The following is a 129579-nucleotide window of genomic DNA, read 5'->3' as shown; positions in this document are numbered from 1 at the left end:
AGGACGTGGAGGAGGAGGCAGAGGAGGAGAAGGCGGAGCGTGGTGGTGCTGGCGGTGCTGGCGGGGCGGGGGAGAGACGCGCGGGCGGACCGAGCCGCTGGAGCTGCGCTTCTCTGCCATTAACGTCGCGAGCCTCGCTCGGCGCTACAACAACAACAGCAGCAACAGCAGCAACACAAAAAAACCCCGCGGGCGCAGGCGACGAGGTACTTGTACGCAGCATTCGTCGTCGTCTCGTTGATGATTTCGCTTTAATGAAACGCGTGAACCGCCGTCGTCAAATTCACGTCGAGCAGAGTCGTGAGGCGCTCGCCCCGCGATCAAGACGACCGCCGCGGCCTAGGGGCTGTCACCTTCCGCTCCTTTGTTGCCTGGATTTCCGCGGGGTTTGGGGTCGCCGAACCCGGCGGCGCCGCATGACGGGGGGGGGGGGTGTGAGGACAGCGCGGTCCGTGCGATGTCTCGTCTCCTCCGTCTTTGATCGGTGTTTGCAACGTCCTTTCGCTTTGTTTGTCGCTGCGTCTATCCGTGAGGTGTATGGAACGTGTCCTTTTATTGTTGTTGTTACCGCGTTTGACATGTGGTTGGTTGCGAATGTGCGATACATTTGCGTGGGCTGTGGGCATACTACACGTATGCAACATAGCGCTGTGCGTATTACGTGCGCGTAATGAATATACTGTGCGCGCAGTACATGGTAAAGTTAGTACGTTGCTTCGGTCTGTCAATTGAACACCGGCAATGGGGAGACAAAGGTGGTCGGGTATATTGTGCTGGCCCCCCGTCCATGACTCGCTGCCGCTTGCCTGGCTATCTTTAATAGGTGCTCGCTAACAGCACTTCACCCCCTTGCCGTCTGTATCAACCTGTGTGTGGGCTACACGGACAGATCGTTGCGTGTGCGGTACATTAATTTGCTTTGCGGGGATGTTGTCGACCGCGTTGTGATTGCGGTGACGCTTGCTGCAGTCGCAGATCTTTGGCAATAATTTTATTTTTCATGTGACAACAACCTCCTCTCGTCGTTGTTACTGCGGGGACACTTGCGATGATGTTCCAGCTCTTCCATAACAAGCTGCACAATTTGACGGCAGCGCCGTGTTTCATGCAGTGCGTGAGCGAGTGTATTCTGTGTATATATGAAGAGCTCACTGGACAGAAGTGATTTCACTGCAGGCAATGTAGCTTACTCGTAGCTAAATGCGCACTAATGCATGCGTGCGTGTGTCTACCTAGTACATCTGCTACCAACGTACACGTTTACGTGCGTGCAGATAAGCGGGCGGCACCGATGATTTGGCCATGTGTTTTGAGCAAACGCCTTCGTGGAAGAAGAAGAAGTCTGTTCAAATGTGTTTTTGCCCGAGTCATTAGTGTCTACGTATCACATGCAAGTCCCAAGCACTCCGCCGTGGTAAACTGCAGAGGTCGTGTCATTGTTGTGTTGCCTTTCGAGTGGCCGTAATAGTGTCACGTTTTAAATAATTGGCGAGCCCATAGATCCAATTAAGATTTACACACGGGGTCATTCGAATGGCGCCCTAAATAAAGTCGATTGTTTTAAATCGCCCGCTGTTGCGCTCTCCCCACGTTTGCTGTGGTGGGAAGTGGAAGCCCTTGAATCTTCGACGAAGGGAAAAAAATTAATTGCGCTGTGCTTTTTTTTTTGATCATTGGGGAATTGATTTACCAAGTAGGCGTGAATCGTAGCCTGTCAACTGAATGGATGCTGGAGGTATTGGGATCGGATTTATTTATTGGACTCTGTTATTCTGTTAAACCGGCTATTTATAAATAATTATACAAAGCTTTAATGTGTTGTCCCAAAGGCAGGATGTGTTTTGTCAATTTCCGTGCACCGCTAATGCGTTTAGTTAGTTGGCGTTGAGAATGATATTTAAAGGAAATCAGCCTTGATTTCGGAGTGTGTGATTGTGGCGAGACGGTAAACCCGATCTGTTGAATACCCAAATGTATATTGATGGTTGCAGGTCATTTTGTATGTCATGAAATAACAGGCTCCAATGATGCATCTCAGTAGTGATCAACTCGGTAGCTCGCAAAGACAGGTTAATAGTGGTATTGGTTTTTCCTATCGTGTAAATAATTAACTAATTATTATAATGGTATATGTATGGATGTAATGTGGGTGGGTTATGGCCTCAGTGAAAGCGGCTTTCTTAGCCTGCACGTGATGAATATGTAGTTGACATGAGATATGTGGATGAAAAATGCTTTATAGACCCAACTTTAAATATATTCTTGTGTTGTACTCGTCAAGCAATATATCACCATCAGCAAGAACAAGGGGTATAAACACTGCTGAAATTGCATTGACGCAATGCTCTTGTGTTTTAGCAGGCTGCGCACGAGTGTGGATGTTGTCTAATCATTGAAAATATTGTTTTTTAAATGTCCGCATCATTTGTCATGGTTTTCTTAATATTGGTCCTTTTTCCAATTCCACGCTGTACTTTTTGAGGTCCTGTTGAGACCTTTAATAAGGACACCATTAAGTTAACGGAATCATTTATAAAATGAATTGGCATTTTAGTGCGGTGGAAATTAAAAGTGTGACGACATACGTAATGTACAGTATTAACTTTACCATGATAGCATTAATTGAATCTGGAGTCTGATTGTTCACCGTGTCGAATCACGCAAGCACTAAATCACTGTTGCATTTGAAATGTGCGGGTGTGGAATATCGTGTTTGTAATGGTAGTAAATAATATTGACGTGTAATTGCATGGCCTTTTAATTAAATTATGAATGGCTCTTTCAGTTTAATGTGTTGTGTGTCAAAGTAAGATTACGAGAAATGAAGATTTGATAAACTGCTGCATGAGCACTCAAGAAGATCCTCTAGGGATGCCTTCAAAGCCTGACGTGTGTCCAAGGCCATCTGTTAAGCAGTGGAGATAAGGTTTGGACAATAGTAGATATAGCCTTGACTTGTGAATCGTCCTCAGTTCTATCGTCAATTCTACTCATGGGGAAAGAAGTGCAGTACTTTTGGAAGTCGCTGGAAAGTCAATTTATTGGGCTTGCTATCAAAATAGTTTTTCCCTTAAAGTGTTTTTCATTTCAAAGGCCATTGTGCAGAGAAAATATTGTATCGGTGAACATCTGAAACATTACAATGGTGAAGCAACAACAATTTTTATTTAAACATGTGTATACCCATGCAAGCATCGAATGTAAAAGGTGGTGGTTTTTAACTGTAAATTGTATTTTCACACAGATAATAACACCATAATTTGATTTGTTTTCACTTGCTGTGCATATCCGTTATTTATTTTTATTCTGGGTTATATTAAATACCAACATAAGCTATGATAAACTTAACAAATCAAGCATAAAATATAGCATGTAACAGCCAGTCATTGAACAATCATCTTACACATATCAACGAGTGCTATAAACAGTCATCATTGCAGCAAACCAAGTTACATTTTTATTTATTTTGGAGACACTGAAATAACTATACTCAACATGTAGAGAACAAAATGTGTTGGTAAATTCCAAATTATATTAAAATAGCATTTTAGAGTTTTAATAATCATTGATTTTGTTGTACCAGGCCAAAATACTAACTGCAGATTAGAAGTTCTTCATTAACGAGTGGAAAATTTACATGAATATAAATGTTACTTATGGAAGAATATTTTTCCAACAGAATCAGGTCATGATGCACTTAAAGACATTTTAACGTATCATTTTGCTGTGCAGAACCTCAGAACGTAAATTGTACAATATATAATATAGTGGTGTTTAAAAAAACATCTTCAACATGTAAGTTGCTCATTGTAGTTCTACGTATCAGCTTTAGCTTGTTGCATATATAGTTGGTCTCTCGAGGTCAGTAGTCAAGATTTAAATACTCGGGGGAAATAGTTTGATTTTTGCTAGCCAGTTGTGAACAGATTTGTGCATGTGATAAACATGGAAGGTGACAGCTTTATGAGCTAACAAATAAACAAGTCTTCATCACTGGTATTGTTTGCCTATTTCAACTTGGAGATATTCATCACAACAAGGACAATTATGGATTTGACATGAGACACCACCATAGTTTTTTTTATGGTAAGCATCCCAAAAAACTATGATTTAAATAGGCTTTGCTTCAAGCATAGTTATTGAAGTTATTTTTTGAATACATTGTCACATGTATTCTTAGTATTAAGTCATTCGTTAATATGTTTGCAGTATTTAATTCCGTTGTCAGCTTGCTTAGCATTATGGAATGGCAATTTGCAAGAATGTATATTTGAACAAATATTTTATGCATCTGCACTCTTTCAATTAAAGATGTGCAGACTAAACAAAGGCATCTGTCTTTAAAACGATGTGTGGAAATCTTTCTTATAAACGGCCATTTCAACAGTTTTATTATTATTGTCTGTCCTCTTTTCACAGCTGAACCTTGACACATGGAATGAACCTCGTGTAAAACGCACCGTCCCATCGTTTTGCTGTAAGCATTCAGTGCAGTGACCCACAGCGCACGAAGATGGACTCACAGGCAGATGAGCGTGAAGCAAATGGAGAAATCAATGAGTATGCAGAAGCCGACCTGGAGCATCTCGATGAGGCCGGTGGGAGGCGTGTGGTGCTGGACCGGCGCCAGGCACGGCCCGACGGGGCACAGAACCAGCGTGCGGGCGACTCCGAGTATGAGCAGTCAGACGATGAGGGCCGACAATTGGTTGGGTACGAAAATGAACACTTGGATGATGACGGAAGAACCTCCGAGTATGACAATGAGCAACTTGATGAAGAAGGCAGCAGGCGTGCTGTGGAAGGTGACGGACAGTTCTATGGAGAACCTGATGGCCAATCTGCAGAATATGAAAATGAACAGTTGGATGAAGAAGGCATCAGGCATGTCATTGAATATGATAATTATAATCATTCTGATGAAGAGCTAGGGCCGTCAGAGGATTATGAAAATGATCACTTGGCAGGAGAGGGAAGGAACGAAGTGCATTACGACAGTGAGCAGTCTGAAGAGGAAGCAGTTGTGCACTCGGTTGAATACGAACAGCAAATGTATGCCAGAGTAGTTCATGTAGAACCTCAGGACTTGGATAGGAATCTAGCAAGGTCAGGAAGCACTGAGAGTGGTTTTCACAACCACACTGACACAGCCGAAGATGATTTAAGCTCAGAATATGCCACCGTAAGGGACCATGATGAGAGGCTGCCTGAGAACGATGATGAAAATGTTTACTCGGTTGAGTATCGCCCTGAGGCAGAGGAGTATCTAGAACAGGCGGAATCTGAACATGCCCCAATGTCAACTGCTGTGCAGCCGAGCCAGGCCAGTGCTGAACCAGCCAGTGCAGCACCTTCCAGTGCCAATGGAAGAACAGCCAACATGGTCCCCAGAGTCCATCAAAATGAAACCAGGTCTGAGCGACGCCGACCAAACCAACAGAGCGCGAGGCGATCTGACCAACAAGTCCCTGAACAAAGTGTGCGGAGACCTGGGCCACCAGTTCAAAATCATCGAAGTGCGAACAGGCCAGAGAGGCTGCCACAGAATACCAGGCGGTCAGAGCAAGTGCCACAGGATCATCCAAATGCAAGACGAGTTGATAGACAACAAGTTCAGCAACCTAGCACACAGAGCGCGAGACCTGAGCGACAGCCAGCTAACCAGAAAAGCATGAGAGCTCCTGAATCCCAAGTGACGAACCTTCGGAACGTGAGAAGACCTGACAGGCCGCAGCCAGCCAGCCAGAGCAATAGGCGATCCGATCCAATAGTCGCTGATCATGTAAGCATGAGGCCCAACTCATTAAATGTGGACCGTCAGAGTGTGCGGAGGTCTGACCCAGTTATTTCATTGCATATAAATCCGAGGAGAGCTGAAGCCCCGGTACCTGACCAGCAGGTGGTGAGGCAAGAATACCAAGGTGTAGAAGAGGCGTATCGCGTCTTTCACCCACGTGCTGATCACAACGCGGAAGAGCACGTGTACGAGGAGATCGGAGATCACCCTGTTGCCGACACAGTTTACTCCATGGAGCCATATGAACAAGAGCGCGAGGAGGAAGACGACTACGACAGCAAGCAAGTTCTAGGGGCAAGGCTTCATCATTACGATGTCAAGTCAGATTCAGAGTCAGACAGTCCAGAAAAGGATGCAGAGTACACGTCCTATCCTGCTCCAGATCCGGACAGTGATGAGGAGCATGAAGAGGAGGACATTGACCAAATTGTGGCTGAGGTCAAACAGAGTCTAAGTTCAAAAAGTTTGGATCGGATTGCACAGGACATGCCGGAGTCAGAGCAAGGTTGGCATAAAGTTGAACCAATTTTTTGTTTTTTTTAATATTTTGTGCGAGAGAAGACAAGTAAAATATTCTAACGTAATTTTCTGAAAATACTGCATTTAAATTAATACAAAATGAATGTAGGTGTCATTGCTTAAAAATGTTGTCTTGATACAGGCAGATTTTATGTAAATAAGTCATGCTCTTACGCGCTGATAATGTCTTCACAGAGCAAGGAGCTGGTGCGGCGCACAGCGGCGCAGAAAACCGCACCAGTGAAGTCTCGGTGGTGAGCCGAGAGCAGCGGGAGGCCATCTCGCTCGCACTCAAGGACATTCAGGATGCCATTGCAGAGGTCAAGACCAAGACCATGCGCTCACCCTACACGCCCGAGGAACCCGCTGAGCCAATCTGGGTTATGCGCAACGACCAGAGCCCACCGAGGGAGTTAGAAAACGGCATTCCCGGAGAGGTACACGGTGCATGTGTGAGACGAAGGGTGCATGGCACCTGTATGTGGGTCAGATTGACATAAAAATGTTGCAGTAGCTCTCTACAAATGCTAGGCTTCCCATGTTGTGCATGGAGAGATTGCTCCGCGGGGGCAGGGTCATGATGCGTTTGGATCAATCAGTGTAGAGGGTACGCACTGCTTGCCAGCTAGAAAGGTTCTACATCATTTTGGCATTGGGATTGTTCCGTATGCCTTGAGTAAGGCATTGCGACTGCCTTTTTCAATAAATCACATCAGTTTAACACGTATCAACCACATTCTTAAGGAGTTGTTTATCAAACACCATCATTTGACTTTACCCAAACACATTGTTAATTTTTGGAAGGTCACTATTATTTATAATGTTGTGGGATCATATACGAGTAGGAATCATTGTGGTTGTGCATTGTTTTTTGGGGGGATTTTTTTTCTGTTGATGTTACATATAATTGGGAAAATATATATATCTCTGCAGTAATAAAAAATGCCACACTCGTTTACAGTAGATAATGTACACAACAGCACATTTGTCAATCCACAGCTGGATGAGGGCATCCCCATGCTGTGCAGGCAGTGAGGGTTTATGACTATACTTCACGCTGGTCAGTGAAGATTGGTGGAGGTGGGGGGGGGAGTACAAAACAACAATGGATTTTTGTTGAACTGTTCTTTAATGCCCACAATACCCAATATGACGTCACTCATCCACGCACTATCAAGATTCAGCCCTGTTTATCTTACAAGGTCTTATGGGCAGGCCCAGTGATTGGTCATAGACACAGTAGATGGTATATGAATCATTTAAAGTCTCCTGTCGAGTGTAGTTTTTTAAGAAGTGGTTTTGAGATGTTTTAAGTAGAATTTAATTATGAAATGTGTTCACATTCATCGCTGTTGATCTTACTCTGGGTTAACTGGCAAAAATGTTAAAAATACATTAATAGTACTTATTCCTGTCATGTGCAGCAAATTAGTTGTCAAGATACTTGTCTTCTCTAAGTAGTAAGCAGCATGCGTGGGGTTTTAATGGCAGACAACTGGGAAATGAGGAATCGTGTCTATAATGAGATTTTAGTTTTATATCAGAATGGTGACATACCGTTTAATGTTAATAGCCAACTGTTAATTTTGTGATGTATTATTGTTTGACAAATCAAATATGCACGTACATGTTTTTGTTTATTTTTTAAATAATTTGTTTTAACTAAACATTACGTGTAATTATTTTCTTGCTCTATTTTCCTGTGTTCGTATTTAACATTGGATTACATTATCATTAACATGAGTGCTCCCAAGCTATATGCGCAGTTGGAATTTCATGAATTAGTTATTCTGTGATGCAAGTGGCCTGAGGAATTTGAACCGGGTACAAATTTTATATTCTTGTGGCCATGCAATTTTCATAGTGGCATTTCTCTTCCAACCAAGCAGTGGTAAAATAATTTTATAACATAAATGATGGTTTTGTTTGTATCGTCTTCAGATGTATTGACACTTAAAAAGCAGCTGGTTATGGTATTTTATGATTTACGTCAACCCCACAATGTGATTGGCCAGCAACATCTATTCAGAACAAGATACACATTATTCATAACAGTCTTATTAAATCAAGACATGTTATAGATTACTTTAATTGAGCTTGCATTTGGGAAGTACAGTAATACCATTTGACAAGGATGGCAGTTAGATTTAGAATTTAGGGTACATTGGTACATTAAGGCTGCTGGTCTTGTTAATATTCGTAATTTACATGTCTGCTTTCACGATTCGTTGAAACCTTAATCTCATCCACGTGGAGATATTGTTTTCTGAATAAATGTCAAGATTTAATCCTTGTTAACCAGCAGTTGTACATAAATCGCTAACATCCACCTATACATCAATTTTAATTTTAGAACTTTCGTGACTGCAGGAATTATTATTTGTTTCTTTCGGTTAAGTCACGTCTAAAGATAAAATAATAAATTAAATTAAATAATAGAATACGACGTTTGTGTTGCAATCGAAACGTCGTATTCTATTATTTAATTTAATTTATTATTTTATCTTTAGACGTGACTTAACCGAAAGAAACAAATAATATACATCAATTCTTGTTTATATACGGGTTATGTAGGCATAAACAAAAAATACAGTTCACTTGATGAACACCATCCTTACTTTCATTCTGACATGCATTGTGGATAAACCAGGCACATATGTTAATTTCGATTCAGAATATTTGTTTATAAAGGAGGAATCAGATGAGCTATAAAGATTTTTTTCACAGATGTCCAGTAGGGGCGGGTAAGAACGTTATGATAACAAACAATACAAAAACATGATCGTAGTCCAAAGTACAAGAAAAGTAAACAAATCATGCAAACACATACATACAAATTAAACTAAATCATCCCTATCCTACCAGGCAAAGCCCACTAAAGAGAGTCCAAGGCAGAGTAAATGGGCAAGTTCTTGAGCCTGGACATGAATAGGGTCAGAGTCAACGGTAGGATGGTTGGAGGAAGAAAGTTTGAGACTATAGCAACATCAGAGACAAAAAGGCAGCCTACTGAGTGAACGTTGAGAGGAGGTTTCAAAAGAAGGCCTTGATTGCGGGATTGGAGAAAGTGTGGAGGGCAGTAGAGTGAGATAAGCGGGGAGAGGTAGATGGAGGCAAGTCCATTGGAGGATTTTTAAGACGGTGCATATGATTTTGTCGTGGATCTAAAATTGAAGTGGGAGCTAGTGGAGGAGTTTTGAGTAGTAGGGTAATGTGGAAACATGGGTATCGGTGAGAAGTCTGGCAGTGGCAGTTTGGATTATCTGGAGGTGTCGAGAACTCGGTTGCAATCGTCGTGTCAGTTGTAATGAAGGCATGGATGAGGCTTTCAGCAGCACTTACATTAATAAATTGATGGATGCCTTTGGGTACTTTAGTTTTGGCAACATTTATTTGGAGAAAGTTAAAGCCCAATCCAAGGTGAGCCTGCATCAAGTCAGAAGGTGAATATTGATGTTTTGATCATGGAACATATGGTTTTGTAGAACTGTGATGGCCGACATAATAACTGGAAATAATTTTTACCAAGCGGGAGGAGAAATTGAGAAGAGCGGGGGGCCAAGGATAGAACCTTGTGGGGCACCATAGTACAGCCGTTTTTCAGAGGAGGATGGTCTTTGTCAATGTTGAATGAGCAGTTTGAGATGACAGAATATCTGGAAAATAAGTCTGCCGGAGACATCTACATAGTTATGGAATTGCTCAGTGGGCATCGAGAGGTCTGGTTTCATGTTAACACATAGGATTTTGCGACCAATATTATCCATAATAGAGGTTTTTGGGTTATATCTCGTAAATATGTCGTTAAACCTGCCACCACCCGATACCACAAATTAGTAAGATTTGTCACATGAACAAAACATTCCAGTGCGTTACTCGTTCAGCACACTGGTGTGTTGGAGAGTAAACCCACAACATTTACAATTTGAGTACGACATTTTGCTGGTAATTATAACCAGCTTCATCAGGCGACAGCCAGAGTTGTGGAGAAATCCTCCTGTTTCTGGTTTCACGTAGGAAAATAGTTTCAGTAGAAATACCATGTTGGAAATAGCATTTTTTACTGGGTCATGGAGACCATGATGTGTTTGGAGAGGGGGAGAAGATAACTCTTTCTGGGTCTTTCCTAGGAAGTGGAAGTTTGAGATGGAACAGAAATTTGATGGGATGTTGGGGTTCAATAACAGTTTTTTTCCCAGAAGGGTAATGACAACAGCAGACTTGACACTTTAGGGAACAGTACCAGATTATATTAAGCCATTGAAATAGCTGGTGATGTAGAGGACCAATGTGGGTAGGGAAGGGAGGGATGAGTTTGTTTGGCAGAGGATCCAGGGGGAACATGTGGTAGCCAGTAACATTGAGCTCACACATGTATGTCGTAGTACATTCTCGGAGTTACTTCACCACCAGTTTAAAGTATTTTCAAAGACTACTTCAATTTGCTGTTTATTACTATCATATGTGAAATTTGAATTATTATTGAATACATATAGTAAAATATGAACGAACACTAAGAGACAAGAGCTATTGTTAATTTGTTATTCCATTAACACGGTTAACTATTGATAATAATCAGACGTTTAATGATGTATTAATTAATTAACATTGTACTATTGAATCTATTAGTTATGCCTAGAATATATAAGTAGTTCACAAACCCTGCAGGCACTAGAATCTCTACATTTAATTGTGACAATTTTTAATCAAATCCCAACCCTGCATTGTGGCAATTCACCAAATCTTAAAGCACAAATTGCGACGTGTTGTGCTAATCATGTGTGTAAAAGTGGCTAAACCGGCATATTTGGCTTCTGCTGTACTTATTTTGGAGTAGTGAGCCAGCACTGATGAAAACCTGGATTAAAATCCTAGGCAGTCACCCGAGATGAACCCATTTCTGATATATTGATGTGTAGCTAATATAAGGTATCAACCAGGTCAGTAATGGCTGTACTCCAAAAATATTAAGGCAGCCTAGCTCAACTATATCAGCCCTTTAAATCGGATGAGGCAAACCCACTTTCAAAGGGTGTAAAAAGGAGTGCCATCTTGTGGGTGAATCAGTGCGATCGTACCATCACCTTTTGGGATTGTTCACTAGAGACATAGTTGCCCTGCCAACAGTGGGAGTGCTCGTGGAACAAAAGCTTTTGTTTCCCACGTGACACACGTCTTATAAGTACCATTGGGATACACTGTACTTGGTGGTCGTAAAAATAACATTTATTTCCGAATTGATTACCTTTTCTCTATTTTGCACTCTGATCGGGTGTTTTTTTATTGTTTGTTATTGTAATTTGCTGACCCACACCCAACTGGACATCTGTGAAAAAGAGCCTCAAAGCTCATCGAATTCTTCTAATCTAAATAAAGATAAACGATTTTGATTTAAAAATTACCCTATACCGCTGTAACAGATTTTTAGAAACATAACTCTGGGTGTGTTTTTTTTATACGGTGAAAACAAATTTGAGATTGCAGTCATAGTTGTATTTGGACTTGGAACCTGCCATTTGATAGTGTGCAACAATATAACTACAAAGATGCATACTGTGCGATATGCCCATGACATTGCACCATTGCTTGGGCACGCTTTGTTTAAATTACGTTTATTTCTGCAATCTACTGTTTTGGCTGTGAAAATATACATTTTTTTTGCGAGAATAACATACTGGCCAATGTACCATACGAGCACCCATGAGTAATTGAGTATTTCAAAGGAAACCCAATTGTGCCACCTGCTGAAAGTGTCCGAAAAGACCCATGACATCAATAACAAAATGAGGGAGGCTATTGTTTGCCAAACTATCTATCTCAATTTATCTGCCCATGGGCACATCCATGGCTCAAGATCCCGTAATCTCATCCACACTCAAACTAGAGTTCTTGAGCCAAAAACTTGGGAAGGGTAGTTGAGATGGCTTCCCTTTAGTATGCCAATGCCCTCACACAAATGTCATATGTTTGAAAATGACCTGTCAAATGATTATCGTTACACGCAACATTTTTCCTGGACATTGTATTAACAACATTAAAGTCTAACTAAATCAAGTGCAGGGTTTTTATTTAGCGATATTGGTATGCTTGCATTTAAACAACATTATCAACATCTATTTACAGCCTCGACACAGAGGCATTTGGTCTCTGTGTGTCTATGTTGTGTGTGTCTCTCTGTGTGTGTCTCCGTGTCTGTGTTTTGTCTCTCTCAAGTTTAGTTCTACCTGATGACGGTTGATTGTGTCGCAATCGAAATGTCGTAGTCTATTATTTAATTTATTTTCTTTCTACGCGACTTTACCGAAAGAACCAAAGAGTAATTGGTAAAAAGGTTTATATATATAGTTGACTTTTATTTTGTTCGTAATTACCTGTGCATGTATTTGCATGCTTTGCATTGTCACTGCAAGTGGTAGTTATTTCCACTCTATGAATAATCCAAGGCAGGAATCTGATCACGATGGAAAATAGGCTAAATCATTTATCAGCCTGTATATAATATGGCCACACTCGTGTTTTGCAGAGTCCAGTATCTCCCGTCTCTCCGTCGGGTATGGAAGCCGGAAAGAGGCAGCAGCGATCGGACCTCAACGCTATGGCAGGATCGGACCCAGCCAGAGACGTAAGCCTAACCTACCCAACACAATACCTGCCCACTAAAACCACTGTTTAGTCCTGCTTCAAAGATATATGTCATGGTTTAGAAATACATTTTACGTGACGTATTTCTCGATAAAATACGTGATAAGTTTAAATGTTTTGCACTGGTTTAACAGAATGTATAGTTCAATAACAACTGTATTCAAAAACCGAAAAGATAGTGAAAAAAACGTATTTTATTCTGGTGGAGTTTTTAGTTGAGGCTTTTAAGGTATTTATAGTATTCAACGTTGCTGCTTCAGTAATTTGTAGAAAATAATTAATGGGTTAACTGAAAATAAATTCACAATCATTTCCTCCAGAAGGGCTGTCGACAGAAATGTGAATCTCTTATTTTCATTTCAGTGACAGGAAAATCCTGTCTTAAATCTTACTTTAAATGTTGCGTGTTTTATTTTTCCCACATTGTTCACTGAAAAGTAACGGCATTTGTAAACGACTGTTCCAGTTTTTATCACAAAGACCCATGGTCTTCTTTGTAAAACCTCGTACATCATTCTTTTATCAAATCGCCTATAGTGCGGTGCATTGTTATTATTGGCGGTCCATTTGCAACGATGCCTCTGGTAGCAGGATATTAGTCATTCTACAAAACATGTTCTTTCTACCTCAACTAAAACTAAACTTTTTATTATTTTAGTAGTAAAGCACGAGAGGCAATTGACAGATTGTAAGGATATGTTTGTGGGAGTGACCGCCAAAATAAATTAAATTATAATTGACAAAAGGACTTAATGTTCACGTGGAGTTATTAGACAGTTCTCTATCAACATTGTATGTCAACACAAACATTAAGACTTGTGATAATATCTGACCTTTCAAAATACTTTGTAATGGCTCTTCTGTTTAAAAATAACTTAATATGAAATTATATGTTCAGTAATATGTTAATTTATGGTAATACTGTGCTTTATATTTTATGTGAACTTCTCAAATGTTTACATTCTCATTTTATATTTTGTCCAATTTCATTGCAGGCTGCCAAAACTCCACAGTATCCAAGTTTTGTTGATGGTAAGATCGGTCTTTTTCTTTAGCCAACAATTGAAATTGTATTTCTAGTGGCTGCCACATTTTGTAATGACCGCGACTCTGAAAAGAATGGGGAATCGATATCTGACAAATACAAAAAGTGAGGTTGTCAGCATTTTGCCAGACAGGCATTTTTTGGTGGTGATCTTCTGGCCAAAATACAGTATATAATATGTATACATTGTGTTGCCTTTCTCACCATATATTGTTTGTATTTTGCTAAATAGATGGACTACTGTTGTATTTTTTTTCTTCTCATTGCGAGGGGTTTTATATATTATATAGAGCATTTACATTTATACATGTATTTACAAATGCTGTTCCAGTGCAATGTACAGTGCTTTCCATATTACTGTGCAATATTGCACGACAACAAAATTACATTTTGCTGAGTTAAGCAAGTCACTTGAATATTAAATAAGAGCAGTCCTTCGACACATGGTTGCTTTGCCCCCTGCTGGGCACCAACTGTCTAAAGAAGCATGAATGCAAGCGCCCAAATCCTCATCTCTTTAAAAAGTAGCAATTCACTTCTCCCAAGTGAATCTTGCGAAACTTTAGCTCCCTTTCAGCATTTATTATATCCGTATTAGTCTCTGCACGTGTTGAATGTAAATGCATATGGAATACAAACTAGGCCTCGCAATTTATACAATAGCATTTGCCTGCAGGCATTGGCACATGAATGACTATTAAAATTTTAATTGTAATTAAATAGCAAAATACCGTACAAATTCCACTGTAGTTAATTTAATCTCCTGCAGTTTTTTTTCTATATCTATGTGGACTTGCGCATCAAGAGCCTTTGAATTGACGTCTCTGTACCACATTTGTATAATGGTTTTATGAGGGCTATGGAATGCCGTGCTTTTATCCTTTTGTTTCCATGTCCTTCAGTCCCAGGCCCATGCGACCCAGAAGACCTTATTGACGGAATTATATTTGCCGCGAACTACCTGGGCTCAACACAGCTCTTGTCTGAGAAGAACCCCTCAAAGAATGTGCGGATGATGCAGGCACAGGAAGCTGTCAGTAGGATCAAGGTAAGCTGTTAGAATAGGTATTGTTCATTACACCACAAGGACTTTTTCACTATCTGGCCCAGCTTTATCTCTTGCTAACTCTACCTTTGCTCTTTGGATTTATCTCTCTTAAAACAAGGGTGCAGTATTGTCAAATGCCTCTAAAATAATGGCAATAAAACATATGCTTGTTTTGCATATCTCGTATGATCATGGTGCTTAATTGGAGTTAGCATTGCTCAGGACAAATATTTCTCATTTAGGGTACATCTAATTAGTAACAAGGGGCCTCTTTTGGCCATTTAATTCTCTTTAGATGATGCAACAACAATATTCGGGATTATTGAGGTTATATTATTTGCCTTTAATTAGTCTTGCTCTGAAAACAACTTGCAATAAAGCAGTATTATTTCAGCGTTTACACATATATTAGGTTATAATTAGACAGTGTTATTTTTAATATGCATTAGCATGGTGTAAAATAATAAGTAAATCTGCAACGAAGCATGGCTCTTTCATGCTATCCTTTTTTCTCTTCTAACCATTCTGCCATTTTAATTTGTTTCATGCTGTTCAGAGGGCTCAGAAATTGGCCAAAAGCAAGAAGAAGGTGGTGAAGTCAATTTAAACCTCTTCCCTCGTTAGATTTGCACTTTCATTTACTTTCAAACCACTTTACTCATATGCATTCACAAAACAAGCCTTGGTTTTTTTTCTCACAGATTCTGCTTGTGTTTGGCATTCGCAACATTGCTTCTTATAATGTTATTGTGGACCTCTGTTTGTTCACTTGTCTTGTATGCAATAATTTTTGTTAAGCACTTTAATGCATCGTTATTGTTTTTTAAATGGTCGTGGGAGACTGGTATTTTTGTTTTGCATTGTTGTGTTGATATTTAAATCGCCAGTGTAAGATAATGTATTTCTCGAGTATCAGGTTTGACGAAGCCAAATAAATCATGTACTTTGCATCCACATTTTGTATAGTTTATAACGCAAGCTTACTTTATTAAATAAAAATTTGATATCTGAGTCTTTCCTAAGTGTAAATAATACTTGCTCCGGCAGTACATATACTGAATAATATATGTAAGCAACAACATAACATATTTACTTTTTTATTTACTACTATCAACATGATGTAATAGTTTCAGCTAAAGCCACACTTTTCCAATTATACAATGTTGGCCTATGGTCATTTAATAGTGCATTTTCCGGAGTTGGCTTATCTCCGAGTTTTATGTGCCGTGTTCACATGAGCCCAACCGTTGCAAACAGCATTATACCCCGCTTCATCATGGAGATATAATTAACCATCTGACCACCATGCTCATTAAATATATTTTTTTGCAGATGAAATGTGACTTATGGAAATACATTCGCGGGCTGCACACAATGCATTATTGCTGCTTACTCTCATGTACATAATAATATGTTCACCTATTTATGTCTGCTGTAGTTTTTGCATGTACGCAACATGGTAGTTTTTTGTTTTTAATGCAGCTTCTCATTTTTTACAGGCCCCAGAAGGAGAATCGCAGCCCATGACTGAGGTTGATCTTTTCATTTCAACTCAAAGGATCAAAGTGTTGAATGCTGACACACAGGTTCGAACCGTTCCAATACATTCAATTGTTTACCAAACCGTGTGTTCAAGTAAAACTAATGAATCGGCAATGTGGGACCCACTCAAATGGTGTGTGCAGTAAATACCAGGATTTGTTTTGCGCAGGAGACTATGATGGACCACGCTCTACGTACCATCTCGTACATCGCAGACATTGGGAACATTGTGGTACTCATGGCGCGCCGCCGTATTCCTCGCACTGCTTCGCAAGAAGGCATGGAAGCCTCCCATCCAGGGCAGGACAGCAAGCGGCAGTACAAGATGATCTGCCACGTGTTCGAGTCTGAGGACGTAAGCAGCATTGGTTAATTTGTTTCAAAGTGTTCTGTTTGATATTGCTTTGTATGTGCCGTCTTAGTTTTTTCTGGTATTACCAATTTTGTCGCTTCCTGGCTGTTCGTCATTGTTGGGTTTTTATACCGACAGGCTCAGCTGATTGCCCAGTCCATTGGGCAGGCATTTAGCGTGGCATACCAAGAATTTTTGCGTGCAAACGGTATAAACCCAGAGGATTTGAGCCAAAAGGACTACAGTGAACTCCTCAATACACAAGAGATGTACAACGATGACCTCATCCACTTCTCAAAGTCTGAAAACTCCAAAGAGGTAAGCCCAATCGCTCATGAAGATAATTGTATTATGCTTGGTAAAACACTGACCATCAAATGTTTTCTTTAGTTATGTTGCTGTCTGCAGGCTTGATATTGCAGAAACTATTTAACATATTTGTTTTGTAGATAATAATAGAGAAGCAGAAAGGAGAAATCCTCGGAATAACAATCGTGGAATCTGGCTGGGGCTCCATCTTGCCAACGGTCATCATTGCCAACCTCATGCATGGTGGGCCCGCTACGCGTTCTGGCAAGCTGAACATCGGCGACCAGATCATGTCCATCAATGGCACGAGCCTCGTCGGGTTGCCTCTTTCTACGTGTCAGACCATTATCAAGGTACCACAGACTGTTTTTTGCCCAAACAGGCTCTTGTTCCGCAGCATTGTTGCACCATCATTGCATTGTTGGAAATTCCATGGATAGCATAGAGAATCACAGATTCACATAATCATCATAATCTTCTGCTGACAAGGCCTCCCCATACCAACGCCATCCAACTTGCTTCTGCACAAGATATTAACGCATCTTGCCATTATTGCGGTGTTCATCCTCTCGGGCATGTTCCCTTGGTGACTTGCCATTCTGCCTCCAGTCTCTTCGAGCAACCATCAGCCCTTATCACAATGCAATTGCCATCATCCCCGTGTTCCTCTTTTTTCCTATAATGTAAGAATAATTCTTAGCATACCTCTCCGTGTGCTTGCTTTGATAACTTGACAGGTTGTTTTTCCCCAGTTGTCTTCACCTTTTCCCTGTGTTTCTGATCGACATCTCATTGCATGCGAGATGCACTCATTGAAATGTGTTTCTTGCGCACATTGAATTGTTGCTTTTCACTATCAAATACATTTTTGAAAAGCATTCTCGTGGTTCTCACTGGCTTCTATAATTCGTCATGCTCATCCTGATCCGTTTTCAATCATCTTAAGTGTACACATTCTATTTCCTTTTCCAACCGTGTCCGTACACTTAATTAGTTTCTTATTAGCGAACTTGTTTAATGTGACTTATTTTGCTCATATTTGTTCGCCATTTATTTCTAAATCCACTTTGCTCATATTTGTTTTAACCACAATTAATACATTATTGTCTGTTTTATTTGGTTATGATGAATATCATCAACAAATCACAGTGATTAATTCCTCAGAGAATTACCGGCATACAATAGTAATTCCACTGCATTCTGAATGTAATATTTATTCAGCTTTTCTCAGATAGCAAAACACAACAAGCAGACAATATTCCACCTTCCAACATCTGTCCCTACACACAAAAAACTAAAGCTACAGTCAGAAATCTCATCAGCCACACATCCCTCTAGGAGGGCATAATTTCAACACCATTGGTTCAACATATGCAGACTTTGGACCATTTTCAGCATTCACTGTCTCATCAGTAGTCAGGCGTGTTTGGACCAATGCTGGTGAACTGCCAGATGTGTATAGGCCCAGCGCCCTCTGTTAAGTATGAGTCGACACAAAGCGATATAATACAGAATTACTATTGGCAAAGCTCTGGTCTTTGTTGATAGTTCAATTTACTGCCCTGTAAATTATTGCTTTGTTTTATATTCAAAGACAAAGATCCCCCATTTAGCCTCAACAGACTGTTGGGGCAAGGACTGTTAGCGAGCACCTATGAAGGCCGGCACGGTATACAATGTGGTGGGTGGCCATCACCACGCCTAACCGCCTTTGTCTCCCCAGTGGCCATGTTTACACACCGCACAAAGTGCGCATTTGAGGCGGAGTCGACCTAGAAGAGGCCAGGACCAGTTCATATAATCGTCACTGTTGTTGGCCATGAGGGGGGAATCTGACTTGGGTCGCTGGGTTCATAGCGCAACGCGATAACCACTACACTACTGCTCCCGATATACACATACCTAAAGTTGATGGCAATCAATGTTCTCCTCTGTGCATTGTTCTGTTGGAACACTGGCTTCTAAAAATAACTGCAAATTATGAGATGGAGTTGTAACTCAAGGGCTCACTTATTTCACAGCAGGATCAGCACTTTTTTTTAGAAACGTCTAGATGAAATATTTCTTTGATAATTTATACATGTTAAAATGCCATTAGGATGTAAGTTTTAGAAATGGTGTCTCGGCACTTAACAAGAAGAGCCAATGCGTCTGGCGTGTAACTTTGGATTTGACTGAACTCTTTCAGCTAAAACATTTACTTTATCAACTGACCATATGAACCTAATGGTAGGACCTTGGGGTCCCGAACAAACGAAAAAAAAACGTTAATTATTTATTTACTTTTGCCGACTCCGTCCTACCGCACACATAAACGCCGCGACCCACCTGGCGCAGATCATTCTGTTGTCATGTCGTCGTCCAAGCGCAGCAGCGAGGACGAATGCGCAGAAGAGCTGAACAAGCGAAAGCACTCCATGCTCGGGTATGGGCAGGATCATAATAAGTGTTATCCAAAGCTGCTCAAACTGCCTACACGACTTAAGTCCTTTATTTGTCATCACGGTATGCATAATACAGTGAAACTGCTCTCTTGTCTTCATTATTATTTGTGACCTACCAATGTCTGCAGTCAGGATCAATCGATGACAATCCTATTACCTGCAGATATATAACAGATGAGAGATGCGTTGCACCGTTAATTCCTCCTGTTTGATAATTAATACTTCTCTTGTCCGTATGCATCTGTGCAGATAGGGTTTTTTTGTGGTTAAGCCATAGTCCCCACATACCGCTCGTATCAATGTGGATAAGAAGAGCGGCGGCCCACTACTCTGTCAAGTAACATTGGTATAAACGCTTGTTACAATATGAACAGCGCATTGAAAACGCGTACTAATTTATGTACTGTTTATAAAGTGTGTTCACAAATCCACACTGAGAAACACGATGATTGACAGAGGGGTGTAAATCATTTTTTCGATCGTGGATTTAAATAGAGGTACTGCAGGTAAGTAGTTTTCAGTTTTAAAGGCATAGTTTAACAAGACAACACCTGCCACCATCCTTCAAACCCATTGCTGAATAAGAGCAAAGTTTTTGTTTACATTGTAATCTCATGTTTATGGGGGATGCCGGGGGCTTTTGGGACCCCGGGGTCCCGCCATAAGGTTCATATGAAGGATGTATCAAAGAAAAAACATTGTTTTTAATATCTCCCATATTCTACAGGAAAAACTGAGTTTATTTCCTGACAGGGTATTTTGTTAAATGGTTCTTAGCCTATCTTGTCATGTTGAGTTGTAATATTGGTTGGGGTGCTCGTCAATCTGCGCGTTCTCTTGCAGGGCCTTAAAAACCAGACTATGGTGAAGGTGAACATTGTCAGCTGCCCTCCAGTCACCTCTGTCCTTATAAAACGACCAGACCTAAAGTACCAGCTGGGCTTCAGCGTGCAGAACGGCATCGTACGTTAACGACATCTACACCCACGGCGTAGACGTCATTTTATGGATTTTTATTTTTCCTTAACTTTTAAAAATACCGTCACCAATAACAATCTCGAGAATTTTCAATGCGGTTATATAATCAGTTCGTCGTGCCTTCTCAAATTAAATGAGCCCATACTTCTTTCGACAACTGGGTCAAAGTGTTTTGACGTTGTGCCCCTTTGCCCACTCTCGGGCTTTCTGTGACAGATTTGCAGCCTAATGAGGGGAGGCATTGCCGAGCGAGGTGGCGTGCGCGTTGGGCATCGCATCATAGAAATCAATGGGCAAAGTGTCGTGGCCACTCCACACGAGAAGATAGTGCACGCACTCTCCAACGCAGTGGGAGAGGTGAGTGACGCGCACCTAGATTCGTCGATGACTTCAGGGTTGTACTGGCCTGTGACCAAATCACGTGGAATGCGCGCCCGAGCCCATCATGCATCAGAGGCTAATCCGTGTTGAGCCTGGATACCACTTGTATGGGCATCTGCCATGCACAATCTGGTTGTTATAGGTTGCAGGGCTATGTGGTGGGAAGCAGAGGGCATTGCAGCAAATCCATTGTTATACTACTTCTGTGAACCCACATCTTTGCTCCGCGCCTTCTACCCACAGCGCGGGGAGGCCCACATCGAGCAGCTGACTGATCAAAGGGCTTTGTGCCTTCAACACATGATGCTCATAAGGTTGCGAGTTCAATCCCAGTCTACTCAGCCTGTTGTCCCTCCATGATAGATTAAATGAATACCACTATGTGACAAGTAATCAGTGGTTGTCCCATGGAAACACACGCACCCACGATGAGCAGTTTAGAAATGCCATTGCTGGCTCAATACCACCAACAGATTAGCATCACCCCATTGCTCATTTGAGCCACTATGACCGACTTGGCTTCATTTTAGAGAGTACAGCGGCGAGGCGGTGATTTCTAACGAGATTTCTTATTGCGTGTTATTTTGTTTCTGCTAGATCCACATGAAGACAATGCCAGCAGCCATGTACCGCCTGCTGACGGGCCAGGAACAGCCAGTGTACTTCTGATTCCGCATGGCCAGCCACTTATTCCATGCAGCCCTATCCCTGCACATGGCCTACGTTGGACTGCCCCCCTCCCCCCTTGCTACAGACATAATCTCCTTGTAGGTTATTTGTAACTAGCTGCGCTTAAAAAAAAAAAAACATCTTAATACTTAGAAATACGATTAAGACATTTTAGGGTCAAATGCTTTACATTGTGTAATTTTAGGCCTGCAGAAATGACGTTTGCCAATTGTGTTACGTGTTGATCCTGCCATAATGGTTAAATTCGAGACGTGCTAGAGTTGGTATTATTACGTCAACCCACATCGGTCAAGCAAGTAAATACATATTTTAAGAGTCCTTTGAGAGTTTTACAGCAAACTGTTCATTTTCTCACTCTATTTGAGTTATCATTTGCCGTGTAGCATATTGAGTGATTAAACATGTTTATCAGAGTTGTTGAGCATTATAATGCAATGAATGCACATGCACTCTATGTTCTTCACTGGTACTATCTAACTTATTGGCTTAATGTTAATGCGTTTAATTCTGGGAGTTTTGTAGCTTTAGAATATATTTCGCTCTTGTCAAAGATAATACAATTATAAACGTAATTTTGTTTTAACATGAGAAATTATGCTTTCACATGTTTATTTTTTATTTTAAAGTGTTGTTTTTGTATATGTTGAATTTATATTTTTGAGGAATGTCATTGGAGACAAATCCGCATTTTAAACGCTTCCCTGTAGATTTTTTCATCCAATTGACTGTAGTACCAAGCCCCCAGGTGGGCAACCCACATGTTTATATTTGCTTCGAATTAGTCATTTTTCTGGCAGTCAACAAGGTATATCGTGCACTGGGAACATATCAGTGGCATTCAAAATGAAACCAATGCCCTCGCGGTTATTGCCTGTATTTTTGTGGAAAAGGAGACTTGGTAAGATGATGGGAATACTTATAAGCTTAGCAGACATGAAATGTTATGTTGTTTACTCTGTGAACATCACCGTTGCTTAACTGCACATGCCCCCGTGTGGTTGCATCTGCAAATTAAATAAGACGTAGACCAACTTTGAAGTTTCCGTACTTACACTTCTACTGTACAACTCAATGCACATCATCATATGTAATTTCTTAAGTCTAATGGTATTACTCTTAACGGAGTTGAAACAAGTAAAGCAATTGACCCTTTATGCATGGAGCATTCCGTTACATTGATGTACTGTTTTAATTTTTTCCGTGTGGGCCAAACAGAAGTTGTTTATTTTGACGTCTTGTATAAACACTAAAATGAACAAGTAGTGTAATGGCTGTACTAACTTATTGAAAGGCTGCCATACTAAAGTGCAGCCATTCTAATTCCAAGTGCAATTTAATGGTAACTTTGAAGCTAGATCAAGTGTACATATAGCTATGTTGTTGTATAACAATGTCTTGTACTTTTAGCTCATTAGATGGTAGAACGAATTAGTGAACTGCTTAATATTAAGCAAATCTGCTGAATCTTATCAAACGTGTAAGCCAGTGGCGTACAGTAGCTCTGTAAAGTTATGTAGTTATATCCAGATGTCTCTCACTAGCGCACATTGCCACTAGATATCAAAATGTGTTTTTGTTTTTCAAGCATATATAACTGGCCACTGTAAAATCGGATTTACCAGTGTTGTACAAGTGTAATTGGCATTGTATTTTTTTTTTTACATTCTGTATGTTTTTTAGGATAACACCGGTGGTCATAACATCCCATAAATGTTAAAACGTTAAGAAAACTAGTTATTTTAGGAAGGGGGAAAAAAGGTTTGCGGTCATATTTCATGTTGCATGGCATTCTCTGTTCAATAAATGTATCCATACATTTCTTAGTAGGCTGCTTTACAATACAACAAAAACATGCAAAGTAATTTTAGAACTTGTTCTTTAAAAAGTGTTTCATCATTTTGGTTCGTGCATGCCTGCCTTAACTTCATAGTGAATCAACATCTTGCAAAAGTAGCTCCAAACCTATTGTTGTGAAAAATGTAGTTAATAATCCTTAAATTCCAGTATGTGTGGTGAATGTGCAGTAATACGAAATAAATATTAAACAATTACTGTTGTATGGCTGTCTTTATTTTGCACCGCTTCTACATCTCTCCTGTTGCTACTTGCTCATATAAAATAAATGTACATTGCTTTGTAGTGTTTAAATACGGTATTCAGAGTGTGGTAATTGCAACATTAACTTTCAGCTATTTGGAAGCAGTTGTTTATACGCAACTCCGGAGGTTGTAATAATTACCAGATAAGTTATTACAGTTTTGATTAAAATGATGTGCCTGACGATTCAAATGTAATGTCCGTTCACTCTATTTAACCAATGAAAAGAATGTATTTATAGTATTGTGGCAGTCCTTATCGATTACTGGCTTTTGGACATCCACTGACAATCATTCCCACCTGAGCTTGGTGTACACTTCCCATGCAGAGAGATTTTCATTTGTTCTTTTAGCAAACAGGAGATATTTAAACTTTGCATACATGTTAACCGCGTATGATGTGATAATTATCAATGCCTACCTTATTACAGACCAATTCAGCCATCATTGGTCACAACCGTGCCCTTAGAAATCTCAACTTCCATCCGACAAAGTCCCATCACAAGGGAGAAACACAAACATTTTTTAAATGCCCTTCTTGAAACGGCTGTACGCTGTGTGGACCTGACAACTCTATTTCCCTGTACAAGAACACGGGTAAACCATATGGGTTGAAACGTATAACTTGATGTATAAAAAATAACTTATCATATTTCACGGAAACATAACCGTCCAAACTCAAGATGATAATTTGGATTTCACAAATTATACGATCTATTTCCACAAAAGTCACTGGAAGGTTGTTAGACTGCATGTCTAAATGGCAGTTGATGGCCCCAGTATGTGTCATCAGGAGTTAACTTTGTTAAAACGAACGGAGAAGTAAGCAAACGTTTGAAAAGGGGAAGTTTTCAAATGTTCGTTGAGCCGTAGGAGTCTGACATTATCTGCGCATCTGGTGTCACCCAATGGTTTTTTTTATCATCAGCCACGATCAAACCACTGCTGTATGAAAGTCTCTTCAAAAATGTCGCCATCATGCGGCCCTGCAATCCACCTCGCATATGAACATGAACCGATTTAATCGCATCATGAACCTCTTATCTGCCCACAATGGGATTTTCCATATCAATTGTATATCTTGGTAAACAATACAAATACAGTTCTGTCACGTTTAATTTCAAGTGACGTTCATGATATACACCACTGCCTTAAATGTCGTATGTTGCTGTTATTTTATTTTACGGTGTTTAAAATTATACAGCAGATAACCCCCAAAGTCACAGTAAAACATATATACTTGTGAAAATTGTAATTTATGCGTTATATAAAAAAAAATCTCAGTCTGTGAAGAAACCTCACTGAGTTTATAAGAGCGCCCTCTACTGGACTTATCAGACACTTCAACACAGTGTTTACTCGTAAGGTTGAGATGTTTAACCTGACTTCGATACAGTATTAGATATTTAGAGGTTTTGATGTTAAGGTTAATATATATGCCATGAAAAGTGTTTGCTTCATTGACATTCTATCAAAAAGCCGAGAAGTTGCGTCTTGTTTTCCCATTGGACAAACATCTTTCAAATTACTGTTAAAATGAAAAACACTTTTAATTTAACACAATAGTATTAAATTGGTAATTTAAATTATAATTAAGTCATGTGATGAACAGGCATTGTAGACTGATTAGCCTTCACAATGAAGAGTCGTCATACACAGGATCATACTTTAACTTAAAAAAATGTGTTTTACTGTGGTTTAGGTCAACGCGTTACTAAACACACTGAAATGTAAATGCAAACAGTAGCATCAACAACAAGAAAAGAAACCGATTTCAAATAGAGGTGGCATGAAACTGCCACTGCGGCTGCTTTCAGAATAGGTCTGCTGAAAACGACCATTAAACCATGCCGATTCAACCCATGGCGAGTGCTTCCCGGGCGTTATTACCACTCGGCTGCCTGCCTTTTATGTGGGTGACCGGATGCGACACTCTGCGGCAAGCGGCATGAGCATTCAGAGACGTCCCGTCCCAAAAGAGCGATCACATTTGACGGATGGCTCTGTGTGTACGACAAGCACTCGAAGCGGTATCTGCTCCCGAAGCCACGCAATTGCCCCCCAGGAAAGGGGGAAAAAAATTAACCCTTAAAAACAAAGTTTTTCACTCTAAATCCTTTATATGCGTGGCGGCTAGAGTCCTCTCGTCGTCTGGCTTGAGATGGCTGCCACCTATGGGTCAGATGATTGTCTGCCAGCATTAAGCAATTGGTAATTTAATATTTTTAAAAAATTCCCTAAACAGTGTAAAATTTTGGAAAAAAATTTTCACGAAAATTAATTGTCACGCACAACGAGTTTGTGTGGAAAATGTCAGCTCGATTGGATCACGGGAAGTGGGTTAAAAAAAGACCGAAAGATTTGCACGGTCGTAAGCAAGCAAGCAAGCGAACTTAATATAAAGGGTTTAAAAACGAACTGCTCATCCAAACGCAATGTGACCTGAGCGCTGTAAGAAGGTGTAGGGGAAATGTTGTGGAATTTGTTATTCAGGTTTAAGGTAAGAGTGGAGCCGCGTTCATCACACGGTCGTGTTGTCACAGCAAAGCTAGTGAGTGGTGTTAATAAAGCAGGAGACGTGTTCTTCATCAGCCGTTTTCTATCCACTGCTAGATGAAGGCATCTGCACGCTGTCACCAACCCTCACGGTCTAATGCTACTACCATCCATCATTTCGAACTGATCTCATCCCTCCATCTCGGCGTTGGGCATATTCCCTCCTTTGGCTGTCATTCTGTCATCAGTCTCGTCGTCCCGTCTACCGATGTGTCCTGTCGGAAACGCCTTCTAAAGTACTTATCTCAATTGCCAACAGGTCTCTTATTTGAACGCATTCCCTGCTTCGTGTGTAATTTCAAGCGTGCTTCTCTCAATGCGTCACAGTTTAGTGGATTGATTTGAAAAAAGCGCAAAATGCGCGTGGTAAACTAAAATCTCATTCTGGGCAAATGTACTTATTCCGTGAATTATTCACTTGCATGTGCCCGGAGACAAAGAAACAAATGTTTCATCGCATGGGCTAGCGATTTACGCTAATGGAACTAACCGTTGGTTTACAGCAGTACTGTGTAGCGTCAGCACCAGTGGGGCTGTGTGGAATCCCCATGGAAGGAGCTTATGAATAATGGCTCAGGACAGCAGCTAGCGGTAGCAGCAGCTGCCTGCAAGCTACAAGAGGTGTAAGGGAAGAGTGATGTTCACATCGGGCGGCTTTAAACAAAAAAATAAATTGGGTCAGCGCAGCACTTGTTAGGCACAGAGATGCGGTTGCCTGCCAATCCCACACCTCGAATCCGTCCTATGACCCCATGTCAGCAAGCCTTCACCACTGAAAATAGCTTTATACTTGCACCATTACAGGCACTGGCTCCACTGTTTTGTCCCTACCACTTCGTGTATGGCGCCCCGGTGGCGAGGAGATGTTAACTCCCTCGCCTGCTATGCAGGAGGTCGTAGGTTCGATCCCGACCCTGACGCCTCCTGCATATTTGGAGTTTGCATGTTCTCCTCGTGGTCGCGTGGGTTTTTCTCCGATTTTCTCCTCCACATTGAGAAACGTGCGTTTATAACATGTAGCTGCTATAAATTGCCACGTGATCGGTAACTTCGTTGAGAAATAATTTGTGGCCAGGTCGCTTCTGAAAAAGAGAGAATATAGCTCAGTGGGCCTTACCCGGTGAAGTAAAATAAACGAGTTTAGTTTGGTATGTGTAAGAAATAACACAACAATTACTCATGTACAGCCCTTTGTCCAACTCTCTTCCACGCCGTGTTGGTCACGTGCCGGTAGGAAGAAGAGAAGTCGCCCCAGACCCGGTTCAGCTGTCACTCGCCACTGGTGGTAACCACAGCCGGGCATCGAACCGAGGTTGCGGGATTTGTAGTTGAACGCGTGAACCACAACGCTCCACCGTTTCACCCCGTGGGAAGAGTATAGTATGTCGAACTAATTGGATGGTGGTGTGCTGGTGTTAAACAAGCAGCAGCGTAATCAGAACGGTACACTGTGCATCTGACTGTTGACATTTAACTGTGCACGAGAAGCATTGCATGTCTGGCCATGGCTTGATAGCTTTTGTTATTTTACCCAAATGTAAAGCAGTCAATTATAGTATTCGCATGCTATATATATACATTGCGTCAGGTAACATGGTAGCCATGCCAAGCAATCTACCAAACCGCGGTGAGGTCAAAGGTCACCGGAATTATTATAAAATCGGTGGAACAACATTTTCTCAGGAGGCTCTATTTGCTCTTTGCGGCATGACGAGGATTGCATCGCTGTTTCGTCGGAGCTGATGAAGCCACAATATTGCATTGACGCTGACTCGTGCGTCAAGCCAAGTGTCATCGACGGAGGAGAGCGGTCTCGTGCCTGGTGTACACAATTGCAGCAGTGCAATTCGTACAATAATTGTTCACCCAACGTTGTACAACGTTGCGATAAGTCGCGTTTTGTGTCGCCGTACAGGTAGCTTGTGAATCAGCAGGGCTTTGGAAAATTTATTCATTTTCTCAATATTCTTTATGTACGATATCACCGCTCGGGCTTTTGGCGGCCAACATTTCACGTTCGCGATTCACGCACGCTCAAGTTGCAACGCTCGCAGCACCACCCAACGATGATAGCACACAGAGGGGCAATTGTGTAAAGTGCTTACTGCAGCCTCAATCGTTGAATCCATTTGGAAATTAAAGAGGGTGAGGAAGAATCAGGGCTTTGCATATGCAGTGAAAGTGATTTTTCTTTTTGCAGAGCCGTTGTTTGAATAAGCTATTGGTGTAACGTTACATAATGTGGGATTAGAGGTGGAGATTTGTCAAGTAAAAAAAAAGGCAACATTATAATATATGTAAATACTGCACCAACACGTGTCTGGAATGGGCCCATTTTGAAGAGGAGGTGGAGGGCACGTGGGGGAGTTGGTGAATCACACAGAACTGGCGTGAATGAGGTGCCCATGCGTCAGTCGTCTCAACCTTTCTTGAGCCTTCCAATGAAGGCCACTGGCGTCCATAACATCCCATTCTCCATTCCTAAAAACACAACTGAGTCCACTTAGGCCCCAGCATACACAGAGTTGACACGTCCGCGCCTCCAGTCTATACTGTGCCAGTTAGGCCTTTTTTACATTTGCAGCTACAAGTGTATTGGATAGCGCTATCAAAACGAATTATTATAACCACTATTTGTTTCATGTTGCGGTGGTGTGGGTTTCTGAGCACTCTAATTTTCTCCCAGATGCAAACACTTTTAAAAAATAAACGCACACAGAATTCGCAGAATACCCCAAAGCAGAAAAACCCCCTCTGACCCGTGGGTCTTTAAGATAGAGTGCAGACCTTTGCTGCGTAAATACTAACCATTATTAAAACACAAACGAAGTGATTCATCTCACCAGCTGCAATTGATGAGAAAGCAGTGACCATGCAAGGTGGCGAGGAAGCATTCGAAACTAATGCGAATGTTAGCCCACTTTGAATATGCAGTGTATGTGTAGTGACATAGAATTGGTCACGTAGCAGTATAGCGCTGGCTGCTGGCAGGGAAGGGGATCTGCAGCTTACAGCAGCCCTGACTGACAGCAGGCCACGTGATAGACCAGAGAGGGATTGAGGGTAAAGGTTATGGAAGGGGCACATCTAGAACCCGCTAGTAGGTTCCAGAAGGGGGCGTGGCCGGGGGCGGAGCCAGGCCACGCTGGCAGTATAAGAGGGCTCCGGGAGGGGACCTCGGGGCTGTCGTGTGGAGTGAGATCCCATCGTGCTGCTGGAGTCGTCACCGTCTCCTCCGTCGTCACCATCTCGGCGTCATCAGTCAGGCAGTCTACCAGCTGCCCTGACTGGGAGCCGTAGTTACCAAGTGTGAACTGTTAGGCCGTGTTAATAAACAGAGTGCCTCCTACTCTTAGTGTCTCTGAGTCAGTCGCTAAATGTGTAATTATACGACAATATGAGGTGGTAGCTCGGTTCGGCATAATGCATATGCAATGGCACAGCTGTGAGCATTTGCAAAGAGGCTCGTGTGAGCACACAGAGCTCTTGGCAACCTTGCAAGTGCTCGCAAATTCAAGGGTCACAGCGGGATGTTGTCACACGCACTACCTCAGTGTGTTTTACAGCGGCTGCTTCCATTAAAATATAGTATTTTGATCATCAAGAATCAATGTGGGCGCTCTACGGGGAAGGGCAATCTCCTTCCTGCAGTATATCGACACATTGGTAAACATGAACTCATTCGGTGCGGTGCGATGACATTGGGAAAACAAAATGAAACATGAAAAGAAGATACCGCAAAAATAAATAACCATAATGAGGCTTTGATTTATGCTAGCCAATGTCTTTAGCATATGTAAGTCGCTTGATGTTCTGGAAAATTGCATTGGATCAATTCAGGTGCAAGTCTTGTGGGTTTTGCGATGAATGATTGATGGCGTCTCTTTCTGGGACTCCTCAACTTGAATATCAAAATGGGGAGCACGTGGCTTCAACGATCTCGTATAGCGGATGCACTTTCCTTGATAAAATAAAAAATTTCACCACTCCCAATTATTAAACGATGTCTCAGAGAAACGGGCCAAAGCGGTTTCTTTAAAGGTCACACACATACGGCAAGCTCAAATTTGTCGGGTCAGTCGACGCCACTCTTAGACAATCAATGCACAATCAGGGCTATTGATATCTTAAGTAATAACATCGTTAGCGAGAACTAACCGTGGGTGCCTTTTTTATTTTTCCAATGGGCCAAAGAGCACCCGGGCAGAAATGCATTGCGCGTGTGTATGTGTGTGTGTGTATCGTGTGTGTGTGTAACGTGTGTGTGTGTATGTGTGTGTGTGTGTATCGTGTGTGTATGTGTGTGTACAGCGGGTAGCAGTAGTGTCGTATAGCGGTTAACGCTACGCTGCTCAACGAACCTGGCGATCCGCGTTTAGATCCCCGCTCACGGCCAACAACAGTGACGATTACCTAAATCGGTCCTGAGCCTCCCCTAGGTAGACTCAGCCTCAAATGACTACCTGGTGTGGCGTGTAAACATCGCCAAATAGGGAGACAAAGGCGGCCGGGCGTGGTGCTGGCCACACCTACCCCCTCGTGTACCGTTCCGGCCTTCATAGGTGCTCGCTAACAGCACTTGCCCCTACAGTCTGTTAAGGCTACACGGGGGATCTTTATCTTTGTGGCATGGGACGACGACAGTCACGGGAGACGCTGACGCACACCGCCAGCGGTGCAGGCGGGATTAGAGGTGGTGGGATTCACAATTAGCAAGTGTGACATAATGCATACTGATGATGGCAACGTAGAGGTTGTCCCCAGCAACAGCGGTTGAAAATGAACATTTGGTGGCTGCTTGTGGGTGGGCACGGTCGCTTGCAAGACGATCGTGATTACTGGGTTCGTCGTCACAAGTCATGATCAATCCACTGCTGGATCAAAGGCTTCGACAAAACCGTCGCCATCTCTGATGGTGTTTCTGCGGTGTATTGTAATCCACTTGGCACTTGGAAATGAACGGATCTATTTATATATCTCGGATTTTATCACCTCCTCGGTGCATGGCCTCTCGAGATTCGTGCTATTCCTCGGCTGTCACTCCAAATGTACAGGCGAGATGTTAACTACCTCGCCTGGTATGCAGGAGGTCGGGGGTTCGATCCCGACCCTTGACGCCTGTTGTATATTTGGAGTTTGCGTGTCTCTCTCCGTGGTCGCGTGGATTTTTTTTTCTCCGGGTCGTCCGGTTTTTCCCTCCACATTTAGAAACATGCATTGAGATGATTTAGATTATTTTGGTGCTATAAATGCCCGAATGATGGGTATACTTTATTGAGGTATCATTTGTGGCCAGATCGCTTCTGAAAAGCTTTGCTTGGTAGGATGAGGATGGTTTAGTTTTATTTGTATGTGTTTGGGTGATTTGTTCACCTTTCTTGTGCTTTGCACTACTGTCATGTTTTTGTATTGTTTGTTGTTTTATTATCGTTTTTACTCTCCCCTACTGTACATCTGTGAAAAAGAGCTTCATAGCTCATCGGATTCCTCCAGTATAAATACATATTCAGATTCTGATTATTCATGACCATCGGCCATCAACTCCTTGCGACACGTCCAGCCGGCAAAGCCCAATTAATGTTCTTCACAGTTTGAATGATGTCCTTAGCCTGCTGTATATTCTCCAATCCATAATTTCCTCGTTGTTGTGTCTCAATGCAATCCCAAGCGTGCATCTCCCTCCATGCTTATTATTGGAATTGTTACAGGCCTAAAATATGCGTCTCAATAAATTAGCAGTACACATCACAACGCTCCAATGTTAGAGAAATCTCTCCACACCATTGCAGTATGTAGAATTATGTGTATGAAGATGTGTTCCCAGGTGTGGTGGGCCTGGTGGCACACACCTGTACACCCAGTAACTTGTGAGATTGTTTGCAGAGATCGAGTCTCGATTATAACAACTGAACGGTGTGGTGGTCACTAAAGATGTGCATTATCTACGTTGTATATCGTTGCACATACAGTAACATCGCATATTCGGCACGCTGAGGAGTGAGGTAGCAGCCAGTTATGCACAAAGGTCGGTTCTTCATCTATAAAAAATGAGAGTAACACTTTGCACAAAAACAGTCTACTGCAATGGGATTAAATGGTCAGGACAGATATGCGACGGTCGCATGTGGGACGCTATACATTACTTTGCGTTTCTGTTGCCAAGTTGGAACTGATTTTGTGTGGTGTCCTCATCCCTTACTGTTGTGATTTCCCATTAACAGGCACAGCACACGTAATTTGACCTGCACTTCTCCCATTAAGAGGCAAAACTATGTCCGGGGCACTTAAAGGATCTTTTTTTTTTTAGCAAATTGTTGTTGTCTGCTCCTCGTGAGAACACCAAAAAATGTATACATTTTCAAGAAACAAAAAGGCTTACAAATCCCTTCGCTCAAATGCAGCCTCGGGCCAAAAAGCCATCCTTTACCCGGCCCGCTTGGCCACACACACGGCCCCGTGGTCGATCAGACGCTCAATTCCAACGCTACGGCGTTTGCCTGTGGGTGGCGCTGCGTCAGTGCTTCCTCCCGCGTCTCCAGCGCTCACGGCCTGCTGCTGCTGGGGGGAGATGAGGGCTTCTTCAAGTTTGTTTTGGTCGGACTCTGGGCCAGTCGTGCGAGTCTCGTGCAGGGGTCGGCAACCCGCGGCTCCCGAGTCGCATGCGACTCTTGAAAGGCTGCTTCGTGACGTTATTAATCACGTGCATTGCGGCTCTTGAAATATTGAGTTGGGTTGTTTTTTTTCCACCGAATTCGAACAAAAATGGCCCTTCTTGTTATTTCGGTTGCCGACCCCCTCGGCGAAGGGGTTGTGGCACTTACTACGGTGGTACAAACAACCAGGACGTATCACGCGAGGACAAATAGCTCGCCCTCTGCCAGTTGTGCACCCCCGATGCCATCTCAGAATCAGAATCTTGATTTAGACTGGAGGAATCCGATGAGCTATGAAGCTCTTTTTCGCAGATGTCCAGTCGGGGTAGATCAGCAGCACGCGGTCGGCGTCACACACGTCATACCTACCGAGGCGCCACTTGTGTAGCTAGGGCTGCCACCTCTGATGTTGCCATCTCTTATGTTGCTGTACCAAAAAAACCAGGACGTATCTCGTCATCGGAAGAATACGAAGACGATATCACAATGCCCGAAGAGGGGAGAACGATATGCACTTTCACAATGCAACTGATACAAAAACAGGATTTGTTGAATTCCCCTGGACGACTTGTGGATTTCTCAGCACGAGATATCTGAAAAAACAAGAGGACGATCCTGGAACAACACCATGACAGGTGGCAACGCGAGGCAATGGCGATCGACGCCGGGCTGTACAGAGGGAGAACCGGGACAGGGGCTAGCGAACAACACACGAGTGGTACAATAACCCCTTGGTGGTTGCATTGCCAGGGCCATTGGCAAGACATTCTAACACCCAGCCATCATGCCATGGCATGTATGATGTATGTTGTGGTTATAGAGCGGCGTAATGAACTGCATTTGACAAGGGTGTGTGTACACTTCTCTGGAGAAGGGGAGACTGCCATAATCCCTGAGTCTACTCTATTATTTTCCCTGTACAAAGCAACGCGGAAGAGGTTTCGCCGGTAATGAAGCTAGTTGTAATTACTGGCGAAACGTCGGACTTAAATTGTAAATGTTGTGGCTTGGCTCTCCAACACACCGGTTAGTGCTGTACTAGTAGCGAATTGGCATGTTCTGTTTTACGTGACAAACCTTACCAATTGGCGGTGTCGGGTGGTGCCGGGTTTAACGACACATTTCTATACTTACGCGATCTAACCCAAAAAACCCTCTATTATGGATTAGAGGGGTAGTTGTATCGTCGTCTGCAGCGATTTCCATCCACCAGCGGAATTTCAATTGGGGGGAGAAACCCTCTTGCGCTGCGCGCACCGAACCCCCCATGCAGAGATGTCATTATTTCCGAAATTTAATGAAAGGGTTTTTTTATCTCCTCCAAACAAGCGTGCAATGCATTCAATTTGCACCCCTACAATAAAACAAGACGCTTTTGAGTAATGGGACTGTTGCTATAGAACATGAGCCTGTACCTCCCACCCACACACACAGGCAAATCAGTGGCCAGCGTGTGTCGATCTTAATTTTGTGTTGTATTACATTACATTTCGATATTTTACTAGGTTATTTAATTTTAGTGTGTCTTTCTCCTGATTTTCAGGCTTGCTTGCTGTGCCATCGTACTCGCAGCACCACGTTTTCTTTTGGACCACTCATTGATATGCTAATTTTTTCTAACCCCCCTCCCTCTCGCTGCCTCCGCCCCCCCTCTGTCTATTTAAGGCCACCCCACAGAGACGATCACCCCTCTCTGTCACCTGTGTTGCTCTCGCTATGTATGTATCTTGTGATATCTGTCTGCTAATATGTCTGTCTATAGTTTTCTGGTTAGATATTATGTCGCTATTTCATTATACCTGATGATGATTGCTTGTGTTGCAATCGAAACGTCGTATTCTATTATTTAATTTAATTTATTATTTTATCTTTAGACGTGACTTAACCGAAAGAACCAAATAATAGCGTGTGTCGACTATTGCGTTTGAATGTAATCTTGCATCAGTGGTACGACTGCAGGGATCTAATTACAAACTTACATTCGAGCACTTACACACGACAACGCATTGCTCATAGATATACAGGGGAGGTAAAAACGTGTTTAACTCGAGCTCATTCCTTCAAGCACACACTGCTATAACTCAGTGCTCAGCCTGTGCAGAAAATATCTTTGACTTTGGATCGTCACCGTAAACTTGACTTGTGAGATCAGATCGCACTGTGCATCACGCAAGGTCAAATCTTTCTTTCGAGTCTCGATGACCCCAAGTGTTAATGGCCGCTGATTAGGGCTGCTTCGGGGCAATTGCGTCTTTAATTCTCCCCTCGATTAATGTATGGGCAGTGCCTACAATGCGAGCCTATTGACGCCTTTGTGATGTGTGTATTATCATAGCATCGCATTATGCTGTCAGCCAGACGAAGCGCTGCTAAAACGACGTGCCTGCCTGTGCGTGATTCACCACCGGGTGTGAAAAGAAATCAAATCCAATGCATCGCAATAAGCTCCGTGTCCAAATTGAGTTTTAATGTTAACATCAGAGTCGCTTCTCTCTTGTGCACACATGCTGCTGTGAAGTGATTTTCATAAACAGTCCTATTTTGTTGACATTCAACTATCACAGCATATGTGCATCTCTCGTCGAGACGCTTACAGCATAAAGACAACGATAACATATCCCCCTGTAGCTGTACACACTGTAGGGGCAAAGTGTTGTTAGCGAACACCTATTAAGGCCAGCATTAAGGGATGGTGTGACCAGCACCTGAGTCGTATGTTGAACTTCTTTCGCACCGTACGTAGTCAACCATGCTAATCGGAGGTGCGGGGTAATGACAACAAACTAAACGCAAAAAGCAAGAATCGACCTCGGGGAGGCCTGGGACCGGTTCAAATACTCGCTACTGATGTTCATCTCATGCACATCACAGAGTTTGTAGCAGAGTAGTCTACTCCATCAACTCTCCCCACATACACATATATGTACATGTACACACGCAGACGCTCACACACAAATCGCCTAATTTCTCTCTAACTACTGTGCCACATAAATCACTACACTGAGGTCAAGACCTGCGGTCCTTTATGCGGAGCACTGATTGCTATCGGTCTTGGATGATGAGATGCCACGGGAACCATCGCAGCGTCCGCATAGTCATTGGCTAGGCGAACTGCATCGCCTCCCGAATGCTATCCATTTTGCCCGACCCAGCCAATCAATAGGAGAACACGGCTTCTGTAGCATTGCTAAAGTGCGTGGCTTCATCCACAGAAACGTCTGAATTTCCCTCCCTGGCATGTAGTCATTGTGTGAATGTCTCGTGCATGACCCACATACAAGACCGCACATTACGAGCGCCTACAGAAAAATACCGGAGCAGGAAGATGACCCCCCCCCCTCCTCTTTGTGAAGAATGATAATAAATGGCTCAGGAAAGCATCAGCGAGCCTGAAGACTCGATTTTTTTAGAAAGGGCTTGCATTGAGATGTTTGCCCAATTCACCTTTTTTTAAATCAACTGTTTTCCTTGTGGAAGAAAGAGTAGCCATAGGAAAATCACACAAACGAGGAGATTAATAAGGCAGACTCCCGTACAGATGCATTCAACAATCCTGGCAGCCTAAGTCGACAAAACCTGGTGTTCCCGGACAGTCTCCCTTCAAAGTACAATTCGCTTCCGATATCCGATGAGACTGGGGGTGTTCAGGGTTGTTTGGTGATTAGAATAATGGAACATTTTTCACGTAACTTTGTGAAATGCATTGGTAGTGAATGCAAGCCTAAAAAGTATCAAGGCTCTAACTGCAAAGTACAAACAAACCACTGACTGTGGATGTTGTAATCAGATACTGTTTGTATTTTTCACAAATAATAGCGTGATGTAATTTACAAATTATTATAAAACACCTGCCTCGAAGGTTATTATTTGTATTTAGCATTTTCCATTTTTATATTCCCGCACAAATAGCTTACAACCACCGTACAATGATACATTCCAGGTAGAACTTGTGAACACTGCAGTGTAGGTTTGCCTGTGATCCTGCATTGACCCAAAATAAGCATCGACTCACTGGGGGGCAGTGGTACTACGAGTTAGCGCGCTGCACTATGAACTATAAACTTTTTTTGTTTTACTGAGCCATATAGCTCTTTTTTTAGAAGCGGCCTACCCACAAATGGGTGCTCAACGAAGTGGTTTATCACGTGGAATTTTATAGCAGCGAAATACTCTAAACGCACGTTTCTAAACGTGGAGGAAAACACCGGAGGAGAACATGCAAACTGCAAATATACAGGCATCAGAGTCGGGATCGAACCCACGCACTGCTGTATACATGCGAGGTAGTTAACATCACGTCACCGCGGCACCCATAATAAAGCCAGAAAAGCGAAGTTTGATTCCCGGCTGTGGCTAACATCTTCCGAGGGCCTCTCTACTCCCCCTTCGCCCACCCAAACTCATCAACATGGTGAAGTATGGTAAGAAAAAAACACAACGCATATCCTATAGTGGCTTGACAAAATACTGTAAATCACGTTATTATTGTGAACATCACTTGAGTATTTTATTATGTTGTATTTTATTAAATTGTATTTTATTATGTTTTATTTTTATTATTTTATTATTTCCCTTCTACGTGACTTTACCGAAAGAACCAAGAAGATCACTTGAGTGTCAAGGATAATGTAGGATCTTCCTAAAAAAAGAAGGCTGCTTTGGACTCCGCGTGGCCTTCCTGGATAAATGTAATTCATCATTATTATTCAGGAGGAGTGCTGCTTGGGGTATTTGGTCAATCACATTGAGTAATCTCTAACGCCTATCACTGCTAACAACTGTTCACACTCCATCGGTTTTCCATGATAAACTGTATTCATTGCTTGGATAACCTGAATGTAGATGCTTTTGATTACTGCCTTCAAACTCATTTTTGTGTTTATCCCGTTTACTGATCAGTGTTAATATTTCATTTCACTCGCTAAAAATCGTTTATCTGACATCACTTCGAATTTCAGGGTTTATTAATGCCTTTTTCATGTTTGCAACCGTGGTGCTATATGTTTTTTTATACCCGCTTTGTAGTCGTTTGCTTCTGTGTCGCAGGTTTTCCTTTCAAAAAAGGAAGACTTGCAGTGCCCGACGCACTCGCTCACCCAGTTACAAGTAAACGCTTCTGTCTGTCAGAGAATGTCTACGGTCGGAGCGAGAGTGCCGAGAAATAAAACCACACACGAACGAGCTCAGCAACCTACCGTCCCTTAGCCCGTCCTCTTACTCCCATCAACCAAAAACACAAAAATAAAGCCAAAACACGTGCGGCGAGCCACGGTGTGTCGCGCAGTGCTTCGAATCTACAGCGCAACGCCGAATATCCGACCATCACACATCCAGCAAGACCAATCGACCAACCGCACACCCAGTACGGTATCACTTGCTGCAGACGATGCACAAATGTGACCCCTTTCACAACACAGCGGTGTGTTCTTAAGCTCGCGAGCATTCGCTTGCTCCTGAAGCACAGTCGAGCAATTCCCCGTGTCCAGTAAGCCATTTGTGCACGGTGCAAACGTCTCTTTTTCTCGACGTGTTCACATTTGAGGATTTCACATACTACGTTCACCTCGAACTTAGTCGTCTTTGCGACGTGGCACCGTATTCGCTACCCCAGTCGCTTGTCGATTTGTCTCATAAGGCCCCCTTTGGCTGTTGGCGCCTCGGGTGTTTCTATCGACTCAAGAGGAATCCTGAACGCATGTAATTACACGTGTGGTGCATGCAGCCTTCTTAAGTCGGGGTTGCAAATTGAATAGCAGATCTGTCACATAATACGATATGATACGCAATTGAGAGGCTCCATTGTTTGAAAAATGTCCAGATAGTGAGATTTATAGCATGGCGGCGAATTACTGTCATCCAGCACTTTGGAGGCAAACGGTTAATAGTAGCAAATCCCAGATATTTGTGAAACTACTAAATCCTATTTGGCCGTAGGGTAACAGGTAGATACAGTCATTGCATTCTCGAATTCATCCATACAAAAACTTTCAGCCGTTATCTCGTCGTATGTGTGGATTATTTCTCTGGATATTCCAATTTCCTCAACACATGAAGCCAAATACCCATTCATAGAATGGACGAAACATCCCAATGCAATACCTCCTGGAAGAGTCTTGAGACTCAGGGGATGCTTTCCAGGGTAAATAAAGGGTGCTCGTATGGGCAATCCTGGCAGGTGGCACTCCAGTTAAGAGCACTTGGCTCACTTGACACGCGATTAGGTTGTGAATTCAAATCCTCAGCACATCATCCCTCCGTGGTTGATAACATAAGTACTCTTTTGTGACACGTCACACAATATTGTATTGCGAGAGTCATGCTTGAAATATGCACACGCAATGAATGTGCAAATGCTACAGGAATCACCCTTCCTTTATTAATCACATGTGGGTGTGTGTGGGAGGGAATAACAGATTTCAACAGGAAACGTAGTTCACTTACCCAAGCGCCAGAGGTTTCCCAAACCAATAAGCCAGCCACCACCATGATAATGTGGAATTTCCACCAACTGGCTCAGGGCCACCAATGAAGACGAGCCTCCGTTCGTTCCATGGTCAATTGAGCACGGAGACACGACTTGTTAATGTGTGCAAGGCAACAGTTGTTCTGTCAAAAGGCCGAAGCCTAAAGGAGTTAATTAATTCTGTAAAGACAAAGGGGCCGCCGAACAATGGAGTTAATGGGGATGTGTGGGAATTTACGAACGTTTACAATTGCTCCGAGAAGCCGTTGTAAATCACTTTGCTCACTCTGGGATGGTGCCCTGGGGTGAACGGTCAGCACGTCCTGAGGTCGCCGGTTCGATCTCCAGACGCGGCAACAGAAACAATGGCACAAGACTCTTAAATCGCCCCACTCTGTTCCCGCCCAGCCGTATGACTGGGCACACCAAAGTTAGCCGATCCGTAAGTGGCATGTAGTGGGGTAAAGTATGGGCACTATAATTTATCCCAAGGCCGTAGACATGGAGTCAACATTGGGGGGGACCAAATCTTCCGGGGTGTCTGGGGGGTCCCAACCCAGAAAAATATCAAAATTTGAAAACTAATTTCCTGCCTAAAATATAAAAAACACTTCACTAACGATTGTGATGGACGTTTTTCATTTTTTACAACAATGTCTAATCGTGTATTGTATTACATTGTTCTGTTTTTACTTTTTTCATTTTTTACAACAATGTCTAATCGTGTATTGTATTACATTGTTCTGTTTTTACTTTTTTTATTTTTTACAACAATGTCTAATCGTGTATTGTATTACATTGTTCTGTTTTTACTTTTTTTATTTTTTACAACAATGTCTAATCGTGTATTGTATTACATTGTTCTGTTTTTACTTTTTTTATTTTTTACAACAATGTCTAATCGTGTATTGTATTACATTGTTCTGTTTTTACTTTTTTTATTTTTTACAACAATGTCTAATCGTGTATTGTATTACATTGTTCTGTTTTTACTTTTTTTATTTTTTACAACAATGTCTAATCGTGTATTGTATTACATTGTTCTGTTTTTACTTTTTTTATTTTGTACAACAATGTCTAATCGTGTATTGTATTACATTGTTCTGTTTTTACTTTTTTTATTTTTTACAACAATGTCTAATCGTGTATTGTATTACATTGTTCTGTTTTTACTTTTTTTATTTTGTACAACAATGTCTAATCGTGTATTGTATTACATTGTTCTGTTTTTACTTTTTTTTATTTTTTACAACAATGTCTAATCGTGTATTGTATTACATTGTTCTGTTTTTACTTTTTTTATTTTTTACAACAATGTCTAATCGTGTATTGTATTACATTGTTCTGTTTTTACTTTTTTTTTTACCATTTCCTGTTTCATTGTATGTAATGGCAGAGATTATGGATTAATAAAGAACAACCATAACCACAATCATATCACCAGAAATCTGTGCATTGATTTATATGAAGACAAGTCCAGATATTGTGGCCAAGGTTTTAGCAAATTGTTGTTTTTATTTACATAGCATAGCAATTTTGTTCATAGCAATATATTGGGGCGAACATTTTGAGCATATTTGAATATTGGTGTATCCTCCCCAATATATATTATAATTACGGCCTTGCCACACAGTACATATAAGTGTTAGCTCGTGTGAAGAAGGTGCCCTGCGGATTATTCCGTGATAGGATGGTCAGAGATCGTGACGGCTTGGGGAGGACTTCGCCCCGCAGTGGATTGATCGTGGCTGATGGCATACTTTGATGTCATCACATGCCGTATGGTCCACACTTCTACTTTGTATCTACCGAGGTGGAGTAGGCGAGAGGAAATCGTTGGACCGTTCCACACGTGCGGGTTTAGCGTTGACATAAATTGTATCCATACGATTTTTACATCTGCTTAACTGCCACATTATAAAAGTCATATCGCATGCACTTAAATTCTACCAATCCAGAGGTGGTGGTTAATATTCCATTCTTGCGTATATAGCAGCAGTATGTTCAGGAGCTAAATACCAATGTCGTGGTCTACTGGCCACAACGAGAAGGCTTCAGAAGAGAATATGTATACTTTTGCTTGACTATATGGCCCATACCATTGGAACCTCATTTGCCAGTAAAAATATGATAATTGGGTTTTTACCCTTCTATCTGGCAACAAAACTGATACCTTTTTTACAAGGAGTCATGTTTACATAGACCACAATACCTGCAGTCATAATGCAAACAAAAAACAGGGTAAAAAAACAAGTATTATATGGACCATAGTCTGGGCTTCCATGACCACAATCGACGCGAGCTAAGTCGACACAAAGAGCTGGACGTGTGAACAAGCTGCCACTGTTTCTGCTCGACCATGCGACTGTGTGTTTGTTGTGAAACATTATGGGTAATAACACGCGTAAGTGTTAGCTCACATACGGTATTATCCATTATTTTTAATTAACAAGGCTCCGTGGTTTAGACGGAGTGCTCTTGCCAAAAACATCCGGCCACCCAACAGCGTTTGTTTAGGCATCCTGACTTATGCTGGTGAGACCTCGAGTTTGTTTTCATAAACAAACGCTGCTGGATAATATTGGTCTGGAATGTCAATAGGTGGAAGACATTATATATATTTAACACAGGTCTGAAAATAAACTACAGTTTAGCCACTCACCGATCAGGGAACCAGGTTCTTGTCCGAGTTTTGGGAGGGCGTGTAAGAATGTTTCCCACTGTTTATGTTCAACTTCTTGGGACGCTGTTGGTCGCATTTACACGCTACATTAAATACAAAGTGCAATTAAATACATTGTACCTCTGCCACAATACCTTCATATCCGCCTGCCCGCCGTACCTTTCTTCATTATTGACAACTTGCAGCTCAGCACACGGCAGATGCCTGCGCAGCGCGACTCACGACCTCCTCTTGATACCAAGATCCAGGATGGTCACGTGTCTATGCGCTGCTTCTCGGTGGCAGCCCCAACAGTCTGGAACGATGTCCCTCTGCACATTCGCAGCATCACCTCAATCGCCTCCTTCAAGAGAGACTTAATAACTCACCTCTACAATCATGCTTTCGAGCGACTCTGAGCTTGGCTCCGCGCCACTGAGTTGCGGCCACTACGTCTGCAAATTAGCGCGCGTTACAAATTGAACTATTATTATAAATATTATTCATTGTAAAAAAGTCACGTGACTAACGATATATACCCTGTGGATTTATTCACAAATTCGTGGCCGCTGTGGCTTAATATCAATATGATTAGTGGGGGGAGGGGTCCATAATCCCTGATCGCCAAGTGGTCAACAACAAACAGCACTGTTGAAATTGTTATAGATAAGAGTCGAATTGCGCGTCTTGAATTGAGAAAAGGTTATAAGAACTTGGATAAAAAAGATGATGGGGAGGTTATTCCAAAGTCGCGCAGTGCCATGGATAAGGAAGCAGAAAGAGATGTAAGTGTTTGTGACCTGCAACTCGTGCAAATGGTAACACTTGTAAACGTCCTTTTAGCAAACAAAATAACACCCCCGGCGCGGCCACTTCAATGGAGTGTGCTTGACTCGTACACCGAGACTGGGCGCATCTGCTTGCTGTTAATTTGCATGCTGCTGGGATCGTTGTTTTCGTTTGACAGTCGTGCAAGATTAATCACGAAACGGGTGCCTATTTACCTGCGCGCATATAGATGCTGTCATTACACACCGTCGGCGAACACAGCACTCGCCCCTGCCCAGCAGCCTCCACACTTCTTCGTCGTGCATCATTCTGATCACTGTCTTTCTCCGGATTGTAAGACGCCCCGGAAAGTCAGACGCATCAAGGAAGCGCGTTCGCAGTGTCAAACAAACACATTCCTGCGGAGGGAGCTGGTAGGAACGTTGGGTTGCTCGGTCAATGGCCAGGGTCAACGGCGGCGTGGTGTATTCCGCAAATATGCCCGACTGTGAGGGCGGGCACAAGCCGGCGTGAGTAGGTTAAACGTTGAGTTTTGTAAGGGCACCACGGGGTGACCAGCCCCTCTCCACCCAGCCCCACCCCTCCCACCCCACACCCAGCCCCACCCTCCCCACCCAGCCCCTCCCCACCCTCCCCACCCAGCCCCTCCCTCCCACCACCCACCCAGCCCCACCCTCCCCACCCAGCCCCTCCCCACCCTTCCCACCCAGCCCCTCCCCACCCAGCCCCTCCCCACCCTGCCCCTCCCCTTCCCACCCTCCCCACCCAGCCCCTCCCCACCCCACCCTCCCCTCCCCACCCAGCCACTCCCTCCCCACCCAGCCCCTCCCTGCACGACGGACGGACGGACACAATAATCTCCTGTGGGCTGGTGTAACCAGGAGGTTCATACCAGTAAAAATGCGATACAAACCTGCTCACACATGGACACACTCCTACCGGACCTACCAAATTATAAGACGCACTCCCCCCCCCCCCCCCAACGTTTGCTTAAAATACAGCAGGGGGAAATGCGTCTCAGAATCTGGAGAATTACGGTCATTGTGGTGGTTGGGGGGGGGGACGCAGTCCTTGTTTTCCAATTAATGAGCACATGGCTAAGTAGGGAAAGCTCCACTTTGCTGCGGGCTATTAAAGGGACTGTCACTGCGCGAGTGTAATAATTATTCGTACATGATGGCTCGCGAATTGGATGGACTTCACATGGTCCAGGCTTACAAATTGCTCCCGGGAGTATTTTTTGTGTGTGTGTGTCGAATGATGGCTTAATGGTGGTGCTGTAAATGACGAAATGAAGAAGCCACATTCACGACCCGTTGTTTTCTTTTTCAGTTTGTGATAAATGTTCGAGGCAATTACTCAACTAATAAATGGCTCTAAAGTTAATTGCAACATTTTAATGTGTGACTTTAACGGGGGGGGATGGTAGGGAAAAGGTGCAGACACGAGAAGGTGTTTCGTAATTTTAGCATTTGAATGAGGAACGAGAGAAGTGAACGTCGACTTCATATCTCAGCCAGCAAAGACCTGTTTTATTTTCCCCCCATGGACAAAAAATAAAATACTCCGAATAAAAACGTAATTGGCCAAGCACCTCCCACAGTGAAAATTTCTGCGAGGCTATTGTGAGTAAACACAGCAAATATTCTCACACAAAATACACGGTAAACAAACTGCCCTTCAAATTACACCTGTGGGTGCTAGCACACAATCACCACCTTCCCAGATTGTTTAAAAGTTTTAACATCAAGTCGAAAAACTATTTTAACTTTTTAAATCACTACTTTTCGAATGTGCTCGAAGATCACTTTCAGCATATGGCTGGTGACCGAAATGGGCAACACTGGAGTTTTTTTGTTAAGTTTCTTCAAGCTCAAACTCTTAGTTTTTTCGGTAAAGACACGTAGGTAAAAAATGAAATTCAAATTAATAAAAATAAAATGATAAAAATCACGACGTTTCGGAGGCAACACAAGTCTCCGTCATCAGGTGGGACCGTCACAGCCATTATTTTATTTTTTATTAATTTTAATTTCATTTTTTATCTAAGTGACTTTACCGAAAAAACTAAGAGTATGAATCCTTGCAGTCACGAAAGCTTCAAATCTAGAATTTCTTCAAGCTCCTCAGGCCAACAACAAACCTCACATTTGCAAATGCTGGAGCCCAAAGTGAAAGATGATATGGAGTGACAATCATCTGCAACCATGATGTGTTTCTGCAGGTGGAGACTGTGCTTGATCTCGCGGGCTGATGGTTTTGGTTGGCTGCCAAGTTGAACCTTCATGTCCACATTGCAGAGACGACAGCTGCAACCTTCGCCCCCTCCCACGCCCATACACGCACCACACCCAGTATTATGAAAATATAATAGACGTCGTTGAGGCTCAATGATAATTTAAATTGTATATTGCTCTTGATTTGAACCTTTCGTGACTGCAAAAATCCATACTCTTTGGTTCTTTCGGTAAAGTCACGTAGGTAGAAAAAAATAATAGATAACGACGCTTCGGTCGAAACACAAGCGTCCGTCACCTGAAGACGGACGCTTGTGTTGCGACCGAAACGTCGTGATCTGTTCTTTTTTCTACCTAAGTGACTTTGCCGAAAGAACCAAAGAGTATGTTGCTGTGATGCTATCTGGGGCGGTGATGCGGTTGCGGTTGGTATGCTACGAACAAAGGTGGCCACGGGTTTGATACCCGCTCACAGCGCACATCAGTGGCGCGTGATATTTGAAATAGTCCCGGATACCGCTCTCCACCTTAAACAAAACCACATTGACCTGCGTGGTGAAGTATGGTCAGACAGCCTACGGTACATGACTGAACAGCTTTGGAGAGTTATTCCTTCATTCAGCGGTGCATTGACAGAGGGCTGTACATTTAGTGCCACTCAGCCCGGGTGGCACCGTGAGAAAGTTGATGGACTCTAGACCAGTGGTGCTTCTTATTCTTCTTAACATGGGGTGCACGCTGCACTCCCTGGGCTTGCGAGATTCCCTTTCTGGGGGTGCGAGACATGGACAGATTTTTGTTCGAAGATAAATAATCCAAAACATAAATTAAGCACGGGGACGTAAGTACAACTACTTTGTTTCATCAAACCTGTGTGTTTATGAACATTATATTTTTAAATGATGAGGATTGAGAACCAAAGGGGTGCAAGGCTGCTGTAAAGGTTAAGAACCACTGCTAAAAAAAAAATATCGGAAGTTTGAATCCTAGCTGGAGGTCACCAAAACCCATCATGCGTGTGGAGTCTCTTCGCCACTTTATTGGTGGGTTATCTCTTGGAGAACAGCCACAACCATGGGAATGTGTCATGACCACCAATGGATCAGGGCCACCAAAGGAGCAAGGAGACCACATGCACGAGTTTTTGTTTTAACTTCGTCATTCACAGCAAATTCACCTCTCGAAACGGTTTCTCTTCTCGCGTTATATCGTGCACAATAAATGCACCTCCGGTATTAGAGCTGAAGAGAATCATGTTATTAGCTATATACGAAGTAGGCGTGCAATGATGCATCATTTAATCAATTGATATTGATCCTTTAGCTCACGATGCATCATCATATTGCATGTGTAAAAAAAAATCAATGTTTGTTAGAATCATTTATTATCTATGTACAGTGAAGGGTCCACGTGGTTCCACTCTGGCCATTCGTTGTTAATTCATTACTAAAGATTCGACTCGAGTCGACCGGCGATACTGAATCGCAACAATTCACGGCATTTGCGAGGCGGGTGAATTAATTATCTTGCACAGCGCCACCATGCAGCTGTGAAAATGATTTTGAATTATTTTTTATTAATGTTGTTGGTATTTTGATTTAAAGCTTTCGTGACTGCAGGGATTTATATTCTTGGTTCTTTCGGTAAAGTCACGTAGAAGGGAAAAAATATATATAAAACAATAAAAACAATTCTTGCTGTGGATTTCACACCTGATGATGATTGCTTGTGTTGCAGTCGAAACGTCGTGAGAATTTTATTGTTTTATATTTTTATTATTTTATTATTTCTCTTCTACGTGACTTTACCGAAAGAACCAAGAATATGTTGTTGGTATTGTTTCAATTAAGTTCTGGTCCGCTTTTTTTTTAACAATAGTGTTATCCGCTTTTTTTAACAATAGTGTTATCCAAATTGTGTGAAACAATGTTGCAAGTTTGTCATTTTCAACTTGTTTAATAATAATCTTAATAACAAAAATAATGGCTCTTCGTGTATAAACAAAACAGAGAGACCGAGACAAAGAAGTCACTGTTTAAGCAGCATGATTGTTACAAAAACCAACATTTCCAGCAGCTGTCAAATTGTATTTACACTCGACAACATGTAACAACAATAAACACAGCATATGTACAAAGTGTCCATGTTTTTTGCAACACTTATTCTAATTATACACAATAAACAGAAGCTGCAGTTGGTGTAAACACGTCTTTGTTGTTGTTGTTTTTTTTCCTGCAGGCGAGACGGATCAATTATCGGCACAATTTGGTCCTCAGAGGTAATAACCAGCATGTCCAATGGCACACTCACTCCCTTGCGGGGCAAGGACCTTCTAAACATCAGCATACTTGACACTTCTCAAAAAAAACATATGTACATCAATATACAACCGCACAACGGGAGTATGTTAAACGTGTGTGTGTGTCTGTGTACAATAGTTCAGTCTGAGAGCGAAACAAAGTCACATGAAGAAGGCGTAGCCAAGAGACAACATTATGCGATACACGCCGTTACTTTTGTAGAACCCACCGACACAATAAATTAGACGGATGGTCAAATGCGGTGACCAAAAAAACATATTTCAGACGGCCTTGTAGTGCAAAGCTCTTTGCGTAAACAACAAGTGTGTTGCTGTCGTTGTTCTCCGTCGCTTCCTTTGCCATTTGTTCTGTTGTTCTCATTGTCCTTTGCCTTCAGTACGCGCCGGCCGCACTCCGCCCCCCTTCCACCGAGGACGTGACTCACACTTCGCAAGCCAAGCACAAGGACGGCAACAACAACCGCCGTTGGCCACTGAAGCGGCGGTGGCGTCACCACGGCGCGTGGGCCAGGCTAGGTGCACCAAGAGGCCACGTGAAGTGTCCAAGGCTCGCTGCTGGCAGGAGGTCACGGGACAAGACCCAGGTGCCGTGGGTTGACTGACTTTGAGATGACTGGCGGATGCACCACCTCTGCCACCTCGCTGTTGTGAGCGCCGCTCCTCCGCCCCCCGTTGTTGTTGCTGGAGGGCGACTGCCTCCGACTGCCCAGGAGCAGCGTCCTTCACGAGCCTCCTCCACAGAGGCTGATCTTGACATGGCTGGTACCAGCCATCGGCAAGTCCAATCAGATCCACATTCTTCTGTACCGTATCAGTTCATCTCTTCTCTAGCCCGTGCCACGTCCGTTTATCCCTCTCCATTCAGACAAACAGAAGCTTATTTTAGCATTCTGTGGCTGGGCATGCGGGTTACATGACCCAGTCAATGCAGCCGGAGGAGCTCAGCGATGGGGCTGTGTGCACATGCACACTCTCGTCCCATCATTGGAAGTGAGCCAACATAACAAACTGCCCCCCACCCCACCGAGCTGACTCACGATTACACCAAGGACAATATGCCTTCCGAAACCATGGAATTGAAATGGAGTCTTACCGATGAACAAGATGCCATTAATATGTTAATGCACCCTTCCTAAAGGCCAAATAATGTAGTTCTGCAGGCGAAAAGGCAGGATATTCGTGATGATGAAGTGATGTTTCAGTTTAACACCTGGGTTGGGCAAGGCTCTCATTATTACGGTACGGTGAATGATAACGCAGAGCATTTTCCACCTGTTTTTTTTTTGCTGCAGCGACTGCAAAAAAAGACTCTGCTGCCGTTTAAATGAAGCGATGAACAAAGTGTTTTACTGCGTGGAAGCAACGGGTTTGTTTTTTGCAGATTAATAAAGTGAACGCGTGCACGCACTGCTGTTGTACGAATCGCGGCTGCATTGGGAAGGCAATGGCAGTAAATTATTAGATAATAATATTATCTAATAATAATTTATGTTACCGAGATTGGGGATTTGCAGCGGCATTTATAGCCCGCAGACAATATTTCACCACGATTGCGCAAAACGGGCACAAACACAGATTTAGAATAATCTCACGGGGAAATACGAGGCACAGTTTGAAGCTAACGCTTGCTTGGAGAAGTATGACCCACACATTGGCTGTTTAGATGACACCGAATGCTGAGAAATATTTGGATGCGTAATAAATATACAACGTATGCACATAATCTGCTGTTAGGAGGATAGGACGTTAAATTGAATTTATCTTGGTAATATTGTGACATGTAAATAATTGGTCACCTTACTTGCTTTAACCAATTAGGTAGCAAGAGCAAACTCTAATGTTTATGTCCTGTATATGAGCGATGAGTTTCACATTTTATTTTAATTGAAGAATAATTTCAGATCTTTTCCAAATGTTCGAATAATTTACTTATTACATACCAAGTATTCCCGCTAACGATAGGGACGTCTCACACCATGCCACGTGGCATTGCTTTTAGGCGGCAAGAGTGTGGACGTGACGTCGAGTTTTTCAGATCGTCTGACATTTCGTATCAAGGCTCTGTCCTCCCAGATTATCGGCAAATCGGGGGACATTCCGAGCGTAAATGAATCTCATTGAATGCAAACAAAAAAAATTATCCAGGCGCTTGATGTGGTGTCAGTAGGCAAAATTGAAAAATATGTAACATTTCACTCTCACACCACAGTATCTGCAGCACTTCCTTGTCAATGCCTCACAAACACGCGTTCAACGATATAAAATACTGCAGAAACAACAGAAGTGCTCCCAGCAATAGATGGGGGGGGGGGGGCACTTTATCATGGCATCGCATTCCATTGCATGTCCTGCAACCTATTACACCCCAAATTAATATTATATCAACCAGATGGGGAATTATTTGCATTAGTCCTATTCCTAATTATCATTGGAGGTCTCGGAAAAGACAAAAACAGAGCAGTGGGTGACACTTCATATAATTATGCCGTTTTTAGCGCGAGTTTCAACTACCGAGCTGGCAGATGGAATCGAACGGGCGACCCCCTCTGGGTCGTGCGCTAACCATTATACCACGGCAGCATCCAGACTGCTACGAGCCGAAGACTTAAACACGTCAAGCTTCAGAAGCATGAAATGCCAAGACGACAACATTACGTGACCAAGCGGGGACCGTGTGCGTTACGTAGGCATCGTGAGAAGCACCTTGGTTCCAACAGGTGTGCAAGACGGGACTCGGTTGAAACGTGAGTTCCACTTGTAAAAAAAAAAAACTCCGTTGTTAACATCAACAATTGTACTGCTCAATCGATAATGATTTAAGTGTTTCTGAGGCATCCCTCCCCTGCAGGCACAGTAACCTGTTGCCATTCATCAAGCGTGTACGTGTGCGTGCATGTACGTGTGCGTGCATCTATTATTGGGATGATGGGGCTGCATTAGTTGGGTGACGTGCTCTGTCCGTGCGTCCTTTCTCAGGGACCGATTTGTGCCAATGTTATACAAATCTTTTGTGTTACACTCATCAGAGAATCTAGCGCATATCATAGGCTATATTGATTTGAAGCTTTCGTGACTGCAGGAATCCATACTCTTTGGTTCTTTACCGAAAGAACTATATTTCATCAAATTCAAATAGCAACAAAAGAAAAAGTTCTTTTCAGAGCACAGCCACGATGTTTACTTTTTAGCGTGCACCTAAAAAAGTAAACATCAACAAATCAAACACATGTATTAGCTTCCTATTACATGATGTGTACTGGTCTTTTCGGACTGCGATCAGCTGCTGGCACGTCGACTGTAGGAGAGCAGCAGCGAATGCACCCGCAAGTCGATGCTTTCAAAGACAATCAACAACGGGGCAGCACCTTCCGTATAAACATCTCCAATATTTACCACAAACAACAACAACAGTGCACGGCACTGCAAAAGTCATGGCAAGACGACAAAGCCACCGGTCGCTTCTCGAGAAGGTAGCTGTGACATGGCAAGGCAACGGGCACGGGCGAGGGGCTGGGAGCGGAGGGGCTGAGGGGCGAGGGGAAGAGGTGGGATGGGATGCGAAGGGAAGGACAGAGCAGGGTTTGGGCAAGGGAGAGAAGGGCAGGCGAGGGGATTGGAGGCGAGGCCAGGGGGTGGAATGAGATGGGACGCGAGGGGATGTGAGAGCAGGGAAGGGCAGGAGAGGCGAGGAGACGAGAGATGATTGGAGGGCAGGCGAGGTGGGGGGAGGGCTAAGGAGGGGGAGGAGGAGGGCAAGGCAGGCGAGGGGCGGCTACAGGACGGTTTCCCGAAGGACGCCCACGTGGCTGTGTGGCCGGCTCTGCTCGTCTGACCGCTGCCGCCGGCCCTCCAGGCCCGGCTCGCTGAGGTCCCCGCAGCTCCGGGGAGACGTGGCGCCAGCCCGACCGTCCCGCCGTGGGGAGAGGGGGCTCGTGCGCACCGACTGCGTCTGGGCCATCACCTCATTCATTCACAATTGGCGGAGGGGGGAAAACACGCAGAGAAACATGATAATGCCACGTATAAATATAACGCCACGCTCTTCAGAAAGGTTTTTTTTTTTTGGTGTGATACTGCATTTGGCAGTGGTGCGCAAGCACAAATAACACAAACTCCACACATACGTCAATGGCACTGCCCTAAAAAATAACAATTTTACATTGTTCATCTGGAAACATTCTTAAGGCTCCGTAGTGCATAGCATAGGGCTCCATGGTGTATAGTGTAGTCTCCAACTATTAGTCTGGCCTCTCTGGCTCTCTGCTGTGAAGAAAAGCTATTGCCTGAAGCGCTGCCCAATTTATTTTCTCCTTTTTGGACGGCGATGTTAATCAATGCGTCGAGGTTTTTTTGGTAAGAAATGGTAGGTTGGCTTGAACAGCGCACGTCGCAAAAAAAAAATCACCTTGGGATGGGGCGATTAAAATTGTTACACCCCCAGTGATAGCACGCGTGTGTTAGACACATTGCAATGTTATACACATTGCTGCAGCAAACATTTACTATTTTGTCACAACATAAACAGAGACAGGGAAAGGGTCACATGGATTTCAGAACGTACCCAATTTGCAAGCATCACATCGACTGTCATGTATGTGTAAAGACTGTGTCAGCAAGTCTCGACAGGGAGTCAGCGAGGCTGGATGCAAAGACAAGGCGCCAGCAAGTGTGGAGGATCTTGGTTGGGGAATTCCCCAGAGTGTCCAAAATAGACGGCTGGGAAAATTCCCCCGGAGAATCCACGAGGATAAAAGCAGGGCAAGAAGGCATGTTCGGGGCTGTCGAGAGGGACTCGGGCCGTCGTCGCTGTCTTCACGTCGTCGCTGTCTGCTCGGTCATACGATCTCCACGTCGGCACTATCTCATGACGACGTGGTCCTAAGCTACATCACGTGCAATAAAAGAAACCTCTACAGCTCGAGTCCGGAGTCGTTACATATGTATATTGATGATGATGTGCATCGTCGGGTGTAGCTGCACATCGACGAACTTAGTGTGTGATAACCAACTCCAGACTGGTGCGTAGTACTCTGCCATTCAGTATGTATGTGCTTTGAACTTCTTTCGCACCGTACGTAGCCAACCGTGTGCTAATCGGAGGTGCGGGGGAAGGACAACAAATTAAACACAAAGAGCAGTTTCTAAAGAAGAGTGGATGAGCTTGGGCAGGACACGTCACTCGAAGCGATGATGGCCGGCGTCTGAGACTAGAGAAGAGGGTTGACAGCCCAAGGGAGTGACCTCACCCGAGATTCCATCTACAGGGACTCCTCTACTTACGAACATTCGACTTACGAACTTTCAGAGATACGAACAACCCTGTCCGTATGTCCAGTTGCCTGTTCGGATAGAGAGTCGTAAGTTAACAACCGCCTCACAATAGATGGCAATGGTGGCATCTACATCTGCAGAACATGAAGAACCAGTGGCATCTACATCTCCAGGAGATTATACAACTTTTAAAAACATTCCCCGTGTTTGGTGTACACGCCGTACAACATGTTTGGAATCGACGGAAGTAAAGTTGGACTTATGAACAAATCGACTTACAAACAGATCTCTGGAACCTAACTCGTTCATAAGTAGAGGAGTCCCTGTACTGTTGAGTCGGAGCGAAGGAATCGGATTGTTTGGAGGTGCGGGGTGGAGCGTCAATATCGCAGGACCCATGAGATATGGCGACGGCTGATGTAGGCCTTCATTGAGCCGTGGATTCTTAACGGCTGATAGGTGATTCGAAATACACCCACTCGTCCTACCTTCTATTTATTCACTTTTTTACATGTCTTAAGATCACTTTCATTCGTTCAATCCTGTAAGTGCACTTTTTGTTATAAGTAAATTACTGCTTTGGTCTACGGCAAACTGCAGAAAGAAAATACACCCCTATCACGTTGGGGATTTTAATGCACACAGTATATTCAATAGATAACGATTCCATTCCAGGGCCCAGGCTGTTTATTCCATTGGCTCTCTGCCACTTTATGCATGTCCACGAGAGTCTTGTTTTTATAAGCATGGCTCAAGTAAACAATGAAATCGATTTAAAATCAAATTAAGAAATGTATGACGACACTGTAGGGTTTCACAGTCGCCGGTTATTAAAATGTGCACATTATAAAGAGGCATTTTTTTCTGATTTCTTTTCACGGAGAAAAATTGCAAATGATTGGAATTTAACTTGTGCCTAGAGCACCGGTTAAAAGCAATCATGGTTGGTAGCATTTCTTTGAAACCTCCTTTGGCCGTTCACATTGAACTGAAAAAATGCAACCGCTCCAAAATGTAATCAAAAGAGACAGTGCACGTAATCAGAATTAAACCCAAAAGAGACAGAAAAAAAAGTGCAGTGCATTTATCAGTGCAATCAATTAGAAGAGTTGAAAATAAGCAGGCCTGATCTGCAATCATTAAATTATATTTGAGGTGTGGATTTTTTTGCAATTGTCAATAACCTAAGGTATTTTTATGAATGTTAAAGATTACGGATGCTATATATGAAGCTAATGCTTTGATCTCGTCAGCAAAAAAAGATGTCCTACTTTGACATTCAACACGTGAGAAGCAAATCTATTAAATGTTCACCGACTGCTCCCGTTTGATTTTTTTCCAGACAATCAGAACTATAGAATTAAGACCAACGTACACAGATCTTCAAATCCCTCTGGGGTATTGTCTCAACCCATCAGCTCTCTGGGGTCAAGAAAATTAGGACCGTTTTTGTTTTTGGGGGGCATCAACATTGGTTGTTATTAGGAGGAGATTGAAGCCTGGCATTCACATGGAATTCCCACCGCTGGCTCAGGACCACCAGCAGAGATGAGCACCACCCAGTACTCATTTGAGAATAAAAACTCTGAATGAAATACATCCGTCTTAGCATCGCAACGCGCCAGGAATGTGTGACCAATTCTCCTTCACGCTGACTCGGTGTCATGGCGGCAAGCTGCCCTCCGGTCGGTCTGGAGCTCTACAATGTCCTCTCCGACGTGTTCCATGCCGAAGCGACATCGAACACAGCGGGTAACGTCCACTGCATTGCTCTCCACTTCGTACCACGTCGTTTCCGAGGTTCCTACCTGATCGAGGACGCTGGCGCTGAGGATCGCCTCCTCCATGTGCCTCTCGTCCGACGCGATCACAGACTTGATGTCGTTGACCACGTGACGTACGTCGGGCGGCAGGTCACCGCTGGAGCTCTCGAGGAAGCGAGACACGAGGATCTTGGTGTCCTGGTAGGTTTTCAGGTCCACGAGCGAGCGAGGCCGCTCCCTGGGAGCCTCCAGCGTTGGACTCGTTCGAGAGGACTGTGCAGAGCCCGTGCCGGCGTTCCGGACTCCCGGCTCGGACGGGCGGATGTCGTCAAGCGCGTCGCAGCAGAGTCTCTCTTCTCCGTCCACGTTAGGGGATAGCGAGTCGGAGCTCAACTGGCCACCTCTGTCTGGAAAACGAGAACGCCGCGTGAAACGCTGCTGAGGCTGCGGTGTGCGGCTCGTCGACGTGCTTCAAAAGGGTTGTAGAGAGTGTTGTTCGGCAGGATGTCCGACGTTTCGCACAAGAAGCATGCGGAGCGAAACATCAGACATCGTAGCAGCGGACGTAATTTCAGCTGGAGCTGTGCGGAGCTAAACTCCAGAAAATATTTGTTCAGAGTATATTTCCACAACATTATCTGGCGCACCCCCTAATTTATGACCCTCCACCACTCTCCAACCTCAGGCCATTTGGGCCCAGAAAATATTCAATGGGAAATTAGGCCCTGACATCATGCCAAAGAGCATGCAGTACAACCCAGAAAACACATCGGTGAGCTATACTGCCGTCATTTGATTAAAATAATGTGCAAACAGTGACGTAGATTGTACGTGTGTGTGTGTAGATTTGTGTGGTACGCTCAAGGAGAAGAAGGTAACAATGCACATAACAAAGGAGCACAAAGGACGCATTGTATAGACCGAACACAACTCTTACTTTGTAGCTTCCACATTTGCGGAAACCCGCCTCTCTACTTTGAGCAAACAACACTGACAAGGAACAAGGGTCATTTAAAATATATAATCCATTTTTTTTACTCTGAAAAAAGGGCTTTCACAAAGTAAACTGTCAAAACTTGTTGTATTCTTTAGAGGAATTAAGCTAACATAATCCTAAGCAATCAACCAAAATCCACAATTAAATGAACACATCTTCCCAGAGGAACTTAAAAAAAGCACACACATGTGTTTGCTATTGCTATTCAAGCACAACATCGAGAGTAAATAAGCAAAATGCGGTTCTTGTTTCAGTGCCAAATCTCCGTTTGTGCATTAGGCTTTCTCCAATTAAGCTGCTCACCCAACCAACCACAACGACAGCATCTGGCAGGGTGGCCCAGACTTGGAGCTAATGATCCTCCTGCAGGCTCACCACCCAGACCGCTTGATAAATGGCTATGCAACCTGCCCAGAGATGGGCACATTTAAACCCGACTCTAAAGGGCATAAATGGAGCGGAAAGTATGTGCATTAGCTCATATTGGAAAGTCAACAATTACGCACAATGGCATTGGTTGGGTGGGGGAGCCAAGCGCATGGCAATTCTTCAGGAAAGAAGTAACCGATTCATGGAAGTATTTTCTTTTCTTACCCCAGGGATATGAACTCTGATGTCTACTTGAAGATACATTTCAGTGGCAAAGGTCATTCAAACGGTTTTCACTCTTGCAAATTCATTTTCAACGTGCGTGCCTTTTCACAAATAATAATAACAATAACTATACTCTTGAAGCCGACACTCATTCCGTGCATTTGTAACGCACACGTCCATTCTAGATGTTGAATTGGAATCTCGGAAAGAAAGAAGACACACACACACACATTTCCACATTTTCTCTTTTTTAAAAGAGGCCCTACGTCTTCAACTTGTTTTTAAATCGCTAATGACACATAACTCATCTGAATCGTAATAAAAAGCCAAAACGGCCAACTCGTGTTCATGTTGCGAACGACAAAGGCCAGCACAATTCAATCATCTCTCGGTTAATCACCCACTGCCCTGCGCCATCTCCCATCTCTTTAGAGGGCGGGTCGTGGCGGAGGAGGAGGAGGGGGGGATACGACGTCTGATTGATGTCTTCTGGGGCCTCATTAATCACGCTTAAAAGTATCTGGTTCTCGCGAGCCATTAGCCTTGCCACTGACTGCCACGGCGGAGAGGAGGGGAAAACGAGCTCGTCCAGTCCTCCGTGCCACTGTTATGATATTCGGCCACCTGATCCCCCCTTGGAATTCAATACGCGACTTACAGTCAAGAATGGAGCTTTTCACAGACGTCTGAAATGACTGCAGGGTTTTTTTTTCTTTCTACGTGCCCACTTCAATGAACCAATACGCGGTTTAATTTTATGCGTTAGGAGGAAAGGGCCAATGGTGAATGCACATCTAAACCTTTGAATTCCGCTTACGGATTACATTTGCATCGAGGTATGCACCGCAGATCAAATATCGAGAGATTATATGAAAGCAAATGTAAGTTACGGATTGCAGGATTGAAAACTCGCTGTGAATTAAACAATCGGTTGCTTTTCTGTTTATTCCTGCAGGGAGAAAGAGTATGCCGTGTCTTTGTATGCACTGTATGGGTGGAGCAGTAGCTCGCTCACTGCACTTTGAATCTTGTGACCCGAGTTCGATTCCCAGATGCAGATAACTCAGTGGGGAGTAATATGTAAATCTGTACGGGCACCACCCCCCCCCCACTTCTCTATGAACCCACACTGAAAATGATGGTGAAATATGGTCAAACATCCCCCACGACCGAACAGCTTGATCAATGGCCATGAATTAAAAGGAAGAATGTGCACGTTCTGTGTAACAAAATAACAGCCCAAACGTTGGTACTAGATCCTGCTTGCGTGAAATATTTCAAAATTATCCGATATTGTTAAATTCAAATATGCAAATAAAAAAAAACTAAATACCGAACGTGCGTAAAGAAGCATGGGGAGATGCATCCGTGGAATTAAATGACAACATATGCCTCGTTGAAGATAACATTTCAAAACTGTTGAGAAAAGTAAGTGGGCATGTGCAGCAGACGCCACAAGAATGGATGATGGTCGAAGGTCAAAGAATAATAACAGAACGGTGGCCAAGGGATGGAACATGTCTGAGTGTTCGTCCTCCGGGGAGATGGAGCTATACAAATCAAATCTTGTACATGTGCTGGTTAGATTGTTGCATTGCTGGATCATGGGAGGCTGACGATAATAAAATATTATAAACACTTTGCATTAAATCATATCTCTTTTATCGTTGAAAATATGCAGGCAAATTCTACATATTGTTTCCGCGTTGCCGCGTTAATGCAAATTTACCGTGAAACGTTCATGAATCGACGACAGAAAGCACGCACACAGCGGTACACTTAATCCTAGCTTCCTGAACACTTGCTGCTCACAACCCTGAGCAATTAATAAAGTCACAACTGTTTGTATCCGCGCGCAGTACAGGGTGTGCCTCCTCTTCGTCCGCACGTTACACCGCCACGTGTACACAGTGGACAGCATATGGCCACTCGCCAGCGATTTGTAAATATTCAACACGCGTTAGACGCGGGCACGCGCTCTCTCGTGTGTTTACGACACGTGGTCGTTGGCTATCACTCGCGGGATAACGAGTACATTTTAAAGGGTTCAACTTACACGGGCGTGAAACTCGCAGAGCATAGTCCACACATTGTTAACCTTGCAGCCGCATTCCGTTAACGGTCATTAAGCCCTATCAATCAATCAGTCGGTGCAGCGGTTAAATGCAGCCCGTGTCTATAGGGCATAAAGCTGTCGGGCACCTGTTGGGCTCACTTAAGCAGGTCCCAAAATTAACCAACAGGCAAAGGCTGTGTTAGTAATTTGTAGTTTGCCTTCACGCCCACTCGTTCGACCTACCCCACAAAGGCTCTCCATATGAAAGTGACATTCATTTGCGTGTCTTACTCGTAGAGTAACTGCAATCGGGATTCACTACACTTCCATCCCCTTTTTCTTCTGGTTCTCGAGTCACGGCCCTTAACAAAAAAAATGTTCGATTCGAAATTCGTCCAAAACCTCCAGAATCTATGCCGAGATTACAAAAATAATGTTTTTAAATATTTCCCCCCAATTTGTTGGCTGGAGTAGGATCGAATATCAACGTTTTTAGTATTTAATATCTGACATTTCCGTTGATCTGGGTTTAAAAATGCAAAGGTAAGAAAACCAAACTGGCCCAAAAATGTTCTCAATTGGAAGCATAGAGCGAACAATATTTGCATGAGAACTTTCAGCATTTTAGGACATTGAGAACATCATGAGGTGAAATGTTAACTCCCTCGCCTGGTATACAGGAAGTCGTGGGTTCGATCCCGACCCTGACGTCTGTATATCTGGAGTTCTCCCTGTGGTCATGTGGATTTTTCTCGAGGCTCTCCGGGTTTTCTCTCCACATTTAGAAACATGCGTTTAGAGTATTTGGCTGCTATAAATTTCCAAATGATCAGCCACTTCGTTGAGCTATCATTTGTGGCCAGGTCGCTTCTGAAAAAAGCTAATATCAGACTGGGCCTTACCTGGTAAAATATAAAAAATTGTTTAGTTTATTTATCTCAGTAACATGCGCAGACAGTTTGACACAGGGAATTTCTCACCACACTTCACGCCGTAGAGTGGTAATTAGTGAAGCGGGGAAGGCCCTGGGAATGATCCAGACATCAGTTTCCACTGCTGATCTTCTCCATGGCTGGGAATTGACCTTGGATTGCTGGGTTCACAATGCAGGACATTAACCAATGCGCCACCACTCCACCCCCTATATATTTACTGCAGCCCGTTGTCAATTCATTAGTAAATGAGGGCCTATCCAGGCTGTGTCGGTTATAAGGGTTATTTAACCACACTGAAGATTACTTTAGCCACTTCGTTCGCACACATTCTAATGTTTACGAGCACATGTATCCATTTGCTAATTTTCAGGAGCTGACAGTAACTAATGTGCATGCCAAAGTGTTTATTTTTTGGCCGTGCTTTCAGTTTGAAGCGTGCCCAACATTGTATAGGCATGTGTTTCATACGTTTTGACACGGCCCTGTAAGTTCGTAATTTGGGAAACAAATGTTTCAGTTAATCTAGGCTCTGTGACTTGTTCCATCAGATCGCAGCATGGCAAACACACGCTGCCTGCCACATGGAATATTTTAAAATAAACAAAAAATACTGCTCCCGGACTCTCAGTTTCCAATATTATAGTGCAGCACTTTTCAAGTGAATAACAGTGTACCATCATTCAACACGACAGAGAAACCCTAACCACAAGGCCACTTTCCATTCTCTCCACTGCTTCCAAAGGAATCAGAAAAGCATGGCACATGCAACACACTGTTGGGTTTTCCCCTTTGAGATCAAAGTAAATCCTCAAGACTCTTCCAGAAGGGTCCATCATTGGGATATTTGGAAAATTACTTTTTAAGGACTGATTGAATGTGGGAGGAAACAAGAGTGTCTGGAGCAACATTCACACGTACGACGGGATAATGCTGAGAGGTCCTCACAGATGGGTTCATAAACCCATTTGCTGTCCTGCCATCTTCCTTGCCTCCTTCCAGCCCATCGGATTTGGGAATATCACAAACTTACAAGAGCGACCAATTATTGCCTCGGAAAGCATGCATGTGTAGCGACATAGAATTGGTCACTACGTAGCATAGCGCTTGCTGCTGGCAGGGAAGGGGATCTGCAGAGTGAAGAAGCCCTGACTGACAGCAGGTCACGTGACGGACCCGAGAGGGATCTAGGGTAAAGGTTACGGAGGGGACGAGTCGAGAGCTCCGCTCGTAGGTTCCAGAAGGGGGGCGTGGCCCCACTCCGACACGGCCACGCTGACAGGATAAAAGGGGACCCCGAGCGGGGAATCGGGGCTGTCGTTGGGAGTGGGATCCCCTCGCCGTCGTCGTCGCTGCTGTCGCCGTCCACTTGGTAACTGCGCTGCTAGCAGCAGCTGGCTCTCTTAGTTCAGCGCCGTCAGTGTCGGACGGCGAGCAACCAGTATAGATGTGTGTTTAAGCGAGAGACAGCGTTGTGTAACAGCAGAGAGTGTGTAGCAGTGTGCTCGGTGTTTAATTAAAGAATTGCCACCAAGAAGTTACGTCTCCAAGTTAGTCACTACACATGCACCACCATGCCAAGATTGTGTAACTGCCTAAAATCACACTTTTCAAATCATTTTCCACACCCATTCACTTACCTTCTCAGCTCTAAACAAATTTAAAATTTCTAATCACAGGCCCGAAACGCCAAGCGGCCAGCACCAAACAGCACAATTGAAGGTATGACAGATAAGTGTCAACACATTGCTCGAACTGAGCCAAGCTGAGCAACACTGGACACTGGCGCAGGAAAAGGAATCTCTCACCGGAGTCGGGCTGGGACTCGGCGTTCCTGGACGTCGGCTGCGCTCTACCGCCGCTCCGTCTCCGCCGCTTGGCGTGACCGCGCTCGCCGCGCGCCGTGGCCCGCTTGCTGCGCTGCGCCGGCGCCGCCGCGCCCTTCGGCGCGTCCGCACCGCCACCGCCGCCACTGCCGCTCGGGGGGCTGCTGTCCGGTGAGCTCGGTCGCGGGACGGTGGGCAGAGACGGCGGGACGCCGGCGGCGACGGCGCATCCTCCACCTCCTCCGTGTCTCCCTCTCGCGTGCACTTCCACTGACACCGAAGCATCGCGGCACGGGCTCCCGCCACCCTCGACGCGCGCGGCTCGCTCCGCGACGCCAGTGTCCACGGCGAGGGCCTGCCTCCCCTGCGCGGGGCACGGGCCCCCGAGGCGAAAGTTCTGTCCGGGAAAATCCACGTCGTCGTCGTGCTCGTCGGCCGTGGCGTTCAGGGTTTGCTCTTCCGCAACACAGCACTGCGGTTGTCTCGTGTCGGTACCGTCCACCACTTCCTCCACAAATGTAACGTCCCGTATCTCGTGCTCCGTGCCGGCGACATTGGTTTCACTGGATGCAGCACGCCTCTCGCCCTCACCGTGCGACGTTCCGTTGGGGGTTTGTAGCGCTTGAACGTCGCCCTCGACGCTGTGAGTCTGAGCCGCGATGGCAATCTGACGCACGTCACCGCCGCCCTCGACGTCCCGGGTTTGCCCGGCGGTCCCGACGCTCACGCTCTGCCCTATGAGCCCGCTGTGGCGTTTGGTGGGCCTCCAGTTCTGAGCGTCGTCCACCGCGTCCGTTTTGCCGGCGCGTTTCCCTTCCTGCACCGGCTGCGAGATGGAGATCACCTCCACGTGGTGACTGATGGCCGCCCTGCGGGCCTGGCTACGCCGGGATCCAAAGTGCCTGCCAGTGGCGTGGCGAGCCAGGGCCAGGCCGCTCTCCTGGCTCTGAGGTCGGCCGCGCCCATGAGGCCTCTGCCGTGCCGGCTCAGAGGGGCCTCCACTGCCGCCGCCGCCGCCCCCGCCGCCACCCCCACCCCCGCCGCCGGTGTCCTCGAGGCTGGACGCGATGGTATCCGGCGCCGTGCCGTGCAGCGCACCGTACATCGGGACGTCCCGCGAGAGAACGAGGGCTCGGCCGCTGAGCGCGCTCGAGTCTTCCGAGAGCCGCCTCTCCACAACGTTGCCAACCACGTTTCCTGCGCCGGGCCAAAATAAAACTTGAGGTCAAATTCAATGTCGTTTGTCGACATGTGCAGCTACTCACTGACTCAAGTCAAGCGCCGTGAATTTTTCGATCGTTTTTCAATTTGGGTAATCGCGTGCTGCCACTCCCAGCTATATTTTTGTTAACCAATTCCATCAAACAGACCGAAGGGATTGTATTTATGGGAAGGATTCCAGCACGACATTTATGCAAGGCCACATTGTGCCAGCACGCCAAGGTACGCACAAGCCCGCCAATTTGGGCTGTGCGTACATTGGCATAGAGAGTGAATTTAATCAATCGGCGCGCCTCATTTTATCCCGAAGTGGTACTATTACGACTGGCAAATTGCCTTCCAGGAAACGTACTTGGTTTATAAATTTTTCTTCGTCAACGCGTAAACGACACACCCTTGTTACCGAGACACGCGGCACGTACATCTTGCAGCAAATAAACTTTTCTGCGCACAATTAACGCCCGAGCGACAATTTAGAAAAACATCCAGTTAATTAAAAAGCCGCGCTCCAATTTAATGCCGCTCCAAACGAAGGAGGTTAAAAGTTTTCAAGCTCCAAGCTTTGCACTCCGGAGACCAATTATGGTGTCTCACCGTCGCTTGAGAATCTGCGCGCCTGGGTGCCCGGCTCCCCCGTGCCCGGCTCCAGGCCTTGCGTGAGAACGGCCGCTTGATGGATCACATCCGGCTGCTCAAGGGTGAGAAAACGACCTGTCACCTTCCGAGCAGGGGGGGGGGGGGGGGAGAACCTGTGTGATGCGATTGCACAGCTCCCGCCCCCCCCCCCACTTCCACTTCCACCCTCTCCACCCCCCACACCCCCTGGAGGCAGCAAGGTGATTACGGCAGGATGCAACGCAGGTCGTTTTGCGAGCCACCCCCGCCCCCCAAGGATGTCAGAGAAGAAAAAAAACACTCACTATGGCTACATCAGACAAGGCCTTAATGATGCAGCACATCGATGATGCGTGCAGTGCTTAAGGCTTTCGCGGTTAATGCCGTGCAGCTCGCCGGAGCGTTTTCGGTTTTGTGCCGCGTGTTGTTTCGGCACGATGATACGACGTTTCACTCCGCACGCTGGGAACTTCTTCAGCTCCTTCTTCGGTGTCTGGGGTTGAGCAGCAGGAAGGTGACTTCCTCCCTGGGAGCTGCTCGATTCGGCTGCTGAAGAAGCCCCCAGCGCTCGTAGGTGGCGCCGAACAGCACGCCGTAGTACAACCCGAACAGCACAGCGGAGAGATAGTGGCGAAGACCGCCACTTTCCAAGGAGCTAAGGCACTCGACTACCCTGTTATTAACTACCTGGTCGCACATTGAGAGAATAAATTCACTTGACACTTTGATGGCAATCTCAAGTGAGGAGTCACACTGCCATGTAGGCTTGATGAGAGAATTCAATAGGCTAATCAAGCGATGCCATTATTCAATTACAAAAGCTGAATGAGAAATTAAATGTTTAAAAAGAATACTAATGCTGCTACTGCTGCTGCACTAAATTATGAAGCACTGCACTGCATCTATATGGAAATAATAACAGCTACATCATCATCTATCCACTCCTGGCCGAAGGCCTTCACCAGTTGTCATCATCTCTCACGGCGGTCTCGCGATGCAACGATGCGTACAACTCCTGAACGCACAATAAAGTAATCGCTTCATTTCTGCAACAGGCGTCCTCTCGGGCTGTTTCCCACCTTCGGCTGCTTCTCCGTCGTTAGTCTCGACTGCTGGCCATGATCTCTTTTAGTGACATTTCCTGCCCAATCCTTCTTGGGGCACAGGAGTGGTGAGATGTTAAATACCTCGTCTGGTATACAGGAGGTCGTAGATCTGATCCCAACCCTGACGCCTGCTGGAAAATTGGAGTTTGCATGTTCCCGCCGTGGTCACAAGGATTTTCTCCGAGTCCTCCAGTTTTTCCCTCCACATTTAGAAACATGCGCTTAGAGTATCGTATTTGGCTGCTATAAAATGTCCACGTGATGATAAGCCACTTCGTTGAGATACCATTTGTGGCCAGGTCACTTCTGCAAAAGAGCTACATAGCTCAGTGGCCCTTACCTAGTAAAAGAACTATTAAATAGTTTAGTTGTATTTTTTATATGTTCTGCAATCCATGTACTCCTGTTCTTTATATGTATACACACAAACTACAAAAATAAGGACCTTTTCACTGGAGTGCCTAAACACATATAACACGTGTGGTAGATTGATTCATATCTCCCCATACCCATAATGGCGACTCTATGAATTGTTGTGAGTCAGGTCCATAATTCAATTCAAGAATTGATTATTTTTAAGAGAGCAGTGAGTGGGTAACTGCCTTTACTGGCTGCAGAGTTGAAATGAACCCATTAGGTACAAAATACGTACGAAACGGAAAATATAAATAACTAACGTGCGCAATCCATTGCGTGGGTCAGGAGCTTATGAACCGGTATTACACGATGAATCTAGGCACCGTTCCACCTCTGCCACTCACATACAAAAGGCCTCCATTGAAAGAGACTCTCACCCACGCCTCGTTTAAATAAAGAATGTATGTCTCTGTCTCTTGGTGACAAACAAAACGATAAAAAAACACAATCCACTGACATAACCTGACAAATAGTTTATGATCGTCACTCATTATGCACATGGGGGAAACAAAGAATGCGTACAACACTCTTGTTTCACATCGTGAATGTGCTAACGGAATTTTATTGCCATTGATGGGGGTCAAACACCTTTGAGTTAGGGGTCAGGGTCGAGAGGTCATTGCAGCCATTGTCGCTCGACACCGCGAACCCTCTCTCCGTTGCGTCTTCTGATAGATCCCACAACTATTGAGCAGTTGACACCTTGACCCCGAAGTTCCACTTATACAATGGTCCTCTCTTACTATCCCTGGGTCACTGACCTCTGGGTGCCCGCTCCAATTTCTGTCTTTTTCACCTGTCTCCACATGCGACCCACCCATTACAACCTCCTCCATTCCTCCGAGTTACGGTGACATGATCCTTCCAAGTTGCTTACCCTATCCTGCTATGAAATTCCAAGCATCTTCTGCAAAAAACTGACACTTCCTTTCTGTGTTAAAGTCCACCACTCTGGCAGGTACAAAGCAACGCAAGGCATGAATCATGCCTCACTGCTCCTTCCCACGCCTTTGCCATCACTCTAAATCAGGAGAGGGGGGAATGCCCTTACTTTGGGTGAATGGGACTTTTCAATACCTTTGGCGGGTGACATTAATAACACACACCTAGCGTTATCCAATAATAACACCAAAAAAACCGCGCGTGGCAACCAAGTAAAAAAAAGAGGCCTTTGCAGTGACAGAAGTGGCTGAACGTGCCAAAATTAAAAACGCAGTAGGACTCAATTAATGCGGCTGAGATGCTTTCGGCATTGGATGAATACCTTTCGCGGGCTGTTTCGTAGTCGGAAGGCTTCGTGGCAGCAGATCTCATGAAATTTACAACTGAGGTTTCGTAGGGCGTATAAAGCGGGCCAGCCGTATGAACGGAAGACACGGAGTCGTGTGAAGTGAGGTCAGGGGCCCCCTTCGCCCTCCAGGCTCCTGGTCCTCGCCGATCCCCTTTGGCTTCCCAATGCAATGCCTTGCTTCTCGCCCCACACCCCTCTTCCCCGGCTTTCTGTCACAACCCAGCTACGAGCAGGCCTATACCGCATCAAAACTACACCATCACTGACAATAGCCCAATTCTTCTTTGAAAATCATGATCATCCCATGCACAAATTGCACAATTGCTGTACAGCGCCTTGGTAAAGGTGCTATATAAATCTCGATAAGACAAGACTAAGATGCTCACAGCGACAGATAAGATATCATTCACGGGCCGTTTCGTGGGGCCGTATGAAGTTAAGCCGAAGGCCACGTGAGAGATGAATACGTGGGCGAGGTTTGTAGAGTCCCCACCGCTGCTGCTGCCGCTGTAAATCCACACGCACACGCACACGGGCTGTGTGGCCTTGGGGCCGACGAAGGCGTACCTGGGTGGTACGGGTCTGGGCAACGACGGCCTCGTATGGGGGCGGCAGCTCCCCGGGATACACAGCCTCGCACCCGACCCGTGGCACGCAGATGTCATAGGGACAGTGGATCAGGTGCAGCCGCGACGTTCTGCCAAAAGATAAACACCAGCTTTTAAAAAGGCACATCGACCGCCCCCGCAAGCAGCAATTACAATTTTGAAAGAAGGTCGGTGGTTTCTGTCTAAAATGAGCACTGAGGCGCAAGTGCTCAGCTCCTGTTCACGGTCCTGAGCCGGTGGTGGAAATTCCACGGTCGAGTCTAGCCTCGGGACCACATCCACTGGTTGACTTCCACGCAAGCACGGCTCATCCACCCACGAAGAATCGAGAGTTAACCCAACGAATGCAGCTGCTGCAATAATGAAACCCACGGAGATACTTGTAACTTTCACGTACGTTGAGAGAGGGCGGTCGGTGGGTTGCGAAAACATCGTCGCATGTGCGAGACACCGATCTACAGGGCTGGCGAGGTGGTCATTAGATAGCAGTCGAGAACGTTGGTTGCTGAGCTCTACAGTACAGACCTTGAGTGTTCCAAGTATCTGTGTGGGTTTCATTCGGGTTATTGTGTCGTGTTTCTTCCTCGCATGCACACATTTCTTCGCGAAAGAAGTGGCCAAACATCCCACCCTCTTGGAAAACAGTCTCGAGACTCAGTGTAATGTTCTTGAATAAATAAATAAGTGGACGCATATATTGAACAAAAAAACAACCCACGAGATCCTCTCCTAAGATGTTCAGCTATTCATCTTGATGAGTCAGAGTTGACGGGATGTCACGCGTTAATTTCAGTGGATCTTATTTCAAATCGCCCTCGTCTGATGACAACGCGGGCATTGTGAAGGCAGCAAAAAAGGAAACGTCTCTGCATCTGCCAGGCATGCACGGGCATGCCGGCTTCACCGAATGCCATTCACTCCGAGACACACAAACTAATCATTCAGACAGCAAGTTCCACTGCAATGTCTAAACACATTGTGCACCAGAAACCCATTCGTACAGTTAATAATATAAAAAAATTAGAATACTTTCATTTTATATACCGTCATTCATGCCGACAGCATCCCACAATGCTCATTCTGCAAAGCCTCAAAACATATTCAAGTATACCCATTGCATTACTTGTAAACTAGATTAGGAGGAGCCAAGAAAATCTGTCTTTGTGCCATGTGTAAGAAAACATAAACATTCTAGATTTAAAGCTTTCATGACTGCAAGGATTCATACTCTTAGGTTTTTTCGGTAAAGTCACCAACGTCACCTACGTGACTTTACCGAAAAAAGAGTATAAAACATAAACACGTTATTTTCATGTTTTGTAAAAAGTAACATTGCGAAGACACAGGAACACTGAAATAACCAGCAGGCGCATGCATTACTGCTATGCTCCGAGTATCCGGTCATCCTCGCAATGCTCTAGTCATATCGAACTATACTAATTAGATTTAACCAGGTAAGGCCCACTGAGCTTTCTAGCTCTTTTTCACAAGTGCCCACAAATGACAGCTGAACGAAGTGACTTATCATCTCGGAATCTGTAGCAGCCAAATACTCTAAATGCACGTTTTTAAATGTGGAGAGAAAAACCGGAGAACCCGAAGTAAAATCCACGCGACCACGAGGAAAACATGCAAACTCCAAATATCCAGGCGTCAGGGTCAGGATCGAACACACGACCTCCTGTATACGAGGCGAGGGAGATAACATCCCGTCAGCGCGGCGCGCCCCGAAAACGCGGAGGTCATCTCACCGATTCGCGTCCATCACGGGCGTGTAGGTGTACTCGGGAGGGTAGTAAGGCGGAGGAGGGATGGGCGGCACAAACTCCTCAAAGTCCACCGTCTGGTGCACCAACGAGTTGTGGGTGTTCAAGCAGTCATGCTGGACGTGTGAAGACCGCTGTGGTACAAACTGAGGAGAGCGATAGACCCAACATATTTCTTTAATAATCACACTGACAAATGCCTCATTAATGAAAGGCGTCAAATGGATTTTCACTCAATGCAAAATTATCTTTGAGAGATTGTCACAGCGGTATCTTAATTATTATTGCTCCTAAGTGACATGGTGCAGGATTATTATGAATACGCATTTAAGCGTCCGTGATGAAACAAATTGTAACAATTGGAGGTCACGATTCGATCCAAGGGTAAAACCTAGCGGCCTGCAGTGGTCACACAAAACGATTAGATGCAACACGCACGAATAATAAATTCTTCATTGAATGCATGTACTCTATAATGAGTAAAGGCCTCTAGCAAGAGGGATGCTCTAAGAAGGCCATCTCGAGTCTATTTGGCCTAGCCTTCCACACCGGTCAGAACGTCTTAGAAGGGGTGGGAGGACTCACACTTCACCCCACCACACGCAACTTGCAGATCGGCTAACTGTGGTGTACTCATTTATACTGCCGGGTGGACGAAGGCCGAGGGTGGGGGGGCATTTAAGAAACTTACACTTAGTTTCAACTGCCGTGCCGAGTAATCACATCGAACCAGCAACCTCAAGATTGTAAGTCCAGTGAGCTAACCCTTCACACCACAGCAGCATCCTCAATACAACAATGTATGCCAATAATCGAGTCTTGCTTGCACGATTTAGTCCACGTATTGTAAATTTACAAGTATTTTTTAAGGATGAATCACTTCATCGACAGGTTTCCTCATTAGCCCGGCAGTGCTACTCGCTGCAACGGGACGTAGGCGGGCGAGGGGGCGTGCTGGGAGCAACGCACCATGTGTATGACGTCGGCGGTGATGATCTGCACGCAGCGCATGGCGGTCGCCAGCGCACACACGATGGTGGCCAGGATGGTGAGGGCGCACACGCTGAACAGGAGATCCTGGCGAAGGCACAGGCGGAAGAACAAAACAAAAATCTAACGATCAATTTCATAGGCAGTCGTTCACGCAAATTGCATCTCACAATCGCCGGGGAACCACAGAGACACGAGCCGGAACGGCTGCCGGGCAGTGAGCCGGCGGCAACAATTGCTCCGGAGAAATCTCTACACACGAAGCAGCGGGTCGCATGAGGCCTTGCAGGCTCGCGACCCTCTGCGTCGACGCGAGCGGTGGCTCGAGCCTCCTCGCCCGCACCTTGAGAGCCAGGCGGATGGTGCTGCAGTCCTGCAGGGGATTGAGGCGCACCGTCTCGCCCAGGTTGGTGCAGCCGCCGGTCTGCTGCCGCTCGCAGCAGACGCACACGCCGTCATCTCCCGGCTTTACCTGCGTACGGACGGACGGACGAACACGTTATTACTGCGGTGCTGAACTAGCGAAGACCGATTTAACAGCCCACGGCGACAAAGGCAAAGATTCCCCCGTGTAGCCCGATCAGACTGTTGGGGCAAGTGCTGTTAAGGTAGGCCGGCAACGGCACACGAGGGGGTGGGTGGCCAGCTCCATGTCCAGTCGCCTTTGTCTCCCTCGTGGCGATGTTTACACACTAGGTACTCATTTGAGGCTGAGTCGACCTAGGGGAGGCCCAGGTCCGGTTAAGATAATCGTCACTGGTGTTGATCGTCAGCGGGAATCGAACTCAGGCCGCTGGGTGCATCACGCAGCGCACTAACCGCTACACTACCGCTCCCCATAAACAACCCACGGACGTGTGCTCACCAACAGCAGGAAGGCACAACTCCCATCTTGCCTTGCCTGTAGGTCATGTGACCGCCACATGTGCATGGACCGTGCTTTGAGCCCTTCTCTGCTGCTGTTTGTGAGCCGCACACCTTCTGCGTGTGCTGTTAAATCCATTTGTGTCTGGTCTGCACACATCAATTTTATGGGTTTTCTCATCATTTAGATTCGAACGAGCAGTGATATTTGGGCGTGTGGGTGAACGCGCCCCCATGTCCACTGCAGCAGTGGCGCTTACAAAACACACGTAGCAATGAAAGCACTCCGATAATAAAGCGTGTTGCCATAAAAAGCATCGAGGCACTGATATCACTCACGCACGCGTGCGTCAGTGATGCACTCTACACACACGTATAGAGAAAACCCTGATATCATGCTGTTTGAGGAGACCAGATATATTAATTGTTAGAAACATGAATACAATTAATTACAAAACAATTACTAATTACGGCAATGGGTGGTGTTTCGGATGGACATGAAATACGAGATACTAAGAGAAAATACGCAGTGCGTGGAGGCGCATTACAATTACATTTTACAGCAAAAAATGCTTTGAGATGATGCAATCGCGTCTATTTTCTTCACACATCCCCACCGTCGTACGACTGTATTGATGTGCGTCACGGCGAGCAACAGCAGCCCCTTCTCTTTCGGCAGCGCCGCATCACTCATTAGCGCTCGATAGATGACTGTTTACTATCGCGTTTCTCATTCGAGCTCGTCCTGAGACTCATCCACAGCCTGCGGGGGAGAGCTCCCCCCCCCCACCCCTCCTGCGCCACGCGCTCCATTCCTGCCGGGTAAATATGCACGCAGCCCAGAGCATTCATTTTCAGCCGGGATTACCTCCGTCGGATCAACCTCTCATTTGGGATTCTCGAAATACAAACAGGGCGCAGCTGGTCTTTCCCGAGCACCGCTCAAGCCAGGTGCTCCGTGTTGTGCCGCGAAAGCCCTGGGTGCGTGATGGCAGCAGCAGTGGCAGCGGCAGCAGCAGCAGCAGCATTTCCCTCCGCTGACAAGTTAAACCCCTGCTGCTCAAGGACGGCTTATCCACGTGCATTCTGGGTTGAAGCATGTCCCAACACCAGCTCCGTGCGCCGCCACAAGCCTCTAGCCCGCCGCTAGCCTCCTAATCATTGCAATGCCACGATGTTTAAACGCCTCTACAATGCACGCGCCGAGTGTGAACTTGCGAAAAATGAAGACATCATATAAGCAAACGTTTCCTCAATACAACCACTTCAATAGGTGACATCTTATATTCTTGGTTCTTTCGGTAAAGTATAAATATAAAATATAAAACAATTGTTTTATATTTATATTATTTTATTATTTCCCTTCTACGTGACTTTACCGAAATAACCAAGAATATGAATCCCTGCAGTCACGAAAGCTTTAAATCGAAATTTAGGTGACATCTGTTTACGTACAACTTTACTTACAGATTTTGTCATTCCTTCGGAAGTAAAATGTGCGAGATAAAAACTAACGAGCAACGATGATTACGCCGCACGTATGTTTGTAAAACGGCCGTTCTCATTTACCACGGAATCGTATATCGTTCGACACACCGTGCGCAGCAGCAGCAGCATTGGCAACGGTGGAAGTGTGCCGATGTACAACGGTAAGGCACGCCAGCACTGCTCAGAACGACCAAACAGCCTTACAGCGGCGCGCGCCTTGCCGGGGCTGTTCCTATTCCTATAGGACGACGTTTCCACAGCGACGGGAGCGGCGGTGAACGTGGGCTTGCAGGACAAATAGCTTTCATTGCACGGGACCTCTACATTTACCTTTCGACCACTGAGTATCGACCGGATTTCGCGGTGACCCCTAGCCCGGTGGGTTCTCGGAGCGCGGTTCCCCCGGTACCACCGGGTGGTCTGCGACGGTCCTCAACATTAATTGAGGTAAAACTACGCTGATTAAACTATCCTAACCTCAAGATCTAAACGCCACCCCCACGCCCTCCAAAAAAAACCCCATCATTGCCGCGTTCAACCTTCGATTGGCTACTTACGGTGTGAAAGAAGTTCAACATACATACATACAAACATACATTCTATGAATCATTGTTAGTACTCTTTGGTTTTTTCGGTAAAGTCACGTAGGTAAAAAATTTAATGAAAAAACAACTAAATTTGCAAAATTACTGTAACGATTTAATTTAAATGTTTTTTCATTATATTTTTTACCTACGTGACTATACCGAACAAAACCAAAGAGTATGAATCAGTGTTAGTAGTTCTGGTATTTAGAGAGAAGTGAATTCGTATTGTCACCAGGAGTGGGGTGGGGTGAGGGGGCTGTGTGGGGCCCGTGGAAATGTTTGCATCGGCTGAGTGGTCCGCTGGCTAAAACACGTTTTGAGAACCGATGCCCTCAGCCGCTCGCTGTGTGCACCCACCAGCTGGCAGTGCGTGAGCGAGTTGACGAGCTGCGCATTCTGGCACGACAGGATGGAGCCCGCCAGGTTGAGCATGACGCACACGCCGGACAGCAGCGTGAAGAACGTCACCTGGGAAGGGCGGCACCAGTTACACGCACGCATGGGCAGAGACACAGGATGCGTGAAGGCAGTGCGTGGAAAATAAAGCACCGGGCAGGAGGGCAATACCAAATGTTGTATTCGTAACGTATGCTTGCATTTTAGAGCGGGGCTACTCGATTTTAAGACATCGATGACTCGACCGATAAGACAACACGAAAATATTTGGACAAAAGTCTCACCTCTTACCACGTGCGCCGCTGCATGGGAGACAATGGGTGGGTGGGGGGGGGCTTGATGATGTCATCGACATCATCAGTCACGTGGCGCTGGGAGTGTGGCCATTTTTTATTAAACGGCCTTGGTTAATATTGACCACCCAAAAAAAGTCGTCGATTATAAATTTTAGTCGATTACTTTTGATTGAAGCGGCTCATCGGCTCTACATGGGTTTTCCATGCGAGTGGGCGTAATTTATGTGTTGGGGGGGGGAAGTAAGTTCACACCATGGGTTTAGAGTCGGCGTGCGGCTTAATGTTTTACACGGCAAGGATCGAACCGATGTCAACCGTGTGAGCTGTGGCTGGGAATTTAATTAATGTCTCCGGGTTAGTAGCACTACGTCCAAACTACCACTGATCCACACGTACATACACACACACGCTTCCACACCAAGGTAGCTTATGCATCAGTGGGTACCAGGGTGGGAATGATTAATTGATTCTTGGTAACTATTGAGTTGTAAGCTCAAGATACACGCGTCAAAGTGCGTGTGCAAGAATCGATGTTTTCATATGCACCGTGTGTTTATTGGGTTAATGGCACACCTGCAGCCAAGAGACACTACTGTACACTGTAATGTAAAATAATAACATTCTTGAATTTAATTAGGACGCTTAGTCGCAACAATACATTGCATCTCTGGGGTGAGTGAATTATTCTACACCGTGCTACATATATGACTCGGAAACGAACCCAAATCATTAGCTGTGACGGTCCCACCTGAAGACGGAGACTTGTGTTGCCTCCGAAACGTCGTGATTTAATTGAGTTATTTTCATTTATTATTATTTCATTTTATTATTATTTTTGTAACCTACGTGACTTTACCGAAAAAACCTATGAGTATGAATCCTTGCAGTCACGAAAGCTTCAAATCTAGAACAAATCATCAACATTACAGTAGTGAGCGCTCACCACTACACTACCGCTCCCCAACACGAGACAAAGATCCCCCTCCTCTCCCCAGTATAGCCTCAACAGACCGTTGGGGCAAGTGCGGTGAGCGAGTAGCACACCTATGAAGAGCGCAACGGCACACGAAGGCGGGTGGGTGGCCAGCACCATGCACCAACAGCTACGAACCAGTGAGCGCCCATGGATACTGGAGACGGGGGGAGGCGAGGAGAGTGCTGGCAATTATTTTTAATCAATGCAGCAAAGCCGTTTGTGAAGAATCCGCACGGCTGGAAATGTCACAGAGCACAGTCGCCTGCAACGGCCGGTGGCCACCACAACGAGGGCGAGCCGGGCGCGTTAAAAGCGGCCGCTCGCCTCGACGGCAAAGGCAATGGCCGGGGCACGACTTCGGCAGGCAACCAACGCTCCCATCCACCGACGTCTTCCCAGAAGGCTCCACCGACGAGATGTGTGGAGCACCCCGACTGCGATTCCATCGCGGTGCATAAACAATGGGGCGAGATGTGCGGCGAGCACGAAGTGGCCAATCGCGTGTGCGCATGTGTGGGAGGCAAACCAAGCGGGGCTCAGATGAAAATGTCAAAATCTGTATCAGCGGATGCGGTGTTGTTCTTTCCATAACACCCTTCTTCCCTGACCCATGCACGCCCCCGGGTCCCCCGTGGCTGTGCTTTTGTGTGTTGATTAGTTCGTGTGAGAAGCTCCGTTTTCTCTGTCCCGAGATGATTTCTGGTGGATTGCCATTAACGTGCGAAGGCGCGGTCGCAATCCTCATCGCTTTCGCTTTGTGGTGATTATCAATCGGCATTCGTCGCCGCCGCCGCCAAATGAATCCATGCGGTCTCAATCCGGTTTTGGTTAATAACAAGCCTTTGTCGATCTACCGCTGGATGAAAGTCTTACCCATGCTACGTCGATAATATTCTGTGCCTGTACTCTGCTGTGGTGCCCTTAGTTAACCTCCGGTGTAACGCGGCGCGCGCGATTAAATTAATGATTATCGACAGCTCGTCAATCTGCTCTTTGATAAAGGTCGAGCCATGCCGTGCCAATTGTGGGGGTTGCTTGACCATACTTCACCACACTGGTCAGTGCGGGTTTAATGAAGGGCGAGGAGCCAAGGACCAGTTTGAGATCACACTTAGACCGCTGATGTCAACCGATGCCAGAAATTGAACTCAGGGGTCATTGAGTTCACAGCGCAGAGCCTTCACCACTAACCGCCGTGCCACCGCTGACTCCATTACTCATGCACAAATACATCTGTTCGCTCCAAATGTGGCAGACTTCGAAAAAATTTGACAAATTGCTGCATGCATGGCAACGTCACGTTAATTTATTTTAATCAGCAGAAAGGCTGAAACTGTGCCGTCGATCATTTTCATTTTTCTGCCCTCCTTTAATTACAGAAGGCTCAATTATTCCCATGACGGGTTGTAGGAAACGGTGGGAGGAGACGCAAATACATTTGTGAATATTTCACCATATCCTGCGTAAAATCGCATTGGGTTTTAGCGCTATTCACTGCACACGCAAAAAAAAAACCCAAATTTAATTATGCTTAGTCTATGGCCAATTTAGCCCTTGCGAGTAAGTAATGGCTTACGAGAGCAGTTAAAAAATACATCAAAAGGAGGTGCGCAGGCAAGGGCACCCAGCAGCAATTCAGCCCAGCGTGAATCCCCTTTTGTTCCCGGGTGACACAGCGAGGGGGGAGGGGGGTCTGCATCGACCGGGCCCCATTCAGCCAATCACCAGCCAACACCAGTGACCACACGAGGCGTTTGGACGTATCGGAAAAAAAATGAGCTGCAGCAGATATTAGAACGTCCATTCCTATCGGCTTTCTGTTACCGAGCATTACATTTTGTTGGGCAATAATCTCATATAAAAAATGATGGAAATTACAGCCCGAGCTTAATTTATTCCGCAGATCTCCGCGCAAGCCTCTCTGAAGTGAGCACATTACAGTGTTGTCATTGCATGCCCTGGGCTGTAGTTAAGTGTGCTCCGTACTTAATCGGCAGACCTTATTTTTAAACGCATCTCTTAAAGATAAATTTCGAGTTGAAACAAAAAAAATGCGCAAACCTTCATTTTGTTCATTTGTTAGCATCTCAGCCCGTGGAAAAATCCATCGTTGTAAGCAAGAGATGTAAGCTATTGCCGTGGTGCCTGCAGGACAGAAGCCTATTTGCATGGTAATGGCATATAATCTACACAGCTGATGCGAATGGAAAGCTGGAATTCCGCAGATAACAGCACGAACAGACAACAGAGAATAACCGTAATGGGTTTTTCTCAAACCATTCTAGCTGCCCGACACCAATTCGACATTTTTTTGGGGCTGGTCATTAGTCAACGCTGCTTTACAATCAAAAGGAATGCTGCCCAATTGCCTCTGCCAATAACAAGATGAAGTCAATTACTGGCTCAGCCATGACACAGCCACGGTGTGCAACATCGTTACCGTCATAACTTCCAGGGATCGCAAGCCGTGAACCTGCTTTCTACGCGACATCCGAACCTATACGGCGAGGCGGTGCTGTGTGATCATTTCAAGGGTCAATAATCAAATAAGTATTACTTTGTGGAGTCCCCTAGTATCGGGGGGGGGGGGGGGCTGGGGAGGGCTGACCTCCCCACCCTCCTGTCGAAGGCTCAGCCCCTCTCTTCTAAATTGTACCGTTGAAAGTTTGTTTAAACATTCCCTGTGTCGTGTACCCCACCCCTGTGTGTTTCGTATTCCCCACCGCAGGGTTTACTCTGTGTGAAGTCAGCAGCAGTTATCCCTCCAGCCCCTTCCATCGTCACGGCCAAATCTCCCCACTGGCTCAGGTCCACCAACGGAGATGGGCATCGATGATGCTTGTTTTAGAAGGAGAGGCCCTTTGGCAATTTGTCATGAAGCTAACGTATCCTGCAAGGTGGCTCAGCAGAAGGTTCCAAATTCAAATCCTGTTCAGGGGGAGGGGGGGGACTCAGCCTATCTTCCCTTTGGCGTCGATAAAATGGGTACCACCTTTGTGGGGAAATCAACAGCAGTTGTCCTATGGGTTACACTCACCCCCACCAGAGGAATGAGGAAATTCCACCAATAGCTAAGACCGGTAAACGGGAGATAGCTGCTGCCTCATGCTCATGACTTGTCACTCCACGCGTACATTAGTAATTTCATGATTCACCCCACCATCGACGATTCAATACATTTTACGAAATTTAGGACAGCGAATTATATTTTTTAAAATCGATTCCTTTGTGCCATCATTTTTTACATGTTTGCATCGTTTATTTTTTTTGGTCCTATTATAGTTTCATTCACTCACTTAAAATTGACATTTGCAGAAATAAAAAAATACGTCTATTCTTATACAAGCACGATTCAATGCATATACCATGAGCCTGGAAAATCAATGTTAATCGATGAATCGATGATGGATCGTTGTTTTACCCCTCCCCAGTTTATATAAAACGCTGCCACTCGTTCCTAATTGTTGCATAGCTACAAACCCACACATACCGGCATGCATTCATGACACCCACGAGCTTGTATTTAAAAATAATGCATCCAACAAGGGAATACCCGGGAAAACAAAACAATGCCAAGCCAGCGTTGTTTGACAGTTCACAATGCACGTCCACACGTGAACAATAAAATGACATCGCCCGGGTTATGGTGGCCAAAACAACCACAGAATAAGAGCGCCTACAAAGAGGGCAGGCAATGTAGTTGATTTTTTGTTTACCGTTGCTGCGCACAGACCTGAAGGCCCAAAATACCAAGCGACCAGCAACAAACAGCACGATAAAAATTGCAAGAGATAAGAGTGAACACATGTCTTGAGTGGAGTCAAGATTAAATCATAACTTGGGAGGAAGTGAGAGGTAATAAGCGGAACAGAACGATATTTTGACCTGCAGTGTGGATGTTGAACACAGCATCGATAAGTCGAAACGGTCAGTTCGGGCAGACCGAAGCAAGCAGCAATTCACTGTGATGCGAGCACTGTGAATTGTGCAGACAAAACTAGTAATGAACACAAAGTGTTTTATTGTAGAAGTCAACGATCACTGTGAGTGAACCAAACGGGCATGGCGATGACTGTGACTACTGCCCTCTAAAGAGCAAATCACAACCAGACCGCGACAAGACGAAATGATAGAGTCCGAATGAAAGTGAAGTCCAACATAATTTTGTAACCTTCTGAGAGACTGCGGCACACCGTGGAAGATCAAACCATGTGGAGTGACGTTAAATGGATCACTACGGCGCGCAGAGCCAAGTGCCGTAGAAATGGGCGCAGAGGCGAACACACCGTGCAGTACCACTCAGTGGGCCACGAGGGCCATGGTACTGGGTGCTAGCGGAAGAGAGTCAGATGAGTCCTACTGGCAGAGTAGGGGATCACAGCCTCCACCAGCGCCGCAGGTCAGAGGTCGCAAACGGGTTTTGATTCCTTACCCGTACCCGGCCGCACCAGGGTCGCAAACGGGTGCCCGTACCCTATCCGATAGCCGGCCGGGTACAGGTAGTCGGGTATCGGGTAGGGTACGGGTATCGGGTACCCGGTTGCGACCTCTGCCGCAGGTAATCGCCACAGAGTCGGCCACTGGGGGAGTGTGGTGGGGAGAGGCTGGCGGTAGGGGCCATGTGAGGACGAGTCACCTCGGCACCGGGTTAAGCACGTGATGGGCCGGGGTGAGGAACGTGGGCCAAAGGTGAACGAGGGGACACGGGAAGAGTAGCTGAGAAACGTCTGGAGTGTTCCCGAAGGGGGCGTGGTTAAGGGCGGAGCCAGAGAGGGAACAGGTGCGGTGTAGCCTGGAGCCGTCGGGAATATTCCAGAGGTAGGCGTGGCCGAGGGTGGAGCCAGGCCGCGCCGGGATAGGATAAAAGGAGAGCTCCGATCGCATATCGGGGCTGTCTGCAGGTGAAGTGGAACTCAAGTGCTATGTCTTCGTCTTGGACATCGTGGGTCAGGCAGCACGTTGGCTGCTCTGACCCGGTTATAGTTTTCCCGTATGTGAGAGAGATAGGTGTATTATGGTTCCGTGTGTAACAAGAGTGAGCGATAGGTATATTTAGTCCCGTGTTATGTAAATGTAAAATGAACGTTGTTGCTCCTAAATGACTCACTACACGTGTAATTGGCTATATAGTTAAATTTAAGTTAAACAAATCGTTTTGCCAACTTCGCCGATGAGCCAGCCTGAGGGAGAACATGTGCATGTCCCTCAAACCAACACTGATGTCAAATAAGACTCAGACTATGGCTAATATAAAAAATAAAAACGCTTAAATTAACTGTGATGTGAGCGCTTACCACGAGAGAGATTGGCCGCTTCCAAGATATGACTCCTATGAGACCAGACAGCAGCACCTGTGGGGAAATAAACGCATATTCACAGTGCAATCATCACCTTCATCGTAATCATATTAACCGTTAAGATTCAGCCACGCTGCTCCACGATGGAGGGCTGTGGGTTTGAGCAACGATGCCAGTATCTCCACGACGATGAACGGGGTTAACGATTGAGCTGTACAGTTTTGCACAGTTGAAAAAAAAATCATTGTTATTTTGGAGATGAAAATTAAAGATTGCATTGTTCTGTAAAAGCCAACACACATTAATTGACGGGGGTCAATTAATAAAAGCCACGTGCAAGTTTTGTCGCAAAGTTGCACCTGTAATGCACGCATGCAGTTGTTTTTCTCTCTCTCCACAACTCATTAATGCCAGCCTTTTAAAGGCCATAATTGTACAAGTTCACTTCAGATTAGTATAAAATCTGCAGAAGCAAAGGAGCCCTGGGGGTTGTTTTTTCGTGCCATAAATAAATAACCAGGGGGATCTGTGTTTTGTGGCTATGGCACCGACGGGAATCAATCCCAACACAACAATCCACTATTGCGGAGGGTGTCAAAGACGGCATGCCGTGTCGCCGTGGTGACCATTGGGGAGCGACAGATGCTGTTGTCAAGGCGTCAAAAGTCTCCCCTGTAACTTGTGGCGGCCACACTTTCAGCGAGCCTCTACATCACCAAGTGGCACCGGCCAAGCTGGACAGGCTCCACACACACAAAAAAAGCAATCCATAGATCCTACATCCGGGCAGCAGTGGAGTATGGCGGTTGGCATAGGCCACAGGACAGGGATGCCCAGAGGGGTTGGAGTGGGTGGGGGGCAGTGGTGGGGTGGGGCGGGGAAAGGGGAAAAGTGCCTCAGCCCAAAAACCCCAAAATGGCCCCACAACACATTTGTGATTTCCTCACGCGGCATTCAGCCCCAGGCCTCGACGGAACCGATGGGCAGCCCTTGGCCCTGGGGCCGCCGGCTCTGCGGTAAGTACAAAAAACAACCACATAATGGGAAGAAGAGTATCTCAGAATACCAGCAGAGGTTGAAAACTCAACGTATTTGCTTGACAAACACCAGAAGTTTCAAATGTCCAGAGAAGACTTACACATTTCTCAAGATAGCTACCTCAAAAAGAGACACTGTCGCTAGGAAAACCAGGGTCGGTGGCAGCTCCATTGGGCCCTGATGCAAATGCTGAAATGCCCCCCCCCCCGTCTGCCCCCCCCCCCCCCCCCCCGCTTTGTAGCCAAACACCTAAGACCCTCCAGCTGCATGGGTCACGGTACAGTTGTACCACCTGCACACTCGATGCTTAGTACTCCACTGCACCTTTGTAAGTGTTAACGTGGGACACACACTGTGGGCGGCACCACTACACGCTGCATTCACACTCGTGCATAAGTTCACAAAGAGGTCTTTTGTGAACTGAGCTGAATTTGCACGGACCACATCTTCACGCGACTTAGAGAAAAGCCACACTGACACACAATGGCCAAGATCCCCGTTTAGCCTTAGAGATCACAGGGGTAAGTGCTGTTAGCAGGCACCTACTAAGGCCAGCATTGGCACGTGGGCACCACGCCTGACCACCTGTGTCTCTCCAGTGCTGTTTACACAACGCGCCAATTACTCAATTAAGGCTGAGTCGGAGGCTCAGATGGCCTCTGCCGCTGGCATTTTTTAGGTTGGGGAATTAAACGTCGCTCTCCGGAACTGTAGTGTAATGTTCAAAGTGTGCGAACCACACACGCGTGAAGATCCCTATGGGTAGCCGTCACGAGGTAGGATTCCCACGGTCACTCCCAGCCAAACCTCCCCCCTGTTCCTCTCCACTTGCACAAGGAACATGGGATTCTGATCGCAGCGTGGTTTTATTGTACAACATCTCATATCTGATCCATCACATGTAAGCCTTGACCAATTAACTGCCCATGCGCAGTGCCCTATTTGTGCAATGGTGTAACTGGTATCGGATTCCTCCAGGCTTCCTCCAGTCTAAATAAATATTCTGATTCTGTCGTTCAACATGGATGTTAGCAAATGTAAAAAAAATATCACATACAGTGTCGTACTCTATTCCTATTCTCGCGCACATTCGCTTATTTACTAAAAGCGGTAAAGAATATTCCCGTGTTTAAAGCCATTTGTACTTTAGTTTCATCCAATAACCTATTTTGGCAATAGTGACATGACTGCCATGTGCTATAGATGATCACATATTCAATCTTTTCACATCCGCCAAAACTGCAGTCCGTCGAAGAGTGGGACACGCGACGTTGTCCTTTATTTCCTTTGTCTTTTGAACAAGTGATCTTTTTTCTCCAGAATAATCTCCCCCAAGTGTAAGCTGAGCTTTCTTCCACTGCCCCCTGCCCTGCCAGCAGATTGATGTGCAGATATACGCAGCGCAATGAACATCAGAGAGAACCATACGCGGTAATGTTCTGAAGGTAATTCAGTCGGTTTACATCCGATGAAACATCGGATGGTTCTCATCTCCTCTTTACAGGGACTTAACCTAGCGGTGGAAATTCCACATTATTATGGCCGGGGGAAAGTATATCCAAACAATAACACCACCGTTGACTTCCACCAAAGCGGTCATCATTTTATTGATCCCAGAGGGATTATGGGCTGAGATTTTGAACTTTCATCCTTCCAATTTGCAGTTCGATCGTTCTGCAATTGTGCCACCAAGATAGATAATTTCAATATGATATTCTGCACCGTACCGTGATGAAAAGTAAACAAGAGCTGTGAGATAATGAAGGCCTCTGCACACCATGTCGATCGTGGGGGGTCGTTTGACCATACTTCACCGCGCAGGTCACTGCAGGACCCGGTTCGGATATCACTCGGCACCAATGCTATCCACGGCCCATTAATCGAACTGACGTTTCCGAGTTCAGAGTGCAATGCTTTTAGCCACTGCCCCCCCCCCCCCAACAATACAAAACAACGCCACTGTACGGTATAGCATATACAGCGAGTTCGCCAACGTGCTGTAATGTTGAACTTCTTTCGCACCGTACGTAGCCAACCGTGCTAATCAGAGATGCGGGGGGAAGCGCGACAAACTAAACACAAAAAGCAGTTCCAGAGAGATGAGTTTTCAATCGAGATGGTTTAAAAGCACACAGCTCTGGCGGCTTCCTAACACCGCAGGGAAAGGGCGTTGTGGAGAGCGCACGCAACGCAGGTACACAGTGGCGAGACCTCTGGCGCGACTACATCTTGCTGTCAGGAACTTTTAAAAGGGTTTTAATTTGGCACGCAAAAGTGGACGCAACCTGCACCTCGCTTTTAGTCGATTTCCCCCCCGCGCACCTTTGCGCCCTGAGCAACTCATAAGGCAGAAGGATGTGAGCGCGAGCAAGCCTCCTTATCTCATCCTGTTCACCGACTTCAATATGTATCCTCTTCATACTTAATAAATAGAGACGAGAACACAGCTGCTGGCCAGGACACAGTGCTTGCGATAACTCGGTCAAAATCCAATTTCAAAAAAAGCCATTACAGATTTCATTATCAGCTGCAATCAGTGCTGCTGCTGTTCCACAGGTATTGCCGCGGCGACAAGAACTGCCGGGTCCGTAGGCTTTAGTGAAAGGGGCGGAGGGGGAATCAAAACAAAAGGCAAAAAAATAAAAGACGGGAGGAGAGAAAAAAACCGAAGAGGGATTTCATTCTGATACATTATTGCACTCCGCTGCCATCGATCACGCATATCACAGGCAGCACTGTAGGGCAGACTTATTGAAAAAACCGTCGGCTCAGCTGGCTTTGTACACAAGCGCACCTGCACATCCGATCCATCACTCGGCGAGACACAAACGGCGATTGATTTCGGGACGTCGTGCGTGCCAGCGCCGCAGAGCTCTGGCTAAAACAATGTCGGGTAAAATGTTAACGAAAAGGGATTGGGGTGCAAGTTTTAGAAAAATATATTTTTTAAATTTACACGCTTGCGGAAATTGATACGAACACATTTTAATTATTTTACTTATTTAATTGTCCTTGACGAAACCACCCGCAAATTATTTCCGATATCATATTTTGGAAGCCAAGCAGAGTGTTGTTTACGCGTGACCACCAATGCACAAAACAGAGGCTGTGAGGCTGCTGTAGGGATACATTGTCAGCAATGAGTAGCGCAGTGAGATCCATCGTGCTACTGAACTCTGCTCCCACGTCTATGCTCCCCGCCTTCACCAACCCACACTGACCAGCGTGGTGAAGTGCAGTGGAATGACCACCACGACCCACACAGTGTGAAGCGGCTCTCTCATCCACCAGTATATTAAAAGGGATATACATGTTCTCACATGAATGCGATTAGTCAGTGCTCTACTAATTCTCTGACACATTACAATTTTATGAAAGGGGTCAAGCGTCTCTCTCTGCCCGAATAAACAATGAGATTGTCATTACCATAAGCTGTCCTGGTTCAGTGGCAGAAATTCCACATTAGCCTGGCATGAAATCCAGCCTCTCCACAGGACGAAAGCCACTGTTGACTTCCCAAAAAGTGGTAGCGATTTTCAACACCCGAAAGAAATGTAAATAAAAGTCGGCTCTCCACCAAAATTTGAACTCCATCGCGAGTCAAGTGCCCAAACCACAGTGCCACACAACAGGATATTTAATTACATGAATGTCAGATGATATCGACTTCAGCTTAACAGCTGGTAACAATTTGTCTTCGACATTGAATAGCTGCTGATTTTTTTTTGTCAACTCCCACAACAGTGTTAAGTTAAATAAACAACGTCGCGGTGATAGCAATCACAGCCATACGCGATAGGCACCATATATATTTATCCTTGAGAAGTCACGCAAAATCGCACCCGCAGCGCAACTGCGATCCTTTCATTATTTTTAACGCCTCTGTGAAGTCAAGAGTCTTTTTGGAAGGCGTTTATTTAGCAACGGCGTTATATAACACATGATGAATTCATTTCAGATGTATCCTTTGCGGGTTAAAACAAATCTAAAGGTTGAAGCCCTGAAATGTCTTGCTCATGCCACTGCTGGCGGAAGGGCCACCTACCAGGGCAGGGGTCGTGAACCTGTCGCTCCGGAGCCGCGTGTTCCTCTTTAAGGACTACATTGCAGCTCTTGAAATATTGATTTGTCTTTTTACCGAATTCGAAAAAAATGGCTCTTGTTATTTTGGTTGCTGACCCCTTGGCCCATGGGAGTCCAGTTTACCCATGGGAGTCCAGTTTACCATGGGAATCCAGTTTACCATGGGAGTCCAGTTCACCATGGGAATCCAGTTTACCATGGGAGTCCAGTTCACCATGGGAATCCAGTTTACCCATGGGAGTCCAGTTTACCATGGGAATCCAGTTTACCATGGGAGTCCAGTTTACCATGGGAATCCAGTTTACCATGGGAGTCCAGTTTACCATGGGAATCCAGTTTACCATGGGAGTCCAGTTCACCATGGGAATCCAGTTTACCATGGGAGTCCAGTTCACCATGGGAATCCAGTTTACCCATGGGAGTCCAGTTCACCATAGGAGTCCAGTTTACCCATGGGAATCCAGTTTACCATGGGAGTCCAGTTTACCATGGGAATCCAGTTTACCATGGGAGTCCAGTTTACCCATGGGAGTCCAGTTCACCATGGGAATCCAGTTTACCATGGGAGTCCAGTTCACCATGGGAGTCCAGTTTACCATGGGAGTCCAGTTCACCATGGGAATCCAGTTTACCATGGGAGTCCAGTTCACCATGGGAATCCAGTTTACCCATGGGAGTCCAGTTTACCATGGGAGTCCAGTTCACCATGGGAATCCAGTTTACCATGGGAGTCCAGTTCACCATGGGAATCCAGTTTACCCATGGGAGTCCAGTTTACCATGGGAGTCCAGTTCACCATAGGAGTCCAGTTTACCCATGAGAGTCCAGCTCACCATGGGAGTCCAGTTTACGATGGGAGTCCAGTTTACCATGGGAGTGCAGTTTATCATGGGAGTCCAGTTTAACATGGAAGTCCAGTTCACCATGGAAGTCCAGTTCACCATGGAAGTCCAGTTTACCATGGGAGTTCAGTTCACCATGGAAGTCCAGTTTACCATGGAAGTCAAGTTTACCATGGGAGTTCAGTTTACCATGGAAGTCCAGTTCACCATGGGAGTCCAGTTTACCACGGGCAAGGGCCAGCAACCAGCATGTGGCTTTTTATGGACTGCTTTTTGACGGTATTTATTAAGGTCCGTCTCGTATTCACCACGTGAATTGTGGCTCTTGAAATACGGAGTGTTTTACCGAATTCGAAACAAATGGCCCTTGTTGTTGTTGTTTTGGTTGCCGACCTCTTTACTAGAGGGAGCTCTAGAGAGCTTCATTCGAGGGTAGTTTGGCCTACTCTTACAGGGCCGGCCAGACGTGTCTAAAGAAGTGGGAGTTAGCCACACACCACCCCGACCAAATGCAACCTGCCGATCAACTCACTGTGGTGTATATTCTTGGTTCTTTCGGTAAAGTCACGTAGAAGGGAAATAATAAAATAAGAATAAATCAAACATTTTAAATTCTCACAGTGAGAATCTTAAATAATAATAAAAAAACATAATAAAATTCTCACTGAAAATTCTCACTGAGAATTCCCAATGAGATTTTTTATTATGTTTTATTTTTATTCTCACTGAGACTTTTATTGTTTTATTTTTATTATTTTATTATTTCCCTTCTACGTGACTTTACCAAAAAACCAAGAATATGAATCCCTGCAGTCACGAAAGCTTTAAATCGAAATTTAACTTTGGTGTACCAGTTAATACTGCTGGGTGGAGAGTGGATTTTTTTTAAATGCCAGAGCACTCTGGATCGCAAGTCCAGCGCGCCAACTGTTACATCACGGCAGCATCGCACGTCATTATTAAGCGCAAGCAAATGAAACGATATGTCAAAAGCAGAATTCTTGTAGTTTTATTCTGGACGATAAGCCGGATTATAGAAGCACTCCTGTAATCCAGAGCTTTGGAAAGAAGGATCTGTGGATCCCACAAACACCACCATCATCATCGTGTCTGACAAGCCCCACGCCAAGATATTGTACAAACATTTGAAGCAGTACCAGACTGCCTGAGTTCAATTCCTGGCCATAGCCAACGAGTCCTGGGTTCACACCCCTTCAACAACCCAGTACTGAATACCACGATCAACACGGCACAGGGAAGCCTTCATCCAGCAGCGGATTACCAAAGGTTTACGGAACCAACATTATTATGGTTACCAGTCTCAATGTAGGATAGCCACCGATAACCTTCCGCAAAGCAGAATGCAGTTAACATGCTCTGGAGGGTGGAGGATATGTTGAGTCGATCCCCGACTGGAAATTTTAACTCGGAACTTTCTGCTGCTGCTAGATCCCCGTCCACCACCGGGAAACAACAACACAGGCGAAGCCGGCGTGCCCACCAAGGAGGAACGACCACCCCCCACCATGCCTATCATGCATTTTATTGTGACCATCACATTGGATGCACTACTGCTCTCAGCCTTGTCCCAAGACAAGATCCCGCCGTGTAGCCTGTAACAAACGATTGGGGCAAGTGCTGTTAGCGAGCACCTATGAAGCTCGGCACGGCACACGAGGGGGTGGGTGGCCAGCAACCAAGCCCGACCGCCTTTGTCTCCTCAGTGGCGATGTTTACACACCGCACCAGGTACTCATTTGAGGCTGAGTGGACCTAGGGGAGGCCCAGGACTGGTTCAGATAATCGTCACTGGTGTTGTTGGAATCGACCTCGTTCTGCCGGGTTCGTAGCGCAGCGCGCTAACTGCTACGACACGACCGCTCCCCACTCAGCCCGGTGCACCTCCACCACCACCATCACGACCACACCGGTTCGGGCAATCTTCTGTTCAGCCACCAAGGCGGCGACCGTGCCCAGAAAATTAATAACGAACGGAGAAGAACAAAAAATCCCTCACGCTGCAACAAAGCACCTTGGGTCATGGAATCAAGCCCAGTGCGTCTGGATTGGGGTTGCACTCTGCCATTAGCCCTCCACACCACACGGGCTCCCTCCTCCTCCGCTGCGGTAATAAACGTCTATAAAAACCCGCCAAGCTCCCATCCCCCTCCCCTCCTCCTCTCCCGAAGCAACATCCCACTCTCATTACCCACCACGGCAGGCCCCGTGCCAGGGTTTCACAAGGGGCCTGCCCCCCCTCCCTCCCTGCCCGAAGCAACCACGGCACATCTGGCTCCGATTACGGCACCGCTCAGCACACCCGGCCTTGGTCCCCCCACGTTAAATGGTGAAAAAAAACGAAAACCAGACACCCCCCCCCCCCAAAAAAAACCAACAAAGCGAAACATTGCTGCTGCTGCAGCAGCGCGTAAGCGTCGTCGTCGTGATTCTCTTAAGCAAAACGTTGTGGTTTGTTTTTTCGTGAGAGATTTGTGGGTTTTTTTGAGAGGGGGTGGGACATCCGACGGCACGGAATCATTGCACGGCATTTTAGTTTCGCCACACACACACACACACGGGGCCTGATAACGGGGCAGGTGTTCAGATCAAGGAGCTGGCGGCGTGCGAACGAGACAGGTGGGAAGAGGGAGACATCTGAAGTATAATCGGTGCCCGCCGGGCAATCATCCTTGTCATGCTACACATTTAGCGAAGTGCGTTTGTATTTATTTATTTATGACTTCGCTATTGCTGAGCCATGAACGCGACGTCGTCCGTATCATTACAACGTTTTTGTTTCAACCACTGGTGACCATTAAAATGTTTGATGAAATGTAGTCTTCATAAAACATGCGTAACGTTCACTTACAGGGCTGACCGACGATGGCTCGCCAATTGGTGCATTGTGGGGAATAACCCAGCCTCTTTGGAGGATCGCATATTCCATTTTCTTAGGTTTTTTCGGTAAAGTCACGTAGGTAAAACATTAAAAAATTAATGAAAATAAAATAAAATAAAACAAAAAATCACGACGTTTCGGAGGCAACACAAGTCTCCGTCATCAGGTAGGACCGTCACAGCCGAATTAGATACAGCCGAATTAGCTGCAGCTAATTTGGCTGTCACGGTCTCACCTGATGACGGAGACTTGTGTTGCCTCCGAAACGTCGTGATTTTTTGTTTTATTTTATTTTATTTTCATTAATTTTGATGTTTTACCTACGTGACTTTACCGAAAAAACCTAAGAATATGATTCCTTGCAGTCACGAAAGCTTCAAATCTAGAATCGCATATCCCGTAGAGTGAGAAATCCTGAGTGATCAATTGCGCCTTTGACCAAATCACCCGGCAAAAAATGCGCTGCATTCTCGCCAGATCTCAGACACTCAGCAGGATGGATGCATAATTGTTTACATTACACAAGTAAACAAACCGAGCAATACCAATACACACACATGCGCCATAAATCGAGCAAAGCATATCTTTTTTTTTTGCTCCTCCCATATAAGCGTCTTATTAAACATAGAACGCTCAGGAGAAAAAAAAATCAAGCTGTTTCCTGACTGCCTGGAAATATACCCCCTGCTGGGTTTAATTACAGGCACTCGTTTTGCCATCGCACTCTCTTCCGCCCCCCGCACGCACCCTGCACGCCACTGTGTGCTTCTGAACGAGGGCCCCGCTTCTCCCCGCCCTGTGTGGCATCATGTCCTCCTCCTCCTCCTCGATGATGCTGCTCCTTGCAAGTTGGCTTCTCACGACTGCGCTGTACAGCTCTCTCTCTCTCTTGTTTTGCGCGGTACGTGCCGCGTGTCGTTGGGCCCGACGCCTCTGCTTGTCCAGCATTACGTTTCCCGACGTTCTGCGTGCTGCGCAAACTGAAGGAAGCTCCCAGGCGAGACGAGGCTCCCGGGGAGGATACGTGGAGCAAAACGTCGGACAACGTGCCGAGCCAGCACACGGTACGACCGGACAACACGTGGGAGAGCCACGTGGTGCTGCTGCTGCTGCTGGATGCGAGCAGGCTTCATCCCAAAATCCGGCTGCTCGTCACCTCTCGGTGGTGGTTTGCTCGTCTGTGTCCCGCGGGAGGTGGCTTGATGGCGACTGTGCAAGTCTTGTAATTGAATCCTCGTGCCCGAGGAGAGTTTAATTGACTCTTGAGTGAAGAACTCGCTGCTGAAATGGAGCACCTAAGTGATGTTTTACATTGAAATGAAGAAATAGAATCATCGGCAGCACGTTGTCAATGCAATGCTGGATCAAAGCCTGCACACAGCCGAGTTGGTCGTGGAGGTTGTTTGACCATACTTCACCACCTGCTAAGTGGTGGTTGATCAAAAGGTCGGGGGGGGGGGCATTACTGGTTCAGATATTACTGGCCACTGATGTTAGCCGTGGCTAGGAATCAAAAGTTTGGTGGTTGGGTATGCCGATTTATGTACATGGTGTATACAATATTCAGTCTGCTTCCAAATAACGCCCTATAAAGGTCAGCTCGTTGCTCTATTTAGATGTGGACTTACACAAAGCAGATATTTGTTCCCATCGGTAGTAATGGTGGAAACAGCAGTTGACAATTGGAAACTTGCAGGTACAAAATCCCGAATTGGTGGGTGGGCTTGATCTGACATCCGATCACCTCCAAGGGTCCATTAAAAAAAAAACGTACTGCTACATGAGAAGTCAACCGTGGTTGTTCTATAGAGACGACTGCCCTCCCCCACCATGGTAATGTGGAATTTCCACCACTGGCTCAGACGTGAGCACAACCCATGCTCGTTTTTGCATGGTGACAGATTGTGCCCTTTTTAATGATGATGATGATTGAAAATTCGCACTCTCACACATTGTTTCAAATGTATGCCACTCACGTTTGGATTGTCTCATCGGCTCATTTGTGTCACACGTACATTTCTCGCACTTTTGCAAGATTCACTCAAAAGGTCTTCAGTTCAAGAAATCAGTTTGACTTCAGTGTTCGTATTTTAGCGATTCCATCTATTAATTTGTATTCCTCATACATCGGTGTCCCCTTGGCGAGTAGCCGAACATGACATTGATGGTTCACGAAATGTTATGTTTTCGTTCTTGAATTGGTTTCATCAATGTCATCGCAAGCCATTGTCCATCCACTACTGGCGAAAGGCCTCATGCCAACGTCCATCGCAGTCCGGTGCTGCTACCATCAATCTCTCTCCTGCGCACGAAATCCGATCTCATCACTCCATCTCCGCAGTGGTTACCCTCCATCAACGTGTTCCCGCCTCTGGCCGACGTCTCTGTCACCAATGTTGTCTCGCGTTTAACTAAATCCAAGCCATGCTTTTTTCGTTTGTTGTTTAAACTTTCTGACCCACCCCCTAATGGACATCTGCGGAAAAGGAGCGTCACAGTTCATCGGATTTCACCAGGATGAATAAAGATTCTGATATCGACCAAACGCGGTAACGATCATGATAAAGACGGCACAAGCAGCATTGTGCACTCACAGCATAACAGCTCCCCGGACTGATGCTATGGTATTGAATCATCCAATTCGCTACTCTTTGGTTCTTTCGATAGAGTCATGTAGGTAAAAAATAATAAAAGTTGAAAAATAAAAATTAAATTGAGTTGTATTTATTTATTATTTTTAACCTACGTGACTTTACCGAAAAAACCAAAGAGTATGGATCCTTGCAGTCACGAAAACTTCTAATCTAGAAATAATCCAATTAGTATTTTTCAAAATATGACTCACGCAGTAAAAAAAACACAATTGTGTAAGAATTATATATTCACTGTTTAGTTTTTGCCCTTCGACCTGTTTCGCTTTCCAATGTTTTTGGGTTGAATATTCAGTTCCTGATAGGCTCCCGGTAGATGGAGCAAAAAGTCAGACCTCGTGCCGAACAACACGCCCAACAGCCCAAGAACACACGTCGGAGAGCTGTTTTTGTGCTCTGCTCTACCATATGGTTCCAGATTTTTTTTCCCTTTCTGCCCATACTGCCAAAAAAGGGGGGACAGAGATTAATTCTGTGTGACGTTCGGAGCTTCCTCCTCTTTGTCCGAGAAACGCTCCGATTCCTTTGGGCGACGTGTGTTACAAACCTAGTGCGCGTTTATTAAAAAGAAAAAATCCTCGAATTTAAACGATGTATGTTACACACCGTTGGCAGTGACCGTCCATATATTGCAACTACAACAACACAAATCCAACAAGCAGCTGATATACGCCTTCGCGGTAAATCTCTACAACAAGTCCATCACGACGATGATCCGGCGCGAGACAAGACCCACGCACGGTTAATGTAACGCGTAAAAGTGCCACTGAATGGAGCATCTGTTACGGGGCCACACAAAGAACGGGGGAGGAGGAGGCTGAGTTGGGACGGAGTGTGGGGGGTGGGGGGGGCCTCAGCTATTAACTCGGCGTGGGGTAACATAGGTACCCACCCCCCCAAAACCACACTCCTATATCAGGGAGCCCCCCCCCACCCCTTTCTCTTCCCAACCCAGCCAACGCTGCTTTCAGGGGCCAATCCGTTTAGTAGGTACGCAACAATCTGTCAAAACTTGACCCCTCCCTGTACGCGCGCGTACTTTTTACACAAATCCCCCAAACTGCGTACAAATGCTTGACCCCCCCCCCCTCCCGAATTCGGCCTTATATTTAATCCACGCAGAAACGATCAAGGATTAATCATATTAACTTGTTTAAGCAAACAGATAGTCCACCGCCGGACTATCTAACTCATTTGAAGGCAAATGTAGACAAATTATTATCGAGGCTTCACCCCCCCCCCCCCCCGTTTCCTATGCGTACGCACATTGTCAGTAGACCCCCCATACGCAAGCGTACGCGTTTGGGTTAACCCCCTCCCCCCTCCATGCGTACGGACTGAATGGATGGCCCCTCAGAAGAAGGAGCGTGATTGGGGAGTAGACGCCTCCACCCCCAAAGACAAAGCTCCCCCGTATAGCCTGAACAGACTGTAGGGGCAAGAGCTGTTAGCGAGCAGCACCTATTAAGGCCGACACGGCACACGAGGGGGTGGGTGGGGGGGGATCGCCAGTGGCGATCTTTACACATCGCACCGGGGTACTCATTTGAGGCCGAGTCGACTTAGGGGAGGCCCAGGACCGGTTCAGATAATCGTCACCGGGTGTTGGCCGTGAGCGGGAATCGAACTCGGGTCGCCAGGTTCGTAGCGCAGCGTAGCGCTAACCACTGCACCACCGCTCCCCACGACCACCCCCCTCACCCCTTCATCTGCAGCAAAGGTCCCACCGCCGCCCCAGGGCAGCCGGCTTCTCTCCCCCCACCCCCCGACCAGCGGAGCTCGCCACGGGGAGGTCACGAATGAAATCCCCGTCCGGCCGCGGCTGCCCAGGGAACTCGGCGCAGAGAGCCGTTCGTGGCCCCCCGCAGCTCACTAAATGATCCTCATGGCGGTACCCCGGGGTGCCAAATAATACAAAACTGACCTAGGCAATTAAATATTTTTTTCTGGGACACTATTTTCTTCCAGGGGTGTTACTTAACTCCGCGACTGGGGTACCAATCGATCCAAAATCATTGCCACTCCGCAATGTCGAAACGCCAAACATTTGCATTAAAAAAATACGTTATCGCACAAAGGCCACTTTGAATAGTGCATCGTGTACAGCTCGTCGAGATGAGTCGATTGCCGCATCGCCGACAATCAACAGACTAAAAAGGACTGAATCACGGACATTATGGTTCAAATGACGCTAAATTACTTACAAGAAAACTTGAAGGGACGATTTTTGTTTTGTTTTGTTTTTGGGGGTTTTTATTTTTAGACGTGGCGGTTTTGTTGTTCTTGTTGTTCCTGTGCAACCTTGCAAAGCGGTTCAATTAACCACTTTTGCAAGGCGCAAAATGTAATTACGGTATCTGTTGTTGTGTGCGTGCCACGGATTGCGCGCTGCTGTCATTATTGACGATGTGCTTGGTGTGCACAAACAGGAAAATAGACCAAAGTGAAACGATGACGGACAAACTGGATCATGGGCTATTCGGGGAGCCATGATGTAGTACCGGCCAATGACCAAGTGACACTCAACGCACCCGATCCCGACATCTCTCAGAAGCAAAGCAGGTTTAAGACTAATAAGTGCTTGGATGGGCGGCAACATCCGTACCATGGGTGTTGTAGGCTGTGCGTGTGTAGGCTGCAGATGGCAATGCAATTGTTGTACTGTACTCTGCTTCCACGTCTATGCTCACCGCCTTCACCAACCCGTGCCTGGCCAGCGTGATGAAGTATGGTGAAATAACCACCATGATCCACACGGTATAGGCAGGTCCTCATGCAGCAGTGGATTGACAAAGGGCTGTGGGCTTGCGCATGAATTGGCACCGGCTATTTTCCAAAAACTGGCAGATGCAGCGTTACAGCTGCTTTTAAAATGGGCCAGAGCTGCGGGATGCAAGCAGACAGACACTCTCACACACGGCATATGGACAATGATAAATCAGGCATATGCCTCGACCCGGAGGTCAGCCACCACCACTGCTCTGCCTAGCGCCCAATAAATCACACACCTTGTGTAAATACACATCGCCCATTTTAGGCACTGCGACTGATCGTGGAAAGCAGCGCAGACAACAAACCGCTCGTCTTTATCGCAGCATATCGCGGCATAATGACATCTTGTTTTAATAATTTTAAAGGTAAATTAGCAGAGTACTGCGTATATCGTTTCTACGTATAGATGGGACACAGCCGCCGTGCAATGGTGAGCACACTGGGCATTCAATGCAGAGGTCGCCGATTGGATTCGATCTCCCAGCGTAGCAGTTGAAGTTTTTTAAACCTCCAATGCCTCTGTCCACCCAGCAGTACAAGTAGCTCCACCGTCGCTTAGTCGACGGAAAGTGTGGGTGCTCCCACCTCTTCCAATTTTGTCTGACCAGCATGGAAGAGTAGGCCAAATACCCTCTTGTACATGGACTCTCTAGAATTTCTTCCAGTGGAGACAACTCTACGAGCAGTTGCATGAGCAAGCCATTGCAGGGCTGCACCCTTACTTTATACAGTACAGTAGATACACGTCCGTATCTACGCTAGCGTGCATGCTAATACAGCACACGATCACGATCCTCCAAACAGCCACATACTGGAAAATTCCATTGAAATACATTTTCTATTTTGAAATAAAGATCGGAGAAATTGGATTAATATGGGGTCAGACAATGTCACTTGGGTGTTGGTAAATAAAAAATGCACTAATTGGGCTATGATACAGGCACATACATTGGGCTATACCCTTGCAGCAAGTGATGTTACGAGGTCTTGACCATCCTTCCCTTGCAGCAGATCAAATGCTCTCGTAAGTATTCCTCTACAGAAATTACCAGGTGACCGTGAGAATCGAACCGTGGATTCGGTGAAAACTGTCTGGGTGACAAATAGCCAGATGGTTATAAATGTATTCACATTCACCAAGACAAACAGCCTCTCATGATATATATACCCACGACATATTTCATGCACGCATGCTTAAGAATAGACAATATATACTTCCACCAGTTTATTAAAATACTTTACCGAAATTTAAATTGAGAGCTTTAAATTCAATACACGATGCTGTCCATGCATACACAAAATGTATTACTGAGCGTTTGTGAAAAAATAAAATTCCGTACTCTCTCTTTGTCGCAAGAGCAAACCCCACCGCTTTGCAATAACGATGATGCATTCGGTCGACTTTGACGAATGGCACATTAGTGTCGAGCCTTCTGTCAAAAGAAAGAGCTTGACGCACATTCATGCCAAAAGTTACATTCAATTATGAATCTCCAAGGGTTGACATTTTAAATTTCAAGCGTGCATATTAAAAAAAAAATCACGGGATGGGTGATTTCATATTCTTTTTCCATTTTATAATATGTAGAATATAAAATTTAAGACACACACGGCGCTTGGACCATCTCCGTAGAGGATACAACACCCTGGCCTTTTGTTCTGCAGAGACCAGGACGGTGAGATTTGTGGTCAGGAAGTGGGACCCTCTGCTGCGAACATAAACAACGGTGCAGCTCTTCCTTTGTGTCAGCGGCAGCAGCGGCAGCAGCAGCAGCCAAACCCCTCTGGTTGGGCCGAGTGCCAGGCTCTGAGCATGAACAAGCAACAGTCCCACTGTGCCCGACCCACCGTGAAAGCACGCGTGATATTTTAAAGGGTTTCGGATGAAACAACGCTTGACAGATGCTATTTTAGTTGTATGTTTTTTTATAGCATTGCGATGAAATAAAATTTCGAGAGAGAAAATAACAAAAATTCGAATGCTTTCGTTGAATTTTAAAGCCGATTTTTTTTTTGTTCACGTCCATCGGTCGTGATGTACCGAAGGCACAAAAGACGAGTTTTTGCCATAAGACCACGAAAGGTTTTGCTCATCCACAAAGAAATAGGGCAGGCTAACCCGCCGACAGAACGCGTTGTTTGTTGGTTCAGTGGTGGAGCATTTTCGTTAAGACACACAAAGACAAACCAAAATTCCTCGGACACACACCAGAATCTTTTCACAGAGCGAGCATATATGTCTCGGCAAACAGCTACGAAAATAAGGTCGCGGTGGAGCTGTACTATCTTCTGTGATGGATGGCTCAGCTGGTTAAAAAAGCCTGCCTCCCACAAGGAAACTGGAAATAATGTGTGCCGGGAATGCCAGAATTGCAACACACTTGAGTTCAGACCCTATCTGAGAGAGACACACACAGACAGCGCAACCCAGCTCCCTGTGAAAATGCCTCTTGCCCACCCCCAACCCTACCGCCCCTAATTTGAACGAAGGGAGTGCTCTTTTTGGAGTAATATGATAGCCAGCTTTGATCCGGAAGATTACAGCGCACACACAGCACACACACACACGCGGCAAGCAGTGAAGGAAGGTGCCGGCCACACGCACTTGCCCGAGAATGCTTGCAAAGTTTTGCAAACAGTCAGCGAGTTCCATTAAAACCTGCACCTTGACCGGTGATGACACGAAGTCGGGGTGGGGGGGGGGTACAGAAAAAATACTCACAGTCACTGCTTTGTCAAACTATTCCACAAATGTTGAAAGGACCCATTCTTTCCCGAAAGCACCTTATAATCGAATGACATCACCAAGCACCGAACTGCTGATACAAAGCAATTAACAGAAGTGTTCAAAACTGTCGTGTGTTTTTTTAAGGTTTCTCAAACTGTCAAATGATTTTAGCCAATTACGTTCATTAATTTCTCATCCTCCTCTTCAGATGTCTTACACTCGTTACAGAGCAACTCAATTCCACCGGAACATTGCACGAGTTCAACGATACGTTCCCGGCTTAATGTAATTGAATTGACAAGACCACTTCGAGTGCGCATTACGTAATTGTGTGGCTTGTGCACGCCCGGCCAGGCAGCAGCGGCAGCAGCAGCAGCAGCAACTTTGTGCTTCTCTCTAATACGCGACGTCAACCGATCACGAATTCCACCGTTTGCACCAAGGCTGCTAGACATTACATGCACACGTACTACCGTTACGTGTTTTCCACCCACAACATATACAAAGTGTCCCACATCTTCCAGAGACGCCTGCCCAGCGTGGGAGAGTGGGAAAAATATCCCTCCGGTAGAGGGACTGTACAACAACTCCTATACTTCTCGTTGTGGGAGACCCCTTCTGCCGGCAGTGGTTTAAAGCAACCAATTTGCACTTTTCCCTTCATCTGCCAATGAGAAAGAACAACAACTGTATACTTTCCTGCACGTATTTTCGTTTCCTGCGAATCAAGCATAGTAAACGACATTCATCAACTCTGGGGGACGTGGTTTTGAAAAAAAGAATAACCCCTCTTGATGTGGGAAATGCTGGGAAGTACAACGCCCTGTTTGTTTTGCTGTTGATCCGGTGTTGATCCCGGCCGAAAAGGTGGTTGCCGGCTACGAAAACGTCATGCGACCTCACACCGCCATCTGTCCAAACAAACTGCGTCTCCTAGTGCGGGGGGGGGGCAGCTTGCTAAGGAACCTGGTCCACTTGATTTGCTCGTTACCAGCGGTACAGTGGGTTACCTTCGATTGGCACGTTTGGCTACGTACGTAGCGCACGTACACAGCTGACTAGAGCGCGCGCCTCCACTCACGTGGGTGCGTCGCTTGATGGGCAAAAAAAAAAGCCAAGTTCCAAAAAAAATGTTTTAAAGGTAACACCATGACTGTTTTTGTCTTTACTTTTCGGGAGAAAAAAAAGATCCGTTTCCCTACAGGTTCTCTTTCGGTTAATTCTTAATCGGTGCTGGAAATCACTGGCCTCGTTTTTTTTAGAATAAAAAAAGGATATTTACGCGGTTTTATTGTTCAATTGCCGATGACCAAGTCATCCAATATGTGCAATCTCCAACCTACCAGTCACCTGATCTCACTGGCCTCCATCTCTGCTCTGAAGAAAGGCCATTGAACAAACTGAGTGCTATCATACGTAGTTTTTTCATCTTAAGGGCAGCATCATCGACGAATGTGTTGAAGTGTTGTGAGTAAATTAGTGTTAGTTTTTGCCAAAGACAATAATAACACAAAAAAAACCCAAGGCTTAGAGACGACCCTTAAACGACTGCGTGAATCACAGCGCATAATTTAGCGGTAAAGTGAAAAACATACGGTGCTAAATGCATGCCAATGTTTTTTTTTAAGGTTAGTTGCCAATGACCGGCAGGATAACATCACAGGCCTTTATAATAGCCAAGGGATGTGGCTCTGTGCAATTCTGTTCAGCAGCTGGAGATCTTCCCGTTAAGAGGAAGAACGTGGCATGTTCCATGACAACAAGCCATTACTTTCGTCAATTTTAAGGAGGGGAAATATGCATTGCATCTCACTTTGTAAGGGACATACTTTGTTAAGATCAGTGACCTTGCCAACATTAATAGTTGTAACAACAACAAAAATCTGACAATTTGTGACTGTCATCATTTGTTATTACCACCCACTTAAGATACGGGACTGTCTCAAGCTGGCATTTTTAAACACTGTTGAACTGAGCATGTTTAAACGGAATATAAAATAGCAGATGTATAAATGCAAGCATATTTACAATTCGTGAAGCTGTAACGCGTGCATGCGAGACGGCGACACGCGTATTGCGTAACGTTATTGCGGCAAAGTAAAATAAACCACATTATTTATAAATCAAAGAGCAGAACTAAGGAGATGGGGAAATGTGAAGTGGAAAAGCTCATTAATATTTAAAGGCAACATTTTTTGTGCTTTGAACGTCTTCGACGAAGCAGCACACAATTTGAAGCATGGCCCAAGTAACACGTGCCGAGCGCCTCTTCGTCATTTAATCAAGCAGCTCCGGCAGGCGATTATAATGGCAATGGTTGCAATGATTTCATGTTCGAGTTACAGTACCTGCGCTGTTACAGAGTTACTCCTCAGAGGAATCGTTGCGCCGCTGTGACGTGGGAAAAATCAGCGAGAGGAGTCGTACGGACGTCAGCGTTTCGTAAAATAAACGCCACTAAATCCATCTGACGTTAAAAAAATAACGCCACTTTTTTCAAATTTTCTCGCTGTGGATTTCACACCTGATGGTGATGATTGCTTGTGTTGCAGTCGAAACGTCGTGAGAATTGTATTGTTTTATATTTTTATTATTTCCCTTCTACGTGACTTTACCGAAAGAACCAAGAATATAAAGCCTAAAGTCACGAAAGCTTTAAATCAAAGCTTTAAAGAAAAATATATAATTTTAAATTCTAAATTACGTGGAATTCTGCTCCCGTCACATGAACAGGATGTTACGACAGCCGTCAAGCGGCAGCGTTGACAAATTGTTAGGGATTGGAATGTTCGGATGTCTTGAGGAAGGTTAATTCTGTTTGCGAAAAGTAGGGAAAGTAATGTTATATCCAGTCTCATGGTTTCATTAAAGCCGGACGCGTACTGTGAAAAAAGAGGAAATATGAGTGGGAAGTTCTCTGCAATGGCAGCCGCATTAGTTTCATACTTTTATTATCAACGCAGTTGCTAGGAAATTACCATTGAAGGGAGATATTTTATTTATGTTAATTTAAAAGGAGCAGCATCCAGTGAGTTGAGCGAGAATTGCGTTCTTCACAATGCTTCACGTATATGTTTGTATTATGGGTCATGGCTAAAGCTGTTGATGTCACCACACCTCACCAAACGCCAGATCCCGCAGCTGATGCATAGCAGTTCAGTTCATTTCGTTTCACCGTGTGATAACGCAAGAGACCAGGATCGTCTAATTTTCAAAAGTGACCTAGCAGATTCGTCTGCTAGAAGGGGGGCGATAGTTACCAATGTATAATTGCAATTTAGCAGTATATATTTATTTATTTCGAAATTGTGTACCATGAATTCGCAGGCGATTGTGTGCTGATGTCAGGGTCCAAATGCGCCAAACACGGAACGTCCACTGCGGAGCTGACGGCATGTATTGCTATGGTTACTCCACCTGCAATTATAATCAGTGGCGGCCAGACACAAAAGATGAAGCTCTGCAACAAGCAATGAATGCCCTACCGCTAGGCCATGTCACCAACCCAATCCGCATGTACACATGCTGAACTTCTTCAGCGCCGTACGTTGCCAAACGTGTGAATCGAAGGTCTGGGGAAGGAGAACAAACTAAACACAAAAAGCAGTTCTAAAGAAATTAGTTTTCAATTTTTGATATCGGAAGGAAGAGCGTTCCAGACGACCGCAAAGGCGTATCTGAAAGTGTGCAATGCGGTGACCGTCTTTGTTCGAAAATAGGCACATGACCTCTGAGATCTGCGCTAAATCTATTTCCACAATCTGTCTTTAGGTCTTCCCCATGGTTGATGGACCCCAGCGAGACCATTCCAATGACCATCTTTGGAGCCGGCCCTCTTCTATCCTGCACACGTGGCACAACATTTGCCCTCCCATGTTCCCTTCTGGACGACACGGGTGCCGGGTGCACTGGGTCGGTGCACTGACCAAATCAAATTGTTTTTTTAATTCCTTGGAAAAAAATTACGAAATTAGTTACGTACTCAGCCAAATAAGAAGGATGTAATTAGTATTATAATCATGAAATGAAGGCAAAGGTGCAGCCCTTCAATTTAAAGTTCACATCACGGCTGACGGAAGGGCGCCCACAGCAGGGAGCTCTAGTTAGTCCGTCTCGAGGGTATTTTGGCCTCTTCTTCCATGTTGGAAGAGGTGGCAGTGCCCACGCTTCCCCCATGACACGACGAACCCGTCCAATGTCAATCTCTCCAAAAATCACAACAAATTCAGCTCGACCTACACATGAAGCCCACTGCCTGCCAAATGAGATGCGAAACGTACGTTTTGTTTTGTTCATTTCAACTCGTGTAATGAACTTCGGGCTGAATCAACTTGGAGTAACCCTTTACGCACGTGGGGCAAAGCGCTCACCATCCAATGAACTAGCCCTGCGCGGAGAGCGAGACTCGCGGGTACAAGTCAAGGCGCAGCCCTGCAATTGCCTCGCGCAAGGGGCCTCCACTTGACAAGAGAGCGCCCTTTCCCGTGGAGACATTTTGTTTGCTTGTTTGACTCTTCCACGCTGGGAAGAAGTCTCAGCGCAGAGGTGGGAGAACTGTGCCCACATTTGACCCCTACCGCACGCGGCCTGCCGATCGACTAATCGCCGCAGCCATTCGAAGCTGCCAGGGGAGCAGAAGAGCGTGGAGGAGGTTCAGGAACGTAACCCGTCGTTTCAACCGCTACGCAGGGAGATTTTAAACTGGCGACCTCTGGATTGCGCGGTCCAAGTGCCCTGACCGTTACATCGCTGCGGCGGCATCCCCGAGTATAATTCAAGGGCTGTTAAAGCGTCTGCGCGTCCACGCAAAGCCAAAAGCCCTGCATGAACAACGGCTTGTCCTCTCTCCTTTTTTTATTTGCTGCCCAACTGAAAGATGCCTTTTTGTTTAGCACAGAAAATAGGCACTTGCTAAAATGCGCGGCTTCATTTTCCACGGCCACTTAACTTGAACGAAGTTTTGTCAAAATAAATCCAACGTTTCCTCAGATATGTGTGTGCGTGTGTTGTTTTAGGGCCGCGCTAGAAAAAAAGCATTTTTCACCACGTCCCATTTTTTTTCTACCAAGAAACTTACTGAACAGTGAGTGCCTCCAGTATTATTTTTTGAATGAATTCTCTGCTACCGAATGACTCTGTTGCCGCGATCTTAATGCCGATAAAGAAATATCACAGAAGCCCTTGTTCGTTATGATACTCAAATGTAATGTTCATGGTTTAACAAAGTTGTAGTAGGCTTTCGCGACCAATCTATTTAAGAAACGAAACAAGAGGAATTATCCACAAATCTGGCTGTTACCTGATTAAGCTAATTGTAATTACTGGTGAAACGTCATCTTCAGATTGCAAATGTTGTGGCTTTGCTCTCCAACATACCGGTGTGCTGTACTAGTGACGAATTGGCATGTTCTGTTTACGTGACAACCCTTACTAGTTGGCTGTGTCGGGTGGTGGCGGGTTGAACAGCACATTTATATATTTAGGCGATCTAACCCAAACAACCTCTATTATGGATGTAATATTCATGTCGCTGTTTAGAACTGGTCTACAACACCATTTAAAACACTACACACAAAAGGAAACTAGCTGTCAGCTACTTAAATCAAATAGTGGTGGAATACTTTAGCGATAGTATTTAGCATTACTGGCCTCTAGCTAATAAGCTTTTAAAAAAACTTCAAGGAATTTTTTTTGCTCAAATCAGACATTGTTAAACAAGTCTGACTTTGCAGATGAAATCAGGCAGATAGAAACCCTCCAGAGTTTGCATGCTTAAACAAAGGTTGCTCGATAATATTGGTCTGGAAAGCCATTTGTAGATCTAACTGATCAGAGTCAACGAAGACACAGACCAATTTGTTTTTTTTTTAAAGTCTAATTAACTTCTTGCTAAAATGAGCATTGAGGCATTGCTCAGCTCATGTTTACAGCTCATCGCACTTGTTGGGAATTATACGTGCCTATGGCAGGGCCGATTATATCCATAAGGCAACTGCTGGTTTCCTATTTAATGGGATGATGGGCTGAGTCAACCCGTAACCATGATTTTAATTCTCAAACCTCCCATTACGAGTGGCTCACTCTACCAGCAAGCCCACGTCCAATTTTAAGTGACAAAGGAAAAAACTGACAATCGACCAACTTTAATTTTATAGAACACTTTTGGTCAGGATCATTAGCGATTCTCTTTCACTCTACCTTGACTCGTAGACGCCAATTTCTCCACCAACCCCCCCCCCTACTCTGCCCCCCCCCCGCCTCCACCCCCCACCGTTCTGCAGAATTATTTCAAAATTGTACAGCGATGAAAAATGAAGGCAACCCAAGTGACCTCCAGTCAGTCTCTGGCGATTACACATTTACAGTGCACATGGTTACAATCTGTCATGAGCACCCCCCCCCCCCACACACACTTTGCGCTAGCCTCCAATCCACTGCTAGTTTTTCGGCAGATTTAGATGTCAATAGCAGTGAGTGCGTCCCAGCGCACCCGAGCCGGCACGTACAGCTTCTCTGGTGTAAAAAAACCTTTTCCGCCGAAAGGAAATTCAAACAGCCACTTCTGCATAGACAAATACCACCGCAGAGACCGCTGGTATTTCGGCAGCGTATGAACCCACGCGTGATCAACTCGTACCATAAACTAACTAACACTGTGAGGAGGTTGCACGGCGGTATGACCGACGTAACACAGCAAAGTATTCCACTTTCAAAAGAAGCATTGACAGTGCGACTCATCAGCTGCTTACTGTCAGAAATTCTTAAGTTGTATATTAGCCTGTCTTACTATGTGGCTCTGCAGGTCAAAGGGTCAGTGACCTCCATGCTGTTTGAATGATGGATAATTTAATTAACTGCTGCTCGCCTTCTTTAAGACCAGAAACAACAACAAAAATCACCGTATATTTCGAACAACTCTTTCCAAGGCAAATGGTCCCACAATGTAATTATCTCCGTCTAATAACCACTGCTTGAACGTATCTATGCTTATTTACGTAGGAATTCCTCAACTGAGTGTCAAGATTCTTTGACGCGGGTTTTGCTCTGGATGTCTGAACCCATTCCTTGTTGCGTGCCTTCTTTTCATCTTACACCGTTCACTTACTGGATTTACATTAAGTATTCGAAGTAAGTACACTTATTTAAAGAAAAGTGTAGCTTTTTTTTATTTCGATACCTTTATTATCTCTCTAATGGCCAATAATAGTGCCACGTGCTTTGATTAATGCATCATTTTACAGTCACGTCCAGACTCTCGAACTGCTGTTATTGGATGGACACTGCCACATGTAGCTTCTTCCTCTCTGAAACATATGCAATGCATCACAAACGCATGAATTGTATTTGACAAAGTACGAAGGACGTATTCGGTGAGTGGCGTATACACGTCACGTTATTTCCAAATAATCTTTATCACTGGTTAACACCGAAATGTTTACTTACTTCAAGCGAAAGTTAAGTCCATTATGCTACGTGAAACGCGTTCACATCACCGCACTGAAACCCAGAGTCAGGTACCGTGGTGTGTCACGTGGTGTATGCTCATAACTGAGGCTAGCTTTAGACCTACCTTAAGCAAAACTTTATATAGAAAAAACTACAAAAACATTTATTTCTGATCCATAAGGTCAAATTAATTATCATAAAAAAAGACTCGTTAATAGTTCTCACAAATGCTTTAGAGATTTCACTCGTTAAAAATATATTTTCTTATACACAGACCTCCAACACCGTCTAACACCCCCCCCCCAAACAAACGTATAAGAAGGTTAAACACCAATACATGTCTTAGGTTTCTTGTTTGTCCCGTGTCCTGAAAAAACAGGTCTTGCACAGCCGTGGAAATGCCCTCACTTCTATCAATCTCCTGTCACATTCCACTGGTGACATTTTCCCAATGGCAGCAGCTGGAAAAGTTTCAGAGCCCTTGGACCCCACCGAATATTGGTGCACGTTAAAGAAGTTACACCCCCGTGATGTCACTTCATTGGGGCTCAACTGGCCCATTACATTCCGTGAGGTGCTTTAAGGCAACCTCCACGAACTCGGGCAACGTTCATCATCGTCAGCCATCATCAATCCACTGCTGGATGAAGGCCTCCCCATGCTGCTGCCATTTTCCACAGTGAGTCAGTATCCTTCATTTTAACCAGATTAAATAAACCCATTGAGATACATAAAATACTGCCCCCTTTGATAGGGCGGCCTGGGATCTTGCAATGAAATAATCCACATAACACGCGCACATGAACGGATTTCATGACTCCATATACAGCGCTTGGAGGAAATCCTCTAGGACACGTTCCAGTCTTAGTTACATTTATTTCAACGGGACAGAACACATCGAGACTGCAAGAGCGACCAATTTAGCACCAAGCAAATATCAGTCCTGACCTGTTAGGCTCAATGCAAGTATTATCTTAAATGCGTAGCTGCGTGCCCCATTATTGCAGTGTTTGCGGAGCTTAATAGGGTTAACTCTGACAATAGCATAGTTGTAAATCCGTATAAATATATGCAACAAATTACCCGCATCATTCTTCCAGTGGCCTTTTTTTTCCCCGCTGCCGCTATTGTGCATCTCAAATGACCACTTCCATGGATTGCTTCGGGTTTCCCCGGTCATGGATCGTCACTCAATAATCATCCTCCTCCTCGTTTCATTCCCACCACTCAGCAACCAATCGCAGACGGGGGCCAAAGTTCGCAGGATGAGGTCAGTGCACGGGATTGACTTGCTCCGCTTTGCGGTGGTGTGGCCTTTGTGTGTCCTCCTACTCCATTCCACGAAACCACACCGCAAATCACCCTCCCCTGAGCGCGATAGGTATCCTTCCCAATAAGTTAATGGCATGCAGTCTACAGTAAACACTTAGGAAGCTGCTTGCGTGGTTATGGAATTGCTCGCACATGCGGTGCGTCTGCTCAGCGACTCGATGTACAGGAGGGCATTTCCTGTAACGTGTTGCTCCTTGACTCAACGCTGGCTGATGACCTCTCAACGTGTTAACCACATTTTCTGGGCAGCCATCTCTTCCCCCCACCCATCCCACCCATGGAAAAACAAAAGCCTGGGTCTCTCGCCCCTACATCCAGTTCTGGTTGGCAGCCAAAACCAATCTTTATTTTGTCGCACGCCGTTCACCACAACAGTGCTGGGGGTTTTCTGCAGCTTGTCAAACTGGCAGCCGTGCAGAAAAATAAACACAATCATTTAAATAACAAAACGCTCAGCGAAATGCACATTTCGCCTACTAACAATGCGCAACATCACACAAAGAGAGAGAGAAAATGTCAAACGGCAACAATTAATTGAGCGTTTGCGACATTCAACTCCGTTGTACCGGCGAATGTACAGGTATGTTTTGTCGCGTATCACATCGCTGGCTCAGGGAGAACAACAAAACAGTTTACTCAGTCGTTGTTGTTTTTGTGAAAGTTGTGTTCACTCGGGCGCGATGGAGCGTGGAAGGAGGGGAGGCTGCTGGAAACTGAGGGCGAGAGACTGCAAGTAACCCTCTCTCGCTGGAGCCGTTCCACACAACATGACCACGGAAGTCTTTTATCTCAGAGCCATACGCGCGTGGGGAGTGGGTGGGGGCAGATTGTCGGTCACTCTTGTAGGAGTCCACAGCCGAAGTGCTTGTTGCTATCTTTGAGTGGCTTCCTCCCCCCGCCCGCACCCCCACCAATGCATCTAAACGCCGTCTGTGTATGTAGAGAGAGAGAGGGATTTATACAGGATAATGGGCTCACCTTTCAACTTTCCTTCACTGCTGCTATCTGCAAGCCGAGGGAAACTTTTGGGGGGAAATAAAGCGAAAATCCACTTTTTGGGGCATTTCTATCCTATCTGTATTGTGTTCAGAGGCCCTCACGGCCAGCCACTGCAACCCCACGCACACACAACTCTCGCCATGCTGTACTTTTTTATGGATGTATGCTAATTTTATTTTGCACCGTGCGCAGCCAAGCGTGCTAATCGGGAGGTGCAAGTTTTAACTTTGTTTCTAACCCCATCATCAAGTGCAAACCACTCTAATCTAAACTAAACTTGTTTTGATCAATAATAGAGGTTTCTTGGGTTAGATCGCGTAAATATAAATGTGTCATTAAACCAGCCACCACCCGACGCAGCCAATAAGTAAGCTTTGTCACGTAAAAAAGACTTGCCAATTTCGTTACCAGTTCAGCACTCCGGTGTGTTGGAGGATAAACCCACAATATTTACAATTCGATTACGACGCTTCGCCGGTAATTACAACCAGCCTCATCAGGCAACAGCCAGAGTATTTTTTATTTGACCACGTACGGCCCACTGAGCCATACAACTCTTTTTCGGAAGCGACCTGGCCACAAATGAGTGGCTTATCATGTGGAAATGTATAGCAGCCAAATACTCTAAACGCATGTTTCTAATTCTTATCAACTGCCAAACATTCAAGAACAGCCAGCTATTTTTTTAACCTTGCTGTCATACAAGGCCGATGGTAATGAATGGTTGTGAATGGGCCATTAAAACTGTTGAGGTATCTACGAATTAAGTTTTCCTTTATTTTGTACCGCATCTAACCAATTGCACGTATAAAAGCAATTGTCAATATAATCAGCGAACAAAGGTGAGATTTAAAGCCAAACGTATCTGGCCTTTCGTTCAAAATGTCATACTCAAAAAAAAAAAATTCGACCGCCGCTCATTATTATGATTATTTTTTTACAATCTCGGTATACCCTTTTTGTCAGCGTGGACAATTTGCAAAGGATAACATCGCGTAACATAAATATTATTGACTCATTATTCATTCCCCAACACTTTTAACAACCGCTAAAACGTCGATCCCGACAGCGACTTAAGGAACTTGCGCGTGAAACCCAGAAAAGAAATCGCCACCGTTGTCTCCGCCACCAAATCGCTCGCAATTTTCAAGAACGTCGCAGCAAAGTCACGTGGCGCAAGAGGGGTGAAGTCTTCCACCTAGCACGAAGGACCCCCCCCCACCCCACACCGCACGCAGCTGTCAATCAAATCAATCACGTTGGCCTCGTGACGGCGGGACAATGTCGCGGAACACGAGCATGACTACTTCCATTGTGGCCACTTGAACAAGAAACAACAAAAACCCCGACGCGACAAACATTTTTTACATTCGTCCGGCCTCTTCCATCCCGAGCGCTGTCAGGCCTCGTCTCCCTCTCCAGATGACCCCAACGATGAACCGCAGACATCCCACGGCATGACGGCAACAGAGGCAAAAAGGCGCGTGCTTCCCGCCTTTCCGTGTTTCGCGCACGCCACGCACGCCAGCGAGGCCTCGTCGTCCCACTGCCAGGGAGGCCCCCCGCTGCGCTGCTTAATCCTCTTGGTTGCGGTCGTGCCGATGGCAAAGGAGCTAATTGACAACAACAGCAGCAGCAGCAAGAATAAAAAAAACCCAGAGATTACCCTGGAGACTAAGCCATGGATGGGAGCAGCATCTTTCAGACGGGGTCTCGGGGAAAGTGCTCGCGACCCAGTGGCAAATCAACACGACGCGCTTTAGGTGCTGCCGGAATATGATACCATGTATTTTCCCCAAATCGTAGCCTTCCCGTCATGCATAACACGCCTCAGTTATATATTATTTTTATTATTGGAAACATATTCCTAATGAGCAGCCCTTCATAACGTTCTTTGTAAACAAATGTGACTCACTCCAGATTGTTTATGCAGTATAAGCAATGCCAACTCGGCTTCATTGCCATTGCAATAACATTTACAGTAGTATTTTAACAACGTTTGTAATTACTGAGCTGTAAAAATGTATAACAATAATAAAATTATATTCAGCCCCACTGACAAACCACTCCTGGATGAAGACCTTCCCCGTGCCGTTAGACCATACTTCACCACGCCAGTTAGTGCAGCTTGGTTAAGACAGGGACCTAAGACCAGTCCAGATAGCCTCACCACCACGGTTAGCCATGGTAGGAAATTAAATTCTGGTTTGATATGGTTTATTGCACTGTGTGCAAACTACTGCACCATTACTTCCCGCCACAATACATAACACCGTACGTACTCGCCTTAATATTTTACCTACTGCAGGTAGCCAGGTACTGGGAACCTTGATTTTCTGTACTATGCCAAACAATACAATTTAAGAAAACAAACAAGTGACAGGACTTGAAATCGCTGCACAATTCACGACCTTGTCGGCAATCAAACAACTTTTCTGGAAGCTTCACGAGCTTGCAACATCGCATGGCAAAAATACAACCGCCTAAGTACCCATGAGGGGATGATGCTGGGTTCGTGACTCCCATCGTAGCCTTGAGTGTGGTGGCAATGGCAACAATAAACTCGATGCCTGCATGCTCTATCACCTCCGTCCATTGCACGCTGAATGGCCAATTATTATATGTACCCAGATAACAGGAGCAAATAGCAAACGGTGATAAGTACAACCTGCCTTGCAGTTTAAAAGAGGCCCATTTATCAAAGTTGCAGCGCTCGCCATCACAAAGCAGCCCTTCCGAGCGTGCGAGACGTTTTTTTCCTGTGTTCAGGCGCTGCATGTCGTGCCAAGGTAATTAATGTTCGTCATTAGATGATGGACTCTGCAATGTGTTTTTCGTCGGATTGCAAACGCACGTCGTTCAGCGTGACGTTCGACGTTTTGCTCCACGTGCTGGGAGCTTGTCAACCTTCTTGGTTCGTTCGGTAAAGTCACGTAGAAGGGAAATAATAAAATAATAAAAATTCAACATAAGAAAATAATTCTCACGACGTTTCGGCCACAACGCAAGCAGCCGTCCTCAGGTGAAGAACAGGTCTGTCGGAAAGACAGTGTCAGAATTTCAGACACTGTCTTTCCGACAGAATTTCAGACACTGTCTTTCCGACAGACCTGTTCTTCACTCGAGGACGGCTGCTTGCGTTGTGGCCGAAACGTCGTGAGAATTATTTTATTATGTTTTATTTTTATTATTTTATTATTTCCCTTCTACGTGACTTTACCGAAAGAACCAAGAAGATGAATCCCTGCAGTCACGAAAGCTTTAAATCGAAGCTTGTCAACCCTTTCCCGTTCCGAGACGTCTGCAAGTTGCGGGGTGGCTGTCTCGTTCACTGCTGAATCTCGGAACACGCAAGCGGTTAGCTTTAATTTTATTCAGAGAGACACCGCAGAGAACTGTAGGGACACAGACGCACTCTATGATATCTGGCGCCAAACTGTGCACGTGCGGTGCAGCATTACATTTGCATTCGCTACTAAATTGAAAGATTTACTCTACTGAAAAGCAGATGGTCTCAATCATTGACTGAGCATATTTGTTATATCGCTGTGTAGAGATTTCTTTTAATTTTCCAGCTCAGAAAGAGATATGAACGATATATGTAAATGACGAAAACTTTGGAATACAATATGCATAACCGTTAAGCCCTCCACGAAATACAATTTCTGATGTGGTGAAAAAAAATCGTAATTGGATTTAAGGAAGAGGTTCACATTAGCAGTGGTGTGCGAGCAATAACCAACCGTTATTAACACTGCCCGATGATATTCCCAGAAACATTTGTTTACTCTCCATATTCTATTCCAGTTATTTTATTTCTGCTGCGCTGTAACACATCACTTCACGAGACAAAGAAGCCCCTTCGGATATCTCGCAGTGGTAACAACCCCGTACGTCTGAGAGAGGGCCTCGAAATGTTCACAGAATTTCATTCGCAGAAGCCTTCCCACGCACTCTGCTGTGAGATTGGTGTTCATCGCACGACGGTTAAAACAATATTTCAAATTATTTGCAAAACCAAATTGAACGTGATGACTTTTTGATGCATTGGTGTCCGGGCAGAGCCCATCAGCCCACTATACCGCACTTGAAAACCTGATTTAATCACGAGTGGCTCATACTCATAATCGAACTCTGACACTCAATGGTGCTAACTCAGTCATCTGACATCTGAACCACCTTTTTCCTCTACATTGTTACATTATAAATCTATGGTTAATGACGACGGAAATTAGGATTCATGGGCACGTGATTTTGTTATACATGTACTGCACGCTGTAACCACAGCTCCACACCAAATGCGAAAGGAGACAGATGTTTCCAAAAATTGTAAATTGTGCGGCCACCGAAAATATATACCCGGTGCTGTATATGCATATGGAGAAGTAAAAAAAAGAAATGTGTTTGGCGATATTATCCAATGAAACTATATCATTACGTGAGACAGATGTTCCAAATTACCGCCGCCTTAATTAGAAAGAAACAGATCTCCCCACCTCCCGTTAGCCACACGCATGGTCAATCATTGTGAACACTGCCAAGCGTCGTAATAAAACAGCGGCTTAAAAAATTAAAACCGAGACATAAACTGTAAGTATTAAGATCCCAGGAGTGTATTTTGTAATATCTCTGTTAAAGACAGAAACCCTAAAAAAAACTGGTCATCCCATTAGCTATCCCAAACAGATAAAACATTTCGATTTGAAGCTTTCGTGACTGCAGGGATTCATCTTCTTGGTTCTTTCGGTAAAGTCACGTAGAAGGGAAGTAATAAAATAATAAAAATAAAACATGATAAAACAATTCTCACGACGTTTCGTCGGCTGCTTGCGTTGTAGCCGAAACGTCGTGAGAATTGTTTTATTATGTTTTATTTTTATTATTTTATTACTTCCCTTCTACGTGACTTTACCGAAAGAACCAAGAAGGAGATAAAACATTTAAAGGATTTTTTTAGAAACCATAATGAATTATTTACAATGTATAAAAACACTAGAAATTGGGTATTTATTAGTTGGCCTTAATCCAGTGCAAGGGTTCATCCGTCCCTAATGTTATCCTGGCAAATAATACGAATTTTCAGCCGTTTGTCAACCCACTGCTAAATGACAGATTTTCCACACCGTGGCAGTCATGGGAGTTTTTGGCCACGCTTCACCACAATGATGTCAGTGCGGAGTTCTCACAATCAGTTGCAGATGTCACTTGCCAGTGAAATTAGCCATAACCGGCAATCAAAACCCGTGTCGTTACGTCCAAAGCGCACTGCGTGATCGACTGCGCTACCAACTGCTCCCATCCTGGCCAAAACAGTAAACGACATCAAATGTTTTACTATTATCCTGTTGGCATCGTCTTCTTAATATTTTTACACTTCTCAATAAAACGCTAATTGTAAACATCGCAGTCAATGAAAGCATTTACCAGACACGCATATATGTCAACGATATTGAGAAACATATTCTAATGTACCTTTTAAAAGCATTTTACACGTGATCAAACATTTATGTTATCTGTATATATAAAACATATAAAATCATTTCTAGGATTCACTTGGTTAATAGTTTTAAAGATAAAAAAACACTATCTGAAAATGACGAGAAAAAATCGTAACACTGAAAAATGTAAATAACCAGCTGAAAAAACAGTATGTTTACATTAGTTAAATATATCAGTTAAAACGTTAGTTTCCCAAGACGGACGGATTTCCAAAATTGTTTATTTTTTTTCCTTCCCAGCCTTGTTTGTGTTGACATTTTTATTGCTGCAAGAAAATGGCCAAAGCACATGCAAGAGAAGGCAGAGCAACATGTAAAACAAATGGGCCCAGCGTGAGACCTCATCTGTTGCGGGAAGCACAGGCTCTGTCTGTCCTGCTATGCCACAAATGTCCCTCCCTGAACCAAGCCACAAATGCAGATGTCCCCTGAGAATTGATGGTTGCAAGTTTGTTGCAAACCCAGCAGCTTGATAAACAGCTTCTGAATAAACAAAACAAGGCAGCTGTGCTACACGCCTTGGGAAGTTCCTCCCGCTAATCCTAGGATCGTTGATAAGTTTCTTTAGTCTGGCTGCTGGAATCTTTCGACTGTTTACGATTAATCTTTTTTTCTTCTTATTCATAATTTTTTTTTTATAAAATACGTTTATCCTGATTGTGCTATCGGCAATGCACAATTAAACGAAGGATCCATTCGGTCCTCTCGCAGAGTAGCGCAGCCCTTTACGGAAGTAAATATCTTAATATAATTTTAAGTGACCTCTGGTCCAGACCGAAGCAGACAGCACTTTCCCACCCACTGTGCGAAATGAGAGTAATGTTCATCGCATGACAGTCAAAACAACATTTTATCATCTAAGAGCTGACATTTTTGCCAAATTCAGTTCAGAAACAATAAAATGTGATGGGCTTTTTTAATACCGCCATTGGTGACGAGGCTGAGACCATCAACTGACTACACTTGAGAAGCCGGTTCAATCACAAATGGCTGAAAGACAAATTCAAACTTCGGATCCCTGAAACGCGAGCTCAGCACTCTGACCTCTGACCTCTAAGCTACCCCACCAGCTCTGTAAAATGTGAGTTGGTAAAACATAAAAAGCTGCACGCACTTACAATTTTAATTTCAGCACACTATAGATAGAAATCGAGAGCTTCGATTTGAAAATGAATGTTATATTTGTAGATAATGTGTGGACAAAGGAGATTGGGAAACAAATATACGCTCCGCACTAGAATATTACAGCTAATCTCACCGGGCGAGAGCCTAGAAACTGAATATTACTTTCGCTTAGCAAACATACGTGGCAACAATATGATAGATTAACGATGATAAACATTTGCAGAGAAATGGGAGCGTGTGGGCTAATTCAATCTCGAGGCACATCGTGCACATTTTGTACACAACCTAGAATTCCGGATTTTTATTTACAAAAAATGGTCTCCACAATGACAAAATAAACTCATCCGATGCAACGAATATATACGTCTGCTCATTTACTCTTGCAACGTTTGTGACCGTGAGATATCATTCAAATATACGCAATCAAAATGCACCCATCCGAACGTCTTACTGCGAATTAGAATACATACTCCAATCACAACGAAAACACAAGGCACTAAGTGCTCAAGCGCATTACATCTGCTATATTTGTGAACACGGCGTAGACATAAAAGCACTGAAACTCTCAACGCTGGTGCATTCATGCTAAATTTAGCAGACCATTAAGAGCCCGGGCTCACGTTTTATTGAGTATATGCGAGTACTTAATGAAGTGAATTGGACATCACTGCATTGATATTGTAACGCGATCAAACATTTTCATACATACACAATGGATTAAAAATACATTTAATCTCTATAACGGATCACAGCACGTTAAGACTGAACTTGTATTAAGGCAATAACTCTACTCTCAATCAGATTCAAATTTTCAGGAAATAAAACGATTAAATTGTCAATTAATCCGCGACAACCAGCAGTGGATTGACAAACGGTCTGTCTGTTCCATTGGAACCTCATTTGCCAGAAGAAAAAATATGATAATTGTTTTTAACCCTTTTATCTGGCAACAAAACTGACACCTTTTTTACAAGGAGTCATGTTTGCATAGACCACAATACCTGCAGTCGTAATGCAAACAACTCTCATATTCTGATGGTGCATTGTCTTTTGAGTTGTGCGCCTTTTGGCGTCATCTGGTTCAACACCATGTGAGACTAGCCTCTAAGGAAAGCTGTCTCGGGTGTGGACCAATCAACTTCAAGGACAGTGCATACATTATCAGAGTTATGTTTTTTGTTTGCATTACGACTGCAGGTATTGTGGTCTATGCAAACATGACTCCTTGTAAAAAAGGTGTCAGTTTTGTTGCCAGATAAAAGGGTAAAAAACCAATTAACGGTCTGTCTGTTGTTATTATTATTTAATTAAGCAATTTATAGATTTTAATCACAGTGTAATTTAATGGACCATGGAAATGCGATTGATTTCTGAAACTTAATGAGATAATTAAATGTAAAACATTCACAATCTAGGCTAGGTAACCAGATCAACGAGCTGGATGACCTTCTCATTAAGACATCTGGAAACTCGGTTTTGAAATCTCCATCGAACAAACTATTACACTTTTTATTTATTTTACCAGGTAAGGTCGATTGAGCTATTACCTCTTTTTCAGAAGCAATCTGGCCACAAATGATAGCCCAATTAAGTGCCTTATCATGTGGAAATGCATAGTAGCCAAATACTATAAACGCATGTTGATTCTAAATGTGGAGGGAAAACCCAGGACCCTAAGAAAAATCCACACGACCACGGGGAGAACATGCAAACTCAAAATATACAGGTGTCAGGGTCGGGATAAAACCCACGACCTCCTGCATACCAGGCGAGGGAGTTAACATCTCGCCACCGTGGAGGCCCTGGCAGGACACAGAGCGTCGGAGAGAGAACAGCAGGTGGGTCCTCCATATACACACAGAGCCAAAGTGAGAGTGATCACAATGATGACGAATTGTGTATCTCGTAGTGTGCAACACTGTGTTTGCGGATGGCCTGAAATATGGTCGTGAAATGTCATACCACTGCCAAAATGAACCGGGGAAAGTGCTCGTCTCCATTGCTTATGCTAAGCTAATGGTGGAAATTCCACATTCCTATGGCAAGAAGCTCAATGACTAAAATGAATGTCACACTGTAATAATTATACGTTTAAAGATGACCCTATGCCAACATATATCTAGTAATAGGAAATGGTAATACCAAGCACAGTATAGCCACAGCACACAGGACATGTTGTGGCATATTGAATAAAAGAAAAATAATGAACAAACCTTTGTCAATCCACTGTTGGATCAAAGCTTCCTCACGCAACATCAGTTAAGGGAAATAGCTGACCACACGTCACCATGCTCATCAATGGGGTTGGTTGAAAGAGGGGGGGGGCCCATGACGGGTTTAGACAACATTTACCACTGGTGTTAATTAGCGCAGTACGCTAACAACTGTGCCACCACTCCCCCAATGTTTATTTACTGTGCCCTGTTATGGCATGGCAAAAACCAATGAGCATACACAACGGCAGTGTTCTAGACAAAGGGCTGTAACTTCTTCATATTATTATAACAATAATAACGTGTCGAAGTTCAACTTAGCTCTTGTACAAAGAATACTTCACAGTTTTAAGGGGTGTCACACACCACTATTGTTTTTGTACAAGTCCTCCTTAACTGGGGGGGGGATGCAAACACACCAACGGAAGAGTCGGGATTTCCTGTTTTCGAATATCACCACGCAAACTTGCATCCATCATTACACACAACGCACACACACACACTCCTCGAGCCGTCTAGGAACAAATCACCCGGTGGTATGCACCAGATCCCATCAGGCCTCGTAAAAACTAACCAGGGTTTGAGTCCGGAGCAGCGCATGGATGGGTAACCACCACGCACAGATGTCATCTGTGGTAGGAACCGTGGGCAGTAGAGGGCAGCGCAGTAAATTCCATTGTTGTTCTATACTACCCCAACCCCCACACCCCAAACTTCACCCGACTCGTACTGACCGGCGTGGGGAAGTATGGTCAAATATGGTCCACACCTCTGATTCGCAAGGTCGGCTGCGTACGGTGCGAAAGAAGTGCTACAAACATACAAATAACGCTGTGTGCACAGCGGACAGGGTGGCCCAGATCACCCGGCAATGGGATTGACACGTAGGCTGTACATTAAAGTCCACACATAATTATTGCAAGTTACTATGTGCTCACTGGATTGTGAATGTTATGGACGGGTGTTTTTATTTATTTATTTTCGTTTGTATTCAAGTCCCATCCATTGTCAATGGGACACTGATCTGACCGGAATTATCCGTGGCAGCCCTGGACCTCCAGCACCCACGAAGGTCGGCAGCGTTGGTAACAGACAAACAAAAAAAAGCCACGTTTGGCAAAAGAGGAAATATGGTGTCGAGTCGACCTCGCCTTTCACACCCTACAAAGGACACCAATAGGAGAGATCACTCACAGCTCAGAAACACTCGACTTCATACCCCGTCACACTCAAACACGCGGCTTAAGGCTTCATTTCTCAGGAATATATTCTGCCCCCCCCCCAACTGCTTACCCCCTGTAACTCCCCCCACCCTTTGACAGCTGGGAGGGGAGGGAGGTTGGTTGTATTTTCTGCAGCTCAGCCCCGGACTGCTCTGGCTGGCGGCTAAGTATAAGGCCCTGTTCACACATGACACTGGTCAGTGAATGTTAAATACCGTACGTGCATTTACACATTGGCTTTCCCAATGTAACGTGTCCATAATCAGCTTGGCGTTGATAATAGAATGCAGTGCTGCACCAACATCTGCTATGAAGCCCTTTGTGTGCTATTCAGCAATGATGCTAATGGTTTTGGCAGCATCACGGCCCCTTATACCCTTGTCCGGTCTTTGCGCACACAAAAACAGTGTAAATGGGATGACTTCTGCGCGCATGATATGCACAGCAACACTTGACATATACCCCAGTGGTGTGTCTGCCATTCAACAAAAGCAATGCGCGTCCCTTTTGTCAGCCCACCGCCGCTGCCTGCGGTATTGTCAGAATTATTAAAAATGAATAACCACGGTGCCTATGGTCAAGCGCTTAACGCCGGTCTAATGTCAACGTGGGTTATAACGTGGCCACATTTCTATAGACACCGCATGGCGTGAAATGATTGCTTCACTCTTGGCAGACTCAGCTGTTAAAGCACGTGGGATCGAGCCACGATGATTAATGCATCACGTTTTGGCTTTTAATGCGAGCTACCCCTGTGCACCAGCCTCAAAGGATGTTGTCACAGCGGCCTCTCTGAACACAATGTGATGTCACGGCAGATAATTTTTAAGTGGGACCACAAAGCCCGCAAATTGTTTGAGCGCCTGAAAAAAAAAATATGAAACGTATTATAGCGGCTCTTTTGTTGCATGGGTGATCACAGCACACAACAAATGGGCTGTGGAATCCTATGCAAGCACAATGAGGCAGTGCAATTTAGAATTGAAAGGGTGGTTACAGTAGGGTGGTTACAGTAGTTATACGCTGCGCTATTTGAACCCGGCTACCCGAGTTCGAATCCTGGCCACAGTGGCAATTGATGTCCCAGTGGCAAGCGATATTATCCCATTGACGAGTGATATCAGAAATCGGTTCTGGTTCCATGCTCTGCCCCACCTTTACCAAACCACACTGACCAGCGAGGTGAAGTCCGGGGAAATAAATTACACTCAATAGCTGGCATGGAGTGGGAAGGCCTTCATCTATTGGTGGATTGAAAATGGCTGAAACATTTTTTTTTATTACATAGTTTAATATGAAACGTACCGTAATTTAACATCGCATGTGTTTTACAGATGTAACCTTGGCTCTTACCTTACCAGCTAACATTCTCTACACAAAACAATCCGAGCATCAACTACTGTATTGTACATGGCCTTCAAGTGCCCCACAGAGAACCCAAGGACGGACGTGTCACGCGAGATCCGGCTTTTATCCGGCAACGGGATCTGCGTACAGAGAGGCCACTCTAAGAAAGGGGGGGGGGGTGTCCTCATGAAACAAGCTGAGTGGAGGCAGCCTTAAGGGGCATACGAGTGGGCCCTGTGGATGGGTGCTCACGACCACAGCTTACAGATTGAGAGGACCATCCAGAAGAGATAACACACCACGGGGGTGGCCCTGTGCTGCTAAAATCGCCACCTCCTTTTTGTTTACGGAATTGCATTGTTCTCCCCGAGTTGTATTTGTTCTAACCACAAGCGTTTTTTCTGCTCCCCCTACAAAAAAAATATTTTCCGAGATCTGTGTGCCAGCAAGGAGCGGACCTGGTTGTCTCGGTGATGTTTCTGCTGTCGCAGCCGTCTTTCAATATGTGTCTGTACGTGTCAAATTGTGATTACAATTATGCATTATTAACGCCGTACGAATGGCTTGCGGTAGTATACCTTGTGCCTGACCAATAATCCCCTAACAAGCAGAGATCTGGTATCTCAGTGAGCTGTTGAAATTGCAAGCACAACAGTTGATGATGATGACGACGACGATGCTAACGGTATGGAATGGCAGGGAGTAGCATTGGGTTGAATCTGACAAAACAGTTTAATGGTGATCGTGACGATGATAATCACGGGATTACTCAACAAGAGCTTTATAATGGAAATAATAAAATAATAAAATTTAAACATAATAAAAAAATTCTCACGACGTTTCGGTCACCTGAGGACGGCTGCTTGCGTTGTGGCCGAAACGTCGTGAGAATAATTTTATTATGTTTAATTTTTATTATTTTATTATTTCCATTCTACGTGACTTTACCGAAAGAACCAAGAAGATAAATCCCTGCAGTCACGAAAGCTTTAACTCGAAAAAAAGAGCTTTACAGCTCATCGGATTCCTCTCCAGGACAAGTAAATATTCGGATTCATCCGAGCAGCGATAGTACAATAGCAGGTTGTAGCAAGTGCAGCCACTCGCCAAAAAGCGACCGCGAGAACTTACCGAGAAGCCAGCCCAGAAAGGGCACGAGTGGCGGATGCGGGCCGAGCTGGTGAGGGCCAAGGCAGCGAAGCTCACGGTAACAATGAGAGCCCCGAGTACCATCTGAGCCACTCCGAGGATGAGCATGAGCCGAGCCCTGGAGCGCTGCTCCCGCACCCATGCCAGGCTACTCGTCTCCACACGGGTGCCACTGGGCAGCACGGTGCCGGTGGCGTGGAGGTGATGGCTGTGAAGATGGTGATGGTGGTGAAGGTGATGTTGGGGATCTGGCCCATGGGGGTCCTGAGTGCCACCACTGCTGCCGGGTCCAGGCAGGGTCGGGCAGGCAGGGCTTGGGGGCATGGTGGGGAGCCGACACCCGCCGGGTTATTGAGGGGCCCGGGTAGGGAGGATGAGGAGGTGCAGACGGAGGAGGCCGTTTCGAGGCAGCTGCAGAGAAGCGGACGAGGCGATGGAGACGCTCCCAGGCAGAGAAGAGACGGCAAGGTGGAAGGTATCGCCGGCCGAGAGTCGTCCCGAGCTGATGCGAGATCAAGGCCGATAACAACGAGATGTGTTTCGGAGGCGGGCTCGGTTGACTCCGAACCTTGCGACAGTTTGGGTGGTCCCCACCGCCACCCCCACGCACGCTCGTCGGATAGCAAGGGCAGGCAACCCCGACCATGCGTGCAGACCTCCCCGCCTGCTTCCACCCCGCTAACAATCAACGCGAACGCCGCTGCTGCTGCTGCCGCTGCTGCTATTTAGCCCGGGAGCGCACGCGTTGCCAGCGCTCGACGCCTCTCCCGAGATCTTAAAACCTTCCCGCAGTCCGTTTCTCCGGATGAGACATCGTGCCCGTCAGTAGCGGTGGCATCGGCGGCGACATAAACACCAGCAGCAGCAACAGCACGACGATGAGAATGACCCGTCAGCAGCAGGCGCAGCAGCAGCAGCACGTGTGGGCACGAGAGGCAGGGAGAACACAGAATGAGAGAGAGAGAAGAGGCGTGAGCTGGGAGAGCTGCTGGTGGTGGTGGGGGGGGTGAGAGAGAGCCGGGCGAGACGGGGAGAGATGGAGAGAGGGATGTGGCCAGGTGTGTGCGCGCGCGCGCTTGTGTGTGCGCGCGTGTGTGTGCGTGCGCGTGCGCACGTGTGTGTGTGCGCGTGCGCGCGTGTGTGGAAGAGCAGGGGGAGGAGGAGGAATAGGAGCCCAGCGTTCACGCAGTAATAAACAGGAAGGGAAGCATTCCCACCGGAACACCCGCGGGCCGCGCTGACGTTGGGGAAAAGAATAAAGAGGATGGGAACACGCGGCGCGTGCACGTGGACGCGCACACGCACGGATTGACACACACGTGGACGCGTACACACGTGGATGTGCACACACACACGTGGATGTGTGTGCACACACACGTGGATGTGCACACACACACGTGGATGTGTGTACACACACGTGGATGTGCACACACACACACGTGGATGTGTGTACTATGCCTTCCCGTGCAGCCTTCACAGGCAAGTGATGTTAGCGAGCACCTAAGGGGTTGGTGGTCAGGACAAGGCTCAGCCAGCTCTCTTTGTCTCCACAGTTCCGATTGCACCCCCAGTGCTTAGATCACCGCACCAGGTATTCATTTAAGGCTGAGTCTACCTAGGCGTGGACAGGAACGGTTCAGAAACAGTATTCGTCACCGATGTTGACCGCGAGCGAGAATCCAACTCGGGTCGGCGGGTTCGTAGCGCAACACGCGACACTACCGCTCCCCAAACTGGACAAACACAGAGACAAAGATCCCGCCCCCGTGTAGCCTCAACAGACTGTTGGGGCAAGTGCTGTTAGCGAGCACCTATGAAGGCCGGCACGGCACACGAAGGGGCGGTGGGTGGCCAGAGGACACGAAGGGGTGATGGGTGGCCAGAGAACCACACCCGGTCCCCTTTGTCTCCCCGGTGGGGCGATGTTTACGCACCGCACCAGCGATTCCTTCGAGGATGAATGGACCACGCAGAGACCCCGTGAGTGGCTCAGATAATCGCCGCTGGTGTTGAATCGAACTCAGGTCCGCGAGGGTTCGCAACGCAGCGCGCTCGCCGCTGCACCACCGCTCAAATGAATACGCGCACAGGCACCAGACTCGGCCCACGTGCAAAGTCTCCTCCGGTCAATACGTCACGACTCACGCAGACAAGGACATACGCGCACGTACAGAGAGACACGTGCGCACACGCTCCGATGCATTCGGGCACGCAAAGACAAAGATTTCACCCCCCCCCCATACCCCCGTGTAGCCTTTTAACAAACTTTACATACAATAATTTATTTCCAACTACGTGACTTTACCGAAAGAACCAAAGTGTATGGATTCTTGCAGTCACGAAAGCTTCAAATCAAGATTTTAACAGACTGTTTGGGGCAAGTGCTGTTAGCGAGCACCTATGAAGGCCGGCACGGCACACGAAGGGGTGGGTGGCCAGCAAACCACGCCCGGCCGCCTTTGTCTCCCCGGTGGCGATGTTTACTCTACACCGCAGCAGGTACTCACTTGAGGCCGAGTCGACCTAGGAGGGGAAAGCCCACGACCGGTGCAGAGAAATCGTCACCGGTGTTGAAGGTTCCGCGCACCCAACGTGGTGGACTAAAACGCATTGGCTGTCTACATGCGGAGAGACGGGAATTGAGTTCTGCTTCGATGAGTTTGGAGTTTATCGCGCATTGGTGTAATGTAATGATTCATCTGTCAGTGCGTGTGCATTAAAGCAAGCGCGAGTCTATGACAAGAGCTGCTGTATATGCAATGCTCTTAAGTGCTGCAAGCCATTACAATGGCATTGATTTTTTATTGATGGCAAATTAAATGAATATGTTTACTGTGGAGGGAATGGCGCGTCACTGGCTCGCCAAAGGGACACATTCGTGAACGCACAAAGACAAAGATCCCCCGTATAGCCTGCCCATAGAGTGGTGGGACAAGCAAGTGCTGTTAGCGAGCACCTATTTATGCTCGCAGACGCCACGCACGAGAGGGCCGATGCTGATGCAGTCTCGCTCGGCGTGTCTCTGCACGTGTGTCTGCCTATGTTGTTTCCGTGCCTGTGTTTTATCATTCATTCTCACCTGACGATGGCTGCTCGTGTTGCAGCCGAAACGTCGTATTGTATTATTATTTGATTTTATTCTCTACGTGACTTTACCGAAAGAACCAAAGAGCACAACAGGCACTCGTTTTAAAAGGCTGAGTCGACCTAGGGGAAGCCCACGGCCGGTTCCGATACCACTCGCCAGCGATGGATTAGCGGTGGTCGGGAAACGAACCCCAGGATGTCCGTGGCTCTGTGCGCGAACGACTGCGCCACCGCTCCCCCAGGGACACGCGCGCACACCCCACACGCGCACGCGCGTGGGAAGGATGCGGGGTCAGGGCTAGATGGTGGTGAAGAGAGTGGGGGGTGGTGGTGTAATCGGGATGGTTGTGGCGGGGGTGGGGGTCGGGCCCTGGGGAGAACGGTGGTGCTGGTAGGACATGGCTGTCAGATACTCAGTGCAAATTGTATCAATGGTGTGGGTGGGCAGGACGTGGTTTGACACACCGTGCGTGGCGCGCACACGCAACAGTGTGTAACAGGACAACTCCTGTAGCCCGCGGTGATGTGGGCGGGCGGGGGGAGTGAATACCGCAGATCCCGTTATCCGCGGGGTTGTTCGTGAAATGAATTCCAATTATCCGCGTGTGTAAACAAAATCACAAGGGAGACAAAGGAGGCCGGGCGTGGTGCCGGCCACCCGACCCCTCGTGTGCCGTGCCGGCCTTCGTAGGCGCTCGCGAGCAGCACTTGCCCCAACAGTCCGTTTGGGCTACACGGGAGATCTTTGTATTTGTCTGTCTTTGTGGAGGGAGGTGTGGGAGGGCAATCGATTGTTGCATCACGAAACCGAGAGAGAGAGAGATGAAGACCACTGTCGAGAAGTGGATAGAGCTTGGCTGATGGTGGTTGCGGTGGGGTCGCTTGTGAGGTCTCTGGTGGTGGCGCCTCTGCGTGGTTGAGGGTTAGCAGAACACACGCAACGGTTGTACCATCACTGCTATAGATAGCAGTGAGTTTATCATTTATTTATTCCGGGGGAATAAAGTCAATTTTAAATATCGATCCACCTAGTACGCAGTGTATCGTTTATTTATTGATTCCAGTCGTGGTGGTGGATGTGTCAGTGAAGTGTTGTTGCTCCTGGAAGTTAACAAGATGACAAAGTTTTTTTTTTATCCAGGTACAGTAAATGATAATAATTCAATAATTCACAGCTCCTGCAGAGAATTCCTCATAATTATCAGCCCAAATGGATTCACTGCTGAATGCAGGCCTGGGATTGCACTGAGAGACAAACTTAAAGAGAGACACGTGGATCAGAGAGCACAGGCAAGGTAAAGATAGAACTCGTGTCAATATGCCCCTTACGTGAAATGTTATTTAGGCATGTGATGTTGTGGCAATGAATTGATTACGAGAAATTATTCTTTCACAAGGCACACGAATCGAATCATTCGTATTGAGAATCAATTACTTTTTATATAATCTATAGATACACTAATGTTACATTCAGGGCAATGGGACGAACAAGAGTGAGTGCAAATGACACAGAATAAACAATATAACTGAGGTAGTAAACACAACAGAAAATAATACAAATTTGAATAAAATGGCAATTTTTTTGTACTATTTTTTTTTTGCTAGATAAGGCCCACTGAGCCTTTTGCCACAAATGATAGCTCAACGAAGTGGCTTATCACGTGGAAATCTATAGCAGCAACATACTCTAAACGAATGTTTCCAAATATGAAGGGAAAAACCGGAGGACCCGGAGAAGAATCCACGTGACCACGGGCAGAACATGCAAACTCTAAACATACAGCAGGCGTTCGGGTCGGTATCGAAACCCACGACCTCCTGCATACCAGGCGAGGTAGTTAACAACTCGCCACCGTTGCGCCTCCAAACATTTTGTGGATGTCCGGACACCCACAACACCCAGAGTAGCTGCACCCCCGGAGAGGGTGGGGAGCGGGTGAAGTGTCTATTTTGGTCACGATGTTCGTCGAAAGGAAAAGGGGTGGTCCTGCTTATGAGGTCAGCAGGAGGAAGAGGTTAGATAATGTGTAGCAGTTGTGGTGGTGGCAGTGGTCGGCCTGGGTTTGGGGGAAGTCGTCAATGTGAACAGGAAATTGTATTGTGGGAAAAATTAGGAGCCCTCCACCCCTCCACCCCCATGAGGGTGGTCCAAAATTACAGCTTGGAGTCCAGAAATACTTTTCAGTGACAACAAATGATGCAATGAGGACAAACATCGCGATATATTGTAGTTCATACAGCAAGAGTCAGGCGATAAACAACATACAGTACGGTAGTTATGTCATTTGTCTTGCGAGAGCAATCTGAGAAAATATTTTCAGTGTGCATCCAATCTGCTCATTTTGTTCCCGGAACTGGTTCCGATTCTTTGCTGACGTTCAAAGTGATCAAATCTGGTCAAGGAGCTTTCCATTGTCATGCTGTGAAAGGCAGTGGTTACGTCTTAAAATGTAACATCTGTAACTTCCTCCTCTTCGTAGGAGATGTGATTTCATTGTAACGGCTTTAGGAGGCTTTCATTCAGCAGTTTTTAGATTATGGATAATGATGACGACCAGTATGAACACTGAACCAAATAATCTAATTCCGGAACCACACTATTGTCGCAAGCTATTTATACCAACACACCAATCAGAGTCAGACCACAGGTACACCTACAATTCCGTGTGTTAGCCCACTGTGGGGATGAGGGCCTCCCCATAACGTGCGGGTTTGCTAAGGATATCTGTCCGTACTTCACCACGAAGGTCAGCACGGGTTCATGAAGGCGGGCAGCATAGATGTGGAAGCATGGAAATACAATCTAACATTTGATTTGTCTGCAGTGCCCCCTGTGCTGACCAACACGTGGCTCTGCAGCCGCTAACAACAACCTGCTGTGCAAGGTGGTGACCAAAGCTGAATATCTCACTCGATATTTTCGAGAACGCTGTTCCAGATATTATTTCTACATGTCACATTCATTTGACTTTCTTTTGTCTGCGCGATACTCAGTTTTTGTCCTTATAGGATTACAAAAACAAGGTACAATGTGATTACTACTTAATGCCGTACATTGAGCTTTAAGTGGTAGTGCCTTACGCCCATCAGCATTCCGGAAATACCGAGTGAGATATTTAGCACTGGTGGTCACCCATCCCAACACGATCCATATTCCAGACCACAGTAAATCTGAGCATACGTTGAACACATTTTTTGGTGATACTATGTTCGTAGAGCACACGCTCAAATAACCAAAAAGTAACACATTTGTCAGTAACATTGCCTTGAGAATATTATATAACGTTTTGGGCAGTTATGTGCTATGAAAAAGGGCCCATTGCCCGGAATGTCGCTTATTACACGTTTGCTTTTTAAGGCAGCGTTGTTGACAAATATGTTGGGGGTTTTTAAGACCAAGTTAAGCATCTTCCATTGGGAAACTCTATCAGGCCAATCTTAATTTTGGAGCTTTCGTGACTGCAGGAATTATTCTTTGGTTCTTTCGGTTAAGTCACGTCTAAAGATAAAATAATAAATTAAATAATAGCATATTACGACGTTTCGATTGCAACACAAGCAATCATCATCAGGCATAAAAGAAATAGCAACAAAAATCTAACTAGAAAACTATAGACAGACATACAAGCAGACAGACATCACAAGGACACACAGAGAGAAGTGCCGATATGTGTCCTCTCTCTGTGTGTCCTTGTGATGTCTGTCTGCTTGTATGTCTGTCTATAGTTTTCTAGTTAGATTTTTGTTGCTATTTCTTGTATGCCTGATGATGATTGCTTGTGTTGCAATCGAAACGTCGTAATATGCTATTATTTAATTTATTATTTTATCTTTAGACGTGGCTTTACCGAAAGAACCAAATAATCTCTCAGGCCAGCAGAGGGCAACACTCCTTCAATGTTCAATGAGTGGCATGTGTTACGTAACTTTGTCAATCGTCAAGAATAAAATCTAAGCTGAAGCTAGAGGCCACACATGAACAGAAATTGCAAAGGAGCCAAGAATAATCCACCTCCCATTCTGGTTGAGTGAATGAAAGTCGGCTCCGACGATGTCCTTTAAACCTGTTTCAGGGAATTAGAACCCTGTCACATCAAGCGCTGAGCCTTATAGGCTGACGTTGCCAAGAGGGTTTTGTAACAAAGTGAGAGAGTATTATCTACGGGGGGGTCAGAGGGGTGGGTGGAATGCTTTTGGAAAGCGTTTCACTTTGTCACCACGCTCTCTGCCTGAATTACATGAGAACGTGATGCGGTTCCTCTTGTCTAACAACAGATCCGTCACAAAAAGTACTACAAGGGGCTTGAGCATTACAAAGCATTCTAACGATTTACACGTTACAGGGGGGGGGGGGGGAACCTCAATCCTCTCGTCACAAGGGCTAATCGAAGACTTCTTTATTGTAAGGCCCATTTTGTTGCTGTTACCGGTTTGTGACAAAACGGCCGACTGGCTCAGCGGTAGAGTCGGCAGATCACAATTGATAAGCGTGCGAGTTCAAGTCCTGATTGCGGTTTGATAAAGTCCAACTTTGTGGGCAAATTCAACTGTGGTTGTCCTATAGACAAATTACCCCATGCCATAGGAAAGTGGAATTTCCACCACCAAGGGCTGTAAACAGACGAGCACTGCTTCGATGCTCATTTAAGCGAGACATTTTTTTTTTAAATCCTTTATATTAAGTTCACTGGCTTGCTTGCTTGCGCGCTTACGACCGTGCAAATCTTTCGGTCGTTTTTTAACCCACTTCCCGTGATCCAATCGAGCTGACATTTTCCACACAGACTCGTTGTGCGTGACAATGAATGTTCGTGAAAAATAAAATCCAAAATTTTACACTTTTAGGAAAAAATAAATTATATTTAATTACCAATTGCTTAATGATGCCATGCAATCATCTGACCCATAGGTGGCAACCATCTCAAGCCAGAGGACGAGAGGACTCTAGCCGCCACGCATATAAAGGATTTATAGTGAAAAACTTTGTTTTTACGGGTTATACTTGGTAAGTAACTCAATTGGTCTGTGCTATAATTAACTATAATCATCCCGCAACCTTTGTTTAAGCAAACGAACTCTGAACGGTTTCGAGCGTCCAGAGAATTATCAGCAAACTCAGGCTTATTAAACAAATGCTGCTGGGTTGGCAGGTGTTAAAATAAGCAAGCTATGTATCCAGCTATGTAACGATCATCAAGGCTTAAGGTCCGACTCAAAAGTTGGAATAGACTTTAGACGAAGAGACTACCACTAGGGTACCAGGTAGCCTATCCATCATATTCTTATATAATTGAACCTCATTCCTATAACCATATTAAACAGGTTAATACGGAAATATAAAACAAGTGTCGTTAAACCCGCCACCACCCGACACAGCCAATTAGTAAGGTTTGTCACGTAAACAGAACATGCCGGTTCGTTACTAGCACAGCAAGGGAACACAAGTGACGTCATCACATCTCCCCCTCTATTGAAGGAACGAAACGGGAGGATTTCTCTATAAATCTGTCTGTTGCCTGATGAAGCAAGTTGCAATTACTGGCGAAAAACGTCGATTGTAAATGTTGTCGTTTAGCTCTCCAACACACCGGTGTGCTGTACTAGTATACAGTACTCTACTATACACTACACTATACACTACTATACACAATACACTACACCATACACTACTATACACAATACACTACACTACTATACCAGTGGCGGCTCCTGCAAAATCTCTCAGGGGGGGCAAATGTCTGGATGATTGATAAGGATAAGGTCCACCCATGCAATGGATAAATTAACAGCTTAAGCATGTAAAGGCAACTTCACTTCTTTAATATTAATGAAAAATAAAGTGACTCTTACAATACATCTTGTTTGTTTCTATACTCACTATTAAAACAAACCACTCAAGTTTCTTTTATTAAAGATTCCACTAGGTGGCGACAAATTATATTGTTGGATGAAACGTGCTTACTTATGATGACGTAAGCACGTATGATGACGTAAGCACGTTAGGGCGAGCCCTCCCGGAAGCCATAGAGAATGCATTGCAGCGCCCCCATTCGAAAAAACACATCTTTGAATGTAAGTCTATGGGACCACTCGGGGCGATTCTCAGCTGGAGGGAAATCGCCCAAAAAGAGGCGGTACTCCACAGAACGTGACATGACGCTGATTGGACTATATCCAGAGGCACAGTGACGGCTAGCGTGACTCTGTGGTTGAATGACATTGGTGGTGCGTCGCCCAATCGCCCTAATGAAGAAACCGCCCCTGTACTATACACTACACTAATATACACAATACACTACACTACACACTACAATACACAATACACTACACTACTATACACTACACCGGTGTGCTGTACTAGTGACGAATTGGCCACGTTCTGTTTACGTGACAACCCTTACTAGTTGGCTGTGTCGGGTGGTGGCGGGTTTTAACGACACATATATTTACGCGATCTAACCCAAACAACCTCCATTATGGATGTAGGAGAAAACATGTCTTAAAAAGTCTATTTAGTTAAGTGGAACGTGGTGTCTATATTTATTTAAAGTTGCGCATTTTGATGTGACGTCACATTTCTCCCCCCCCCCCGTCACATATCGTTACAAATGTCTGACCCTGCCCCCCCAGGTGCGTGACGTCATTTATGGACTTTGCATGAAACACATGACTGAGCTCTATGGTCGGTGTTGACATTTCAGTAAAAATCGCACCTTGCAGAGAGTTGAATCTTAAAAAAACACACATTTAAATTTCTACATTTATTTTGGTCTCATGACACCACTTAAACCCACATCGGCACAATATTTTTCCAATGTAAAGTGTTTAAGAACATGAATTTCTCTCAATTTCTCGCTTGCATCAGCTGGTCCATGATGAAGTTAACTTGGTTACATTGTTAAGCATAATTTGGCTATGTTTGTTTTGCCATCCTGTTGTTGCTGCTGCTGCCATTTCTGGGCCGATATCCACAACGGTGACATTGTCAATCCTTCAGCCAGTCATGTAATGTCTCAACTGGACAGGGACTCCTCTACTTACGAACTAGTTAGGCTCCAGAGGTATGTTCGTAAGTCCAACTTTACTCCTGTCGATTCCAAACATGTTGTACGGCATGTACACTAAACACGGGGAATGGCTTTACAAGTTGTATAATCTCCTGTAGATGCCACTGGTCATTCACGTTCTGCAGATGTAGATGCCAGCACCGCCATCTATTGCGCGGTGGTCTGATGACTCTGTCTCTGTCCGAACAGGCTACTCGACATACGGACAGGTCTGTTCGTATCTCTGAAAGTTAGTAAGTCAAATGGTCGTAAGTGGAGGAGTCTGTACAATAAAAAACATATATAATGTACAGCCCTGTGGGGGCGGGGCACAGCATAATACTTGCCTGCCCCTTGTAAACACGTTGGATGGGAGTTATATGTGAATTGTTTCCAACGTTTTTAGCTATTGGCCGACAGCGACTTGGAAGTAGAGAGCCCAGTTGTGCAAGGCGAGTAGACCGACACCTGAAGCCATACGATTGCGAGTCACGTGTACGTGGCACAGACTGTGATGACGGAACCCAGAGCTTGCCTTCGGTGATCATTTCAAGTACGACGGGTATGCATCTGCTGCTGCAAATGAAAACGAGGCCAGAGTTCATGGATTTGCTCTTGTATCTGAAGTATGTTGGCATAGGTGGATATGAATATTAATACTCTGTACAAACATTTTTCCATACATAAAAGCACACCTTATTAAAGCAACACATTACACTGAGGAACACTTCTGATAGAAGCACATTTCAAATGGGAACACATGGCGCTTGATCCCAAAGGGTGCGATTATATCAAAATTATCCTGTATTTAACCTCGCTTTATGCAGCGAGGAATGATAATTTCTATAACTTTAGAAAGATGTTAGGCAATTGCCTTACATAGATGTCATTTTGATGTTCATCGTCATTTTGATGACTCAAATGAGCTCTGAGACCCGTCTCAATTCTCACGCAGCATCATCATGCGACATCAACAGAGGTGCTTCCATTCCACTGCGTAACAATGAAGCACAGACATTCCTCACCCTTCAATATAAAGCCTCCCTTGTGCCATCTAGGCATTGCCATTAAATCAAGGGGAAACAGAGGTGCCTGCAGGGAGTCACCCGAATAATATACGCACAGTAGCCAGTGTTCTATCAAGACGTTATAGACATGTGCAAGCACGAGTAAAGGGGTGAAACGATGGAACAGCTTTAGAACATAATCAGTGATGCAAAA

General features: G+C 45.4%; 2 protein-coding genes across 5 annotated transcripts; one reads left to right on the top strand and one right to left on the bottom strand.

Moving 5' to 3' along the window:
- Positions 1–18: 18 nt before the first annotated feature.
- On the top strand, positions 19–23785 carry APBA1 (amyloid beta precursor protein binding family A member 1). Of its 3 annotated transcripts, none has more exons than XM_078885914.1 (14): positions 19–206; positions 4420–6302; positions 6512–6753; positions 12840–12938; positions 13954–13990; positions 14906–15051; positions 15608–15640; positions 16551–16637; positions 16763–16948; positions 17084–17263; positions 17395–17607; positions 20542–20661; positions 20893–21033; positions 21655–23785. In XM_078885914.1, the coding sequence occupies exons 2-14, from the start codon at positions 4514–4516 to the stop codon at positions 21724–21726; spliced, it is 3345 nt and encodes a 1114-aa protein (XP_078742040.1). In that variant the 5' UTR covers positions 19–206; positions 4420–4513; the 3' UTR covers positions 21727–23785. The 3 variants fall into 3 exon arrangements, with proteins under 3 accessions (XP_078742040.1, XP_078742039.1, XP_078742041.1); XM_078885913.1 differs by having other exon boundaries at positions 15608–15643; XM_078885915.1 differs by lacking the exon at positions 15608–15640.
- A 23348-nt stretch (positions 23786–47133) lies between these two features.
- On the bottom strand, positions 47134–119234 carry LOC144955772 (uncharacterized). 2 transcript variants are annotated; one of them, XM_078885911.1, is made up of 11 exons: positions 118208–119234; positions 78878–78934; positions 72273–72383; positions 69320–69448; positions 68956–69063; positions 67972–68132; positions 66180–66309; positions 62778–62871; positions 60945–62159; positions 54603–54964; positions 47134–51484 (listed from the first exon to the last, which is right to left on the bottom strand). In XM_078885911.1, the coding sequence occupies exons 1-11, from the start codon at positions 118547–118549 to the stop codon at positions 51296–51298; spliced, it is 2898 nt and encodes a 965-aa protein (XP_078742037.1). In that variant the 5' UTR covers positions 118550–119234; the 3' UTR covers positions 47134–51295. The 2 variants fall into 2 exon arrangements, with proteins under 2 accessions (XP_078742037.1, XP_078742038.1); XM_078885912.1 differs by having other exon boundaries at positions 47134–51472.
- Between the last annotated feature and the right edge of the window lie 10345 nt (positions 119235–129579).

This window comes from Lampetra fluviatilis, chromosome 3, assembly GCF_964198595.1.
Source record: "Lampetra fluviatilis chromosome 3, kcLamFluv1.1, whole genome shotgun sequence".
NCBI lineage: Eukaryota > Metazoa > Chordata > Hyperoartia > Petromyzontiformes > Petromyzontidae > Lampetra > Lampetra fluviatilis.
The sequence above is the reverse complement of the archived record's forward strand: the minus strand, read 5'-3'. Positions and strand labels throughout refer to the sequence as shown.

What these genes read in the sequence shown, in the direction of transcription:
- APBA1 (XM_078885913.1), top strand. Translation starts at nt 4,514, where the DNA reads ATGGACTCACAGGCAGATGAGCGTGAAGCAAATGGAGAAATCAATGAG. An exon ending in AAAACGGCATTCCCGGAGAG is followed by an intron (nt 6,754 to 12,839) that starts GTACACGGTGCA and finishes CGTGTTTTGCAG; the next exon opens with AGTCCAGTATCTCCCGTCTC. An exon ending in TGTTGAATGCTGACACACAG is followed by an intron (nt 16,638 to 16,762) that starts GTTCGAACCGTT and finishes TGTTTTGCGCAG; the next exon opens with GAGACTATGATGGACCACGC.
- LOC144955772 (XM_078885911.1), bottom strand. Translation starts at nt 118,549, where the DNA reads ATGCCCCCAAGCCCTGCCTGCCCGACCCTGCCTGGACCCGGCAGCAGT. An exon ending in CCCAGACCCGTACCACCCAG is followed by an intron (nt 62,872 to 66,179) that starts GTACGCCTTCGT and finishes ACCCTTGAGCAG; the next exon opens with CCGGATGTGATCCATCAAGC. An exon ending in CGAGTCCCAGCCCGACTCCG is followed by an intron (nt 54,965 to 60,944) that starts GTGAGAGATTCC and finishes CTCGTTTTCCAG; the next exon opens with ACAGAGGTGGCCAGTTGAGC.